Source organism: Pan paniscus, chromosome 11, assembly GCF_029289425.2.
Source record: "Pan paniscus chromosome 11, NHGRI_mPanPan1-v2.0_pri, whole genome shotgun sequence".
In the NCBI taxonomy this organism is placed as follows: Eukaryota; Metazoa; Chordata; class Mammalia; order Primates; family Hominidae; genus Pan; species Pan paniscus.
In genome coordinates this window covers 102,217,799-102,361,977 of record NC_073260.2, presented here as the reverse complement: position 1 = coordinate 102,361,977, position 144,179 = coordinate 102,217,799, and the positions used below count along the sequence as shown (strand labels likewise).

The window sequence follows — 144,179 nt, the reverse complement described above, 5'->3', positions numbered from 1 at the left end:
TGTATGAAATATTACATCTGTTTTTATTTTCTTTATTTTTTTGTGAGAATTAATTCTTTTTTGATGTTTTTTTAAAAATTCTTTAAAAAATGTTTGTATCTTGCCCAGATGCAGTGGCTCGCATCTGTAATCTCAGCACTTTGGGAGGCCTAGGGGTGCAGATCACTTGAGGTCAGGAATTCAAGACCAGCCTGGCCGATATGATGAAACCCTGTCTCTACTAAAAATACAAAAATTAGCCAGGCATGATGGAATGCCCCTGTAATCCCAGCTACTTGGGAGGCTGAGACAGGAGAACCACTTGAACCCAGGAGGTGGAGGTTGTAGTGAGCCGAGATTGCACCACTGCGCTCTAGCCTGGGTGACAGAGCGCGACTCTGTCTCAAAAAAAAAAAAAAGTAAATTTTCTATCTATAATCATAATTGTTTGCCTATTTATTCATAATGTTTGCCTAGCTTTCTATTTTAGGACTCATTTTATGGATTTGTAAAGTCTTTGTCTATAGTAAAGATACAAATACTGTATCTTCTCTCATTAAATATTTTTCCAGCCTTTTCTTTTAATTTTATTTTTTCCTGAAGAGTTTTTACAGTGGTTTTTATTATTATTACTTTCAAAGATTATACTTAGAACGTCCTTCTCATTTAGGCCGGGTGCGGTGGCTCACACCTGTAATCCCAGCACTTTGGGAGGCCGAGGCAGGTGGATCACGAGGTCAGGAGATCAAAACCATCCTGGCTAACATGGTGAAACCCAGTCTCTACTGACAAATACAAAAAAAATTAGCTGGGCATGGTGGTGGGCGCCTGTAGTCCCAGCTACTCGGGAGGCTGAGGCAGGAAAATGGCATGAACCCAGGAGGCAGAGCTTGCAGTGAGCCGAGATTGCGCCACTGCACTCCAGCCTGGACGACAGAGCGAAACTCCATCTCAAAAAAAAAAAAAAAAAGAAAGTCCTTCTCATTTTAAGACAATAAACATATACTTAAATTTGCTTCATGTTGATTTATGATTAAAAAAGTACTTAAGTTTTTATTCCTTCTGGAAAGATCGTATGAGGGGAGGCACTGAAAACATTTTCCAGTTTTTTTATTTCCATGTTGTATAATGAATAATATTTTCTTTCCCTACTATTTTTTAATAGCAACTTTATTACATATAAACGTTTATGTTCACTTTGGCATATAACACTGCAATGATTTGCACATAAATGGGTTATGAAGATAGTACAAAAACATACTCTTTCCTCAGTAGATTGTTTGAAGATGCCTTGTGTAGACTTCTTTTGTATCTCCTATAGTATTTTGAATGTGGCAGCCAATAAAAACTTCTTGTATGACATGAATGATTAATGAGTCATAGATATGCCTGGGAAAGTTTTTTTTTTTGATTTTTAATTTAACTGTTCTTTTAAGTTCAGGGGTAGGTTATTATATAGATAAATGCAGGTTTGTTATATAAATAAACTTGTGCCATGTGGGTTTGTTGTACAGATTATTTCATCACCCAGGTATTAAGCCCCATACCCAGTAATTATTTTTCCTGATCCTCTCCCTCCTCACAATCTCCATCCTCTGAGAGGCCCCAGTAGGTGTTGTTTCCCTGTATGTATCCATGTGTTCTCATCATTCAGCTCCCACTTATAAGTGAGAACATGTGGTATTTTGTTTTCTTTTCCTGTATTAGTTCACTAAGGATAATGACCTCCAGCTCCATCCATGTCCCTGGAAATGACATGATCTCATTCCTTTTTATGGCTGCATAGTATTTCATGGTGTATCTGTGTCATATTTTCTTTATCAAGTCTACCATTGATGGGTATTTAGATTGATTCCTGTCTTTTCTATTGTGAATAGTGCTGCAGTGAACATATGCATACATGTGTCTTTATAATAGAATGGTTTATATTCATTTGGGTATATACCTAGTAATGGGATAGGTGAGACAAATGGTATTTCAGCCTCCAGGTCTTTGAGGAATCACCACATTGTCTTCCTCAATGGTTGAACTATTTACATTCCCACCAACTTTGTATAAGTGTCCTTTTTCTCTGCAGCCTTACCAGCGTCTGTTGTTTTTTGACTTTTTAATAGCCATTCTGACTGGTGTGAGATGATATCTTATTGTGATTTTTATTTGAATTTTTCTAATAATGAGTGATGTTGAGTTTTTTTTCCTATGATTGTTGGCCTCATGTATGTCTTTTGGGAAGTGTCTGTTCTTGTCCTTTGCCCACTTTTTAATGAGGTTATTTTTTTCTTGTAAATTTGTTTAAGTTCCTTATAGATGCTGGATATTAGACCTTTTTCAGGTATGTAGTTTGCAAAAATATTCTCCCATTCTATAGGTTGTTTGTTCACTCTGTTGATGGTTTCTTCCTTGTGTAGAAACTATTTAGCTTAATTAGATCCCATATGTTAACTTTTGCTTTTGTTGCAATTGCTTTTAGCATCTTCGAATGAAATCTTTCCCCATTCCTATATCCTGTTTGGTATTGCCTAGGTTTTATTCTAGGGTTTTGATTTTTTTTGGGTTTTGCATTTTAAGTCTGCAATCCAACTTGAGTTGATTTTTGTGTATGGTATAAGGAAGGGGTCTAGTTTTAATTTTCTGTATATGGTTAGCCAGTTATCCCAGCACCATTGTTGAATAGGAAATCCTTTCCCAATTGCTTGTTTTTGCTAGGTTTATTGAAGATTAGATAGTTGTAGGCTTGCAGTCTTATTTCTGGGTTCTCTGTTATGTTCCTTGGTCTATGCATCTGTTCTAGTACCAGTATCATGCTGCTGTTTTGGTTACTGTAGCCCTGTAGCATAGTTGAAGCCATGTAGCATGATGTCTCCAGTTTTGTTTTTTTTGCTTAGGACTGCCTTAGCTATTTGGGCTCTTTTTTGGTTCCATATGAGTTTTAAAATAGTTTTTTTCTAATTCTGTGAAGAATGTCAATAGCATTTTGATGGTAATAGCATTGCATCTATAAATTGCTTTGGGCAGTATGGCCATTTTCACAATATTGGTTCTATTCACAAGCAAGGAATGTTTTTCCATTTGTTTGTGTCATCTTTGATTTCTTTGAGCAGTGTTTTTTACTTCTTGTAGAAATCATTCACTTCTGTGGTTAGCTATATTCCTAGATATTTAATTTTTTGTTGTTGCAATTGTGAATGAGATTGCGTTCCTGATCTGGCCCTCAGCATGACTGTTGTTGGTGTATAGGAATGTTTGTGATTTTTGCATTACTAACATTTTTCTATCTCAGAAGACAAATTGATTTTTGTATCCTGAGACTTTGTTGAAGTTTATCAACTTAAGGAGCTTTTGGATTGAGGTTATGGGGTTTTCTAGATATAGGATTATATTATCTGCAAACAGGGACAGTTTGAATTCCTCTGTTCCTATTTCAATGCCTTTATCTTTTTACTTTCCCTGATTGCCCTGACCAGGACTTCCAATGCTATATTGAATAGAAGTGGTGAGAGAGGGCATCCTTTTCTTGAGCTGGTTTTCATGAGGGATACTTCCAGCTTTTGCCCACTTAGTGTGATGTTGGTCATGGTTTGTCATAGATGGCTCTTATCATTTTGAGGTATGTTCCTTCAATACCTAGTTTATTGAGAGTTTTAACATGAAGAGGTATTGAATTTTATTGAAAGTCTTTTCTGCATCTATTGAGAGAATCATGTGGTTTTTGTCTTTAGTTCTGTTTATGTAATGAGACAAATTTATTGATTTGCATATGTTGAATGAAGCTTGCACACCAGAGAAAAAGTCTACTTGGTTGTAGCGGATAAGCTTTTTGATGTGCTGCTGAATTAGGTTTGCTAGTATATTGCTGAGGATTTTCACATCAATAGTCATCATAGACATTGGCTTGACATTTTCTTTTTTCATTGTGTCTCTGCTACATTTTGGTATCAGGAAGATGCTGGCCTCATTGAACGAGTTAGGGAGGAGACCTTCTTCATTAATTCTTTGGAATAGTTTCAGTAGGAATGGTACCAGCTCTTCTTTGTACAACAGGTAGAATTCAGCTGTGTATCTGGCTTTTCCCGAACTTTTGTTAGTTGGTAGGCTATTTATTACTACTGAATTTCAGAGATCATTATTTGTCTGTTCAGGAATTTAATTTCTCCTTGGTCGAGTCTTTGGAGGGTGTATATGTCAAGATATTTATGCATTTCTTCTAGATTTTCTAGTTTACATGCATATACATGTTGATAATATTCTCTGATGATTATTTGTATTTCTGTGGGGTCAATGGTAATATCTCCCTTGTTATTTCTGATTGTGTTTATTTGAACCTTCTCTCTTTTCTTCCATATTAGTCTAGCTAGTGGTCTATTTTATTATTATTTTTTAAAGATTTGTTGATGTTTTGAATAGTTTTTCTTGTCTCAGTCTCCTTCAGTTTATCCCTAATTTTGTTTTTTTTTTTCTTATCTTCAGCTAGATTTGAGATTCTTTTAGTTGTGATATTAGGTTGTTAACTTAAGGTCTTTCTAACTTTTTTGATGTAGGGATGTAGCGCTATAATTTCCCACTTACACTCTCTTAGCTATGTCCCAGTTATTCTGGTATGTTTTATCTTTGTTCTCATTACTTACAAAGAACTTCTTCATTTCTGCCTTAATTTCATTATGTACCCAACAGGCATTCAGGAGCATATTATTTAATTTCCATGTAATTGTATTGTTTTGAGTGAATTTCTTAGTCTTGATTTTTAATTTGATTATGTTATGGTCTGAGAGACTTTTTAAAGATTTTAGTAGTTTGCATTTGCTCAGGAGTGTTTTATGTGCAATTATGTGATTGATTTTAGAGTCTGTGCCATGTGACAATAAGAAAAACTTATAATCTATTGTTTTTGGGTGGAGAGTACTCCAGATGTGTATCAGGTCTATTTGATCTAGTGCTGAGTTCATGTCCTGAATATTTTTGTTAATTTTTTTGTCTGGATAATCTATCTAATAATGTCAGTACAGTGTTAAAGTCTCTTACTATTATTGTGTGGGAGTATATGTCTCTTTGTCAATGGGGTTCTCTGCATTTCCTGAATTTGAATGTTGGCCTCTCTAGCAAGGTTGGAGAAATTATGTATAATGTCCTGAAATATTCTTTCCATGATTGGTTCCTGATATAGTTTGGTTGTGTCCCCACCCAAATCTCACCTTGAATTGTAATAATTCCCATGTGTCAAGGGTGGGGCCAGGCGGAGGAAATTGCATTAGGGGGGCAGTTTCCCTCCTATTGTTCTCATGGTAGTAAATAAGTCTCATAAGATCTGATGGTTTTATAAAAGGGAGTTCCCCTGTACACCCTCTGTTGCCTGCCACCATTTAAGACAAGCTTTCGCTTCTTCTTTGCCTTCTGCCATGACTGTGAGGCCTCCCCAGCCATGTGGAACTGTGAGTCTATTTAACCTCTTTTTCTCTATAAATTCCCCTGTCTGAAGTATGTCTTATACAGCATGAGAACTGACTAATACAGTAAATCGGTACTGGTAGAGTGGGGTGCTGCTGTAAAGATACCCAAAAATGTGGAAATGACTTTGGAACTGAGAAACAGGCAGAGGTTGGGTCAGTTTGGAGGGCTCAGAAGAGGACAGGAAGAAGTTTGAAGGGAAAGTTTGGATCTTCCTAGAGACTTGATGAATGGCTTTGACCAAAATGCTGACATTGATATGTGGACAATAAAGTTCAGGTTGAGGTGGTCTCACATGGAGATGAAGACCTTGTTGGAAACTGGAATAAAAGTGACTCTTGCTATGTTTTAGCAAAGAGACTGGCATTTTGCCCCTGCCTTAGAGATTTGTGGAACTTTGAACTTGAGAGAAATGATTTAGGGTATCTGGTAGAAGAATTTTCTAAGCAGCAAAGCATTCAAGAGGTGACTTCGGTGCTGTTAAATGCATTCAGTTTTATGTATTTGCAAATTTATGCTTTAGAACTGAAACATGTTTAAAAGGGAAGCAGAGCATGAAAATTCAGAAAATGTACAGCCTGATGATGCAATAGAAAAGAAAAACCCAGTTGCTGAGGATAAATTCAAGCTGGCTTCAGAAGTTTGCATAAGTAATGAGAAGCCAAATGTTAATCACCAAGACAATAGGGAAAATGTCTCTAGGGCCTGCCAGAGGTCTTCCAGAAGCCCCTCCCATCACAGGCCTGGAGGCCTAGGAGAAAAAAGTGGTCTTGTGGGCTGGGCCCAGGACCTTGCTACATTGTGCATTCTCATGACTTGGTGCCCTGTGCCCTAGCCATGGCTAGAACTCAGGCCATTGATTCAGAAAGGGTGCATGACCCAAGCCTTGGTGGCCTCCATTTGGTATTGGGCTGTGGGTGCACAGAAGTCAAGAACTGAGATTTGGGAACCTCCACATAGATTTCAGAGGATGTATGGACCTGGAACACACAGGTTCCAGAGGCAGTATGGAAACGTCTGGATGAACAGGCAGAAGTTTGCTGCAGGGGTTGGGCCCTCATGGAGAACCTCTGCTAGGACAGTGTGGAAGGGAAATGTGGAGCTGGCACCCCTACACAGATTCCCCACTGGGACACTGCCTAGTGGAGCTGTGAGAAAAGGGCCACCGTCCTCCAGACCCCAGAACGGTAGATCCACCAACACCTTACACCACGTACCTGGAAAAGCCACAGACACTCAATGCCAGCCTGTGAAAGCAGCTGAGAGGTGGGCTGTACCCTGCAAAGCCACAGGGGTGGAACTGCCCAAGAGGGCATGGGAGCTCACCTCTTGCATCAGCAGGACCTAGATATGAGACGTGGAGTAAAAGGGGATCATTTCAGAACTTTAAAATTTGGCTGCCCTGCTGGATTTTGGACTTGCATGAAGCCTGTAGTCCCCTCCTTTTGGCTGACTTCTCCCATTTGGAATGGGTGTATTTACCCAATGCTTGTATCCCCATTGTATCTAGGAAGTAACTAACTTGCTTTTGATTTTGCAGGATCATAGGTGGAAAGAACTTGCCTTGTCAGATGAGAATTTGGACTGTGGACTTTTGAGTTAATGCTGAAATGAGTTAAGATTTCAGGGAGCTGTTGGGAAAGCATGATTGTTTTTGAAATGTGAGAACATGAGATTTGGGAGGGGCTAGGTGTGGAATAATATGGTTTGGCTGTTTCCCCACCCAAATCTCACCTTGAAGTTTAATAATCCCCACGTGTCATGGGAGGGACCTGGTAGAGATAATTGAATCATGGGAGTGGTTTCCCCCACACTGTTCTCACAACAGTGAATAAGTCTCATGAAATCTGATGATTTTATAAAGGAGAGTTTCCCTGAACACATTCTCTTGTCTGCCACCATGTAAGACTTCCCTTTGCTTTTCCTGTACCTTCAACCATGATTGTGAATCCTCCCGGTCATGCTGAACTGTGAGTCCATTAAACCTCTTCCCTTTATAAAGTACCCAGTCTCAGACATGTTTTATTTGCAGCATGAGAATAGATTATATAGTTCCCTTCTCCCCATCTCTTTTAGGGACACCCAGGAGTCATAGATTTCTTCTTTATGTAATCCCACATCTCTCAGGGATTTTGTTTATTTCTTTTTATTCTTTTTTCTCTATTTCTTTATTACAGTCTTATTTCAGAAAGACAGTCTTCAAGCTCTGAGATTCTTTCCTCCACTTGGCCTAGTCTGCTACTAATACTTGTGATTGCATTGTAAAATTTCTTGCAGTGTATTTTTTAGCTCTATCAGGTTGGTTAGGTTCTTTTCTATACTGACTATTTTGTCTGTAAGTTCCTGCATTGTTTATGATTTTTTAGCTTCCTTGCATTGGATTTCACCCTATTCCTATAGCTCAATCATTTCTATCCATATTCTGAGTTACATTTCTGTCATTTCAGCCATCTCAGCCAGTTCAGAACCTTGCCGGAGAGGTGATGTGTGTTTTTGGAGGTAAAAAGGTACTCTGGCTTTGTGAGTTATCAGGGTTCTTGCACTGATTGTTTCTCATCTTCTGGGCTTATCTTCCTTCAATCTTTGAGGTTGCTTACCTTTGGATGAGTGTTTTTTCTTTTATCCTATTTAATGACCTTGAGGATTTGATTGTGGTATAAGGTGCAGTCAGCTAACTGGCTTCATTTCTGGAAGATTTTAGAGATTCGGTCCTCAGCTCTCAACTCCTGGGCTGAGTTCTCTAACTTTGGAGGACTTGTATTGGGCCCCACTTTGTTCTCTGTCTCCTTGAGATTAGGAATCTGCTATCCTGGGGGCGCTGAGGTGCTCCTGGACCACTGTTTACTGCACTCTGATGGGTGATGTCAGCCAAAATGTTTCGTGGTGTAGTGGCAGTGGGATCCTTCTTGTCTGCATATCAGCAGCATTGGTAGCAGCAGCTGTGGCAGAGTGCTAGTGGGTGCTGGGGGTCCTGCCTCCCTGTGAGCATTCATCGCAGTGGTGGAGGCAATGCAGCTAGAGGGGTGTGTGTTGCCTGTGACTGTGCAGTCGCACTCAAGGTGGTGTTGGCTTGGGAGCAAGATGTTGGCAGGCACTGGTCTGGGTGCCTTCTTTGTGCCCTACAGGCAGGAGTGGTCCCTCAGGGCAGGGGTGGATCCACTTTTCTCTGTATAGTGTTTGCGTAAGGCAGGGTGCTTGCAGGGGGGAGGGCTGGTTTGCTCTGTGCCCATCAATGCTCCATCTGCAATAGCAATCAGCAGGCGGCAGAGGGGCTGACTGCACTCCTGCATGCTGGTGAGGCAACAAAAGCAAAACCTGCCCTGTGCAGCCACATGCCAGCAAAACAATGTGAGGAGTTGCCAGGGGCCCAGAGGAAGCCGCAGTATTGGAAGGGAATGTGTGGACTGGTGTGTGTCCATAGGCACTGCCCACTGGAGCTCTCCATCTGTCAGGCGTGATCCACCATTGCAAAAGCTATGGTGTGGGCCCTCAGGGCACCAAAGGCTGCCCTGCAACTATGTGTGGCCAGGCTGTGGCCCCAGGAGAGTCTAGCAGACCAAGGGGTGCTCAGGTTGTACTGGTCCCATCTGATGGACAAGACCACCCTACAGAATTCAGAACTGACAGTTCCCCTATGGCTAAAGTCTCCTATGGGTGCAAATCGAGCCTAGGGGGATGGCCAGGCTTGCCCGGGGCTCCTTTGCCTCTGCTTCAGAGTTGAATGCCCCAACCCACTCAGCAGAGAGGTGTGGTGGTGAATCCCCTCCAAAACTCTTTCTTCTCCCTTCCTGGCTTCTTTGAAGTGTTGAAAGAGAGTATTCAACAAGTATTTTTGTTTCATTACTTGCTTAAATAACACCTTTGTCTCATACTGGAAGTCCACAGTATCTGGTTCTTAGTTCCCATTAAATAAAACCAAGAGGCTGAATAGATGAGTGGTTTTCAAATTGTGATTAAAGTCCTTAGGAATAAAGAGGCACTTTGGGGGGCACTGTTGTAAACAAACAAAACAAAATAAAAAACAAAACAGCCCCATCTTCCCAACAGCCTTGTAAAATCGCTGAAGCAGGTAATGCTCCAATGCTAGTCACACTAGGTCAAGTGTAAGTTTAATTAATTAGAAGGTTTTTTTCCCACCCTTGGACCTTGGCCACTCCTTTCTTCAGTGACCTTAGGGTGAGTTACTTGCTAGTCCATGGGAGTTTGCAGTGCTCCTGCCTGATTCCCAAGAAGAAATCCATGATCCTACCCCATTACAAGAGAGGATGTTAGGACCATGTACTTTCTTTCCTTTATGATTAAACCACTCTTCAAAATCTACTAATTTACTGAGTCTGTTAAGTATTGTTGACAAAGAACCTGTAAGTTTTGTGCCAAAAAGTTAAATCAAATGAAATAGAATGAAAAGCAGGAGGTCACCTGGAATGGAAAAATTGTTTATACCTGGAATCCTTTTATAGTCAACTTTCTCGGATTTTAAAAAAATTCACTTAGTTATTCTCAAAAAGGTCAGCATAAGCATTAATGATAAACCTTGGAATTAACCTATAGCTTAGAGATCTTCCTCAATAACTTCTACCTCATCTAGAAAAAGCCAACTGAAGCAAAAGAGATGTATTTTTTTCATAAAGACTACTCGATTTGCAAGTTAAAATCATTTCCTAAAGAGTTTCTTCAATGACATAGATATAATAGAGTAGTCTGTCGCTAAGCATATTGACATTTTTGGTATTGTAAAACCCAATAAGCCCAAATTAACAGCTTATTCCTGTTTGAATTATAAAATAGGGCTCTTTAGAGATTTTAGCAAGTCGTTTGCTAAAGTACTCTAGAAATTTAATTTGATTTAAAAGTTTAAAAGTTTGAGGGTCCTTATATACCATGCAAAATAATTTGGAGAACACTTAGTAATCTTTAAAGATTAATAGTAATATTAATTTTTAAAAACGAATGACAAAGTTTTAGTTTGAGCAGTTGAGTGAATACCAGCAGCAAGAAAACGAGACCCCTTGTTCTCTTTAGTGGGGACTGATATTAGGGGCTAAAATCTGGGCACCAAGTGTGTTCAATGCTACTGTGGTATTTCTGCCTCCAGGTCTTTTTGAGGTCTGAGATAAGAAATATATACAGGTATATAGACATACAAACACCTAAATATATACTTACTACATGTATTTTTATATACACATAAATTAGATACATATACATGTACACATATATACATGCATATAAATGTATACGTGTGTGTGTATATATGTATCTATTTAGAAATCTTGAGTCCATGCTGATACCACTGATTCTGATCCAGCCTCACTAAGTGCTTGCTTTCTCTGTTTCATGTTCATTAGCCCCCTTTTCCACAGCAAGAAAAGTAGCTCCCAACAACTTCGATACATTTACTAATTTGTTTACTCTTATAATAGATCTAAAATAATTTCAGAATTGCTTTGCCCATACCTCTGAAACCCTTCAGGATTTGTCTGGTGTTCTCTACCCTGCACATGTAACTTGCCCAAAGCTAAGGGTTTATAGTCAAATACTGTGATCATAAGATACTCAGGGTTGTCCTTTCATTGCCACACCATCCCTGTAATATGCTACATTTTTCTTTAGAAATAACATTGGGTTCATGTTTGTGTTTGCTTTCATTTTCTTTCCTTTCTTATCCTTTTTCAAATTATGTTTATTCTTTGAGTATGTAGAATATTAAGATAACTTCATGTCAAACCGTAAAAACAGGAATTCTCAGGGAAGTGTCACACTTTGCATATATGTTCCATACGCTTCCCCTGAAAACTTCATAGTTTTCACTTTTCCTCTTTCTTTTTGTAAAGATATGCATGATTTCTTACTTCCTAATCTTTTTTACACAAAAGGTGGCATACTATATGTATTCTTCTGCACTGTGCTTTTGGTCATTTAACAATATGTCTGGGAAATTGCTGCACATTAGTTCATAAGTATCTTATTCTTTTTTTTTTTACAGCTTCATGGAACTTAGAGAGCAACAATAAGCTAGCGATTCAGAGAGAGAGAGAGACAGAGAGAGAGAGAGAAAGAGACAGAGATAAAGCTACTGTTGTATGATGTGGGAATCTGGGGAAAGAAGATAGGTAAAAAACATATTTTGGAAGTTTTCTTTGAGGTGTGAGGTGTGAGGTGTAATTCACTGTACATCCTTAACCCCTAATAAAAATCTCAGAAAAGGCCACTCTTCTGTTCTATTGAATATGTCACTTTGATGAAGCAGGTTTGAAAGTGAAACATGAAGGTTGAATTTGAATTATGGGAGAGCATCAGTGCTATCATATGGTGAGTCATGTAAAATTTCTGTTTCAAGTGTAGCTAAAGTTAGAGGGTCCTTCCAGGGCTGGCTGTGCTGCAAGAAGAGGGGCAGTGGATGTCCAGATCCTTGTCCTCTGGAAATTGGGATTTCGAGGCTAGTCATAGACAGGGAGATTTCGCACATAGGGTAATAGAGACTGCGAAATAAGCTGAGTCAGCAGAGCCACGGAATCCGCATGAAATAAACATTTCATTGACAGCCTGGGATCCACAGGGTTAGATGTAGACATCAGAGCTGGGTTATTGTGCCCAAATCTGAGAACTGGAGATGAAAGGAGGCCCAAACATTTCAAGAATAAACAGGGAGGGACTCAGGATGATCTTCCAGCTAGAACAAGCACGCTTTTCACAGCTTCTTTTGAAGTTCTGCTTGGGTGTGGTGGGTCAGCTGAGTTTAACAGATCTAAGACACAAACACGTAGAAATCCAAGGCCTGGAATAGAATGGCATAGAAAAGGTCCAGAGAAGGAGTTAAAGTGAGTAAAATATAAGCATGAAGGGAACATATTTGAATTTCACTTCTATATTTTGGAAAGAGATCTAGGATGAGATGTAATGAAGGAGCCTTATTAAATAAATCCTAGAATACCCAAACTCAAGTTCTTGAGTAGATATGTCTGAAAATTAAGTTATATTTTAAATATCAGGTAGTAAATATAAGTAATTTACTTCCTTACTAGGCTGAGAATATGCCTTGCCGCCAGTATAAATTCTTAGGTGAGTAATTTAGAATTAACTGAAAGAAAGTAGACACATTCAAGTAATTATTTTTCTTTTTGGTAAGACAGGATGTAAGAGCTTATAGTGTGATCAATTGCAAAACACCTTTCCCACTTCTTCTTTCTCTGTTTACTCCTTTCCTCTTTCATTATTGAATTTGTGACAAACATCTATAATAAAACCTGAAGGCCAAGAGAAAAATATACTTGGTTAAATTTGTTGAATGGGCTGTATTTAAGGGTTTTCTTAGAATTAAAAAATAAAAGGGAAATTAAATTTGATTTAAATTTTTAGATAGTCATAACATTTTTTCTGAGTTAAATTTTTTTTTTAAATAAACAAATAATTGTATCTACTTATGGGCAACAGCGTAGTGTTTTGATATATGTATTCATCCCTGAGTTTGTCCTGTAGTATTATTTTTGGCTGTCAGATGAAGCCTAGGGATGCCTTCAAATAGTGATTTGTAAATGGATGTAACAAAATACACAAAATTACTAAAGAAGTCAATTAAATTGAAATATAGCTACCAAAAAATTTAAAAAAATTGTAATATGGTAATATATACACTCTAACAGAATAAATAACAGGGAAATAACTTTAGGTCTATTATAATGAGTAATATGATACTGGTGAATATAAACAATATTATTTTGTGACAATAGTTATATGCTATAAAAATATCTTAAATTTACATTGGTGAAAAAGTCAGAGTTATTGTTATCACTTCTATGGTTTTTTTTAATGCTCATAATTAAATGAAATGATAGCTTCCAGTTAGTCAAAATCAATATTTAAATTTTTCCTAGTTCTCAGATTCCCTGATTTCTAGGGATTATGGACCCCATTTAGGAAACTCTGCTCTAAGGAATTATTATATTTTATGGTATCTTAATATATAAATATGAAACAAAGAGACAAGTATACAAAAATAAATATGTCCTCCTGTGTTGGTCGCCCACCACCTTAGTGATTTCTAATTTCAATGATTTCATTTTTGGGAATTTTATTAAACTGATAATTTTTATATCTAATTTCTTGTCATATACTTTTATACCTATATATTTTGTTAAAAATATTTATCACATTTATTAATTTGAATATTTATTTAAATGTATTATTTCTACTGACTTTTATCCATAGTGACTGATTTCATTGCATGTTTTATTAATTTTGTGTTATACATTTTATAAATTTATTACATTTGACCATGTGCCTTGCATGGTCAAATGTAATAAGGTAATTCCCACTTTACCTGTGGGAATTCTTTGAGGCCTGATTTTATGTGATTTTTCTCTAGAAAGGATTTATGTTTACTTCTTTCAGGTGCCTGGAGACACTACCAACCCAGGAACTGTTTAAACCAAAATTTCAGCTTTATTTTTGTTTTTAAGATCCACAAAGGTATTGTGACCAGAAGGTCCTAAATCTGTGTGTGAGTGCAGGATTATAGTTAGTAATTTTCTGGATAGATTCCTTTTTTTTGACCCAGATCTAAGGATGAATCAAGAAAGTATCTTTATGTCTCCTTGAAGGTGTGGCCTTTTAGAAATCCCAGATTTAGGTGTCTTTTCCCATCTTATTGACTCCCTGGGTCCCATAGTGGGTCAGCAGATGCTCACCAGGCAAATGCAGGCCCAAGTACTTGCTTAACTCTATAGTCATGTCTGTTTTTCATTGTTTTTGGCCTCTGAGAATTTCTCTAACTTTCCTGCCTACTCAGGCTTGCATTAGTTCATAAAAAGTTACTTTATACAGCTTTTAAAAAATTTGGTTATATTCTCTACTGGGAGGAATTCTTTGGATAGCTAGAACACCATTTGTAAGATTTGGTTCTGATTGACATTCTATCTTGTTTAATTTTGTTTAATCTTTACAATAATCCTGTGAGGTATCTCTCATGTCCCCTTTAGCTATAAATGTTGAAAAGAGAGTCAGCAAGAGCAGCTAAACTGCTCAACATTATATAGCAAATCAGTGGCAACGGTGGGATTTAAAAGAATGTCTGCTAGGCCACTGGCAGAAGAACTCATGTTCTTTGCCTTTTGCTCCCCTGGTTTTCATTCTGGGCTTTAACACAGCGTTATACCATGTACATTATACCAGAATGTTAGGTCTGTTCTAGCAGAGAGTTTTGTCTATTTTGCCCTCTCACATACAACCAGCATCTAGAGCAGAGCCAACTCACAAGAGAAGGTCAGTAAGTATTCATTTGATCAACAAATAAGTGAATTTTTACGCTACCACATAATCTTCAAAACGATAAATTTTGAGGCTGCTTAACAAGCCATTTGAGTTGATTAATTAAGAATCTCTTTTTTGAAGATCATTGTGTTTTTAACTTAGTCTAAGAAAAAAATCTATATGTACTAAGATGTCATTGTAAGAGCTATCTTATAAGGACAAACAATACTCAGGAACCAGTCAATTATTTTTCTTTCTTGCTGTGTCTCTGTCCCACATTGCCTAAATCCTTTTCAGTGTTGTTTTGTTTTGTTTTTAAATCAAATCAAATCACATCATGAAGTTCCTGCATTTCAACTTGTCACATTGGTCTGATGGGTTCCCCGCTCCTGGTTTTGAGAGCTTCGGAGGTGGCTCCCTTTCATCTTCTGTACTATTCTTTGTAGAGATTAGTCACAACAACAACGTGATCCTAGGCATTTCTTCTCCTGTGCAGCTGACCGTGAAGCAAAGTAAAAGGGCAAACTATTTATAAGTCAAGCGGTTACAGGTGCAGAGAATAGATAAGTATTTAGCTTTGTCCAGGTTGGGAGACTATTCTTACTGAATTTCCTTGTTTGGGCTATTGTAGCATAGGCTCACATTTACAGGCAGGTCTCGAGCTTTTTAAAAAGCATGTCCCAGTGGCTGAACTTAATCCCACCTAAACTGCCTTGAGAAATCTGTCAGTCAATGTCTCTATTATCAGTTGATGTTTTTCCAGTCAAAAACTGTTAAGTAACGTACCTACTATAAACTAATGCTATGCGAGGAAGAGGTAAAATTCACAGGGGACAGCAAAGAAATTAGTAATGTATAGAATACTTGCTATGACTGATATATATGCAGCCATGGGAGCATCCACCGGAGAACTGCTCCCTTTGGTGTGGGCAGGGATGGCTCCACAGAGAGGAGTCAGGAAAGTATATCAATGTTCCTTCGAAGGTGTGGCTTCTTGGAAATCCTAGCTTTAGGGGGTCTTTTACCTTCTCTTACCTTCTCCAGTTATTCACAAATAGCCTTACCAGGTTCATTGTTCCTCAACATTTTTCTCTTTTTTCATCCTTTTCCTCCCAGCTTGGATTTGTATCTATTAATTACTAATAGATATGATGATTTATTGTTTACAATTAAGGTGTAATTTATTTCTCCAGGAAGAGAGAGGAACAGCTATGGTTCTAACTCCTCCTCACCCCTGATAATTACTTGTATTAATTAAGTCCTTTAATATGCATGCACCTAGCAAACACTTTTCCCAGTTTGTCCCTGAAATGCTCTTGTTTCTATTTCCTGTATTCAAGGAGCAACAATTCTTTGATGCTCACCTACCCTTGTTTATTTGCTTTTTAAAATTTATGTACTTACTTATTTGTACTCTTGCTCACCATGGTCTCTCTTGCCTCTCAAATTGTAGGAGTCTTGAATATATCATTCTTACTAAATTAGCTGTTTGATCCCGCTACAAATCCAGTATTTTTATCTTGAACTTTTTTCTTTTAACAATGTGTGTGATATTTTTCCCAATTAATTCTTTGGAGTTCAAGGGTTAGATGTTATTTATTGTGCTTCGTGGGTTTGTTTTTAGATTTAACATGTTAATATACACAAAAATAATACTAAAATGCTTAGGCTCATAAAATAAATATTAATTTCCCGGAGTTTGTGTCTTTTTGTCCTTTCCTTTTAAAATTTCCTTTATTGTATATTCATTCATTCTTTATTTCTGTAACAAAAAGTTCCAAAATATCTTTGTTCTTAGCATTTTGCAGACACAGGGTATACACAAACTCATAAGATATGGACTCTGCCACGGAAGATGGGAGGACATGCTGTTTGAATATATCAATAAATAAGAAATAGTTTCATGCTGTTTTTGTTCAGTATGTATTTAATGATAGGTTTTACTATTTCTTTGATGTCTGTGAAGCTTCTATTACTTTGTGAGAATTTTGTTTACTGAGTCAAATTTTCTGCCTAGAGGCCTTAAGCTGCTGTGACAGACATGTTGAAATTTTTATAATGCGTGAATAGAGTATCATTGTTGAGGCTCAGTGCAGTGCATTTGAGAACATTGTTTTTTCTGTAAGGAAACAACTTGCTATCACTCTGACCTAGGCAACAGATTTACAGATGCACTTAGGAAATCTAGTGATCTTTACTATCTGCTATCTCTAAATGTGACTGAATTGCATTGAATAAATATTTACTGAGAGTCTACTAAGAAGAGCCTCCAAGATTCTGCATTAGATTTGTACAGAAGTCGCTGTAACATGCTAGGAGAGCCATCAGAGGAGACAGAAGCAAACTCATGGTGGTAAGAGGATGCAGGAGTCTGTGGTGGCTGTGGTCTTAGGAATATTTCAGGGTATCAAGGAAGTAAGCTAATGAATAATTTCTGAAAGGGCTTTGAATACTTGGCTGGCAATGGCAAGTTACATATGACCAACCTAATTATCACTTTGCTTCTCATCCAATAATGAGTCAGTGTCTGTCTGGTGAGGTTCTGACACACCCAAAGTGCTCTGCCAGCAGATATATGAAACTCTGAAGAATAGTCTTCATATGATCTTTGGTTGTGATATGATTAGGAGGGAGTAGTCTGAATTGTGGGGCTCCCTGAAGTCTTCAAGCAGGGTTCTGGTCAGCAAGTTCTCTCCTGGAAGGTGGGAGGGGTCCTGAGGGGTCATGATCTATTCAAGCCCCCATCCAACCCCCACATCACGAAACATTCCCATTTGTGTCTTCTGGTGCTTCATGTTACATATGAAGTACAAAGACCATTGAATACTTTCACTTTCATTTTGGAAATCCTATCTATTGAGGGTAGGAAATGTGGTTTCTAGGGTTTGTTGACCATTTGGTTACAATTTGGGATTGCAACTGACTTGCAGGATTTCAGACAATGCAAAGGCAAAGTCTAGTCTATTCCTGGAAGAAAAATCATGGGGTGGGGAGACCTTTTTTATCTATGCCAGTTTTTAACCTTTTTTTGGAGGTACTGGCAGTTATAGCCACATAATTCTATTAGGCCATCAATGGCTGGGTCTAGATCTGTGACTTTCAAATTAGGTCCTAATAGGGTTGGAATAGGGTTATAGTGGTGTCCATTGTAAATTGGTTCCTAAAATTTTATTTATGTCCCATCTACTCCTTTAACAAATATGCCTTAAGCACTTACTATGTGAGGGACTCTGTGTTAATTCTTGTCAAGAGATATAAAAATGTATGGTCTTGGCCGGCGAGGTGGCTCACGCCTGTAATCCCAGCACTTTGGTAGGCCAAGGTGGGTGGGTCACGAGGTCAGGAGATCAAAACCATCCTGGCTAACACGGTGAAACCCCGTCTCTACTAAAAATACAAAAAATTAGCCGGGCATGGTGGTGGGCACCTGTAGTCCCAGCTACTCGGGAGGCTGAGGCAGGAGAATGGTGTGAACCCGGGAGGCGGAGCTTGCAGTGAGCCTAGACTGTGCCACTGCACTCCAGCCTGGGTGACAAAATGAGACTCCATCTCAAAAAAAGAAAAAAAAAAAAGTGTAGTCTTGCATGCCTCTTTATCACCTGTCAAGGGTGATAAGTTTAAAACAATTTTTTTCCTCTGGGATTTGAAGATTTTCTCCTGTTTCTTTTCTTCACTATTTCTTAAGATGAGAGTCTCTATGTCCTGTGAATATGTAATAAGCAAAGAACAAAAGTTTTTTTTTACTGTTTCTATTCTTTAACTGTTTCAGAATAGTTTTGAATATATTAGTTAAAATAGCATAATATTATGTCTTCAACATGAATACAATATCTTAAATTTCATGAAACATGGCACACACTTGTTCTGTGTAGTAACTGTAATAAGGCAGACATCACTAAATGCCCTATTTTGTAGATGGTGACTCAGAGGTCAAGTAATTTCATTATGACTGGCCAAGTGGCAGAACCTGAACTGGAAAGGGGAGTGTGGTGCCCTTTCCATTGCTTTACATTTCCTTGTAAATGTCAAGAGCAGCTGAATGTTAGTATTCTTTTCAAACTGCAAAGTGACTTTTCAGCAGTTGGGGTTGTTGTTTGAAATGTTTTTGAATGGCTTGTCTTCTATCTTTCCCTCATAGGAAAAGAAAAATACGACACATAGCCATGGTTGAAGACGTGTACCTTCATCTGAGAAGACATCTGCAAATATTCTGGTCACTATTAAACTATATCCAATTTTTAAGTTGTTTATTTTTAAGTGAGGGCTGTTTTTATAGATAAAGTTTAAAAAGTCTGGCATTGTTAACATATATTTTACATTAACCTTTGCTTTTGGAAGAACCAGATATTCCCAATGTTAGTGTAATCGTATTTTTTTGATTGTTATGTGGCAGTTGCATGTATTACGTTTTTAAGTTGTCATAATAACCTGGTGAGAGAAGTACTATTATTATTTGACTTTTGTAGATAAGAAAATTGAGAGACAGAAAAGTTAAGTGACTTGCCCAAGTTTATACAGCTAGCAAGTAGAAAAACTGAGATTTAAACTCGGGATGGACTTGTTCCAGAGCCCATGTTTTTAACCACAGCATTATACTGACCCGTCTTGAAACTGCACTGATGAGGTGTGTGATCTTTCTTAGGTCACCCAATGGTTTTGGTTTTCAGATTCATTTATGAGAAGGAGAATGCATGGGATAATTTATTTTCTGAGCAGTATTCCTTGTATGCATACATGCCTTTATTTAATCCTCACAAGAACCCTAGACATAGATAGAATTATTATCATCCTTATGTTACATATGGGAAAATTAGAACTTAGAGAGTTCAAGTAACTGCTAAAGGTGACATAATTGGTGTAAGAACTGGGAATCACCGCCAAGATTTCAATCACTATGCTTTACTGTCTTTCCTTTTTAGGGGCTTATGCTGCCTTCAAATTCTATACATTGAATCCTGGCTTTTTATTTTAGAGTCATAATGGCAATATGTTTGTTTCATAAAACCTTTCATTTAGAATTCATCCAAGAAGTGACTTAGTCTACTTATGGCTGCAAATATTGGGGAGCCATTAGCACAGTGACAGCAATCTTAACAATGAAACATTGTGCTATTAATATTATATTATTATTTTTTTGAGGAGTCACATGTGTAGCAAACAGGATGTAACCGGACATGTCAGGCAAGCTGTTGCTAACCCTGAAGACTACAAGGGATTAAATTCTCATTATTCCTCAGAGTTAGTCCCCAAATATCTGTGTATGTTCAGTTTCTTCAGTTTGGCAGGAAGTTTTAAAGAACTAAACAGCATGCCCTTCCGCCTGTGGCATATTCATAAGCTATTTTTGGGTGAGTCATCGGAATTCTGTGGTTTGTATCCTGAAGGGGGAGAGGAGACACTGTATGTTTAGCTTTTTTTTTTTTTTTAAACAGCTAGTTGAAAAAAAAATTCTTTGATAAAAGTTCAACATTAGGTAAGAAATATCTGCGGCAGGATCTTTCCATTGTGATAAATATTCCTCTCATGTTCACATCTCTGGGAATATTATACAAGTTTAATTATTTGACCTGTGCATATTCATGGCTTGACCTAGTGCACACAGAAGCTCTGGTCTGGTGTTTAGCTGAGGCAATTCATGGGGAATAAACAACTGGCTAAACGAGTCTTCTTCTGTCCTTGGAGTCTGCTCCCTAATGTCAAATCAATGCTCTAAGCTGGATAGAGTTGTGGACATTTATGAAAACACAAAGACCAAGCCAAACCTTTTGAGGCCTGTTAGGTAATATAACTAATACTGTAATTGTGGATTATGATTAAATATTTGTAATGGTAAAAAAAGAAGTGGGTGAAAATTGACAGTCTTTTTCTTTGTAACAACAAGAGAGCCTAAGAGGGAATTCCAGTAATTAATACATATTTTCCTATCTCATCAGGAAAAGGAGCTGATTGTTAATGGAAGGAGGAAGAAATACAAGTTTGTTGGGTATTTAGTATATACCAGACGCTGTACTAGGGCTCAAAAAAAATTCCATAGAGACCATTTACATCTGGCGAACATACTGCTTTCAGAAACTGAAGCAAGTTTGTGGTCTACAGCATCAGTAGTCCATAAGACAGAGATTTAAGAAAAGAAATGGTGGTATTTAACACCCCTGTTCAATTACAGTTATCCATATGATATGACTGACTGATTTGTGACTGTCAACAGACATATTCATAGAGGACAATTTCAAGTTAATCTTCAAAATGGGAGAGTTAAATTATTTTTAAAAAATAAAGAGTGACTACTGTTTGGTCCTTGAAATGATGTTAGGTGGATCATGAATTAGGCATTAAATAGCATTAAAACACATAATGAGAAAATGCTCTCTTTTTAATTCCCTTTCAGTTTTCTGAGTATGTCAAGCAGGAAGTTTCAGTGTGGTGTTAGTGAAATGTTAGCTCTTCTCAGGGCAGGCAACATCTCCCTTCATAACACTCCTTTTTAGAGTTACATTTTATTATGCTTTATTTCTGGCAAGTGAAATTGGTTTCCATTTATATGGAGTAGATATTAAAAATGTATTCATATGAAATATTAATTGATTTAAAAATATTAACTAAATAATACATGTAGTGAGTTGAATGGGCAATGGGACACCACCCTAAAGAAATTATCCACTGTGTAAAAATTCACAATTTTAGTGATTAAGAGGCAGATGGTTTCATAAATGAAAACAAAAAATATAGTTTGTTTAAGATCTACCTGCTTGTCCAGAGCAGTTGTGTTCAAAGTGTGGTCCATAGACAAATGATGGTCTATGAACTTTTTGCCTGTCTGGAAAAAAATAAATATAGAACTCGTGAGTAACCATTTAGAAACTTTTATAGCTTTTATAGCTTATAGCTTATTGCTTTCATATCCAATTGCACAATATATTTTTCTAGTAATTGTTTTTGGTATTTTACAAAAGTGTCATTCTGTGATAAATTAGGGGAAAACCTAATCATTTGAGAGGGATTGATCTAAAACATATATTTAGAACAAGAACAAAACTAAGAAAAGTGGTAATCTAAGCAGTTATGGAAAAAGAATTGCATTGGCAGAAAGTATGCAATCATCACAGGATCTAAAAAATAGGAATAAAGAGACTAAGATGGTACCTTTGTAAGGATTGGGACTGTCACAATTATCTTATGATTGTATCCCAAGGATCCAGTGTAGGTCTTGTCATATAATCAGCATTTGATAAATATCTGTGGAGTGAATGAAGAAGTAAATGAATCAGTGAATGAGCTATGGTGCTTGGCAAGTAGGTCTAATGTAATCGCCAGAGAAAATGCTCTATTATATTGCAGTAATAGTTCATCATGCTTTTCCATTTATAACATTGTCTAATTCCCTTTTTTTCTAGATATATAAATATCAAGTCAACTTCCAAGTATGTATTAATTAGCTTGTCAGTGAATCTAGATTCCAAAAATGTGGTGCCTCAATTTAAAATAAATACTTTTAAATATTGGGTTGAATACTACAACAGGAAGCATAGACTGGATTGTGTTTCAGTAGGAAAAACCTCACTATCTCAATGGCTTAATCCAACAATCACTTATTTCTTTCTCACATACATGTCTAACAAAGGCTGACATAGGGCTTTGCTTATTACAGCCATCTCAACCTGTGTTTCCATGATAACCATAACAAAAGATGTAGCAAATAACACACTGCCTCTTAGAGCTTCTGCCTGGAAGTGACACATTTTACTTCTATTCACTTTTTTTTTTTTTTGGCAAAAGCAATGAGTTCACATCTAATATCAGCAAGGTAGGGAAATGCAGTCCTACTATGTACCAGGAAAGTGGAAAGCCAGAAAAATTTCTTGAAGAACACTACTAACCAGCATATACACCCATATGAATTAGATTAACAATAATTATTCTACCTCTGGTTGATCTTCTGTGATTGTACCAACAGCATTGAGTTTATGCACTGCCAGATAACTGGGCTGAATCGTCAATGTGGTGATCCCGTGAACATACTGCTGTTGATACACTTCTGCCTCAGCTGTCAGCTTGCTTACTTTAGCAGCAGCTCTGTTTTCCATTCTTTCTAATATCAATAGTGACATCTGCTACAGAATACCAACTTCTCTGGTTTGAATTCTCTCTCTACCAACTAAACATTACAACTGAATATTTCCTCCCATGAGAAGGAAGGTGATTGGCCTTAGATCTTGCCCTGAGAGATTTCTTCTAATGAATTTTTTAAGTGGCTGCAAATGTAAACTTTCTGTAAATATTCTTGTGTGAGATTGTTGGAATGAGTCAGGTTCCAGGAAGCTGATCAAGCCTGAGAAAATTGAACATATGAAATTTCTAGACTTGCAAACTTGAGAAAGAGGCCTGAGGTCCTAGTGATCTATAGTATTCATGCTATGAGTGTTCAACAGTTTCTGTCTGTCTGTCTGTCTGTCTGTCTCTCTAACCTACTTATTTTCTAAATGTCTTCCAACACAGGACATACCAACATGTCTAAAGTGGGCTGGAAAGGATACTTCTGAGGTACATAAACATTTTTGCTCTGTAATGCAATATAAAATATCTCCACCCCTTGCTAATAGTTTTGAATAAAGTACTTAAAAATTTTCCAGAAAAAAAGATTTACCTTAAAGACATCACTTTTTTTAACGATACTGTCAGCATTATGTGGACTTCCAAAATTAGTGGAATCTGAATCCAGATGGGTGAAATCTAACGTCACACTAGAGAAACGCATGATTTTCAAAATTATAAATAAATATCAAAACCTCAATATCTGCGTCTGTCTACAAACAGATGACAGAAGGAGGCAGACGTTTGAGACTTCAAAATATGATTAGTATTAACAGTCAAATTAGATTACTAAATTTCTTAAAAGCCACTTTGAAGAGGCTTTTCCCCAAGCTGTCTGTATTGAACATATTAACAGAATGATTTCCAGATCTTTACAAGATTGTGCCAGTGGACACAGACTAATCACCCGCTGAATTATGGGGGAATGGGGGAGGATTTTTTATTACTCCTACATCAGCTGTGGCACATCTAGACATGTAACTAATCATTTATTAGCCTCTAATTTTGGAAGCTGGCTTTAGACGATAATCCTCATAAAAAGCTAACAAGGAGATGCCTTTGATAAGGCAGTAAATCATTAAGTAGAGAAATAAGCAGTTGATTTATGACTAAATATTTTAGTCTCTGAAAGATAAACCTCCATTTCTGTTTTGCAAGTGACATTCCTATTGTTCCTTAAAAAAATTAAACTTTGATTACGTGATGCAGACAGAACATATTTCCCCCAGTTTCAGAGATTGTAGTTAAGTGACTGAACTTAAATACTAAGATCACTTCCAATTTCCAGAGCCTACTCACTAAGTTTCTTGAAACAGTCTGTGTCTCCAGGGCAATCAGCCTTGCATTGGCAGAGCAGGTGCTCTGTTAGTATATTCTGGTGTGTAGTGCATCAATCCTGTGTTAAAAATTTAAGATTCTATAGGTAAAATATTACTCAAATCATAAAATATTGTCCTTTTAAAAAAATCTAACACATCCTTCATGTTCTTGTTTCAGGACCTTTGCATTTGTCACTCCTTGTAGCCAGAACACCCTTCTCTGAGATATTTTGTGGCTTATTCCTTTATGTCTTCCAAGTCTTTGTTAAAATCTTGCCTTCTTAGAAAGACCACAGCTGGCCACATTTTCTATAGTATCACCTCACTCACTTTCTAGCCGTGCTGTTATTTTCTTCATAAAACCGAACTCTACTAACACATTAATTTGTCTATCTACTTATCTTTCTTCTTTATTAGAACGTAAACTCCATGAGATGGAGTGGTAGTAGTGTGGGAAGTACTTCATATTGTTTATAACTGTTTCTATAGTGCCTAGATTAATGCTTACATCTTACCTGCTGAGCACTTAATACTTTTAATAAAAGAATGAAAGGGGGTTGGAGCAAGGTGGAGAAATAGAAGGCCCCACCGATCATCCCCCAACCTACCTCCGCAAGGACACCAATTTAACAAATATCCACACACAACAAAACACTTTCATGAGAACCAAAAATCAGGTGAGCACTCATAGTACCTGGTTTTAAATTCATATCGCTGAAAGAGGCACTGAAGAAGTAGAAAAAACAGACTTGAATTGCCTATGCCATCCCTCCCCCATCCCTTGGCAGCGGCAATGTGGTGCAGAGAGCTTTTCTGCACCCTGGGGAGAGGGAGAGCCAGCAACTGTGAGGCATTGAACTCAGTGCTGCCCTTGTTATAGCTGAAAGCAGAGCCGGACCAAACTCAGCTGGCACCCTCCCGCAAAGAGAGCATTTAAACCAGCCGGAGCCAGAGGGGAATTGCTGATCCCAGCGGTTGGAACTTGAGTTCCTACAAGCCTCACCACTGTGGGCAAAAGTGCTTTGGGGCTTCAGATAAATTTGAAACGCAATTTAGGCCTCAAGGACTGCAACACCAAGGTGAGTCATAGGCTGAATTGGACCAAGAGACAGTAGACTGTGGTTGCATGCGACCTACTGCGACACCAGCTGGGGCAGCTAAGGGAGTGCTGGCCTCACTCATCCCCGAAGCCCAGGCTGCAAAAATCCTGGCTGTAAAAGAGACCCCTTCCTTCTGCTTGAGGAGAGGAGATGGAATAGTGGGGAAGACTTTGTCTTGCATCTTGGATACCAGCTCAGCCACAGCAGGATAGAGCACCAGTCAGAGTTGTGAGACCCTCATTTCAGGCCCTAGCTCCTGGACATTTCTGGACACACCCTAGGCAAGAAGGGAATTCATTGCCTTGAAGAGAAGGGTTCAGTCCTGGAAGGATTCATCACTTGCTGCCTGAAGGGACCCTGAGCTGTGAATAACCAACAGGGATATCCAGGTACTACATCAAAGGTCTTAGGTGAGATGCTGAGACTTGCTGGACTTAGGAGAGACTCGGCACATTTCCAGTTGTTGTAGCTGATTAGGGTGAGACTCCTGCTTGAGAAAAGTGAACAGAAAAGTAAAGGAAACTTTGTTTTTCACTTTAAGTATCAGCTCAGCCACAATGGAATAGAGTACCAAGTGGGCTCTTAGGGACCCCAGTTGCAGGACTTGACTTGTGGATGACATTTCTGGTACTTCCCATTGCCAGAGAGGAGCTCACTCCCTTGAAGGGTGAGTCCTAGCCAGGTAATATTCACTACAAGCTGACTGAAGAGCCTTTAAGCCTTAAGGGAACATCAGAGGTAGTCTAGTGGCAGTCCCCAAGGGTCTGAGGTAGTGATATCCACTGGGTGAGGCTCCTCTGCCTTTGGAAAGGGGAGGGAAGAGTGAGAAGGACTGGGTCTTGTAGTTCGAGTGTCAACTCAGCCACAAGCAAAAGAGAATCCTCGTACACTGTTGGTGGTAATGTAAATTAATACATTAATACAAGCACTACGGAGAACAGTTTGGAGGTTTGTCAAAAAACCTAAAAATAGAGCTACCATATGAGCCAGCCATCCCACTGCTGGGTATATAACCCAAAGAAAGGAAATTAGCTGTTGCAGCTCTGTTTACAACAGCTATGATGTGGAAGCAAACTGCATGTCTTTCAACAGATGAATGGTAAAGAAAATGTGGTACTTATACACAATGAAATAAAATTCAGCCATAAAAAGAACAAGATTCAGTCATTTGCAACCACATGGATGTAATTGGATGTCATTATGTTAAGTGAAATAAGCCAGGTACAGAAAGACAAACATCACGTTTCCACTTACTTGTGGGATCGAAAAATCAAAACAATTGAACCCATGGAGATAGAGAGTAAGAGAGTAGACAGATCATTACCAGAGGATGCGAAAGGTAGTGGTGGGTTGAGGGAGAAGGGGTGGTTAACTGGTACCAAGAAATAGTTAGAATAAATGAATAAGATCTAGTATTTGATAGCGCAACAGGGTGACTCTAGTCAATAATAATTTAATGCTACATTTAAAAATAACTAAACGAGCATAGTTGAATTTTTTGTAACACAAAGCAAAAATGCTTGAGGGGATGAATACCCCATCTTCCATGACGTGATTATTATGCATTGTATGCCTGTATGAAAACATCTCATGTTCCATAAATATATACACCTACTGTGTACCCATAAAAATTAAAAATAAAATAAAAAGAATGAAAGAATGGATAAATGAATGAATAAGTTGATTAATCCATAAGACTGGAAAATTTCTCTGGCTCCCAGGAGCATATTGTTTTTTTTTTCTCTAAACTTAGTTAATATGTAGTAAAATCAGATCTTAATATAACTTTTTGTGATCTATCTTGTGACAACAGTTATATAATATAGGCTTATTCTTTTATGAAGATAATCATTTAGTTCTTTTTTCTCAGTGTGCTGTATCCAAATTTGAACTAAAGTGGATTAAACAGGTTTTATTTGTGGGAAATTAGGGCCTTAGAATAATGAGGTAAATTCTGAGAGCAAATGCTACTTCTCTTCAGTTTGTAGTGAGAAAATGTTAGCTTTTAAAATAACAAAGATGAGGCCTTTTAGACGTAGTTAATTGGTGCGAGCTAAAAATTCTCTCAAAGTTCTAAAATTTGTATATTCTTTGCATGTATGTAGTCTTTAGGAACTCATGACAAAGGGATATATTTTTAAAATAATGTGGAAATTTGAAAATGAAATCTCTTTTCCAATTCTGAAAGAGCTTTTCTTTTCCCCCCAAGGCTCTACAGTTTTAATTTAGCACTGTATTAATCAAATAATAACCAAATAGGGTTTATTTTAAAAATGCAAGGATGTTTAAATTAAGAAATCCATTATTATATTTCATCCGCAAAGAACTTTTCTAACATGCTGAGAGCTGAGAATCGCAAAAGACTGCACCCCCCACCACTGCTTCTTAGAAAATTCCTTTTCTGTAAAAAAAATGGACTCATAAACAGTCTTTCTGAATTCCAACAGCATGTTCACAGAAGCACTTGGGCAGGAGAGCATGGTAGACAGTTTTGGATCTGAGCTTGGAAGATCTCTTTTCACATCTCACAGTGAAAAAACAAATCTATGGAAAGAAATTTGAAAAAACATGCTAGTAAACCCAGTGCCTAGGATTTTAATAATCCTCAATTAGAATAAATACTTATTATCCAGCTCTGGTATCCTATTTCCTCTTTGAAACACTCACATAGGCAGTTCAGAAATATTTATGCCAATGTTTCCTTGGGAACATATAAAAATGGTAGAAATTATGAAGAATAAGTACACCAGGGTAATATCATTTTGTGAATAAATACAATTTATATTTGTTTTCAGCTGAGATTTTCCTAGTAGCATACATGATTTTGTTATAATTTAATTAGGCTCACATAGCAAGCCACTCCTGTAAATGGCTGTGATTATTACTCTCATGTCAAGTTCTTCAGAACTCCTCACCCCCTTGCCAGGTGTGTGCAGGGAGAGATCACGAAGCGTGAAAGCAGGAATCTTATAGGTCTGGAAGACACATTATGTAGACATGAGACAGTGATAAATTAGTGGAATCGAGAGATGTGTCCTTTGCATTAAATAGTCATCAGATCCTGAGAAAGACAGTTATTCTGTCTGGCCTCCATTTGTTTTAGGAGTGGCGTGGAGATTTGACGGAATATAACATTTCCATGCCATTTAACTTGTTGTGATATATGATTCATTTTCTGGACAATAGCATTCATATGTGTGTAGGTTATGCTGGTGAAAACTGATTACTTCCTACTTTTATTTTATAACTAATATTTTTTCTGTTTTCTTTTTTTTAAATTTTATTATTATTATACTTTAAGTTTTAGGGTACATGTGCACAACGTGCAGGTTTGTTACATATGTATACATGTGCCATGTTGGTGTGCTGCACCCATTTACTCGTCATTTAGCATTAGGTATCTCTCCTAATGCTATCCCTCTCCCCTCCCCCCACCCCACAACAGTCCCCAGTGTGTGATGTTCCCCTTCCTGTGTCCATGTGTTCTCATTGTTCAATTCCCACCTATGCGTGAGAATATGCGGTGTTTGGTTTTTTGGCCTTGCGATAGCTTGCTGAGAATGATGGTTTCCAGTTTCATCCATGTCCCTACAAAGGACATGAACTCACCATTTTTTATGGCTGCATAGTATTCCATGGTGTATATGTGCCACATTTTCTTAATCCAGTCTATCGTTGTTGGACATTTAGGTTGGTTCCAAGTCTTTGCTATTATGAATAGTGCCACTATAAACATACGTGTGCATGTGTCTTTATAGCAGCATGATTTATAATCCTTTGGGTATATACCCAGTAATGGGATGGCTGGGTCAAATGGTATTTCTAGTTCTAGATCCCTGAGCAATCAACGCACTGAATTCCACAATGGTTGAACTAGTTTACAGTCCCACCAACAGTGTAAAAGTGTTCCTATTTCTCCACATCCTCTCCAGCACCTGTTGTTTCCTGACTTTTTAATGATCGCCATTCTAACTGGTGTGAGATGGTATCTCATTGTGGTTTTGATTTGCATTTCTCTGATGGCCAGTGATGATGAGCATTTTTTCATGTGTTTTTTGGCTGCATAAATGTCTTCTTTTGAGAAGTGTCCGTTCATATCCTTCGCCCACTTTTTGATGGGATTGTTTGTTTTTTCTCGTAAATTTGTTGGGGTTCATTGTAGATTCTGGATATTAGCCCTTTGTCAGATGAGTAGGTTGCAAAAATTTTATCCCGTTCTGTAGGTTGCTTGTTCACTCTGATGGCAGTTTCTTTTGCTGTGCAGAAGCTCTTTAGTTTAATTAGATCCCATTTGTCAATTTTGGCTTTTGTTGCCATTGCTTTTGGTGTTTTAGACATGAAGTCCTTGCCCATGCCTATGTCCTGAATGGTATTGCCTGGGTTTTCTTCTAGGGTTTTTATGGTTTTAGGTCTAACATTTAAGTCTTTAATCCATCTTGAATTAATTTTTATATAAGGTGTAAGGAAGGGATCCAGTTTCAGCTTTTTACACATGGCTAGCCAGTTTTCCCAGCACCATTTATTAAATAGGGAATCCTTTCCCCATTTCTTGTTTTTGTCAGGTTTGTCAAAGATCAGATAGTTGTAGATATGTGGCATTATTTCTGAGGGCTCAGTTCTGTTCCCTTGGTCTGTATCTCTGTTTTGGTACCAGTACCATGCTGTTTTGGTGACTGTAGACTTGTAGTATAGTTTGAAGTCAGGTAGCATGATGCCTCCAGCTTTGTTCTTTTGGCTTAGGATTGACTTGGTGATGCAGGCTCTTTTTTGGTTCCATATGAACTTTAAAGTAGTTTTTCCCAATTCTGTGAAGAAAGTCATTGGTAGCTTGATGGGGATGGCATTGAATCTATAAATTACCTTTGGCAGTATGGCCATTTTCACGATATTGATTCTTCCTACCCATGAGCATGGGATGTTCTTCCATTTGTTTGTATCCTCTTTTATTTCATTGAGCAGTGGTTTGTAGTTCTCCTTGTAGAGGCCCTTCACATCCCTTGTAAGTTGGATTCCTAGGTATTTGATTCTCTTTGAAGCAATTGTGAATGGGAGTTCACTCATGATTTGGCTCTCTGTTTGTCTGTTATTGGTGAATAAGAATGCTTGTGATTTTTGTACATTGATTTTGTATCCTGAGACTTTGCTGAAGTTGCTTATCAGCTTGAGGAGATTTTGGGCTGAGATGATGGGGTTTTCTAGATATACAATCATGTCATCTGCAAAGAGGGATAATTTGACTTCCTCTTTTCCTAATTGAATACCCTTTATTTCCTTCTCCTGCCTGATTGCCCTGGCCAGAACTTCCAACACTATGTTGAATAGGAGTGGTGAGAGAGGGCATCCCTGCCTTGTGCCAGTTTTCAAAGGGAATGCTTCCAGTTTTTTCCCATTCAGTATGATATTGGCTGTGGGTTTGTCATAGATAGCTCTTATTATTTTGAGATACATCCCATCAATACCTAATTTATTGAGAGTTTTTAGCATGAAGGGTTGTTGAATTTTGTCAAAGGACTTTTCTGCATCTATTGAGATAATCATGTGGTTTTTGTTGTTGGTTCTGTTTATATGTTGGTTTACATTTATTGATTTGCATATATTGAACCAGCCTTGCATCCCATGGATGAAGCCCACCTGATCATGGTGGATGAGCTTTTTGATGTGCTGCTGGATTCGGTTTGCCAGTATTTTATTGAGGATTTTAGCATCGATGTTCATCAGGGTATTGGTCTAAAATTCTCTTTTTTTGTTGTGTCTCTGCCAGGCTTTGGTATGAGGATGATGCTGGCCTCATAAAAATGAGTTAGGGAGGATTCCTTCTTTTTCTATTGATTGGAATAGTTTCAGAAGGAATGGTACCAGCTCTTCTTTGTACCTCTGGTAGAATTCGGCTGTGAATGCACCTGGTCCCAGACTTTTTTTAGTTGGTAATCTACTGATTATTGCCTCAATTTCAGAGCCTGTTATTGGTCTATTCAGAGATTCAACTTCTTCCTGGTTTAGTCTTGGGAGGATGTATGTGTTGAGGAATTTATCCATTTCTTCTAGATTTTCTAGTTTATTTGCGTAGAGGTGTTTATAGTATTCTCTGACGGTAGTTTGTATTTCTGTGGGATCGGTGGTGATATCCCCTTTATAATTTTTTATTGTGTCTATTTGATTCTTCTCTCTTTTCTTCTTTATTAATCTTGCTAGTGGTCTATCAATTTTGCTGATCTTTTAAAAAAAACCAGCTCCTGGATTCATTGATTTTTTGAAGGGTTTTTTGTGTCTCTATTTCCTTCAGTTCTGCTCTGATCTTAGTTATTTCTTCCCTTCTGCTAGCTTTTGAATGTGTTTGCTCTTGCTTCTCTAGTTCTTTTAATTGTGATGTTAGGGTGTCAATTTTAGATCTTTGCTGCTTTCTCTTGTGGGCATTTAGTGCTATAAATTTCCCTCTACACACTGCTTTGAATGTGTCCCAGAGATTCTGGTATGTTGTGTCTTTGTTCTCGTTGGTTTCAAAGAACATCTTTATTTCTGCCTTCATTTCATTATTTACCCAGTAGTCATTCAGGAGCAGGTTGTTCAGTTTCCATGTAGTTGAGCGGTTTTGAGTGAGTTTCTTAATCCTGAGTTCTAGTTTGATTGCACTGTGGTCTGAGAGATAGTTTGTTATAATTTCTGTTCTTTTACATTTGCTTAGGATTGCTTTACTTCCAACTATGTGGTCAATTTTGGAGTAGGTGTGGTGTGGTGCTGAAAAGAATGTATATTCTGTTTCTTTGGGGTGGAGAGTTTTGTATATGTCTATTAGGTCCACTTGGTGCAGAGCTGAGTTCAATTCCTGGGTATCCTTGTTAACTTTCTGTCTCGTTGATCTTTCTAATGTTGACAGTGGGGTGTTAAAGTCTCCCATTATTATTGTGTGGGAGTCTAAGTCTCTTTGTAGGTCTCTAAGGACTTGCTTTATGAATCTGGGTGCTCCTGTATTGGGTGCATAGAGATTTAGGTTAGTTAGCTCTTCTTGTTGAATTGATCCCTTTACCATTATGTAATGGCCTTCTTTGTCTCTTTGGATCTTTGTTGGTTTAAAGTCTGTTTTATGAGAGACTAAGATTGCAACCGTTGCCTTTTTTTTGTTTTCCATTTTCTTGGTAGATCTTCCTCCATCCCTTTATTTTGACCCTATGTGTGTCTCTGCACGTGAGATGGGTTTCCTGAATACAGCACACTGATGGGTCTTGACTGTTTATCCAATTTGCCAGTCTGTATCTTTTAAGTGGAGCATTTAGCCCATTTACATTTAAAGTTAATATTGTTATGTGTGAATTTGATCCTGTCATTATGATGTTAGCTGGTTATTTTGGTCATTAGTTGATGCAGTTTCTTCCTAGCCTGGATGGTCTTTACAATTTGGCATGTTTTTACAGTGGCTGGTAGTGTTTGTTCCTTTCCATGTTTAGTGCTTTCTTCAGGAGCTCTTTTAGGGCAGTCCTGGTGGTGACAAAATCTCTCAGCATTTGCTTGTCTGTAAAGGATTTTATTTCTCCTTCACTTATGAAGCTCAGTTTGGCTGGATATGAGATTCTAGGTTGACAATTCTTTCCTTTAAGAATGTTGAATATTGGCTCCCACTCTCTTCTGGCTCGTAGCGTTTCTGCTGAGAGATCAGCTGTTAGTCTGATGGGCTTCCCTTTGTGGGTAACCCGACCTTTCTCTCTGGCTGCCCTTCAGATTTTTTCCTTCATTTCTACTTTGGTGAATCTGATAATTATGTGTCTTGGAGTTGCTCTTCTCGAGGAGTATCTTCGTGGCGTTCTCTGTATTTCCTGAATTTGAATGTTGGCCTGCCTTGCTAGATTGGGGAAGTTCTCCTGGATAATATCCTGCAGAGTGTTTTCCATCTTGGTTCCATTCTCCCTGTCACTTTCAGGTACACCAATCAGATGTAGATTTGGTCTTTTCACATAGTCCCATATTTCTTGGAGGCTTTGTTCATTTCTTTTTATTCTTTTTTCCCTAAACTTCTCTTCTCGCTTCATTTCATTCATTTCGTGTTCCATCACCGATACCCTTTCTTCCATTTGATTGCATTGGCTACTGAGGCTTCTGCATTTGTCACGGAGCTCTTGTGTCTTGGTTTTCAGCTGCATTGGGTCCTTTAAGGACTTCTCTGCATTGGTTATTCTAGTTAGCCATTCGTCTAATTTTTTTTCAAAGCTTTTAACTTCTTTGCCATTGGTTCGAATTTCCTCCTGTAGCTCGGAGTAGTTTGATAATCTGAAGCATTCTTATCTCAACTTGTCAAAGTCATTCTCTGTCCAGCTTTGTTCCATTGCAGGTGAGGAGCTGCATTCCTTTGGAGGAGGAGAGGTGCTCTGATTTTTAGAGTTTCCAGTTTTTCTGCTCTGTTTTTTCCCATCTTTGTGGTTTTATCTACCTTTGGTCTTTGATGATGGTGACGTACAGATGGGTTTTTGGTGTGGATGTCCTTTCTGTTTGTTAGTTTTCCTTCTAACAGACAGGACCCTCAGCTGCAGGTCTATTGGAGTTTGCTAGAGGTGCACTGCAGACCCTGTTTGCCTGGGTATCAGCAGCGGCGGCTGCAGAACAGCGGATATTGGTGAACTGCAGATGCTGCTGCCTGATCGTTCCTCTGGAAGTTTTGTCTCAGAGGAGTACCTGGCCATGTGAGGTATCAGTCTGCCCCTACTGGGGGGTGCCTCCCAGTTAGGCTACTCGGGGGTCAGGAACCCACTTGAGGAGGCAGTCTGCCTGTTCTCAGACCTCAAGCTGCGTGCTGGGAGAACCACTACTCTCTTCAAAGCTGTCAGAGAGGGACATTTAAGTCTGCAGGGGTTACTGCTGTCTTTTTGTTTGTGTGTGCCCTGCCCCCAGAGGTGGAGCCTACAGAGGCAAGCAGGCCTCCTTGAGTTGTGGTGGGCTCCACCCAGTTCAACCTTCCTGGCCGCTTTTTTTTTTACCTAATCAAACAACTAACTTGGCAATGGCAGGCGCCCCTCCCCCAGCCTTGCTGCAGCCTTTCAGTTTGATCCCTGACTGCTTTGCTAGCAATGAGTGAGACTCCATGGGCATAGGACCCTCTGAGTCAGTTGCGGGATATAATCTCCTGGTGTGCCGTTTTTTAAGCCCGTTGGAAAAGCGCAGTATTAGGGTGGGAGTGACCCGATTTTCCAGGTGCCGTCTGTCACCGCTTTCTTTGACTAGGAAAGGGAATTCCTTGACCTCTTGCACTTCCTGAGTGAGGCGATGCCTGGCCCTGCTTCAGCTCATGCACGGTGCACTGCACCCACTGTCCTGCACCTACTCTCTGGCACTCCCCACTGAGATGAACCCGGTACCTCACCTGGAAATGCAGAAATCGCCCATCTTCTGCGTCACTCACGCTGAGAGCTGTAGACCAGAGCTGTTCCTATTTGGCCTTCTTGGCTCCTCCCCCTTTTTCTTTTTTCTAATTACAAACATAATTCATAAAAATAGTTACTTCAACTTTTTATGGTATTTAAAAATTTACATAAAATATTTTAGATAATGTTTTAAATCCATTCATATATTTACTCGGCAACTATCCATGAAATCCCAGCTAAGTGCTAGAGTGTATATTTATTAAAGAAATAGACATGGCCCTTGCTCTTGTAAGTGTTGTAGTCCAGTCCTAGGTATATTCTAACTTTCATTAGGACTTTTAATTTGATCCTTTAATTATTTAACAAAGTAGGTTTATGATTTTCCCCAAATCTATTTTCTTGTAATAATTATTTTTACTGATTTCAAATATAATGGCACTAAGGACATACAACATGGTCTGAATGATGCTTACTGAAATTTACTGAGAGTTTTTTTATGGACTGATGTGTGACCAATTTTTATAAAGGTTTCATTTATGCTGGAAAAGAACGTATATTCTCTTATCATTAGAAATGTAGGGTTTGATTTGTGCCCATTAGATGAATTATTAATTAAGCTGTTCAAATATTCTTTATTCCTATCATAATTTTGGTTTGTTTTATCTGTTCATCTTGTAGAAAGCATGTTAAAATTCGGCTTATTGATGGTGAATTTTATCATCTTTTCCTGGCAGCTTTGTTAATTTTTTTTGCTGTATATATTATGAGGCTATGTTGATATGTATATACATATTTAAAATTTGTATATGATCCTGGTGAACTGAACTGGTCAAGTTCTAGATAACTGCAGCATTGGCTGACAGCATGACAACCTCATGTGAGAGCCTGCATTAAAACTACTCAGATAAGCTCCTTCTAGATTCTTCACACTCTGAAACCATGAGAAACAACTTATGCTTGTTGTTTTAAGCAGCTAAATTTTGGGGTAATTTGTTACATGGCAGTAGATAACTAACACAATCTCATTTTCTCTATTTTATCTTTTTGGAACTCTAATTGTACAATTATTAGACTTTTTTCAGTCTATCCCCCTTGTCTTTAAACATATCATTCCCAATGCTTTTTCTGTCTGTGAATTAGTAAGCATAATTTATTCAGATCTTGCTCATAGTTTACCAATTCTTCTTTGTTTCATTATAACCTGGTATTTAGATTATGTATTTATTATTATCTATTTATAACTGAAATTCTGTTTATTTACTTTCTCACATCCTTTTCTCATTTTTGACAAATTCTAATTCCTCATATTTGGCTGATCATAATTTTGTTTTACTACTAAATGGATGATGATAAGAATGCCCTAAGTTCCAGAAGGATTTGTGTTTCTTTTTGACAAGATCCGGGGTGTTATCAACCTAGAAGGGCATTCAATTTATTACATTGGCTTCAGAGTTCCAGGACTTTTCAGACATAGAAATGAACCCTCTACCTCCCAACCTTCTTGACGGGAAGCTTAGAATTTCAAAATTCTTAAGGGAGTATTATTCTTCACTGAGTAAAGGCTTAATACAGACAAGTTACAAATTACATTTGCTCACACTCTAGTCAGGGTTAGGTGCATACTGGTAGCAGAGATGTGAAGGTGGAATTGTTTCCACAGCCTCTGTATCTCTAAGAAGACTGTGTCAACCCTTTTTCACCCAGGCCAGAGAGGAAAGGCAGTTCTTGCAGTTGGTCTAATATTAAATAATATTAATATTAGGTTATAATGTAAATATTATTTATATTTATATATTATATTTATATATTATTTATATTTATATATTATATTAGGTTATAATATAAATATTATTTAATATCAGTTAGTTTATTTTAGGGTCTATAGGGTTCATGAACTTCAGGAAGTATTCTGTTGGCAGATGGAAAATATCTCTTTACAAGTGTCTTTTTCTTCATGATTCTTAGGCTTTATAAAGGAGACCCAGTGATATTAAGACTCTTGGGAAGTAAACTAGCGCTTCTTAAATTATTTGTGGTGACGAATTTATTTTTATTATTTATCAATTCTCTTCTTCCGTTTTGTTTAAATTTATACTTCAGCTTTTTCTTGTTTCTCTTGGCTCATAAAGTGTTGACAATGATTGTTTATCTTTTTGTCCATCCCTGATACAAGCATTGAGAACTTTAAGTATGGCATTGGCAGCATCCCAGATTGAGATGTGGCACTTTCATGATTTTGTTCTTTAGATAGTCTATTGCATCCTAAGTTATCTTCCTTAACAATAGTGTATTTAAAGAAGAATTCACTCTGCTGAACGCGATAAGAAACAGAACTCAGAAAGAGGGGCACCTAGAGGATGACAACAGAAGATACAATTTCAGTTGTTGATAATGTGATATTATGCCCAAATTATTCAAATAAAAAATTCTTAGAATTAGTTGAATTGAATGACTAAAGAAATAAACATTTGCAGATTGATTTCATTCTTCTATACCAACAATTAGAAGATAAAAAGGCGGGGAGGGACCAAGATGGCCGATTAGAAGCAGTTGTGGTCTGCGGCTCTCACAAAATGGCAAGAAAATTCTGCACCTTCAACTGAGGTATCCAGATTCTCACATGAGAGCCTTGGGTATGAAGCAAAGAGTTGTGCAGAGTCTCAGCAGAGTGGCTGCTCCCTCACTTTGGCATGCAGGGAAACTCAGGGGTTTTGCATACTCTAGCCCTAGGAATTCCAGCCAAGAATCCTGTGCATTCCCCTAGGAAGGGGGCTGAATCCAGTGAGCCCAGTGACATTGTTCTGCAGGCCCCATTCCCATGTCACCTCACAAGTTAAGAAGCACTGGCTTGGAATTCCAGCTGGCCAGCAGCAGTAGGCTGGAAAGGGCCTGAGACCACGGAGTTTTTTGGGGGAGGGGCAGCCGCCATATCTGTGGTTCCAGTCTGATGCTCTAGCCTGCTGGCACTGGGACCAGAAGAAATTGCCCACAATGCAGCACAGCTGTTGTTCCTGAACATGACTTGTCTGCTTCTTCTGTGTTTTTGTTGTTGTTGTTGTTGTTGTCGCCCAGGCTGCATTGCAGTGGCAGAATCTCGGCTCACTGCAAGCTCTGCCCCCCAGGTTCACATCATTCTGCTGCCTCAGCCTCCCAAGTAGCTGGGGTTACAGGCACCTGCCACCTCGCCTGGCTAATTTTTTTGTATTTTTTAGTAGAGATGAGGTTTCACCGTGTTAGCCAGGATGTCTCGATCTCTTGACCTCATGATCTGCCAGCCTCTGCCTCCCAAAGTGCTGGGATTACAGGCAACAGCCGCCCGGCTTTTTTTTTTTTTTTTTTTTTTGAGAATGGAGTCTCGCCTGGTCACCCAGGCTGGAGTTAATGGCCTGAACTCGGCTCACTGCAGCCTCAGCCTCTTGGGGTAAAATGAGTCTCCTGCCTCAACCTCCGGAGTAGCTGGGATTAAAGGTGCCCGCCACCATGCCCAGCTAGTTTTTTTTTTTTTTTTTTTTTGATGGAGTCTGGCTCTATCACCCAGGCTGGAGTGCAGTGGCACAATCTTGGCTCACTGCAAACTCTGCCTCCTTGGTTCAAGCGATTCTTCTGCCTCAGCCTCCTGAGTAGCTGGGATTACAGGTGTGCACCACCACACCTGGCTAATTTTTGTATTTTTAGTGGAGATGGGGTTTCACCTTATTGGCCAGGCTGGCCTCAAACTCCTGACCTCAGGTGATCTGCCTGCCTTGGCCTCTGAAAGTGCTGGGATTACAGGCATGAGCCACCACACCTGGCCAATTTTTGTATTTTTAGTAGAGACAGGGTTTCACCATGTTGGCCAGGCTGGTCTTGAACTCCTGACCTTGTGATCCGCTCACCTTGGCCTCCCAAAGTGCTGGCATTACAGGTGTGAGCCACCGTGCATGGCCCCAGTCTGCTTCTTTAAGTGGGACCTGCATCCATCCCTCCCCACTGGGCAGGGCCTCCTTGCCAAATTTCAGCAACTCCAGCCAGGGTTATATGAACTGAACTCGGATTTCTCCCTGGGATGGAGTCCCTGGTGGGAGGGGCAGCCAGCTGTCTCTGTGGTTCAGCCAACTTATTTTTTCCAGGCTGCTGGCTCTGGAGAGGCCAGGTGGTCAGCGCAGCATACTTGATCTGCCAAGGGGCAAATGGACTGCTTTCTTAAGCGAGTTACTGATCCCATTTCTCCTCTCTGGGTGAGACCTCTCAACAGGGGTCTCCAGACACCCCCTACAGGAGCCTTCAGACAAACAGCGGACCTCTCAGTGGAAACCCTACAAGCCAGAAGAGATTCAACATTCTTAAAGAAAAGAATTTCAAACCCAGAATTTCATATCTGGCCAAACTAAGTTTGATAATGTTGGGGTGATCAGACCCAACACCAGGTTGTGGGGGTGACGAAGTCCGGTGGAGTCAAAGGATTGAGAAAAAGACAGTTTGAGAAGTAAAGTGGGACCAGGGGGCCATTGTGATTGTGGAGGCTGCAAAGGCCCTGAGCTCTGGGAGCCCATGCTATTTATTGGTAATCCAACAAAGAAACAAATGGTGAGAATGTGGGGGTCAAAAGGGCAGGCACATGATCTACAGCTGTGATGGTTTAGCATTTATAAGGAAGATGTTCTGCTACTTGAGATAATGGGAATACAATCAATCTAGGAGCCTCGGAGGGCTAGAAGCAAGGAGCCAGCAAGTCTAGACACATTCCCGGGGACATTATGTCAGACATGCCCACCCTGCCTCAGTTTTTTTCCCCAACACTCAGCTTTTTCCCAACAGATGAGCAAAGGAGAAATAAGATTATTTTCAGACAAGCAAATCCCTAGGGAATCCATCACCACCAGGCCTGCCTTGCAAGAGCTCCTGAAGGAAGCACAAAATATGGAAAGTAAAGACCATTACCAACCACTACAAAAACACACTGAAGTACAAACACCAGTGACACTATGAAGCAACCACATAAACAAGATTGCAAAATAACCAGCAAGCATCATGACAAGAGAATCAAATTCACATATAACAATATTAACTTTAAATGTAAATGGGCTAAATGCCCCAATTAAAGGACACAGAATGGCAAGCTGGATAAAGAGTCAAGACCCTTCACTATGCTGTCTTCAAGAGACTCATCTCATGTGCAAAGACACACATAGACTCAAAATAAAGTGATGGAGGAAAATTTACCAAGCAAATGGAAATCAGAAAAAAGCAGGGGTCACCATCCTAGTTTCTGGGAAGACAGACTTTAAACCAACAAAGATGAAAAAAGACAAAGAAGGATATACATAATGGTAAAGGGTTCAATTCAACAAGAAGAGCTAATTATTCTAAAGATATATACACACAATACAGGAGCACCCAGATTCATAAAACAAGTTCATAGAGACACTCAAAGAGACTTAGACTCCCACACAATAATAGTAGAAGACTTTAACACCCCATTAACAATATTAGACAGATTATTGAGACAGAAAATTAACAAAGATATTCGGGACTTAAACTCAGCTCTGGATCACATGGATCTGATAAATATCTACAGAATTTTGCACCCAAAACCAACAGAATATACGTTCTTCTCATTACCACATGTTATTTACTCTAAAATTGATCACATAATCAGAAGTAAAACCCTCCTCAGCAAGTGCAAAAGAACTGAAACCATACCAAATGGTCTCCCAGACCACAGCACAATCAAATAAGAACTCAAGATTAAGAAATTCAGTCAAAACCATACAATTTCATGGAAATTGAACGTCTGCTCTTGAATTACTTTTGGGTAAATAATTAAGCCAGAAATCAAGAGTTTCTTTGAAAGTAGTGAGAACAAAGTCACAACATACCAGAATCTCTGGGACACAGCTAACGTGTGTAAGAGCGAAATTTATAGCACTAAATGCCCACATCACAAAGCTCGAAAGATCTCAAGTTGACACCATATCATTACAACTAAAAGAACTAGAGAACCCAGAGCAAACAAATGCCAAAGGTAGCAGAAGACAAGAAATAATGAAGATCATAGTGGGACTGAAGGAGACAGAGACACAAAAACCCTTCAAAAAATCAATGGATTCAGAAGGTGGTTTTGTGAAAAAAGTAATAAAATAGATAGACCACTAGCTAGACTAATAAAGAAGAAAAAAGTTTCAAATAAACACAATCAGAAATGATAAGGGGGATATTACCACTGACACCACAGAAATACAACCAACCATCAGAGAATACTTTAAACATCTCTATTCACATAAACTAGAAAATCTAGAAGAAATGGATAAATTCCTGGACACATACACCTTCCAAGACTGAACAAGGAAGAAATTGAATCCCTGACTAGACCAATAACAAGTTCTCAAATATATAGCCTACCACCAGCACCACCACCACCAACAAAAAGCCCAGGACCAGATGGATTCAAAGTTGAATTTTACCACATGTGAAAAGAAGAGCTCATATCATTTTTACTGAAACTATTCCAAACAATTGAAAAGGAGGGACTCCTCCCTAACTCATTTTAGAGGCCAGCATTATCCTGATACCAAAACCTGGCACAGATACAGCAAAAAATGAAAACTTCAGGCCAATATCCCTGATGAACATTAGTGCAAAAATCCTCACGAAAATACTGGCAACCAACTGAATACAGCAGCACATCAAAAAGTTTATGGGGATAAACTTGGCTTCAACCCTGGAATAAACTTTATGGGGATGAAGTTGGCTTCAACCCTGGAATTAACTTTATGGGGATCAAGTTGGCTTCAACACTGGAATGCAAGATTGGTTAAACATACACAAATCAATAAATGTGATTTATCACATAAGCGGAATGAAAGACAAAAACCACATGATTATCTCAATACACTTAGAAAAGTTTGACAAAATTCAACACCATTTCATATTAAAAACTCTCAATAAACCAGCTATTGAAGAAACATACCTCAAAATGATAAGAGCCATCTATGACAAACCCACAGCCAATATCATACTGAACTGGCAAAAACTGGAAGCATTCTCCTTGAAAACTGGCACAAAACAAGAATGCACTCTCTCACCACTCCTATTCAACATAATATGATAAGTTTTGGCCAGGCAATAGGCAAGAGAAAGAAATAAAGTGTATTCAAATAGGAAGAAAGGAAGTCAAATTATCTTTGTTTGCAGATGACATGATCCTATATCAAGAAAACCCCATAGTCTTAGCCCAAAAGCTTCATAAGCTGATAAGCAACTTCAGCAGTCTCAGAATACAAAAATCAATGTACAAAATTTGCTAGCATTCCTTATACACTAACAATAGACAAGGAGAGAGCCCAATCTTGAATGAACTACCATTCACAATTGCTACAAAGAGAATAAAATACCTGAGAATAGAGCTAACAATGGAAATGAAGGACCCCTTCAAGAACTACAAACCACCCCTCCAAGAAATCAGAGAGGACACCAACAAATGGAAAAAACATTCCATGCTCATGGATAGGGAGAATCAATGTCATGAAAATAGTCATACTGCTCAAAGTAATTTACAGATTCAATGCTATTCCCATTAAACTAACATTGATATTCTTCACAGAATTAGATGAAACTATTTTAAAATTCTTATTGAACCCAGAAAGAGCCTGCATATCCACACCAATTCTAAGCAAAAAGAACAAAGCTTGGTGCATCATGCTACCCAACTTCAAACTATACTACAAAGCTACAGTAACCAAGGTGATATGGTACTGGTACCAAAACAGGCACATAGACCTCAGAAATAAGACTGCACACCTACAGCCATCTGATCTTTGACAAAGCTGACAAAAACAGGCAATGGGGAAAGGATTTCCTATTTAGTAAATGGTGCTGTGATAACTGTCTAGCCATATGCAGAAAATTAAAACTGGACCCCTTACTTACACCTTATACAACAATGAACTCAAGATGGTCAAGATGGATTAAAGACTTAAATGTAAAACCCCAAACTATAAAAACCCTAGAAGAAAGTCTAGGCAATACCATTCAGGACACAGGAATGGGCAAAGATTTCATGATGAAAATGCCAAAAGCAATAGCAACAAAAGCAAAAATTGACAAATGGGATATAATTAAAGAGCCTCTGCACAGCAAAATAAACTATTACCAGAGTGAACAGACAACCTACAGAATGGGAAAAAATGTGCAATATATCCATCTGACAAAGGTCTAATATCCAGAGTCTACAAGGACCTTAAACAAATTTAGAAGGAAAAAAAGAAATGACCCCATTAAAAAGTGGGCAGAGGACATGAACAGACACTTCTGAAAAGAAGACATTCATGTGGCCAACAAACATATGAAAAAAAGCTCAACATCGCTGATCACTAGAAAAATGCAAATCAAAACCACAGTGAGTTACCATCTCAGGCCAGTCAAAATGGCACTTATTAAAAAGTCAGGAAACAACAAATGCTGGTGAGGTTGTGGAGAAAAAGAAATGCTTTTATACTGTCAGTGGGAATATAAATTAGTTCAACCACGGTGGAAGACAGTGTGGTGATTCCTCGAAGAGCTAGAGGTATATTCCTTCAGTATATACCCAGTAATGGGATTGCTAGGTCAAATACCATTTGACACATAGACCAATGGAATAGACACATAGACTATTGACCGAATACCGTTAAACTCAGCAATCCCCCTTACTGGGTAGATACCCAAAGGAATATAAATCATTCTATTATAAAGATACATGCAAGAGTATGTTCATTGCAGCACTATTCACAATAGCAAAGATGTGAAATCAACCCAAATGCCCATCAATTATAGGCTTGATAAAATGTGGTACATATATACCATGGAATACTCTGCAGCCATGAAAAGGAATGAGATCATGTCCTTGGCAGGGACATGGATGGTACTGGAAGCCGTTATCCTCAGCAAACTAACACAGGAACCAAAAATCGAACACTGCATGTTCTCACTTATAACTGGGAGTTGATTGATGAGAACACATGGACACGTAGGGGAGAACAACACACATTGGGGTCTTTTGGAGGATGGAGGGTGGGATAGAAGATAGCTAATGGAATCTGGGCTTAATACCTAGGTCATGGGTTGATCTGTGCAGCAAACCATGATGATACATGTTTTCCTGTGTAACAAACCTACATATCCTGCATGTGTACCTTGGGACATAAAATAAAAGTTGAAAAAAAAAGAAAAGAAAAGAAACGGGCATGGAAAGATCCCCAAACACAATAGCAACTGTGAAAATAAAGCAGCCCAGAAATTAGCTTAACAATACATGTATGGAAACTATATGAAAAACTATAAAATTTTACTGTGAGTTATAAATAAATGAACACAAGAAATACAGACATATCATGCTCACAACTGAGATTACTCTGTGTTATTAGGATATGTTTCTTTTCAAAGGAAAGATGATATATTTATTTAAAGTAATGTCAATCAAAATCTCAAAGGACCTCTTTTAGGAGATGTGCCCAAATTATTCTGAAGCTTATCTGGAAAAATAAATAGAGATAATTCCTGCCTGTCCTCCTGGGGAGATGCAGGACTGGGCTGGGTAAGGAGGCTGTAGATGGCAGTAAGGTAAGTACACAGGCTCGTGGCAGAGGATGGGCCACCACTGGAGTCTTGTAGTCTCTGAGTTTTCAAAGTGGTCCAGGGAAACTTCTGACAACACTTGGGCATTTCCCACTAAGGTAGATGAGTATATTTCAGTCATTCAACAAATACTCTTTAAGCATTAAGCATGATTCTAGGAAGTGGAGATGGAACAGTGAACAAAACAAAGTCCCACCCTGGGACTATTTGTTCTATTGGGACTGGTTCTATTTGGGAAGGAAGACAATAAACTTGAATTTTGTCGACTAATTCTTAATACTTATAAGGGAAACCTGGAGACACCTATCAAGACCCTAATGTAGTAAACTAGTGCTTTATAAACTGTTGGTCATGAAGGCCTAATTGTTTTACTTTCTAATACAGGCACACAGATATTTTTGAACATATGAAATCTTTTGCTTGGATGATGTGGCAATATCAAAGTTTCTACACACACTCAATTTTTGTTCTTATCTCATTGCTGACTGCTAATTAACAATTTGTGATTGGTAGGTCCTTGGACTACACTTTAAGTAACATTGAAATAAATAATCTCAGGGACAATCTCAGCAATGGGATATAGTGCTACAGACAAGCTACTTTTGAAAGGGAGTTAGCTCTGGGAATCAATTTTCCTTCATTCTATTGGCATTTCATCATTGCTCTCCTCCATTCATACAAGAGCACTCCAATTTTTAAAAGTTTCAGCCTTTCTACTCTTAAACATTTCAGCCTTTCTCTCTTAAAAATTGGTCTCTATGGCAGCAGAATAAGGGGCACCAGTAGTGGCAAGTTAGTCTTGCAGAAGAGAAGGAGTTCAGACTTCAGACTTGACCATTCTTTGTCAAACCTTGAAGCTCTGCCCACTAGCTCTGTGCTAATGGATGCTTTGGGAAGACTTCATTCCATGGGAAATGGAGTTTACTGGAACAGAATATGGATAATCTTCTAAAAGAAAGAAAGAGACAAAAGCAGGGATGATCACAGAGTGTTTCCTTCCTCTATACACAGAGTGTATAGAGATACACTGAGACATATTGGGAATTTCAGTTTCTGAAGATCCAAGAAATAATAAAAGGCCTAATTTCCCATCTTAAGTTCAAGTTCAGTTTTTTCCTAATTCCCAGGTCTCTCAGGCTCTCAGGCATGCACAGGGCCTCGTTCAAGTTATGTCAGAAGAAATCGCTATTCACTTCAAAGAAAGTTCAAACTTCTCTAAGCATTAGTTTTTCTGATCGTAGATATAAATAATTGTCTACACCTTTTACAGCTGTTTAGAGTTTTAGAACTAATGCTTATAGATCCTCTTAGCACAGGTTCAGTAATATTCTAAGTGCTCCCTTAATGTTAGTTTTTACCTTGGAAGGGAAAGTTGGATAGGTGGTTACTTGTTTGTATGTATGGTTTACTTCTATGTCCAGGCTTCCATGTATACATTCAGAAAATACTTCCTTGATTCTTTTTCTCTATTTGTTTTTTACACAAAAAAGAAGAGGTACGCTGGTATATGATTATTACTATGGGTTTAGTTAACACACTTTGAATTAGATGTTGTGGACCCCACATTTCTTTTTTTTTTAGTGACTTGCACTCAGAGAGTTTGGTTAGAAAGTCACTTTAGTCTTGAGGGAGATAAACAGCCCATCCCCAAAGGGCAACCTGGAGTTGCCCTTTGATGTGATAGCTGCCCTTTGATGTGATAGTTAACCACATCAGTTAGTGAAGTGAGTGAGGGGAGGGGTAGTTTGACGAGCTAGCTCCCGCAAGGAGACAAGGTATCCCCCCACATTAACCTCATGCTTTGGGTCCCAAATCAGGACAACTTTGACTCATTTACTCATTTCAGTCTTTATTCCTAGGCAGAAGCAAGTCTTAGTCCATGCCAGTTTATCCCTTGATCTGAAAATAGTCTCTGGCTGTCAGACACAACTATGTCTGAAATTAAGATTAAGCCCTATGAGTCTTCAGTGAACAAAATGGAAATAAATGCTGAAAATCCCCCTACCTATCTTGAAAGCATACCCTGGAGTGAGAGATTGTTTTCTCAATTAAAATTTATCTTTTCAGGTGTTTTGTAGAAGTCTAAAGACTCAGTCAGTGGGCATGAGTCATCTGGCTGTGGTAAGATTAGAAATTCCTAACACATGATATAGGAGGCCAGTGCTCCAGGAGGCAGAGAAAATGAAGGAAAACAGCTTTCTACAGCTCTTACCCCCGCAACCCCCATCTCTCTGTAAGTTAATTTTTCTTCTCAAGTTTCGAACAAGTACAGATAGAACAACTTGTTTTCTAATCTTTTTCTCTTTTTCTCATTCCTCTTCTTTCTTTATTCTTCTTTTCCCCCCTCTTTTTGTTTCCTTTTCCTGACTCTTGAAAACCGTGGCAAGTGCTTATTATTTCAGTTGAATATGTTAAAAATCGTTATCAGGAAGTTGATTTTTTGTGTATAAAAATGGTGAACTAAGATACTGTTAAAAGAGTGGAAAAAATGAAGAGGAGAGACAGAAGAACTAAAGATGGGAAAAGGACTGGAAAAGAAAAAGAGACTAAAAGGAAGGTAAGGGGCAAGGAGGAAATGGGCCTCTGAGCCTGTAGAGACCAATGGGGACTACGGAAGTCTGAGTTTATTTAAAAGACTAACTGGGGAACATACTTTGCTAAGTTGTGCTTTTTCACTAGCTAATATCATAACTGAAAAACCAAAGGTATTGCAGCTTCTATTTCAGGAAATCGCAATCCAACTATTCAATTTTTTTTTCAGCTGTTTTGATGTTAAAGATAGGCCAGAGCACAGGTTTTGTGCATTTGAAATTGCTAAGTAGCTGGCCCCACGGGTTCTTCACTCACAGTGCTCTTCAGGTGACTGGTCAGTGTTGGTGAGGATAATGTTTCCATTGCTCCTTCAGTCTCTTTGGCCTGCTTTCCTGAAGGAGAGTAATACAAATCCTAATTAAAATGAAAATGAGAAGTTACTAAAATGCCCTTTCCTTTACAGAACTCTATTTCATTTACAGAGGTCGGATGTTCGTGTTTAACTACCAAATCCCTCTATCTCACTTAGAGCTCAGGAGTCAAATAATCTAGACAAATAAGTCAATGTAGTTCCTAAAAGTGCCGAAGTACTTTTCTGCCATAATTTTTTTTTTTTTTTTTTTTTTTTTTACTTTGAGGACATCTAGCGGTGGTTTAGTGGCTGTGTTCTTCAAAGGCAAACTGGAAGAAACTTCAGGACATAGTAGCAATGGCAGAGCCTATTTTTCTGAACACCTTCACACTTACAGTGATTTATCTTAAGCCTGAAGACAAAACTGCTGTGGTCCTGGAGGATAAACAGGCTCATTCCAGAATCTGCAGCTAAATCCTCACTTCCTACTTTCACTGTTATCAGACAAAATTCCCTTGGCCTAATTGTTTTTGGGTAGTTTTTAATGAGCTCATTGTTTATTGACACAAATAGATCTCCTTTTAAAGACTACAGAATGGCCACAATCATGTCAATTCATCAACTAATTAACAGATATTGATAGCCTGCTTTGGGTGGATATTTTGAGGGTCATACTAAGATAAGACAAAGGTTTACATGAAAGGGAATTTTTGACCTCTTTATTCTGTTTGGGCTTGAATTTTATTGGGTAGCATCTTCATCGGTGGAAAGACGGCAGGTCTTTTTCAAATCCTGGTGGTGAAAGACTTCAGTTCTGTCCTCAGAGACGAGGGCCTAATAATCTGAGTTTTCCTTTCCCCATTTGTAAATGAAGGTGATTATACTTAGTTCATAAGGTGGTTGTGATGATGACATGAAACCTGAAGACAACTCACATAGTGTCTAGTATCTGGAAGACACTAAAAAATTTTTAAAACCCCTTGTCTACTCCCCTCACTTCACCCCATGCCTTCGACATGGTCCTTGCTGTAGTGGTCTTCTGGGCAAGTGTTCACTGCCTCACCCAGAGCCCTGCAAATGCCACTCTGATCCATCTTCATCTGAGTCTTTGGAGCTAACCACATCTCACAGCTTTGTGATTCTGATCTACTGACTTGCCCTGGATCTTTCATACAAACCTGTTCTATAAGATCAAGGTAAATGACACAAAATAACTTGTTAGGCAGAGTTTCTGATAGTTATGATAAGCAGCATCAAAACTGGCTATTTTAGCAGTAAATTCCCTGATAATCATGCGTTCAAGAAGTGACATGTTCAGCTTGTTGACATGGGAGCTGTTGATATCTATATTTTTCATTTAATGTAAATTTAGACAAGGTGATTTCTAAGATCCTCACTGCATGTAACAAAGTTCAAACATTTTAATTCAGTCTCAAGAGCCACTCTAGTCTACTCACTTCTTTAGATTTATCTTGGGTCACTGTTGCCTTGCTCATTATATTCCTACCCATTCATTTAAAAAACTCTTTTTGAACTCACTGAGCTCTTTGCTACCTTTTGACACTAGACATAAGTTTTCTTCTTTTTGGACTCCATGTTTTATTCTTCATCTGGCTAATTCCTTCCTATTCATCCTTTGGCATCAGCATAAATATTGCTTTATCAGAGAGATTATTTCTGACCCTAATCTAAATTTGGTCTCTTCCTTTATTCTCTCTCCTTATACTCCTTCCTATTATAATTTCTAAACATGTGTTTGTGGTTTTATTTGTTCATTTATTGTCTGTGTCCTCACTAGAAATGTATACTCAATGAGAATAGGGATATATCTGCTTTATTTCCAATGTCTAGCAAGGTGCCTGGTTCATGCAGGGCATTCAGTATCAAATGGCTGAAACTCAACCCTTCTAATAAAAGTCAATGGCCCTATGACTCATTTCTACACTTTAACATACTCCACATTTCCCTTGACAAAACTTTTGTTTTGCTTAGTAGCCCTCTGGGGAATCCCCTTGCCTCAGATTATTTTTGGTTACTGACGGTTTCAATTCAGCAAATCTTGATTTATAAGAAAGATTTCTTAAAATAATCTTCATTTTTCTCCATTCAAAAAATTATTTTTCTTCTTAAACAGGCAATTCAGTGTAGGTTTTTAACATATCTTTTGTGCAAACTTATAATAGTTCAAATCCCATTGGTACAAATTCCCTCACAACAGATATCTTTGCACAATGAAAAGATTTTTTCAAGCCCTCAGTTTGTGGGCTGAGAACTACTAAACAGTTGAAGTCTGTTCTCTAGATTCTTGTCAGTGAATAATGTGCAGTTCCATAGACCTTACTCTTGACATGTGACTAAGCCTTACCTACTAGTGAACTATTAAGGAAGGTATTAAGGAGTGCTAAAATGTGGTGTTCGTAAGCACCAGAGTATTAATCAAGCTTCATGAGGATTTGAATTTCTCCTTCTTTTACCGTATTAGGCTGGCACAAAGTCTTGGCAATTGTAAAACTCCCAGGTAATTGAAATTTCCAGGACTACCTATTTGATAATCATTATAGCATGGTTTTAAAATTGGTTTTGTATTTTATATGTGATTAATATTGCTTTTTCAAAATTGGAATTGCTGTTCATTTAGCTTGATTCTTTTCAATTTAACTAGTGAATTGTTTGGTTAACCTTTCCCAGATCCTTCCAGTCAGAAGTAATTTCTCTTATTTCTGAACTCTTATAGTTCTTTGTAATACCATTTTAGTAGCCTTTATCAAAACCTGTCTTTCAGATATTTGGCTATGTCATTCAGCTCCCATTTTTGGACCTCTTCTGCTTTCTGGATTGTCTTTCTCCATTAAAAAAACAATCTAGTTAATTCCTAACTGCTTTACTCTGCAAACCTCTAATTCTCACTTATCCTTTAAGGTTTAGCTTAGGCAACCCACCAGTTGCCTAAGTCTCTCTCACTTTCTCATCCTCTTCTTCATTGCACACTTATATTACTCTATGTATGACTCTGTTGTAACACTTACCATGCTAAACTGTCCATTTATTTCTCCCCACCAGACCATGCTTCTCAAGGGAAAGTAGCCCACATTTTATTAGCACTCAGTATCATTGCCTTAACACAATACATGTTTAATAAAATTAATATGTTTTATTTCCTCAAGTAGACATGAAGGTCCTTAAGTTTAGAGATTATGTTTTATTCAGTCTTATATTTCATTGTCTACTATAATGTCTTGTATAGTACATGCTTTCAAAACTTTTGTGTAACTCTAAGGGAAAACCCCTACACTCTCCTCTTGTCTCTAAGATAATGGGACTATAAATACATCTCTAACTCAAGTTGGTGGGCATCTGCAGATTGCATTTCTATTTAAGAAACTCTAGGTATAGAAGTATCAGTGAGCCCATTTGCCAGGTATGTTCAGAGAATGTTCCTTTTGTAAATTTTAAATCAAAATAGTGACTTGGGCTGTCTCAACAGAAATGAGAAATGAGAAAATGCAGGTGGTGCACTAGATGAATCTAATTAGATTTAGAATGAGAAACTAGTTTTGAAAGCCCCTGTAGTCATTGCCTGTCTAGTATTTCTTCTATTGTGTGTAGTAGTATCCACAAAACAAAGATATCTTGATGTGTGTTTGGTTGATGTAAGAAAGTAACCTCACATATTGCAAAAAGGAGATTTTGAGCTGATTACATTATAATAACTTTTGTAAATCTTGTTATGTTTTCACATAATCCTTATTATTTATTTCCATGTTTCTTTGTTATTTTTATAGCCCACCTTTGGTGGGATCTGAAATGCTCTTACAATATAAACATACATGTCTATTGAAAAAAGCAATATCCAGAGATTCTTAGGGTCAAACACTAAATTCTTAGTGTAAAAATAATCATTCTCTTGGGTTTTGACCCATTCTATTTTTTTCAAAATCTGAGACTTTACTCTCACTTTAGTCTGCCTTCTTCAGTCCTTAGAGAAAAACCAATTATGGATGTCTATGGGTAGTGAAGATAAGGCTGCAGAAATGAAGTAAGGTGTTCTCAAGGGAAATTTAGACTTTATGAGAAATTTTGAGAAATTTTACACAGGAATAATTCGAATTAACAATTTTTTAAAAGTCAAATATTTCTGGGAGAATTAGGTGTTAAGGTAGGGGTGTGTGTATGTGTGTGTGTGTGTGTGTGTGCGTGCATGTACATATGAGTGTGGTTTGGCTGAATTAGAACTCTTCTTTATTTTAATGCCAATTTGCTCAAACACAAACACACATACATACATGTGCATGTATCGTTTTTATTACCTAGCTGAATTTAGCCAGTTTGAAAGAACGGCTATTTAGGCTGGAGGTCTGGGTGGCGGATGGGAAGGATAATGAGGAAGGCAAGCCTGACTGGGTGGTCCATCATTCTGAGGGCCTTTGAGGATGGAAGGTTCATGAAAAACAGTAAGTGTAGTAGTTAAAAAGTATTAGAAATACACTGCTGCACTTACCAGCTGTGTGACTTTGGGTAAGTTGTTTAATCTCCCTGGGCCTCAATTTCAGTTTTCTCATTTGTAAGATGTAAATAATAATAGGCCTATCTCATAGGGTTGTTGTGTTAATTAAAGGAGATTGATACATATAAAATGCTTAGGACATAAGCACTCAATATATATTAGCTTCTGTCCTCCTCTTCTTTCTCTTCTTCCTTTTTCTCTTCTTTTTCTCCCCTTCTTTTGGTTCTTTCTTTGTTTCCTGGTAGAAGGAATACAAGACTGTACCAGAAGATGCAAGAAACATCAGAAAGTAAACTCTGGCAGATACAAGAGATAATTCCTCTGGAACTGTGGTCTTTTGTCATACTTCTGTGTCTGCCCTGTCAATCGCCCTCTGTCCTGGCAAAGAGGAGGCTGCGAGAACCATAGAGTTCTCCACTCTGAGACTCTTGGCCTCAAGTAACCACTGAGTCCTTGGTCACTTTAAGGTATACAGAGAAGTTCTGGCAGAAATTTTTCTCATACTAGGGCTGAAAGATGAAAGTGATTACCTCTGAGGCAGCTGGTTCTCTAGACTTCCCCACCGTAAATAAACTTCTGGTTGTAAGCATTAGTGAGCTTGCTCCACTATAGAACATGTATATGGAGAGAGAAGGGTGTCAGTTCCCATTTGTCCACAGATTGAGAATTTATGCATCTTTGGTGACTGCCTCCCATTTCAGTCCACAGCATTTAAACTCCAGCGAAAATAGATGCAACCGGTGATGTTGAGCTCACAATGTGCCAGGCACTGTTCTAAGTGCATTCTGTGTATTAATTTCGTTTATCCTTACAACTACCAAATGTGAGAGATACTATTATTATCCCAGTTTAACAAATGTGAAAACCAAATCACAGAGAAGTGAAATAGCAGAGTCAGGACTAGGCCCATCTGACTTCAGAACGTACCTCTGAACTATTGCCATCTCTCAGCGCCCCCTGCCGTATTCAGCTCTTCAAAGGCTCTCATTCTGTGCTGAAAAGCTATCACAAGATTGTTTATTCTGCAAGCCATGCTTTTTCTCTTTAATCTTCACTTGGACACCTATTATTACTAAAAATCATTTCAGTCAATAAGCACCTAATATATTCCATTTTATTTGATTCCTTATTTCTCTTCTCCACAATAATGTTATGTTTTGTTTCCTGTCCTTAGTCCATTGTACATTGCCTGGTACAAAGGAGGTGCTCAGTAAGGTCTATGGAATGAAATAAAAAAATTATATATTGGGTTGAATATACAATTTATTCATTTTTGAATTCATTTTTTCAGAATACGATTGTATAGACAGGTCCAACTATAGAAGGTTGCCATAAACTTTGAAGTTTGCAATAAATTTAAATGCGTTCACAGCTTCTAGTTAGGCAGAAGAGGCTAATAATTCTACAGGTGGTAGCTTGCTTTTCTAAGGAAAAGAAGACACCAGCAGTACAATTATGCTGATTTCTGCCATTTAATGGTGTGTTTTTTGATTGTTTGACACTAGGTGGAGCCAAGAAGCCTTGCAGGGAAACTCCAAAGAAGCAGAAACTACTGTTACCAACCCTCTGATCGTACTCAAAATAATTTGAAGTTTTTTTTTTTTTTTTTTTTTAAAGATTGCAAACTGGTGCATTATTCGCGTCAATCATTTAATTACATTCATTCTCCAATGAATTATTTGCTCTACTGGTTACCTTATTATTTTTGAAGTGGAAAGGTTTTATACTTTATTTCTTTCAGTTTCCCAATACTTAGAAACAATTTTAAATATTTAAGTGAAATCTCTATTTGGTAGTTGAGACTCAAAACCCCAAATCTTTCTTCACCCTCCCACCCTCACCCTCCTTTCTTTTAAGTGCAGTGTGGTTGCAGACACCGAAGATCTGGCATTCTGTGAAAAAAGGTCCTGGACTAGCAGTGAGGAAGTTTTCTTTTTCTTCTCTTTCCTTTTTCTTTTTTTCTTTTAAAAATAATTTTTGTACATTAAAACAGTGAATATCAGCAACTGCAATTGGTTCAACATAACCAATTTTACACTTACCAAGTTCACATGAAAGTCAAAAGCAGAATCATAACCATAATAGTTTTGACTCTGCTTTTGACTTTCCTTATGACCTTGGTAGGTCACCTGTCTTCTTTGGGTCTCATTTTCTTCATCCATTAAATGGAAGGAACAGGCACCAACTTGAAAGACACATTTTCATTTGAATTTTTCATAATTTTGGCCCCTGAATTATTCTGATCTGTGTCATTGACTGGTTCTCTATGCTTTTGTCCAGCATGTGTTTTTGAATTCTATAGATTTTGGCTAATTATGGACTATTACTAGATGTTCATTAATTACAGACTACTGGAGACCTGAAATGTGTCCTCTACATAGGCTCAAGTTCATTGTTAATTTCCTGACATAATTTCTTACAGGATGCCGAGTTACTGTTAATTGTATTTAGTTCAATTAAAGGAAAACAATAATAGAAATTCATGTTTTATTATAGTGTTACCTTAGGTTTTTCCCTTTATAATTAGCTTAGTGAGGTAGCTCTATTTCTGTAAAGTAGTGTTGATTTCTTTCCAGAGGGGTATTTTACTCTAGTACCATGTAATAGTTAAGTTGAACCAAATCTTAACTGAGAAAGTTAAACTAAATCTTGATCTTCATTTTATCCTTCACCCTGGGTGGGATGTCGGAATAAATCAGTTTTAATAACTTTTCCAAATATCAGTGTTCATAGCAATTAATAGATGGTTCTGTACCATTTTCATATGGTACTATATTTAGTTGGTAAAAACCAGATGATGATTTTCCAATGGCTAAACTGTAGGTATTTTAAAATAAGAGTATTATCATTTGCTAGACCAGTAATTCCCCCAATAAATTCAGTAGCATGCAAATCCTAAAAAAACTCCCTAAGGAAATTATTTTATGATTAAATAGCTTAGGTAACATTGCATATTATATATAGGGGTTCACAATGAATAGCATAGTAAAGGCTATGAGAAGGCCTGCAGTTATGATTCTTTTTTAACTTTCACCTTGTATTCTCAAATTTTTATGACCTTTTCTCTATAATATTGTGCAGAGCTTGATATCCATGAGCAATATCTGATACATATTTTCTCTTATTCTTAAAATTTTTTCAAGGCACTCATTTATATTAAATTACTATATTAGCTAGCATCAATATTTTACCTCTGGAACAAAAAAAGAGCATTCAAAATTTAATAACTCTTTGATTTTCTTTACTTAGTAGTAAATAAAAGTGAAATTATAGTTGGAAATTGTACTTTGAAATTGGAGTTTCTTCCATTTTGAAGGAGATTTTCCTGCCCAGAGTCCTTTACTAACAGTGGACCAGGTAGATGTGTTTTTTAGTCTAAACATGATGGAGGAAGGTGCACAATTTTGGACCAAAACCATGATATAATTTCCCCATATTTCTCATTTCCCTGATGCTAAAACTGTTCTCTTTATATCAGTTGAAATGGGTCTTATTACTAGCTAAGATCTCTTGAATTCAAATACTGACTTTCTGCTGTGCGCCTTTTTGCAAGCTTACTAACCAATCTGTGCCTCGTTTTCCTCATCTGTAAAATGGACATATTAGTATCTATGTTAAGAGGTTGTTGTGAGGACCAGGTAAGTGAACACTCACAGTGCACTTGGAGCACTGATTGGAAAGCCTTTCATCATGTCAGCTATTATGGTTAATGCTTATGGTGCTATGCCTAGGTGGCGACGGAGAATGTCATGCATTAGCCTTTCCCCAACGCCCTCATCAATAGAATGTAAAATTTTTAAAGAAGTAGATAAAACTTGAGCTCCGTTTTGCCAAGGCAAGAATTTCCAGGTCATATTGTGTTATTTGATCAAAATTCTATTTTGCCTTCCATCTATATCCTTAACATTAGTCAATTAGTTATCCATTTGTTGATCTCATATATATTAACTGAGTGCATGTTGTTTTATAGACACTGGGCTAATTTTGTAGTAATGATATTGGACAAGTTAGATATGGCTCCTCTCCTTGTAGACCTCAGAGTTATAGAGGGACTCGCAAAGAGCATACTGGGTACTGTGAGAGAGGAATTCATGAGAGTAGACAGAGTTAGCCACCTCCAAATAGGGAATTATGGAATTTTTGTGGAGAAAAATAACATTAAGGTTGAAGTCTATTTTCTTTTTAATGCCTTCATTTCTTCATATTTACTTACTTATTTTCAACTTCTATTTTAGATTCAAGGGCTACATGTGCAGGTTTGTTACCTGGGTATGTGGTGTGACATTTGGGGTACAAATTATCCCATTACCCAGATATTGAGCAATATTTACCCCTCTCCCTCTGTTCCCCCTCTAGTAGTCTCCAATGTCTGTTGTTGCCATCTTTATGTCTATGAGTACCCAATGTTTAGTTCCCACTTATAAGTGAGAATATGTGGTATTTGGGTTTTTGTTACTGTGTTAATTTGATTAGGATAATGGCCCCAGCTGTATTCATGTTGCTGCAAAGGACATGATTTAATTTTTTTTTATGGTTGCATAGTATACCATGATGTATATGTACCACATTTGCTTTATCCAATCTGCCATTGATGGACACCTAGGTTGATTCCATGTCTTTTTTTTTTTTTTTTTTTTTTTTTTTTTACTGTGAATAGTGCTGTGATGAACATGCAAGTGCATAGGTCTTTTGGCAAAATAACTTGTTTTCTTTTGAGTATATACCCAGCAATGGGATTGCTGGATTGAATGGTAATTCTAAGTTCTTTGAGAAATCTCCAAACTGTTTTCCATAGTGGCTGAGCTAATTTATATTGCCACCAACAGTGTATAAGCATTCCCTTTTCTCCAGCCTCTGTTGTTTTCTGACTTTCTAATAATAGTCATTCTTAGTGGTGTGCGATGGTATCTCATTGTGGTTTTGATTTTTCATTTCTCTGATGATTACTGATGTGGAGCACTTTTTCATGCTTGTTTGGCCACTTGTATGTCTTCTTTTGGGAAGTGTCTGTTCATATCCTTTGCCCATTTTTAATGGAGTTATTTGCTTTTTGCTTGTTGAATTGCTTAGATTTTTTATAGATTGTGGCTATCAGACCTTTTTCTGGATGCACAGCAAATATTTTCTACCATTCTGTAGGTTGTCTGCTTACTCCGTTGATAGTTTCTTTTGCAGTGCAGAAGATCTTTCATTTAATTAGGTCCCAATTGTCTATTTTTTTTGCATTTGTTTTTGAGGATTTAGTCATAAATTACTTTCCAAAGTAGATGTCCAGAATGGTGTTTTCTAGGTTTTCTTCTAGGATTATTACAGTTTGATATCTTACATTTAAATCTTTAATCCATCTTGAGTTAATTTTTGCATATGCAGAAGGTAGGGATCCAGTTTCATTCTTCTTCACATGGCTCACCAGCTATCTCAGCACCATCTATTGAATAGAGAGTATTTTCTTTATTGCTTATTTCTGTCAACTTCGTCAGCGATTAGATGGTTGTAGGTATGTGGCTTTATTTCTAGGTTCTCTATCTGTTCCATTGGTCTACATGTCTGTTTTTGTACTAGTACCTTGCTACTTTGTTTATTGTAACCCTATAGTATAGTTAAGTTGGATAATGTAATGCCTCTGGCTTTGTTCTTTTTGCTTAGGATTGCTTTAACTATTCAGGCTCTTTTTTGGTTCCATATGAATTCTGGCATTTTTCCCCCAATTCTGTGAAAAAATGATGTTGGTAGTTTAATAGGAAAAGCATTAAATTTGTAGATTGCTTTGGGCAATATGACCATTTTTATGATATTGGTTCCTCCAATCCATGAGCATGAAATGTTTTTCTATTTGTTTGTGTCATCTATTATTTCTTTTAGCAGTGTTTTATGGCTCTCCTTAGTTAGATGTGTTCCTAAGTATTTTATCATTTTTTGACTATTGTAAATGGGATTATATTCTTGATTTGGCTCTCAGCTTGAAGATTATTGGTGTATAGAATGCTACTGATTTTTGTACACTGAGTTTGTTTCCTGAAACCTTAAAATTGCTTATCAGTTTTAACAGCCTTTTGGCAGAGTATTAGGGTTTTCTGAGAATAGAATCACATCATCAACAAAGAGAGATAGTTTGACTTTTTTCCTATTTGAATGCCTTTTATTTATTTCTCTTGCATGATTGCACTGGCTAGCATTTTCAGTACTATGTTGAATAGGAATGGTGACACTGGGCATTCTTGTCTTGTTCCAGTTCTCAAGGAGGATGCTTCCAGCTTTTGCTCATTCAGTATGATGTTGGCTGTTGGTTTGTCATAGATGGCTCTCGTTATTTTTGAGGTATGTTCCTTCAGTGCCTAACTTCTTGAGAGTTATTATAATGAATGTATGTTGAATTTTATGTAAGCTTTTTCCAAGTTCATTGAGATGATCTTTGTGTGTGTGTATGTTAACTTCTGTTAATTTGGTGAATCTCATTTATTGATTTGCACATGTTGAAACAACCTTGCATTCTAGGAATGAAGCCTACTTGATCATCGTGGATTAACTTTCTGATATATTGTTGAATTTGATTTGCTATGATTTTGTTGAGGATTCTTGTGTCTATTTTTCTCAGGGGTATTGGCCTGTAGTTTTCTTTTTTAGTTGTGTCCTTGCCAGGTTTTGGTATCAGAGTGATACTGGTTTCATAGCATGACTTACGGAGAAGTCCTTTCTCTTTAATTTTTTGGGATAGTTCCAGTAGAATTGGTACTAGCTTTTCTTTGTACATCTGGTAGAATTTGGCTACAAAGTCATCTGCTTTGGGGCTTTCTGTGATTGGTAGGTTTTATTACTAATTCAATATCAAAACTTGATATTAGTCGATTCAGTATTTCAACTGTTTCCTGATTAAATCTTGGAAGGTTTTGTGTTTCCAGGAGTTTATCCATTTCCTGTAAATTTTCTAGTATGTATCCTCATAGTCCCTGTATTAGTTCATTCTCACATTGCTATAAATACCTAAAACTATGTAATTTATTTAAAAAAGGAGGTTTAATTGGCTCATGGTTCCACAGGCTGAAAAGGAAGCATGATGCTAGCATCTGCTTGGTTTCTGGGGAAACCTCAGGAAACCTTTACTCATAGTGGAAGGCACACGGAGATCCAGCACTTCACATGGCCAGAGCAGGAGAAAGAGAAAGAGGGGAAGGTGCCACAAAGTTTTAAATAACCAGATCTCATGTAAACTCACTCAATCACTTTCATGAGAACAGGACCAGGAGATAGGGCTAATATTTCATGGGAACTCCACCCCCATGATCCAATCACCTCCCAGCAGGCTCCACCTCCAACACTGGGGATTATAATTCGACATAAGATTTGAATGGGGACACAGATCCAAACTGTATCATTCTGCCCCTGGCACCTCCCAAATCTAATGTTCTTCTCACATTGCAAAATACAATCATGCCTTTCTAACAGTCCTCCAAAGTCTTAAGTCATTCCAGCATTAACCCAAAAGTCCAAAGTTCCAAGTCTAATCTGAGACAAGGCAAGTCCCTTCTACCTATAAGACTGTAAAATCAAAGAACAAGTTAATTTCTCCAAGATACAATGGGGCTACATGCATTGGGTAAATAATCCTGTTCCAAAAGGGAGAAATTGGCCAAAAGAAAGGGTCTCCAGGCACTGAGCAAGTCTAAAACCCAGCAGGGCATTCATTAAATTTTAAACCTTCAAAATAATCTCCTTTGAATCCATGTCTCACATCCAGGACATATTGGTGCAAGGGGTAGGCTCTCAAAGCCTACTCAGGTCCATCCCTGTGGCTTTGCAGGGTTCAGTCCTCACAGCTGCTCTCATGGGCTGGTGTTGAGTGCCTGTGGCTCTTCCAGATTGGGGATACAAGCTGCCAGTGGATCTACCATTTGTAAATCTGGAGGACAATGGCTGTCTTCTCATAGCTCCACTAGGCAGTGCCCTAGTGGAGATTCTCTGAGGGCTTCAACACAGATTTCTTCTCCTCATTGCCCCAGTAGAGGCTCTCTATGAGGGATCCAACCCTGCAGCAGGCTTCTGTCTGGAACTTCAGGCTTTTCCATACACCCTCTGAAATCTAGGCAGTGGCTTCTAAGCCTCAACTCTTGCATTCTGTGTACCTGCAGGTTTAACACCACATGGAAACCACCAAGGCTTATGTCTTGTACCCTCTGGAGCAGCGATCTTAGCTGTACATGGGCCCCTTTGAGCCATCGCTGGAGCTGAAGTGTCTGGGATGCAGGGCTCAGTGTCCGAAGGCTGTGCAGGGCAGCATGGCTCTGGGCTTGGCCCACAAAACCATTTTTCCCTGTGGGGCCTCTGCAACTGTAGTAGGAGGGGCTACTGTTAAAGTCTCTGAAATGCCTTCTGGGCCCTTTCTTCATTGTCTTGACTATTAGTACTTGGCTCCTTTTTACTTATGCAACTATCTTCAGCCTGCTTGAATTCCTCCCCTGAAAATGGGCTCTTCTTCTCTATCACATGGCTGGGCTACAAATTTTCCAAATTTTATGCTCTGCTTCCCTTTTAAATATAAGTTCCAGTTTTATGACACTTCTTTACTCATGCATATAAGCATAGGCTGTTAGAAGCAGCCAGGTCACATTTTGAAAGCTTTTCTCCTTAGAAATTTATTCCGCCATATTCCATGAATCATCATCTGTCAAAGTTCCACATATCCCTAGATCAGGGGCACAATACAGCCAATCTCTTTGCTACTACATAACAAAAGTGACCTTTGCTCCAGTTCCCAATAAGTGCCTCATCTCCCTCTGAGAGATCCTCAGCCTGGACTTCATTGTCCATATCACCATCAGCATTTTGGTCACAACAATTTAATAAGTCTCTAGTAAGTTTCAAACTTTCTCTCATCTTCCTGTCTTCTTCTGAGCCCTCCACAGTCTTCCAACCTTTGCCAGTTACTCAATTCCAAAGGTGCATCCACATTTTCAGGTATCTTTATGGCAATGCCCCACTACTTGGTACTAATTTTCTGTATTAGTCCATTCTTGCCTTGCTATAAATAAATGCCTGAAAGTGGGTAATTTATAAAGAAAAGAGGTTTAATTGGTTCATAGTTCTTCAGGCTGTACAGGAAGCATGATGCTGGCATCTTCTCAGCTTCTGGGGAGACCTCTGGAAACCTTTACTCATGGTGGAAGGTGAAGGGGGAGCCAGCACTTCAAATGGCTGGAGCAGGAGAAAGAGAGAGATGGGGGAGTTGCCACACACTTTTAAATAACCAGATCTTACAATAACTCACTCACTATCATGAGAACAGCACCAGGAAATGATACCAAAGTATTCATTAGAACTTTGACCCCATGATCAAATCACCTCCCACCAGGCCCACCTTCAAACTTGAAGATCATAATTCAACACGAGTTTTGTACTGGGACAGATATATAAGCCATATCAATCACTGAGGATCTTTTGTATTTCTGTGAGATTGGTAGTAATATCACTTTTGTTATTTTTGATTATGCTTATTTGTATCTTCTTTCTTTTTTTGTGATATAAAATTATTTATTAGGAGCATGACAATTTATAATACCTGGAAAGTAGAAATGGATTTTTAATACAGTTTAAATTAATGCATCAGGAGTAGCTGAAGGCACAAATTAAAAATCGTTTGCTTTTTTATACTTAAAATATAGAAAAAGAAGAAAAACTTTAATTTTAAAAAGTACTCTGATAATCCATAGACTTCATGTTGTACTTTTTAAAAGAAAATCTGATTAAAAAAACATATTTAGCCTTGTTGAACATCCACAATAATAATGTTTGGAAAAAAACTTACCTCTTAAGGCTATTAGACACAGGGAAAGCATTGTGAATATAGAAATATTTTAGTTCCAAAACTAAACTCTGCCACGTGTATACCTATGTAACAATACTGCACATTCTGCACATGTACCCCAGAACTTAAAGTATAATAATAATAAAAGATCCCAAGGAGTAAAGCAGGTGAATTAGTTTAAATGCCTGAATCTTGATGACCCTTTTATCCATTTTACATAGCATCCAAAACATGTCAGTGCTGTGAGTTCCTTTGCTAATCTTTTTTTGAATTTCCCAGTGAAAAACATACCAAAGAAACAAAATTCAATTTACAACTAGCTGCAGAGAGCCATGGATGTGACCGGTTATGTTAAAATTCCTGCCCACTTCCACTGCGTGCACAGGCCATCCAGCTGCCCCTCGTCGCACCCAGTTGTCCCAGTGATGGTGTTTCCGTGGCTATCACTACCACTTCTCTGCCCCTGCAGCCTGTTAGACAAACACCCTTTGCTGTTTCTGACTAAGAGTGCTTGCAGATCCACATAATTATCCTTATCGCTCCAAATCCCAAGGATTTGACCACTAGCTAAAATGGCCATTTACCTGTTTTCATAAATCTTTTTTCTAGTTTTATTATTTATAATGTTTTTTTGTATTGTTACAGCTGCCACCCCTTCCTCCACAATGCACATCCTTTTCCTGTTAGCTTTTCTCTAAGTCTCCCTTAAATCTCAGCTAACAAGATCTCCTATATATGATTATCCATTCCTTTTCTTTGAATATTCTTTAAGACAGACAAACCCCTGGGATGACATACAGTTGGTTAAAATTACATCATCAGGTAATCATAACACAGCCATCAACTGTTAAGAAATACCAGAGGCTAAAAAAAAAATCCTGCTTTTCAGACCCAGTAAACTAAGAACTATCTTACAGTAGCACAGAATTAGCAGATGTTAAGCCTCAGGTAATTGCTAGAGGAGGTTTTCCAAATCAGAGACCTTGGGGACCTCATCAAATTTGCCAGGATATCTCAGTTGCTCCATTCTGCCTGGTGTATCCCTAAGAAAAAAAATTAAATAGTGTCTTTCTTTGTTAATCTAGCTAGCTGTCAATCAATCTTGTTTATCCTGTCAAATCATCAACTTTTGGTTTTATTGATTTTTTTATATGGAGTTTTTGGGTCTCTATTTTATTCAGTTCAGCTCTGATTTTAGTTATTTATTTTCTTCTGCTGTTTTTGGGATTAGTTTGTTCTTGTTTTCCTCGTTACTCTGGGTGCAGTGTTACATCATTAATTTGTGATCTTTCTAACTTCTTGAGGTTGACATTTAGTGTTATGAACTTTCCTCTTAACACTGCTTTTGCTGTATCCCAGAAATTTTTGTATGTTGTGTCTCTGTTTTTCTCTATTACAAAGAATTTTTAAATTTCTTTCTTGATTTCATTGTCTACCCAAAAGTTATTCAGGAACAAGTTGTTTAATTTCCAAGAAATTATGTGGTTTTTGAGACATCCTAGTATTAATTTCTATTTTCATTCCACTGTGGTCTGATAGTATAATTTTAATTTTTTTGAATTTATTGAGATTTGCCTTATGGTAGAGCATGTAGTCAGTCTTAGAGTATATTCTGTGTGCTAATGAATATATTCTGGGGTTGATAGGTGTAGTATACTGTAGATGTCTATTAAGTTTATAAATATGGATGCTCAAATATTGGATGCCTATATATTTAGTATAGTTATGTGTTCTCATTGAATTAAATCCTTTTATCTTTATGGAATGCCCTTCTTTGTTCTTCTTTACAGTTGTTGGTTGAAAGTCTGTTTTTTACTATAAGAATAGCAACCTCTGCTATTTTTTGTTTTCTATTTGTGCAGCCAATCTTTCTCCAGCCGTTTACTTTGAGCGTATGGGTGTTATGTGTGAGATGGGTCTCTTGAATACAGCAGATTAATGGATTTTTTTTTAATTCAACTTGCTACTCTGTGTCTTTTAAGTCAGGTGTTTAGGCCATTTACATTCAAGGTTAATATTGGTATGTGAGGTTTTGATCTTATCATGAAGTTGTTACCTGGTTGCTTTATAGGGTCACATATTGTGTGATCATTTTATAGGGTTTGCAGACTATGTATTTATGTGTATTTTTGTGGTAGCAGATATTGTTATTTCATTTCCATATTTAGACTTCTCTTAAAAATCTCTTGTATTGCTGGTGTAGTGCTAATGAATTCTCTTAGTCCTTGCTTGTCTGGAAAATATCTTATTTCTCCTTCTCTTACGAAGCTTAGTTAGGCAGAATGTGAAATTCTTAGTTGGAATTATTTTTTCTTTAAGAATGCTGAAAACAGGCCCCCAATGTTTCCTGGCTTGTAATGTTTCTGCTGAGAAGTCTGCTGTTAGCCCAACAGGGTTCCCTTTGTGCATGATCTTCCCTTTTTCTCTAGCTGCCTTTAAGATTTTTTCTTCAGTGTTGATCTTGGACAGACTGGTGGCTGTATGCCTTGGTGATGTTCATTTTGCATAGTATCTTACAGATGTTCTATCAGTTTCTTGTATCTGGATTTTTACCTGTCTAGCAAGGTTAAGAAAGTTTCTTGAATTATTCCCTCAAATATATTTCCTATTATTGAATGCCAAATAATTTGTATGTTTGTTTGCTTTGAATGATTACATATTTCTCAAGTACTTTGTTCATTTTTTAAAAATTCTTCTTTTTTTAATTCTTGTCTCACTGTGTCAGCTCAGAAAAACAGTCTTCAAGCTCTAAATTTTTTTTCTTCTGCTTGATACAGTCTGTTGATACCGCTTTCAGTTGTATTTTGAAGTTTCTTAGGTGAGTTTTTCAATTCCAGAATCTCTAATTGACTTCTTTATCTCTTCCTTCATTTTCTAGATTGCTTTAGAAATGTCTTTGTGTTGATTTTCAACCTTGTCTTGGATCTCATTAACCTTCCTTGCAATCCATGCTTTGAATTCTTTATGTGTCATTTCTGAATTTCCATTTTGGTTAGGGACCATTGCTGGAGAGCTGATGTGGTCTTTTTGTGGTGTCACTCCTTTCATATTTTTCATGCTGGCAGAATTCTTATGCTGGTTCCTTCTCATATGGAGACACTAGCTCTTTAAATTTTTGTAATATTTTTGTGTGGGTAGAGTTTTTTCTTCTTCTTGCTTTCTCTATAATGTTAATATTATTGTAATTTTTATTCTTTCCTTTTCCCTTTTCCCTCCATTTTGGGGGGATGTGACTGTAGAGAATGTTGGATAGGGTCTTCTGGCTTTGCTTTCATAGCCTTATTCATTTACTTTGGCTGATTTTATATTGGGCTGTGGAGTTCAACCTACAAGCTATTGATGGCATTTACAGGTAAGAGCTGGCTGTGGCCAACGTGTCTGGGTATATACTTGATTCTTATTTACTGGCAGAAACTCCCTATTGCCTAAGACAATAGGCTGATTCATGGCATGTACAGTGGTTTGAGCTCCCTGACCAGCCCCAGAGCAGCAAAGACCATAAAGTGTCAGGGGATGACTGGGCAGGTCCACCTATTGGTCCCCTGATGGCAGGCGAAGGCACCAGCACCAAGGGAGAGTCCTGTGAGCAGCCACCAAATACTCACAGGTGTGCCTAGGGATGGAGCTGGAACAGTGCTTCAGCTCCAGGTTCTCTGCACAAAATTGGAGGATGGCCTAAGCTTCTAATCCAGAAGGGTAAGCACTCTAAGTGCCTGGAGCTCTGTATAGGCATGGAGCAGAGAGGATCCCCTGAACCAAGATCTCTAAACAGGAGGGTTGGGTGACAGACTGATTAACCAGGCATGCATGTGCTTTGAATTTCTGGAGATCTGTTTGGGCCTGAAGCAGAGAGGGACTTGCTGCACCATGATCTATGTCCAAGGAGGGTGGGGTGGCTCAGGCTGTTGAACCAGATGAGTGGTTGTTCCAAATGCCTGGCATTCTGCCTGGGTATGAAGCAGAGAGATTCTCCCTGTACCAGGATCTCTGCACAGGAAGGGTGGGGCAGGTCAGGTTGCTGATCCAGATGAATGGTGCCCTGAATGCCTGGATATCTGCTTGTGCAGGTGCTCCTAATGCCTAGAGATCTGCCTGAGCATGTAGTAGAGAGGTGTGCCAGGATATCTGCACAGGAAAAGTGGGACAGCTTAGCCTGCTAATCCAGGTGAGTTGGTGCTCTGAACACCTGGAGATCTGTGAGGGTGGGGCACAGAGAAAGCCCTACTGTACCAAGATCTAGGTCCAGGAAGGGTGAGGCAGTTCAGGCTGCTGAACCAAGTAAATGAGTGCTTTAAATGCCTGGAGACAGATACCTGCCTGGGCATGGAGAAGAGAAACCTCCACTTCATTGCAGTCTATGTCCAGGAAGGGTAGGGTGGGTCAGTCTGCTGAACAAGTCAAACAGGTGCTCTGAATTCTTAAATATCTGCTTGGGTGTGGAGAAGACAGAGCCTCTCTGCAACATGATCTATTTCCAGGAAGGGTGGGGCAGCTCAAGCTGCTGGTCCAGGGAAGTGAATGCTCCAAATGCCTGGATTTCAGCCTAGGGGTGGAACAGAGAGGGCCCCCAATGAGCTACAATCTCAGGAGAGCAGGGTAGGGAATCCAGCAATGGCACATATCAATCAGTTCCAGGTTGTCAAGCTGGCCCTGGCAGCAAATCTTGCCACTTAGGAGAAATTACAGCTGTAGCAGCTCTCCTCCTGCCCCAGGGTTGTGATAGGGGAAAAACACAATTTTTGCCTTACTGCTGAGGCATTTTCCAGAGTTCTGGCTGTGGAGGCCCTTACCACACTGAGAGCAGGTGCTCCAATCTCTGGCCTGAGACTAAAATGCCTGTGTAGCCACACTGCTGTGTCGACAAAGAATGGCTGACTTTGTACGCATTCAGATTAAAAATGGCATCCTGCTCTCACTTTTGGGTCTGGACTGAGACCCTGGACTGAAAGTGTATGCAAGTTTCCATGGTATCTTTCTTTACAGCATCTCTAAGCCTCTCAGCCTCTTCCCAAGTTAGCTCCAGGGTGTGGGAGACACAAAGTGCTTTCCCTCAGCCTGGGTTGCTCAGATCCACAGTGGAAAGGTGAGTTCCAGAGGGAGGCTGTCTTCCTCTCTCACATGCTGGAGCTTAACTCACTTTTATCAACTGAACACCACAGAGGCCGTTTGCTGGTGTTCTGCTCTCTGGGATCTGAATGAGAAGAAATAAGTCATGTTCAAAGAATTGAGAGAAATTCTACATATCCTAAAGATATAATGTAAGTTTGAAAGTAATGTGTGTGTGATAAGAATAAAGCTAGATATACAATTTTTCACATTAATTAGGCCTTTAGTGAACTATAGGTAAAGTGATCATCTGACAACTGTTATGTATTCATGGCCAGGCAGGAGATTCTCATCAGAATACTTTTAAGGCAGAAGGATGCAACATTTTGAAGACAATTTTTTTCCAATTTTTTTTTTGTAGTAAAGTACACATAGCATAAAATTTACCATCTTAATCATTTTAAGTCTACAGTTTAGTGGTACTAAATACACCCACAGTGTTGTACAATAATTACTACCATCCATGTGATAACTCATCTTGTAAAACTGAAACTCTGTATCCATTAAAAATCACTCCCACTTCTACCCTACTCTGCTCAACTTGCTCACATAGGAGACTTAAGCCCTAGGAGAACTGTTGGTCCTGAACTCTGCAGGGTGGTATGACCCATCAGATAACTTGGTCTGACCTGAGCACCCCTTGGTCTTCTGGCCTGTCCTAGGAACAAAGTCTGACCATGCTTGCCTTCAAGGCAGCCTCAGAAGCCCTGGGGGCCTGCATCATAGCTTCTGCACTGATGGACTGTGCCTGAACAGTGAAGAACTTCAGCAGGGTGTCCCCCATGGCTATGCACCAGCCCACACACTTCTTCACCCCACTGCAGCTTCTTCTGGGCCTATGGCAACTCCACATCACTTTGCTGGCACATGTCTGCGTGGGCGACTTTTGCTTTCCTTGCTCTGCCAGCATGTGACTGTTTGTGCACCCTGCCTTGCCACTGCTACAATAGGATGAAGCCCATCCCCTCACCCCTGCCAACAGCCATAGCAAGCAGAACCCCTTTGTCTACCACCATAATTGGATGCTTCTTGAGGCCTCTGAGAAGTAGAGGTTGCTATGCTTACTGTACAGCCTGGAGAACCATGAGCCAATTAAACCTCTTTTCTTATAAATTACCCAGTCTCAGGTACTTTTTGTAGCAGTGCAAGAATAGCCTAGCATAAAATTGGTACTAACAGTGGGGAATCACTACAAAGATGCTTGAAAATGTGGAAGCAGGTTTGGAACTGGGTAACAGGCAGAAGTTGTAAGAGTTTGGAGGGCTCAAAAGAAGACACAAAGGTCAGGGAACGTTGAAAACTTCTTAGAGACTGGTTAAATGGTTATGACCAAAATGCTGATAGTGATATGAACAGTGAATTCCAGGTTGCCGAGGTCTCAGATGGAAATGAGGAACTTATTGGGAACTGAAGCTCAGGTCATGCATGTTATGTTTTAGCAAATAGTTTGGCTGCATTCTGTTCATGCCCTAGGGATCTGTGGAAGTGTGAACTTCATAGTGACAGAGTATGTGGCAGAAGAAATTTCTAAGCAACAAATTGTTTATGATGTGTCCTGGCTGCTCCTAACAGCCTGTACACAGACACATGAGCAAAGGAATGACTTACATTTGGAAGTTATATTTTAAAAAGAAGCAGAGCAAAAATATTTGGAAAATTTACAGCCTGTCCATGGGGCAGATAAAGAAAAAGCTTTTAATTCAAGCAGGCTGTGGAGCAATTTCTTGCTAGAGAATTTGCACAACTAAATGGGAGCCAAGTGCTAATATCCAAGACAGTGGGAGAAGACCTTGAAGATATTTTAGAAGTCTTTGCAGCAGCCCCTCCCATCACAGGTCCAGAGGCCTAGAAGAGAAGAATGGCTTCATGCGCCTGGCTCAGGACCCTGCTTCCCTTTACAGCATCAAGACACAGCTCACCACATCTTAGCTACTCAGTCTCCAGCCTCATCTCAAAGGGGCCCAGGTACAGCTCTGGACACAGTTCCAGAAGGTGCAAGCTATAAGCCTTGGCAGCTTCCACATGGTGTTAAGCCTGTGAGTGCACAATGTGCAAGAGTTGAGGCTTGGGAGCCTCTGCCTAGATTTCAGAGGATGTATGGAAAAGCCTGGGTGACCAGGCAGAAGGCTATTGCAAGATTGGAGCCCCCACAGAGAACCTCTACTAAGGCATTGCCAAGGGAAACTTTGGGTTTGAGCTCACATACAGAGTCCTCACTGGGGCACTGCCTAGTGGAATTGTGAGAAGAAAGCCACTATCCTTCAGACCCCAGAATGGTAGATCCACCGGTGGCTTGCACCCTCAACCTGGAAAAGCAACCAGCATTCAACTTCAACCCACTGGAGCAGGCCTAGGGGCTGAACCCTGAAAAGCCCCAGGAATGGAGCTGCCCAAATCCTTGGGAACCCACCCTTTGCATCAGTATGCCCTGGATATGGGACATTGAACAAAATGAGATTATTTTGGAGCTTTAAGAATGAATAATTTCCCTGCTGGGTTTTGAAATTTCATAGGGCCTGTAGCCCCTTTCTTTTGGCTGATTTCTTCCTTTTGGAATGGGAATATTTACTCAATGCCTACTCCCAATGTATATTTTAAGTAAATAACTTGTTTTATTTCACAGGCTTATAGCTGGAAGGGACTTAACTCAGATGAGACTTTGAACTTTGGACTTTTAAGTTAATGCAGGGGTGAGTGAAGACTTTGGGGGACTGTTGGAAAGGCATGATTGTATTTTGCAATGTAAGAAGGTCATGAGATTTGGGAGGGGCCAGGGGCAGAATGATGTAGTTTGGATATTTGTCCACACCCAAATCTCATGTCAAATTGTAATCCCCAGTGCCGGAGGTGGGGCCTGGTGGGAGATGTTTGGATCATGGGAACAGATCCCTCATGGCTTGGTGCTTTATTTGTGATAGTAAGTTCTCATGAGATCTGGTCATTAAAAAGTGTGTGGCATCTCCTTCCATGACTCTTTTTCACTCTTACTCCTGTTATTGCCATGTGATGTGACTGCTCACCTATGCCTCTCATCATAATTGGAAGCTTCCTGAGGACTCCCCAGAAGCAGATGGCATTAAGCTTCCTGTACTGCCTGCAGAACCATGAGCCAATTGTATCTCTTTTCTTATAAATTGCCTAGTCTCAAGTTTTTTTTTTTTATAGCAGTGCAAGAATGACCTGATAAACTTACTTGTTCACTTTTGCTTATTTTTCTTGAATGTTTGAAGTATTATTTCAAAAAACTTTTGCTCACTTTCTTGTCATTTAAGGCATTTAAGATATGATTTATTTTAGTATTGTCAGTTTGGGATTTTACATTTAACTCTTTAAGTCAGTTTTCAAATATGTTCAGAAATAGAGGTTTCGTTTTATTCTATGAATGTGGATATCCAATTTTTGAATCATTTATTGAAGAGACTGTATTTCCTTCAGTATATGTTCTTGGAGTCTTTGTAAAAAATAATTTCACTGTAGGTATGTGATTTTTATTTCTGGTCTCTCTTTTGTTCCATGGTCCATGTGTCCAATTTTATGTTGGTACTATGCTGTTTGGATTATTATACCTTTGTAGTATAGTAATGTGATGTCACCAGCTTTTTTGTTGTTGTTGTTGTCATTTTAGGATTTTTTTCTATTTCTGTGAAGAATTTCATTTATATTTTGATATCAAATCAAATAGGGATTCCATGAAATCTGTAAATTGCTTTGGGTAGTATGGTCATTCTAAGAATATTAATTCTTCCCATTCATGAATGTAAGATATCTTTTCATTTCTCTGTCTTCAATTTCTTTCATCAATATTTTATAGTATGCAGTGTAAAGATCTTTCACCTCCTTGTTTGAGTTTATTCCTAGGTATCTTATTTACTTATTTATTTTGAAATCTATTTCAAATAGAAATAGATTTCCTATTGAAATTGGAATTATTTTCTTGATTTTTTTTCAGATTGTTTGCTACTAGTGTACAGAAATGATTCTGATATTTTTATGTTGATTTAATATTCTGCAACTTTACTGACTTTGTTTATTAGTTCTGATAGATATTTGTTGAAATCTTTAGGGTATTATCTCTATAAGATCATGCTATCTGCAAACAGGAACAATTTGACTTCCTTTTTTTCCAATTAGGATTTCTTCTATTTCTCCCCTTGTCTAATTGCTCTGGTGAGGACTTCCTCTACTATACTGAATAGAAGTGGTAATAGTGGGCATCATTTTCTTATTCATGATCTTAGAGAGAAAACTTCAGCTTTTTCCATTCAGTGTGATATTATCTGCGGGTTTGTCATATACAGTCATTACTTTATTGAGATAATACCTTCTATACCTTATTGAGAATTTTTAAATGATAAAGCAGTGTTGAATTTTGTCAAATGCTTTTTATATATGTATTGAAATGATCATATGGTCTTTGTCTTTCTTCTTTTTAATGTGATGTATCACATTTTTTGTGTGTTTATGTTGAACCATCTTTGCATTCCTAGATGAATTCCGTTTGATCATGGTAAATGATCTTTTTAATGAGTGGTTGAATTCAGTTTGCTGGTATATTGTTGAGAATGTTTGCATCTGTTTGTCAGGGATATTGGCCTGCAGCTTTTTCTTGTGTTGTTGTGTTCTGATTTATTTTTGGAATCAGGATATTGCTTGCCTTGTAACATTAGTTTGGAAGTATTTCTTCTTCAATTTTTTTTCTGAAATAATTTGAGAAGAATTATTGGATTATTATTGAAATATTATTGAAATAATTGGTATTAGATCTTCTTTAAACATTTGGTAGAATTCAGCAGTGAAGCTGTCAATTCCTAATTTTTTTTTTTTTTTGTAGGGGAGATGGAAGACTTTTTGTTATTGATTAAATTTCCTCACATAATACTCATTTGTTCAGATTTTCAATTTTTTAAATAATTCAATTTTAATAGGTTGTGTGTCTCTAGGAATTTATCCATTTCTTCTATGCTTTCAAATTTATTGGTATATAGTTTATATTAGTCTTCTATGATCCTTTGTATTTCTGTGATGCCAGTTTTAATGTTTTCTATTTCATCTCTGATTTTATTTATTTGGGTCTTCTCTTCCTTTTATTTAAAGTTACTGTATCTAAAGTTCTATCGTGTTCATCTTTTCAAAAAGACCACTCTTTGTTGAGTTTCTTTTTTGGTTCCTATTTTATGTATTTCCTTTTGTGCTGTATTGTTTTCTTTCTTCAAACAATTTTGCATTTAATTTGTGCTTGACTTCTTAGTTTCTTGATTTGCAAAGTTAGGTTGTTTATTAGAAATCTTTCTTCTTTTTGCATCAATATTGCTATGAATTTCCCTTTTAAAATTGCTTTTGTTATGTCCCATAGGTTTTGGCATAATGTCTTTTCATCCTTGTCTCAAAAACTTTTTTAAACTTATTTTAAATTTATTTATTGATGTACTGTTCATTCAGAATTATGTTGTATAATTTCCATGAAAACTTTTGTAAGGTTTCAAAAATTTTTATTTTATTGATGTATAATAATGATTTATGGGGATGTATGATATTTTGATATGTGCATACAATGTGCAGTGATTAAATCCGGGTAATTGGGATTTCCACCACCTTAAATATTTATTTATTTATTTATGTTTAAAGTCTTCCAAATCTTTTTTATGCTATTTTGAAATATTCAATGTTATTGTTATTACAGTTACCATACTCTGCTATTGAACACTAGAACTTATTTCTTTTATCTGTTTGTATTTTTGCACCCCCTAACTGACCTCTGTTTATCCTTCATCCTCCTACCTTTCCCAGACTTGCAGTCACCATTCTACCACCTGCCTTAATGAGATAAACGTTTTAAGCTCCAATATATTAGTGAGAACATACAATATTTGTCTTGTTTTTCCTGGCTTATTTTACTTGCAGTGTCCTCTAGACTTATTCATGTTGCTGAAAATGAAAGAATTTTATTCTATTTATGAATAAATAATGTTCTATTTCACATATATACCACATTTTCTTTATTCATCCTTTGATACACACTTAAGTTGATTCCGTGTCTTGGCCATTGTGAATAGTGCTGTAATGAACATGGGAATGCAGATATCTGTTCAACATACCGATTTTCTTCTTTTTGGATATATATCCAGTAGTGGGATTTCTGGATTATTTGATATTTCTATTTTTTGTCTTTTGAGTATTGTGAATATTTCTTGCTATTGGTTTCTAGTTTTATGCCATTATGGTTTGAAAAAAATACTTGATATGATCTATATCTTCTTAAATTTGTTAAAATTTGTTTTTTAGTCTAACATATGATATATCTTGGAGACTATTTCATGTGCACTTAAGAAGAATGGGTATCCTGCAGCTGTTACATGGAATGTTCTGTAAATGTATGTTAGGTCAATTAGGTCTATGGTATGGGTTAAGTGCAATGTTTCTTTGTTGATTTTCTGTCTAGACTATCTTCCATAGTGGAAAGCGAACTGTTGAAGTCCTCTGCTATTATTATATTGCAGTCTATCTCTCACTTTAGATTTAATATTTTCTTCATATATTAGGATGCCTGATGTTTGGTGTATATATATATTTGCAACTGATATTTTATCTTACTGAATTATATAATAACCTTGTCTTTTTTTTTTTTTTTTACAATTTTTGCCTTAAAGTTTTACCTAGTATAAATATGGCTACTCCTCATTTTTTATTTCCATTTTCATGAAATATCTTCTTCAGTCCATTCACTTTCAATCTGTTTGTCTTCAATGGTGAGGTGAGTCTCTTGTAGACAACATAGAGTTGGGTCTTATTTTTTTAATCCATTCAGCAATTCTATATCTTTTAATTGAAAATTTAGTTCATTTATATTCAAGGTTCTTATTGATAGGTAATGACTTACTCCTACCATTTTGTTAGTTTTTTTGGGGTGCTCTTTTGTAGATCATTTGCTCTTTTTTTCCTTTCTTGTTTAACTCTGAGGTTTGGTGGTTTTCTGTGGTGCTAATCTTTGTTTCCTCTCTGTTCCTCATTTGTGTATCTGCTGTAATTTCTTTCTTCATGGTTACTATGTGGCTAATATAAAAATCCTGTAGCTGTTAAGACATTATTTTAGGCTGATAATAAACTTTGGTTGCATAAAAATACTCAGGACTTTTCTCCCTTACCTCTACTTTCTGATTTGGGTTGCCTTAATTTACTTTATGTTGTGTGTGTTGCTTAGTCACTAATTGGGGTTGTTCTTTTTTTTTCCTTTTTGATTTTAAACTTTTATACTAGAGGATTGAAAGGATTTTAGCACTGGGATATTCTGATTATGATTATGTATTTACCTGCAATAGTTAGCTGTATACTTTCATAATAGTAATTATGGCTTTTTGTTTCTAGTTGTAGCATTTTCTTAAGCATTTCTCTTAAGACCAGTCTAGTAGTGACAAATTTCCTCAGTTTTGCTTGTCTGAGAAGGCCTTTAATTCTCCATTACTGAAGGAGAGCTTTGCTGGATATAGTATTCTTGGCTGCCATTTTTTTTTTTCTCACAGCACTTTGAATATATCATTCCACTCTCTCCTGGCATATAAAGTTTCTGCTGAGAAATATGCTGACAGTCTAATCATGATTCCTATGTGATGACATTATTCTCTTATAACTTTAAAGTTTGTCTCTTTATCTTTGACTTTTGACAGTTTGATTACAATGTGCTTCAGAGAGATTTTCTGCGGGGAGGTGAGTCTCATTGGGAATATTTGAACTTCCTGGATCTGAATATCCATTCCTCTCCCAAGGCTTGGTAATTTTTCAACTATTATTTTGCTACATAGGTTTTATGTGTCTTTTCCATTTCTTCTTCCTCTTGTACACCTATAATGCAAACAGTTTTCTACATAATTTGACGTCCCATAAGTCCTGTAATCTTTATTCTTTCTTCTTCTTATTTTTTTCCCTCTGAAGAGGATATTTCAAAATACTGTCTTCAAGTTCAGAAATTCTTTCTTCTGTTTAGTCTGCTGTTGAAGTGTTAAATTGTATTTTTATTTTGTTCTTGAATTCTTTAGCTTCAAGAATTCTATTTGGTTATTTTTTATGATATCTGTTTCTTGGTTGAAATCTCATTCAGATTATGAATTGTTTTCCCAATTTATAGAACTGTTTTTCTTTATTCCCTTGTATCTTACTGAGTTTTCTTAACATCATTGTTTTGAACTGCTTTCCAGACATTTCATAAATAGCCTTTTCTGTTACTGAAGACTTACTTTCTTCTTTTGGGATTGTCACATTTTCTTGATTTTTAATGTTTTTTTGTCTTTCTACATTGATATTTGCACATCTACTCAAACAGTCAGTTTATCTAATTTTTTGGAGTCGTTTTCATAGAAAAATACTTTTTGTGTAGGTGTGTCCGACGATTTTGGGTAAGAATGGTGTGTTGGCTTTGGTTCTGGGTGGACTCAGTAGTGTGGACTTTCTATAGATTCTTCAGCTATAATTTGTATCTGCAATGACTGTGATTGTCTCACTGGTCTAGGCTGTGGGAATTTGTAATGACAGTGGTACAGTTTCCTATGCAGATCTGCCTGTTTCTCTGAAGGATAGGATGCCCATTGGGTTCAGGTGATGTGGTCATCTCTTTAGGCCTAGGATCTAGATAGCTGGATTATTGGTGCTGCAGGTACCATAATGGCAGGGACTCAGGTATACAGGCAGTCAGAGGCTACTGGCTGCAAGACTGGACCCTCTCTAGCTGTGGGTCCTGCTTCAAGATGGCTGCATGCCTAAGTTATTTTTTAAAACAAAGACCTTAGTCCTAAATTTAGTCATTTGCAACAAATGTGCTTACTTTATTTTAACTGTTGCATAAGATCAATTCATAATAAAGCCCAAGTGTCTCCTGACCATGGTGTGCAATCATACTATGGGAAATATAGTCAAAATAAAAGTAACAATTAATCTTAGTTCTTTTCCTGGAACATTATTGTAGAGCTTCCTCTTTTATCATGTTATTTTATTCTAAAATGTTCTTGCTTGTATTATCAATCTTAACTTTTTCCAGATAATTGTGCCATAGCACCACATTCTGTTTAAGTAGTGAGTCTTTGTTATACTGTAAAATTGGACATACATTTTCTGAATATGTCCTGCAAAACATCTGCTCATAACTGCAACCTCCTGGAGAATGACTCCTGCTCGATTCTTATGGTGCTATGACCCCACTCTCTAGGTGTCTTTTTCTTGGTTTGTTCTGCATTATTTTTTAAATCATGCAATGATGGTGGAAAAGTTGTATATTTTATTTTGGGTTTTAGAAGGAAGAGTGATTTTCCAATTAAACCTAAATTGTAAAGGGTCACTTCATTGTAACAGTGCCAGTTTATTTTCATTAAACAAAATATTGGCTGCTATAGCTATGAATGATATTATAATCCTCAAATGCATTTATTCTTTCAATACATATGTAATGAGTACTTTCTGTGTGCTAGGCATTGTTCTGGTGCTTAGGATACATCTGTGAATAAAAATGTCAATAACATCTATTTCCGTATAGCTTATTTTCTAGTTAGGAGAGAAAAACAATTCACAATAAATCAAAAAGTTCTACCTGATAGATCTGGATTAGTAGGTATATTGAAGTATATTTTAATACTAGAAAATAACAATATATTAGAAGGTTAAAATACATTTGGGGTTTAAAAATGATATAAAGCTTGTCCAATTAAGTTATTTTTTAATCCTTAGAATCTTCCTGGGTATGGGTTTCCATATGTAAATTCTCCAAATTGTCTTCCTATATTTTGTTTTATTTAAATCAGGATTCAATCAAGCCAGTTGCTGATTTGGTTATTTCACTGAAGTATGTTAAAAGTCTCCTTTAATCTGGTATAGTGCCTTTATCTCACTCCCTTTTCCCATAGTTTGATTGAAATGTCAGTTTTTGTATAGATTATTTCACTGTAGCAAATACTATTTTGTTCTATCATATTCCTGTGGCATTCACTGTTCCCATGAATAATAACTTAGTGGCTTCCAAAAAAATCGCAACTGTCACTTTGCCTTTGAGCTTCCTTGCCTTTCCTCACCATCAGCCATGCCAACATTCATGCCTTAGTTAACACTTCCCTCTGTCTTCACCCATCCTCAACAGTCTTCAACCAGTGGCTGATAAGAGTAAATAATCTAGATCTCTTATTTTCATTTGGGATAACTCTGAGATATATTCTACTCTTTATTTCAGAGTCCCTTAGTGGGACTTAACCCAAGTGACTTGCAGTAGTACACATGCTCAATAATACTCTTTTAGTGGCTTCATTGTTTTTCCATGCTTATGTTGCTCCCTCAGTTCTCTGCCAGTGATATCCCACGAATAACCTATAAACCTTTTCTCAAGGTTTTATTTTGAGGGAATCCGACCTAAGATACCACTGATCTAAATTTGGTGAAATAAGTAATTCTCTTAATATCATTTATTATATTAGTCTGCTTCTATAGATTGAAAGCTAGAATAAAGGCTTTTTTAGATTCAGTGTTTTTTTAGGGGGAAGGGTCAAAAATTTTTTGTAGTTAGTGCTGAGTATCTCACATTGCATCACATCAGGAATCAAACAATGCTGGTTGTCTCACTTTTAATACATTAGTAAATTAAGATGGCGGGAGTGTGTGATTCCCTACTAGCCTTATGCCTAAAGGTGTTAAGATTCATTAATGACCATTGCCAGAATCAGTTATTTCATTAAGGATTGTAAACTGATTATTTTCTTAATTCTATTATTTCTTCAGCATATATTACCTGAAATTCTTCTGCATTGAATAAGTTTTCTCTCATCTACTGGTGACATTTTATCTTATAATACATTTTACACCAAAAGGTAGGATAAATGCTGGAATTATCTACTTATCTGAGTAAAAGTTTATACCCTAACAACTTAAAATCTTGTCCAATAAATTTTATTTCTTTTTCCTTCTTCACTTTCCTCCATTCCTACTTGTCTTTCTTTCTCTTCTTTCTCCTCTCTACATTCTAATCCTGCTTTTTCTCCTTGTACTTTTCTATTCCTTCTCCTTTATATTATTATAAACCATGTCTTTTACATAATCAACATTTTAAAATCATTTTTGGATGTTAATATTGGCCCATATTTGGCCAGTGAGGGCCCTATTACTCTCCTGTTCTTTTGGCATGATCTTGTTTTACTTTGATAGTGTCTGCAATAGACTATATTTTTATGTTCCCCAAAATTCATATATTGAAACCTCATCCCCAGCGTGATGATATTTGAAGGTAAGGTCTTTGAGTGGTAATTAGGTCATGAGGGTGGAAGCTAAATGACTGGGATAGTGTGCTTGTCAAGAGATCCCAGAGAGATCCCTTGCCTCTTCCATCATGTGATGAGACAGAGCCTTGACATTGTCTATAAACCAGGAAGATAGACTTCAGCAGGCACCGAATCTGCCAATGCCTTAATCTGGGACCCCCTAGTCTCCAGAACTGTGAGAAATACCTTTCTGTGTTTTATAATCCATCAGTTTATGGTATTTTGTTATAGAAGCTTGAATAGACTAAGACAATATCTTTGCTTACTGGCACCTAGAGATATTTCAGGCTCCTTGTGAACATTTCTTTCCTAAGCTTACAATCAGATGTTTTGAAAGAAGATTCCCTTTATTAGAACTTATTTAGAAATTATAATCTTAGAAATAGGACTGTGTATTGATACCATTTGTCCACTGCTTCTAGCATTTTTTAATGAATAGGGCAAGGAAACAATGTTTCCATAAAGAGGGAAAATCATTATTTTACAGTGATATTTTCTGATTCAAATTTAAGAGATTTTACTTAAAATATTTGATTTTATAGTTAAATATAATTTACATTAGATTCTAACAACTTTTACAAAATTATTTTTCATTATTTTACAAAAAATTTATTAATAAAAGACTGCTGAATAAAGGTTTTTTTTCTTGTTCTTTTGTCCATAGAATATATCTCATTGAAAATGCATAGGGAAAATACTGGTGTTAGCTGGAATAATTATTTTCTCTATGTGTTTATGCCATGATCTTAACATATAGTTACATTTATTTGTTTTATTATTTTTATTTACTTTTGGGGGATTTTAACTTCTTTTTGTTTCCTTGATTATTAAAAACAATTACATGAGTGTAACACAAAAAGTATATTACAAAGTATGTCAGATAATTTTTACCTTCATCCTAATTTCCTCTACCTTTCTCCTATAGATAGAAAGTAGTTAATCCTTTCTATTTGTTTTGCTTTATTCTTCCAGGATTTTCTTTGTTTTTTTTTTAAACAATGAAGCAATTATATCTATATCTATCTGTTATCTATCTATCTATCTATCTATCTATCTATCTATCTATCTATCTCTATCATCATCTATCTCTAACTGTAATCTGTATTCCTCTCCTTTCTTTACAAAAGGTAGGTCATGTACATTGTTCTGTACATTGCTCTTTTTACATTTTACAGCTGCATAGTCTTCTATCATGTGAATGCTCCAGTTATTTAACATTTGGTTTATTTCTTATCCTTTGCTATTTAAAAACGTCAGAAAGAATAACATACATAGCTTTGCAAGTGTATTTTCAGGACAGATTCCTAAAAGTGAGGTTGATGTGCAAAAGGGTAAATGCATATTTACTTTCATTGGGTATCTTAGTTCATTTGGGCTGCTATAACAAAATACTGTTGACTGGGCGGCTTATACACAACTGATATTTATTTTTTGTAGTTCTGAAGGCTGAGAAGTCCAAGATCAAGGTGTCACCAGATTTGGTATCTGGTGAGGGCCTGCTTCCTGGTTGATAGATGGTGTCTTCCTTCCATCTCCTCACATGGTAGAAGGAGCAAGTAACCTCTCTGGCATCTCTTTCTATGAAGGTATTAATCCCATTCAGGAGGTCTATCCCCATGACCTAATCACCTCCCAAAGGCCCCACCTCTGAATACCATCAACTGAGGAGTTAGTATTTCAACATAAAAATCTTGTAGGACACATTCGTATGTGGTATGTCTTCAGACCATACCACTAAATATCACTAAATTCTATTCAAAGGAGCCATAACAGTTGCATTTCCTCCAACAGTGTATGACAGTACCTGTCTTCCCTCAGTCTTGCTAACAGAGTATGTTGACAAACATTTGGAATTTTGCCTATCTGATAAGTTAAAAATTATATTACAGTATAGTTTTGATGTTTTACTTCACGTATGAGTGCAGTTGAATGTCTTTCAAATGTTGCAGCTTTTGTATTTCTTCATCTTCAAATGTCTATTCATATATAGTATCTATATTTCTGTTAGATTTTCTCTTTTTTGAAATAAGTTTATTGAGTTATAATATATTTACAGTAAGCTTCATCCTTTATAGATGTATACTTTCATAATTTTTCACAAATGTGTATGGTCATGCATTATCATCTAACTACCACCACAATGAATATATTGAATCTGAAAAGGATTTGTTTCTCTTTGTTTTGAAGATTGTCAAAATTTTTAATATATTAAGGATATTACCCCTGATATGGTTTGGCTCTGTGTCCCTGTGCAAATCTCATGTTGAATTTGAATCCCTAGTGTTGGGGTAGGGACCTAGTGAGAGGTAATTGGATCGTGGGGGTGGATTACATCCTTGCTGTTCTCATAATAGTGAGTGAGTTCTTATGAGATCTGGTTGTTTGAAAGTGTGTAGCACTTCCCCCTTTCTTCCTCCTGCTCCAGCCATGTAGTGTAGTGCATGCTAGTTTCTCGTTTGCCTTCTGCCATGATTGTAAGTATCCTGAGGCCTCCTCAGCTGTGCTTCCTTTACAGCCTGCAGAACCATAAGTCAATTAACATTTTTTCTTCATAAATTACCCAGTTTCAGGTAGTCCTTTACAGCATTGTGAGAATGGACTAATACAACCTTTTGAAATAAAGGTTGCAAATATTTTTTCTTTCTTTCTTTCTTTTTTTTTTTGAGACGAAATCTCACTCTATGACCCAGGCTAGAGTGCAGTGGTGTGATCTCACTGCAACCTCCGCCTCCTGGATTTAAGCAATTCTTCTGCCTCAGCCTCCCAAGTAGCTGGGACCACAGGCATGCGCCACCATGCCCAGCTAATTTTTTTGTATTTTTTTAGTAGAGATGGTGTTTCACTGTGTTAGCCAGGATGGTCTCGATCTCTTGACCTCATGATACACCTGCCTCGGCCTCCCAAAGTGCTGGGATTGCAAATATTTTTTCATAGTTAATAATTTTTTTCAGTCTTTGCTCATATTATATTTTACCATACTAAAGTTTTTAAAATGATATTTTATTGAGTGTGTTAGTCTTCCCTTTTATTTCTTCTAGATTTAAAGCTTTCCTTGTTTGTAAAGGAAACCTATATTTTCTCACAGAACTCATAAAGTTTTATTTTTTAATATTTAAATCTCTAATCCATTTGTATTTTATACAGTGCCTAATATAAATTATAGATTAGATTAGATTTTCCCACGAAGTTTTATGCAATTGTCTGGAGATCATTTTTTAAAGTTTACTTTTCTCACTATTTTTATTTGCCACCTTTATTACATATTAAATTTCTATATGTACTTGGATCTATTTTTATTTTGTCTATTATGTTCCATTCACCTACTTGCCTATTCAAAGGCTATTTAACTTTTAATTATAAATAATTTATCATAAATGTTTAATGTCATCTTACCTGAAAAGCAAGGCCTTCCTCTTGCTCTCTTTCTCTTCATTGTGTGATGTTGAGAGAATATAAAAACAAAAACAATAATTTAAATTGTATTAAGTATTTTATTTTGAATCATGAATAGTGTAAAATTAAAATGTTTGTGACACAAAGATAATCTTTTTCTTTCTTAGGTTCTATTCATACAATAAATTATATTGCTATATTTGTTAATAACGAGCCTTTTCAGAAATGAGCCCCACAATGCATTTTTAATAGTATATTACATTCTGTTTGCTGAGATTTTATTTGACTTTTTATTATCACTCTTAAGGTTTTTATATTAATCTATACTATCTTCATAAAGATTTATTATGTTTTACTCTTTGCCTATACAACAGACAAATTTAAGTAGTATTAGGACTATCTGATTTTGAAGCTTCTTAGAATTGTCTAGAAAAAGCTATCTAAGTCTGGTGGTTTGGTTTCTCCTTGGAAACTCTTCACAAATTTCTTTACTTCTATTAAAATGGTTATATAGTCAGCTCTCTGTATCTGCAGTTTCCATATGTGCATACTCAACCAACTGTGGAGAAAAGAGATTCAGGAAAAAACATAAAAAAGATGGAGTACTATGCAGCCTTAAAAAAGAAGAAAATCATGTCCTTTGCAGTAACACAGATGGAGCTCGAGGCCATTATCCTAAGTGAGCTAACACAAGAATAGAAAAGCAAATACTACATATTCTCATTTATAAGTGGGAGCTAAAGACTGAAGACACATGAACATAAAGATGGGACAAAAGACACTAGGGACCACTACATGAGGGAGGGAGTGATGGGGGCATGGTGTGAACAACCACCTGTGGGTAGGATACTTACTGCCTGGATGACAGATGGTTGGGCCCTCAAGCCTCCACATCACACAATTTACACATGTAACAAACCTACATGTGTACCTTTTAATGTATAATAAAATTTGAAATTATAAAAAAATTTAAAAAATAAAATCGAAAAATACAAATAATAAATATGATGTAACAACAATGTATATAGCACTTACATTGATTAGGTATTATAAGTAATCTAGAGATAATATAAAGCATATGGGAGGGCCTGGGAGGCAGAGCAAGATGGTAGAATAGAAAACTCCATTAAGAAAACTCCACGCAAGGAAACCAATTTAACAACTAGCTACACAGAAAAAACACCTTCATAAGAACCAAAAATCAGATGAGCACTCATAGTACCTAGTTTTAATTTTATATCACTGAAAGCAGCGTTGAAGAGATAGTAGTAAGAAAAAAAACAGAGAAGATAGAATAAGCAGAGACAGAAAAAATAACAGTCCTGAATGACTGGTGCCACCCCTCCCCCACACCCCTGCAGCAGCAGCTTAGCACAGAGAGCCTTTCTGGGCACTGGGGAAGGGAGATTGTGAGGCAATTATGAGGCATTAAACTCAATGCTGTTCTGTTAGAGAAGAAAGGAAAACCAGACCAAACTAAGCTGACACTCACACATGGAGGGTACATTTAAACCAGCCCTAGCCAGAGGAGAAATCGTCAGTCCCAGTGGTCTGAACTTGAGTTCCCACAAACATGGCTACTGAGGGCTACAGTGCTCTGTGTTTCTAAATAAACTTGAAAAGCAGACTAGGCCATGAAGAGTGTAATGCTTAGGAGAGTCTTAGTGCTAAACTGGGCCCAGAGACAGTAGAGTGTGGGGGAGCACACAACTACTGAGACACCAGCTGGGCAGCCAAGTGAGTACTGGCATCACCGTTCCCCTAACCCCAGGCTGCACAGTTTGTGGTTCCATAAGAGATGCCTTCCTTGTCCTTGAGGAGAGGAAAGGGAAGAGTTGGGGGGACTTTATCTTGCAACTTGGACACCAGCTCAGCCACAGCAGAATAGGGCACCAGTCAGAGTCATGAGTCCACCATCCTAGACCCCAGCTCCCTGACAACATTTCTAGACACATCCTGAGCCAGAAGGGAACCTACTGCCTTGAAGGAAATTACCCAGTCTTGGCGACATGCATCATCACCAGCTAAGTGAAGAGCTCTCGAGCTTGAATAACAAGCAATGATATCCAGGTGCTATGTTGAAGGCCTTGGGTGAGTCTCTGAGACTTGCTGGCTTCTGGTACCAGCACGACCACAAGAGGTTAGAGCACCAAGCGGGATTTTGGGGTCACTGATTTCCAGAACTTGACTCTTGGTTGGCATTTCTGGACCTGCCCTGGGCAAGAGGGGAGCCCACTACCCTGAAAAATGAGTCTTAGGCCCAAGAAGCATCCACCACAAGTTGACTTAGGAGAGCCTTGGGCCTTAAAGGAACCTCTGTGGTCATCTGGCAGTATTCCTCATAACCGAGGGTGGCAGCAGCTACAGAGTGAGGCTCCTCTGCCTGTGGAAAGGGGAGGGAAGAGTAGGAAGGACTGCATCTTGTGGTTTGAGTGCCATGTCAGCTGCAATACAATAGAATACCAGGTAGACTTCTAAGGTTTTTGACTATAGTCCTTGACTCCTGACGGTAACTGTGGACCCCCCAGGGACCTGGGGAACTGCATTGCCCTGAAGGGAAGGACACAGGCCTGGCTGGTTTTGCCATTGCCTGATCATAGAGCCCTGGGTCTTGAGGGAACATAGGCAGTAGTCCTTATTTTTTATGTTTTGTTATTTATTTATTTATTATTTTTTGAAACAGAGCCTTGCTCTGCCACCCAGGCTGAAATGTAGTGGCATGACCACAGCTCTTTGTAGTCCTGACCTCCCAGGCTAAATGAACCCTCCCACCTTAACCCTCCTAGTAGCTAGGACTGCAGGCATAAGCCACCATGCCCAGATAATTTTTTAATTGGCCACATTGCCCAGGCTGCTCTTAAACTCCTCACCTCGGCAATCCTCCTGCCTCAGTCACCAAAAGTGGTGGGATTAACAAACATGAGCCACCGCCCCTGGCCATTTTGTGATTTTCAATAGTATTTTTCCTTCACCTAAGTAGCTTAACAGGAGGTGGTTTTAGTTTCTAGGTAGAGGGGACTGTTTTGGTTTTTGATTTTGTCATTAATTTATAACTTTGTTGTATTGTGACGAAGATTACTACTTCTATTAATTATCTTTTTGAAATTCAGTGATTTTCTGAGATCTAATATATGGTAAATTTTTAGAAAGAATGTGTGTTGTCTATTTCTGGAATTCAGAGTTTAACATATATCCATTCATGTAGAATTATCTTGCTGATTAAGTTTTTAGGTTTTGTTTATACTCATTATTGTTTTGTTCTCTTCATTTGTCTTGGACAGGAAGGTGTGTTAAAGCCTTCATTATTAGTGGTTTCTGTCTGTTTTCTTCTTGCCTCCCTTGTAGTTCTGCCTTATAAAAGTTTTAACTTTACATTTGCTTTATAAATGTTAACAAGTTTTGTTGTCATTGTAAATTATAGCTTTTGGTATGAAAGTTACCATCATTTAATGATTTTTGGCCTGAATTGTACCTGATATGAAGATGATAATACCTGATTTTTATTTGTATTGTCCTGGAATGTGTATATGTTTACCAAACTTCCCTTATTTTTTAATCTTGCTGAATTATCTTGTTTTAGATTTATCTCTCACATGCAGCATAGAGTTGGGTTTTGCTTTATTTAACAATTTAAAAAGTTTTCTTTTTTAATAGATGATGTTAAACTGTTTACATTTATGGATATAAGCAATATGTTTAAATTAGATTCCATTATATTATGATATACTATTATATACATGTGTATTTTTTCACCAATAGGTCTTTTCATTTGCTTTCTCTCTATTATTTTTAGCATTTTTTTGTTATTTAGTAAGTTTTAGTTTTTGTTGTATTTTATCTTCAGTCTCTTCATTTATTAGATACGGTCTACTAAAATTCCTTACCATGAAAAATGATGATGTTAGTTTGTAACCTGTTCTTTCCACCCCACTTCCCAATTAGATCACGAATAATTAGGAGGGGATTGCCTGAAAAATAAGACAAATATAGAAAAGCAATACAAGGGCATTCTACCTTATATATGCAAGCTGCTGAACCCTAAAAGATATCATTTAGTGAATCACAAGGTTAATGTAATTGGAGTGTGTGGTGTGGTAGATCTGAGGAGTGGTGAGTGGTGAGGCTGGGGCAACTGCTATAACTATATGAAGCTTTGTGTGAAGAGGTTAAGAACTGAAGTTCTGGAATCTGCTAACTGGATTCAAATCTCATTCTCCTCAGCTTCCAAGCTTGGTGAACTCTGATAAATTTCTTAATCACTTTAAGCCACAGATTCAACGTTTATAATATGAGGATACAAATATTACTTATCTCAAAGTTAGGTTGGTAATAAATTAATTAATCCATATAAAACAATTATCATGGGGCTTCATCTATAACCAACATCAACATAGATTAGCAATGAATATTTTTGTTAGTATTAATCAGTAGCAATTACTACTGCCATGACTTTTCCTTCTGAGAGATAGAGAGGAAGAAGCTCAAATCCTATCTGAAAATCACTTTAGAAAAGTGTTGGATATGGAGAAGAATGTTCTAGGCAGAGGAATCACCATATACAAAGACAAAGAGGTGAGACCAAGTATAATATAATAGGAAAATAAATTATACTTAGTTTGCAAGGTGTGTTTAGGAACAGTGAGAGATGAATTTGAAAAGGTAGGCAAGAGTCTTTTATAATTTTATAGGCTTAAGATTTTGTTCTAAAATTAATGGGAGCCACTGACGGATTTTAAACGTAGGAGCATTGGTCATCACAACATATTTTTTGGAAGAATCACTTTGTCAATATTGTGAAAAATAGATTGGACATTCATGAGAGAAGAGGTAGGGAGAACAGTCAGGAAGATGTCACCATAGATAAAGATATTAGGAGAGGGGAAAGATAAGTTATATGTTTCGGAAGACAGACTTGACAGGACTGAATGACTGACAGGACTGAATGACTGATAAAATGTGGAGGTGAGGGAGAAGAGAAGTCCAGGATCTTTTCCCACTGGTACGAATGGTTGGATAGATGGTGCCCTTCCTAAAATTAGGAATGCGGGAAAAGTAGAAAGCCTGATTAGAAAAATATCTTGGCTTGGCTTTGTACATACTGAGGTTGAGGTGATTATGGAACACACAGGGTGAAAATGTATAATCAATAGCTGTCATTATGTGTAAAAATTCAGGAGGAAGATTGGAGGCAGAAATAAAGATTTGGTCTTTTTGTCATCAAAAATCTTTTCATTGGAAAATTCCTATACCAATGTTAGTTATTGTTGCCATCACCACAGCAGTCGTTATTTTGAAGACAAATATTACATTGTAGAGTTATTCTTCCTTATATTTAATTTGAAAATATTTACTTTCTAAAATGCATAAGCTTGGGGTAGAATGATAATTTTCAGGCTCTGTGAAGCTTCATGTGTGAGCAAAGAAGGAAATGCTGTCAAAAGGGAAAGAAATATTTTTCCTAATCCAAAATGACTTCATTTGCAGCAGTTCCAGAGAATTTTATTTTAACTTTCATTCACAAATGCTTTAACAAGGTTAAACTGAAGCAATGAAGACAGCTTTATTAATTCGAATCTTTCAATACTGTCACGCTTTCTTTGCTAGGAAGTCAGGAGCTTATGTTTTAAAAAATTCATTAAAATGCCAGTGTGCATCAGTCAGAGAAATCATTTTAAAAACATTTTAATCTTAAATGTAGGGTGAAAAAAAACCTTCACACTCATTTATTTTTGTGCCAAGAAATAAAAGCTCAATTGAGCAATGGCATGAGTTAGAGTCCGGATTGTACAGAGTGGCTGAAGGGCTACTCACTGATTCAATTCAATGCATAATTTTTCATCACCACTCAAAATTGCAGAGCCAAGCCTAAGTTAAAAAAATACATAAGAGAAAAGCAGCCTTTGCTGATTGTTTGCCAATTTGTCCTTTACAGGATAAAGGCATATTAAAAACGCAATTTTTACAAGATTTTTAACAGGTCTGAAATTCTCATTCTTATTTAGCCTAAGGCGATAATTCTTACATTTTTTTTGGTGTGTGTCTTAGAGCATTTTGAGAGCCTGATGACAGAAGTGGATTCTGTTCTGAGAAAAATGCTCGTATTTACAATATTTTTCACACTATTTTGGGGCATTCTTGACATATCATTTTCCCTGAAGTCCAGAGATTTCAGATAATAAACTGCTGGTTGAGATATTGAATCCTCTGAGATAGTCGTTTGAAGGACAATTCAACTTTTAATCTTGAGCTTCAGCCTTGACATTAACACAAAACTGTATTACACCTTTGTTTGAAAGAGATCTGAATCTCAAGGGATGGTATGAGCTATACATTAGCTTTTCTACTGGAATATATCCACTCTTTATATGTACTTACTTGGCCTAGTCACTCAGAAAAAGGAAACAATCTTTTTATTACAAATTTGTTTGAAAAAACCTAATTAATGAAATAAAATCAGACTATCTAGGAAGTTGGACATTGGAACTAGAATGATGTTTAAGAAACATGGTCAACCCCTACCTCTCACTACAGACAAAACTAATTCAAGATGGATTAAAGATTTAAAAGTAGGGCCTCAAACTATAAAAATTCTAGAAGAAAACCTAGGAAATACTTTTCTGGGCATTAGCCTAGGCAAAGAATTTATGACTAAGTCCTCAAAAGCAAACACAACAGAAACAAAAATGGACAATTAAAACCTAATTAAACTAATGAGCTTCTGTACAAAAAATGAAACTATTCACAGAGTAAACAGACAACCTACAGATTTGGAGAAAATATCTGCAATCTGTGCATCTGACAAAGGACTATTATCCAAAATCTATAAGGAACTTAGAAAATCAACAAGAAAAAAACAAGCAGCCCCATTAAGAAGTAGGCAAAGAACATGAACAAATGCTTCTCAAAAGACACACAAGCTACCAGTAAACATGAAAAAATGCTCATTGTCACTAATCATTAGAGAAATGGAAAATCAAAACCACAATGAGATACCACCTCACACGCATCATAATGGCTATTATTAAATAAAGTAAAAAAATAACAGATATTGGCAAGGTTGCAAGTAAATGAGAATGCTTACACACACTCTTGGTGAGAATGTAAATTAGTTCAGCCACTGTGGAAAGCAGTTTGGAGATTTCTTCAAGAACTAAAAATAGAACTACCATTTGACTCAGCAATCCCATTACTGGGTATATACCCAAAGGAAAATAAATCATTGTATCAAAAGACACTTGCTCTCTCATCTTTATTATAGCACTTTCACAGTAGCAAAGGCAGGGAATCAACCTAGGTACCCATCAACAGTGAACTGGATAAAGAATATGTGGTACATAGACACTATGGAATTGATATAGCCATAAACTAACAAAATTATGTCTTTTGCTGCAACATGGATGCAGCTGGAGGCCATAATCCTAAGTGATTTGATGCAGAGACAGAAAACCAAATATCACTTGTTCTCACTTATAAGTAGGACTAAACATTGGGTACATGGACATAAAGATGGGAACAATAGACACTAGGAACTTCAGAAGGGGAAAGTGGGGTGGGGAAAGTGTTGAAAAACTATCTACTGAGTATTATGTTCACCATTTGGGTAACAGGTTCAATTAAAGCCCAAACTTCAGCATTACACAATTTACCCATGTAACAAACCTGCACATGTCCCTCCTGAATTTAAAAATTTAAAAATTTTAAAAAAGTTTAAAAGAAGCATAAGGCCATGGAATATATGTAAATCACCATTATCCAGAGAGTCCTTCTAGCTCTTGGAAGGATGGATGATCAACATCTTAACCCTATACCTGAAGAGCAACAGGTGGAAAGGGTTAGGGAAGGAAGCACTGTGTTTGGTCTCTGACATATATTTTCTGTTTCTAAATGCATGTTGTATTAGTTCGTTTTCACACTGTTATAAAGAAATACCCAAGACTGAGTAATTCATAAAGAAAAAAGGTGTAATTGACTCACAGATCTGCATGGCTGGGGAGCCCACTGGAAACTTACAATCATGGCAGAAGGGGAAGCAGGCACGAGAGAGAGCACGTGAAAAGTCCAAGAAAAACTGTCATTTATAAAACCATCAGATCTTGAGAGGACTCCCTAACTATCACGAATAAGCATGGGGGAAACTGTCTCCATGATCCAGTCACCTCCTACCAGGCCTCTCCCTCAACACCTGGGGATTACCACTCAAGTTGATATTTGGGTAAGGGCACAAAGCTAACCATATCACATGTCCTTAATTTTTCCCTTAATTTGGAAATTTAGTTTCCACTTTTTGCCTCAAAATAGACTTTTTTTTATTATCCAGACATATAATTATTGATTTGATTTTTACAATTTAACACATTTGTTTTTTTCATCAGACATAGCACCACCTGAGGTTGGTTCAGCAGAATTGAGAGTGAGTACATTTCTAAAATGAGTTCTGTGTCTAAAAACTATTTTAAAATAAATATATGTGTTCTTAAAAGGAAATACCCAGAGTGGCTGCCAGTTTACCTCCTCATATTTGTATAACGTTTTAATTCATGAAAGGTTTTCATATTAATGACATGCAGTTTGAATAAAAGGCAAACATTGCTATGCCAAACTCACAGGTGAGGAAACTGAGGCTAAAAGAATTGCAACATACTGTTGATAAATGACAGAGCTGAGATTCCACCTCAGGTCTCCCAATCTTTATGTGATGCATAAGTTTCCAAATGTATTTTAGAAGTCCATTTTATTCCTTTATACTTATGTAGGTAAATTGAATAATTACTTGAAGCATACAACTATTTAACAACAATATATATCATCATGATTTAATATTGCCAAAGGTCTATTCCTGGCCTTATTTCAGTCCTACTACCTATCTCTGCTATGGATTCTAAACCAGGATTAGTCTGAATTATGCCTGAGAACCAGTTTGCTCTCATGAGAAAAGTAGTTGTTTTATTTTTTTAAATAAAGTTCATATAAATTAGTGCTTCTGTTTGATGTCACTTTTCAGAACAATTCATGTATGAGAGGTCATTTCACATTAGCCTTGCAAAAGAATTACCTAATTTTCCATAAACTAGTTGCATAAAGGGTTATAGTTATAATAAAAACCCATTGCCAGGAATGCCACAGTGAATGTCTCTACTTTGCACATGATGTCATTTCTATGTTCCTAGTGCCTAGCAGAGAGCATGGCACTGAAATGTTGGTTTAATTGAATTATTTCACAATGTCACAACATAGGCCTTGTGGAAGTAGAGTTTGAATAAAGAAACAATTTCCTAAAGTTTCAAAACTTTACAGAACGCTTAACCTTCATAAAGGAGAAAAGTCCTAAACTGGAAGAGTTTTAAAACTATAAAACTCGAAAACATACTTAATTCTAATATCACACATAAAACACGATTAGGAAATAGTGAAGGAAAGCTCACCAAACACTTAAATCTGCTACACATTCAACTCGATTTCTCATTGAATGTGAAAACTGAAGTTTCTCTTTTCTCATTTTTTACATCTTTGCTTCTAAATGCTGACTGATTACTTTTAGATGAAATATATTTTCATTGCTGTATGTTAAAACACACACATGCACGCGCGCGCGCATACACACACACACACACCCCCCGCAATGCTGACAGCAGAAAATTCATGCTTCCATGGTTTTAACAGCTCAACCAGCACCTTCCTTTCAATTTTATGTAGGATAGTGCTGCACCCTTCTTCTATATCATTAAGCACTAATTGCCCAATTACAGAGCTTTGGGACACTGCTAAAATTGTGCCTGAAGCTTTTAAGCAAATTCAGCTTTAAAGCAAATGATCCCAGTAGTCAAAATTATTTACTAAACACAGCACAGTTTCTTCTAGATAGATTATTTAAGGCCTATTGCGCTTGCTAGATCCTTATAGTACAAAATACTTGGGTATTTAGTGAGACTGTTGCCTCTTTTCATAAAGCCTTTTTATATTCAGCACCAAAATGTAAAAGGAGTATTATGTATTTGGGTAGAGGGGACTCATGCAAATATTCTTAACCTGAAAAACAGTTTTCTTTTTCTTAGGCTATTTTGAAGAAGGGATAAAGAGTTGTTCTGCATCAGAGCATTGTTTGTAAATATAGAGTTAAAAGGTTTATTTAAAAAAACCTCTCTTTTTGTTCAAATATATATAGCCATGTAAACTCTAAGGGATTTGAATGTGTTCTAACTTATTCCATTATTTGGGCATACCCCTTTTTAAATTTCTGTTTGGGATATTTTGTCAATCCTTTGCATTACTGACAACAAATAATAACCATTGTGGACTGTGTTAGGCATTTTCTCCATTTTCTCACATAGTTCTCATTAGTCTTCTCGACAGCTCTCAGCTATTCCCAACTTCATTTTACAGAAGAGGAAATTGAGGCTTTCGGTGGGTAAATAACCCACCTAGGATCACATTGCTGATAAGTGGCAGGAGAATATTAAGTATAGCTTAAAAAACTGAAAACCATGGTACAAATTATAATATTTCCAGAAGATAGAAACAAAAAAATAAAGCACCAAATACTAAAACACAGATCTTAACAATACACTGAAAAAAACTGAATATAATATATTTTAAAATTTGGAACATGTTTTTAATAAAATACTTTTTTAAAGCCCATAACGAATTCTTTTAAAAGTCTCTAATTTATCCTTCATAATAATCTGGGTTTTCAGATATCAGGTCTGCTTAAGGTGGGGTCCATCTTCACCATTTGGAACTATATCCATATAACACTTGAAAAGTGAGCCATCCTTTACTGTATATAATTCATACATTTCACCACTCTCTGTCTTTATAGTTAATGAAGATTATGGTTGTCTTTATTGTATTGATAACTTATAATGGTATTTACATCAAACCAAGTTGACCTCTACGTTAGGTCATTCTCATATGGCTATGAAGAAATTTATAAGAAAAGAGGTTTTAATTGACTCATGGTTCTGCAGGCTGTACAGGAAGCATAGCAGCATCTGTTCTGAGGAGGTCTCAGGAGTCTTCCAATTATGGTGGACGGTAAAAGGGGAGCAGAGCACATAACATGGCAGAAGCAGGAGCAAGAGAGGGAGAAAGTGGAGATGGGAGGTGCTACACACTGTTAAATGACCAGACCTTGTGAGAACTCAGTATCACAAAGACAGCACCCAGCCAAGAAGGATTCGCCACCATTATTCAAATGCCTTCCACCCGGCCCCACCTCCAGCACTGGGGGTTACCATACAACATGAGATGTGGAAGCGGGGGCATAATATCCAAACTATATTAATCTATAATGTCCTTTTATGCCTTCCTCTGATCTTTTAGAACCTGTAGCCAAACTGTACTTATAATTATGCAGTTCAAATGCAACATAGAAATACTATTGACTTTTATCATTAACAGTTTTTCCTTTGGGGAAATTTTTTTAAAGCCTATATATTTTTTTTTTTTTAGTTTAGAGAAAATCCAAAAGGAGGTGTTTAGTCAGAGGAATCAGCCAACCAATCGAAGAAACAACAAAACAGATTCTTAGAAAGAAAACAAAACAAACAACAACAACAAAAAACTTACTTCAGTGTAGTTTCAGACTTGCCTTACACAGAGTAGGCAAACAAAAAATATTTGTTAAACTGAATTATATGGGCTATTTCTTGTGTCAAGAACATTTCTTTGCAGTAATCTTTGACATTTTTGCAAGTTGAACTCTCTGGAAAACAGACTCAGATAGCAAGCAAAGTACAGGAGATTTAGTAGGATGTCTTCTAGGGCTGGGCAGAGGGAGAAGCTGGTTGGCAACGCAGTGTCACCCAAAGTTTTAGCCAACAACATGAGGGGCTCTGAGGCTGAGTTGGCCCTTCCGGTTTGTGTCCTGTTACGATGAGAGGCCTCAGGTCTTTGTAATCTGTCATTGATTAGTCACCGAATATTGGCTGCTCCCTTCCCTCCCTGGGAAGGTGGCCTGACCATGGACAAGGCAACTTTCTCCAGCTGATGGCAAATTCTGATAGGGCTGACCACAGAGATAGCATTACTTCCAGCAGCCGGTGGAATAAGTCTTGGTATCCTGACGTGGGATCTGAGAGAAGTAGCACTGTATTCATATCCACTACAAACACTATGGCCGGTGAGTGAAATGAAACAAAAATAACAAGGAATATTTTCACTGTGCTGTTCCATTCCAACACTCCATCTTTCAAACTCGAATTCTGTTAAATGACAGACATTTGTGTGTGTGTGTGTATGTGTGTGTGTGTGTGTTTCTTTCATTACTCTCAACTCACAGGTAGGCTTGTGAGGTCTGACTTGGCTCATTATTCTGACAATTTCCTATTCATTATCTCACATAGCAGGGAGCCTCTTTGGACCATCAAGCTTATAAATTGACAATTGCACATTAATCCGTGGAATATAATTGCTAGTTGCTGCCTCTAGGCTTGGGGCACACTGTAGATGCCAGGATATACACAATTACCCCCAAGGTTTGCTTAGGAGCCTTTGCCCATCCAACAAGAAAATGAGCATTGCAGTAATTGAGAAAATGAGCACCTTGGGTCTTTCTCTTGCTGGCAATGGTTAGAAACTCTTATCATTGAATTGCCCTGCTTTGTTTCTTGTTTTCTCTCATAAATATTGCTAGGAAATAAGCTATTTGGTACACAAAGAGTTTTAGCTTGTTTGGGTTGAGGAAGGTGAACTACAAGATGAAGAAGTGTTAAGTCCTAATGCCTTACAGACTCAGCACTCAGACTTTTTTATTAAAGTTTTTTCACTAGATGGACCGGGGAGGTGGAGAGGGGCAAAATTTTACCTGGGAGTTGTGGAAATCACATAAAAGTGTATACATAATTTTGGATACACATACATTCGTACATTTTTCTTTCTTTTCTTTTCTTTTTCCAGAGGAAATTGTCCACAGCTATCATTAGATGCTCAAAGTGATCTATGACAACAAAAGTTTAGGAATTATTATATTAAAACAAAAAAGACTCATTTATTTTCCGATTTTAAGCTATCATCTTTCTATGCCTAAACATGTATTTGGACACTCCACAAGCACCTTATTCCACTTTAAACGACTAATTCATCACAAGTGAACTCTATCACTATTTTCTCTATTTCCGTAAGTCATATCACATTCATTTAAATTGTTCAGTTCAGAAATGGAAGCATTAGTCCCTTCTCATCTTCTTTGTTTTCCACATCTGAGATCCATGTGATGACATGGCTGAAAGACAAAGTATCTTCCATTTTATAAATCTTACTTACCTTGGTGTTCTTTTGGTATATCACTGCTCAGAATGTTTTATGAAGCCCCATTCAATGATAAAGTGGTTTTGGGACATGATAATTATAAAGGAAGAGTAGTAGAAAATTTTTCTTTATAAGGATACCTAATCCTGGGAAGTCCAAGGATAGAAGGAAAGAGCCAGTGAGACCTGGTTTATGAGATGATGCTTAGATAACTTTTTTTTTTTTTTTGGTGAATGGATTAGATGGCCTTTCACAGACCAGTCTAAATTTTGCTGTGTTAGCTGTAGCATGGCGATTATGAAGGGGAAGGTATATGTGTTGGAATCAACCACAGGTAGGCTGGGTTTGGGAGGCCAATAATCTTTGAAGTGATTATGTGAACTCTGCTCAGTAGCAATGCTTTATATTTAGTTGGACAAAAGGGCCCATTCAAATTCACAAGTTTTGGAAAACACAAATGCCAGGTGAGCAAAGAAAAGAACATGAATGCACAGGTTCTTGTTCCTAGTAAAGTTAGGTAGAATTTCCCAGTGTCTTATGAAATTTGCTACATATTCCTGAGCAGGAAATTGTTCTGCTAAGTCCTCTTTTTCTGTTTCCCATATATCCTTACAATAGATTTATCCTTATAGGCAATTTGCGTATCTCTTCTTTAGAACTCACAAGAGTCTGGCCTGCTGGACTAGTAAAACTTCTCTAGCTAAAAGGGAACATTTCCCTGCCAGTGATCTCATAGGTGTTTACTGATGCCTGAAATTCCAGCAACAATATACAAAGCCTTTTATTCAACAAGGAAAGATGCAGAATAGGGAAGGAAAAGAAGGAAGTCACCTAATGTTTGCTGTGCATCCATCATGGCTCTGGCACTATGCTAAGCCCCATGTTCAGATGACTTATTTGTGCACTTGATTCTACTTTCCAAGGTAGTTATACTTATCCCAGAAGAAAAAACTAATGCCCAGTGAGTTTACGCAACTTGCCCAAAGTCAGTCACTTTTTTCCTTAGGGGATTTTGTTATCACTGTGACAGCGGCACTGTGACCCAGGATGATTCACTTAAATGTTTGGTACTTAGGGAAGCCCTTTACCTCTATCCTTTTGTTTAGATTTGGACCAGGAGGGAAGAGAGTAAAACTAGCTATGAAGGAGAAAGAAAGTTTGATGTAGGACTTGTTATTTAATAATTTCTTTAGCTCCAAGTCAACTCTCTTATGCTCCATTGTTTGATACTGCTGCGGGGCCCCGCAAACTGTATTTTCTAGCCTCCTTTGTCTAGGTGGTTTTTTTACTAGAACCAGCCAATAGGGGGTACCGTAGAGAGACAGGAAAGTGGGTGCAGGGGAGGAGGCACTTTATCTTTTTGCCTGTTCCTACACTGTGGGACCAGAAACAGTGTCAGCCCTAGCAGCAGTTGTTGGCTGCAACATCTGAGGATTTCCAATACTTTAAGAACCAGTGTCTTCATATTCCCTCATAGGAATCACCTGCAGGGAATGGTGTGCTCCCTCCTCAGAAGCCTGCAAACCAACTCCATGGGGCTCCCGGTCCAAGCTCCTAAGTTGTTGTAGCCCCACTTCTTCCCTTTCTTCTAGCCTTAGAGTGGCAGCAGCTTCCTCCCTGGGCTACCTCAGTGTTCCCTTTTTTGTTCTTTCAGTTGTACAATGCCCTTTGCACCCAATTCCTTGTATGAAAACCTCTGTTTTTGAAATGTTATGATGGTTTTTGTTTTCCTGACCAGAAATTGATGGTGTGTGTTTGTATGGCTAACATGGAGAGTAGATAGACAATTGGGAGTACCAAAGGCTTGAGAAAAATAAGTCTTTAATTTGGCCCAGCAAACTTCTAGCTGCATCAATGGATTGTTAGAAGAGGAGTTGTCTTGACTGAGAGGCCTTTGGAAGAAAATGTCTGAATTTCATGTCATCCACAGTAAGAACGTTTCTTAATGCATGAAGGCATGAGATCTAGAAAGAGGCTCTGAATATTATGTCTCTTTAAAGTAAATGCAAAAAGTCACACACAGTGTCTTAGTCCATTTATGCAGGTATGACAAAATACCTTAGACTGGGTAATTTATAAAGCAGAGAAAGTTATTTTTTCCCAGTTCTGGAGCCTGGGAAGTCCAAGATCAAGCCACCAGCATCATGTCTGGTGAGGGCTGCTCTCTGCTTCTAGGATGGCATCTTGATGCTGCATCCTCTGGAGGGGGAGAACACTGTATCATCACATGGCAGAAGGGATGGAAGGGCAAAAAGGGGTGAATTTCCTCCATCAAGCCCTTTTATAAGGGTACCTAATCTCATTCATGAGGGCATAGCCCTCATGACTCAATCACCCCTAAAGGTCACACCTCTTAATAATGTTGCATTGGAAATTAAGTTTCAACCTGAATTTTAAAGGAGTCAAAAACATTTAAATCATGGCACACAGGAACCAGATTTCCATATTATAGCATATTTTTACTATCTCAGGTGGTAAAAGAGAATTACTTGCAATTTAATCCCTTTCACTAGAGACACAAGAGCAATCTTCCCTTATGTGTCCAATATCTTTTTCACCTTCCTAGAGTTTGGGATGAGATGGTGTGCAAGATTTGATCTTCCCCCCACCACAGATTGCCTGTGTTTCCTTTCTACTCAAATGTCAGTGAATGCTTTCAACTGTTTTCTAAGGGAACAAATTACCTATTTATCGAAATGAGTTAACTGTAGCTTGCTGACAAACAGTATTCCATTTTCGGGAGCAGCTGTCAGATTTAAAACATTAAAATCCCATCAAAAACATTTCAGGAAATACAGCCAAAACCTTACAAATGACTTTCTAAAATCTGTTCTGCTCTGATGTATTCAAGATAATTAATTGGCATAGTACTTTTCATGTTCTGAGTATTTTTTTTTAAGTTGATAAATGTGTTTCAGATGTTCTCATAGACATATTACCTTAAATTTAACAAATGGACACCACATGCAGTGATAAAAATAAAAATGACCGTGATACAATGGAGACCTACAATAAGTCCAAAAATGATGAAACCTTTTTCCATGCTGGCACAGGGGAAAGCACAATTATTTGTACCTCTCCTATGTTTAACATTTTCCTTCACCCTGGTCTCCCATAGAGCTCTTCGGCAGTTCACTAGATGGAATGGCCGAAAGGCCCATGTGGTAGAGTCAAAAGGCCCCTACGTCCTAAACAATTTGAAATAGTGAACGTCTAGAATTCCAACTAAATCTCAGTTTTCTGAAATGTACTTAATATAATATCGTCCCACAGTTGCTCGACAAAAACAAGATTTTCAAAGCCAAACAAATTGGGACAGTTAGGCATACTATCACTATTTCCTGGAGGTTTAGCTTGTAAAACACAAGTTAAAGGCTCTGAGAACTCCTGCAGTAAAGAAACTGGTTTAAATTTGTGGAAGTAGTAACTTCCACATTTATATGATCATAGAGCCTCTCATCTTTTACATTTTGTATGATCAACACCCCAAACTAATAGTTGTTGGAACACATTTTTTGGCAATACTGTATATGAATAAAAGGTAGTAGATAAAGATATTTAAAGGTCCTTCAGCAAAAGAGTAAAGCCTAGAGAAGATGAGATTCTAATAAATATTTACTTTCTGAAAAATATATGGTATTTTATATTAGTTAGATGTCTCTGTTGAAAGTGACAGAAAAACTGTTACAAAGTGGTTTAAAGCAAAAATGTTAATTTAGTGTTTCACATTGAAAAATTCAGGGTAGACTTCGCTTCAGACACTGCTAAATTCTAAAATGAAGAAATGTTTTACTTTTAGTTCTACCATTATTCTCAGAATCCTCGTATAGTCTCTGGAAACCCATCTTATCCATATGTGGCAGCATGACAGCTGTAAAATCTTCAGTCATTTATATTTTCAGGATCTAGCGTAGTGGGAAAGAGACCCTCTCTTTCCCTCCACGCTAGCTGGAGCTAGTGGTGGAGACACATTCAAATTGAGTACATTTCCCTGGTCTATTTTTATATTGTGCTAACAGGAAAATATATCCAAAACATTTTCAAAGTTACATGTGCTTACTTGAGCATCAGGAGAAAGGGATAAGCTTGGTTGACTGGATTCCCATACTGCATCCCGACAAACTGGAAAGAGATCCTGGTTAGAAGCAATCATTGCTTTTATCCAGAGAAAAGCAATCTGTTTCTCTGGATAACCCATCAATGGAGCAGTGTGTTAGTCAGGGTTATCCAGAGAAACAGAGATATATATATGTGTGTGTGTATATATATATATATATATTTATATATATGTATATATATTTATATATATATGTGTGTGTATATATATATATGAAGGTATATTATGGGAATTGGCCCACATGATGATGAAGGCTGAGAAATCCTTTAATATGCCATCTGCAAGGTGGAGAACCAGGAAAGCCTGTGGAGTAATTCAGTGTGAGCCCAAAATTCCAAGAACAAGGCACTCCTTTATCAGACAGCTGGAGAAGATAGATGTCCCAACTCAAGGAGAAAAAAATTTGCTGTTCCTTCATCTTTTTGTTCTCTCTGGATCCCCAGTGGATTGGATAATGCTCACCCACGTTGGAGAGAGGACCTTCTTCACTCAGTCTATTGATTCAAATGCTAATGTCTTTTAGAAATACACCTGGAAATAACGTTTTACCAGTTGTCTGGGCATCCCTTTAACCCATTCAAATTGAGAGATAAAATTAAGTATCACAAGTGGAAAGGAAAGCAGAAGCTCTTAGAAAAAAAATTGTATTGACCATCAAATGCCGTAATATGGCCTTAGTAATTTGCATTAGCAGGAGCCCCCAGAGCCACAGAAAGAAGAGGATGAAGATAGAGAAGGAAGAAGGGAAGCCCATGGTTGACCCTTACAGAATCTCCTGCCTTTGACTTCTATGATTTCTCCTCTTTCCAGCGTCTATTTCCTCACAATTCTCCATCACTCGGAGGGTTATTCCAGTTCTTCACCTTGCCAGTCTTGCTTTCCCTTCCAAAACTCCAAGAATATCTATCTGTCCTTGCAAATGATTACATAGCCCCTGACTTGTGGCTTGGGTTTGGAGTCTCCTTATTTCTGGTGTATGGTGAGAAATGGAATGTAAATTATTGTTTATTGTAAATAGAAAAGATATTTTCCTGGCAATGCAACATAGCAGTCTGAGAAATTTCCCTTCTCCCCACCTGTGTGAATACTTTATATGTATTGAAGTTCAATCTGTGTCTATGTGTGTGTATATCTTGATAATTTTATGTGTTGTTTCCCAAAGTACCTCATAGATTGGCTCCTCTCATCCTTCTAGCCTCCTCTCTCACCACTCCCTTACTTACACTTTTTGCTTCATCAGTGCAAGCCTCCTGTATTTCCACATGCATTCTCTTACTATGTACCACTGTCTTTGGTTGAGGTTTCCTCAATACAGCCTGTGCCAGTAATTTATTGAGGGAGTGCTCTTAGGAGAAACCTGGAAAGGATTGAGGGAAGCAGGATAGAACAGAGAAAGACATCAGGCAAACATGTGGGTTCAACTGACCCTGTGGGGAGCTCTGGAACATGAAGAATACCACAAAGTTTTTCTGTCTTAAGGTAATTGGACTAGCCTTTTATTTCTCCATATCATTCAGTCATTGGTTGAGGATTATTTTTGAAAAGGGCATACCCTGCCATTCCTAGATGAGCCACCTCTCATGAGCTGAGAATGAGTCTCAGGAGCAGAGTGCAGCTCTGAACTGTTAAGAACCAATACTGAGAGCGACTGGAAGATCTATTAACAACTTTCGTAAGTGCTTAATTACAGAATTCACTCCCTGAAAATTCCTCAGCCCTTCCTCATGCTTTATTGCTTAAAAATTGACCTATACTGTGCTTTTCAAACTTTAGTGTGCATCAGAATTGCCTTGAGCGTTCGTTAAAACTCAGACTGCTTACTCTTGCCCTCAGAGCTTCTGATTCAGTAGCTCTTAGACTGGGCCTAGTAGTTTATACTTCTTTCTTTCTTTTGGTGTAATTTTTATTTCTCAAATTTTTTCATACTTAAACGTTATTTTAAAACACGTTTGTAGGTACATTGTAGGTGTGTATATTTATGGGATACATAAAATGTTTTGATAATGTGAAATAATCACATAGTGAAGAATGGGATATCCATCCCCTCAAGCATTTATTTTTTGAGTTACAAACAATGCAATTATACTCCAAGTTATTTTAAAATATACAATTAAGTTATTATAGATTATAGCCACCCTATTGTGTTATCAAACAGGCTGTCTTATTCATTATTTCCACTTTTGTTGTACCAATTAACTATCTCCATCTCCTACCCCATCCCCATTACCTTTCCAGCCTCTAGTAACTATCCTTCTATGCTCTATGTCCATGAGTTCAATTGCTTTGATTTTTGGATCCCACAATAAGTGAGAACATGCAATGTTTGTCTTTCTGTGCTTGGCTTATTTTACTTAACATAATTATCTTCAGTTCCTTCAATGTTGTTGCAGATGACTGGATCTCATTCTTTTTTCGTGGCTAAATAGGGCTCCATTGTGCATATGTACCACGTTTGCTTTATGCATTCATCTGTTGATGGACTCTTAGGTTGCTTCCAAATCTTAGTTATTTTTACAGTGCCACAACAAACATAGGAGTGCAGATATCTCTTTGATATAATGATTTCCTTTCTTTTGGGTGTATACCCAGTAGTGAGATTCCTGGATCATATGGTAGCTCAGTTTTTAGTTTTTTGGGGCAACTTCCAAACAGTTTCCCAGCATGGTTGAACTAATTTACATTCCCACCATCAGTGTACAAGGGTTTCCTTTTGTCCACATCCTCACCAACATTTGTTACTGCCTGTCTTTTGGATATGAACCATTTTAACTGGGGTGAGATATCTCATTGTAGTTTTGATTTGCATTTCTCTGATGATCAATGATATTGAGCACTTTTTCGTATATCTCATTGCCATTTGTATGTCTTCTTTTGAGAAATATCTGTTCAAATCTTTGCTCGTTCCTTAATCAGATTCTTAGATTTTTTTCCTATATAGTTGTTTTAGATCTTTATATATTCTGGTTATTAATCCCTTGTCAGAGGGGTAGTTTGCAAATATTTTTTTCCCATTCTGTGGGTTGTCTCTTCATTTTCTTGATTGTATTCTTTGCTATGCAGAAGCTTTTTAACTTGATGTGATCCCATTTGTCCATGTGTGTTCTGGTTGCTTGAGCATGTGTGGTATTGCTGAAGAAATCTGCCCAGACCAGTGTCCTGAAGATTTTCCTTAATGTTTTCTTGTATTACTTTCATAGTTTAATGTCTTAGATTTAAGTCTTTAATCCATTTTCATTTGATTTTTGTATATGGTAAAAGACAGGGGCCTTGTTTTATTCTTTTGCATATGGATATCCAGTTTCCCAGTACCATATATTGAAGAGATTGTCTTTTCCCCAGTGTAAGTTATTGGCACCTTTCTTGAAAATGAGTTAACTGTAGGTGTGTGAATTTATTTCTGGGTTCTTTATTTTGCTCCGTTGGTATATATGTCTGTTTTTATGCTGGTACTATGCTGTTTTAGTTACTATATTTCTGTAGTATGATTTGAAGTTAGGTAGTGTGATTCCTCCAGTTTTGTTCTTTTTGCTCATGACAGCATGGCTATTCTGCGTCTTTTGTGGCTCCATATAAATTTTAGGATTTTTTTTTTCTATTTCTATGAAGAATGTCTGGTATTTTGATAGGAATTGCATTGAATCTGTATGTTGCTTTGGGTAGTATGGACATTTTTAACAATATTGATTCTTCCAATCCATGAACATGCAATATTTTTCCATTTTTGGTGTCCTCTTCAATTTGTTTAATCAGTGTTTTGTAGTTTTTATTATATATATCTTTCACTTCTTTAGTTAATTACTAGGTATTTAATTTTATGTGTGGCTATTGTAAATGGGATTACTTTTTAATTCTTTTTTTCAGATTGTTCACTGTTGACATATAGAAATGCTACTTATTTTTGTGTGTTAATTTTATACCCTGCAACTTTACTGTATTTGTTTCTCAGTTCTAATAGTTTTCTTGTGGAGTCTTTAGATTGTTCCAAGTATGAGATCATATCAGCCGACAACAATAATTTGACTTTTTCCTTTCCAATTTGGATCCCCTTTATATCTTTCTCTTGTCTGATTGTTCTTGCTGGGACTTCCAGTGCTATGTTGAATAACAGTATTAAAAGTGGACATCCTTGTTGTGTTCCAGATTTTAGAGGAAAGGCTTTTATATTTTCCCCATTCAGTATGATACTAGCTGTGGGTCTGTCATATATGGCTTTTATTAAGTTGAGGTATGTTTCTTCTATCCCCAGTTTTTTGAGGATTTTTATCATGAAGAAATGTTGAATTTTATCAATTTTAGTTATCTATCAATTGAAATGATCATATAATTATATTCTTCATTCTGTTGGTGTGATGTATCATGTTGATTGATTTGCATTTGTTGAACCGTCCTTGGATCCCAGGGATAAATCCCACTTGGCCATAATAAATGACCTTTGTAATGTATTGTTAAATTTTGTTTGCCAGGATTTTGTTGAGAATTTTTGCATCAATATTCATTAGAAACATTGGCCTGTATTTTTTTAATGTGTCTTTGTCTGGTTTTGGTTTCAGAGTAATACTGGCCTCGTAGATTGAGTTTGGAAGTACTCCTTCCTTCTCTATTTTTCAGAATCATTCAAGTAGAATTGGTATCATCTTTAAATGTTTGTTAGAATTCAGCAGTGAAGGCTTCAGGTCCTGGGATTTTCTTTACTAGAAGACTTTTCCTGATGTCTTCAATCTTGTTACTTGTTATTGGTCTATTCAGATTTTGGATTTCTTCCTGGTTCAGTCTTGGTAGGTTGTTTGCATCTAAGAATTTGTCCATTTCTTCTAAATTTTCCAATTTATTGGCATGTATTTGTTCATAGTAGCCACTAATGAACCTTTGAGTTTCTGCAATATAAGTTGTAATGTCTCCTTTTTCATGTCTGATTTTATTTATTTGAATCTTCTCTGTTTTTTTCTTAGTCTGGCTAAGGGTTGGTCAATTTTGCTTAAGTTTTAAAAAAACAACTTGTTTCATTTCATTGATCTTTCATATTGTTTTCTTCATTTCAAATTTATTTGCTCTTGCTTTTCTAGTTCTCTACAATGTGTTGTCAGATCATTTGAAGTTTTTCCTCTTTTTCTTGATGTAGGCACTTATAGCTATAAAGTTCCCTCTTGGTACTACTTTTGCTGTATCCCATCGGTTTTGATATGTTGTGTTTCCATTATTATTTGTTTCAATAAATTTTGTAATTGCCTTCCTAATTTCTTTATTGACCCACTGGTTGTTCAGGAGCATATTGTTTAATTTCCATCTATTTGTATAGTTTCCAAAATTCCTCTTGTTATTAATTTCTAGTTTTATTCCATTGTGGTCAGAGAAGATGCTTGATACTATTTAAATTTTTTGAATGTTTTAAGGCTTGTTTTGTTACCTAACATATAGTCTGTCCTTGAGAATGATCCATGTGCTGAGGAAAAAGATGTGTATTATGGCTGGGTGTGGTGGCTCACTCCTGTAATCCCAGCACTTTGGGAGGCCGAGGCGGGCAGATCACAAAGTCAGGAGATCGAGATCATACTGGCTAACACGGCAAAACCCCGACTCCACTAAAAATACAAAAAATTAGCTGGACGTGGTGGTGGGCGCCTGTAGTCCCAGCTACTCAGGAGGCGGAGGCAGGAGAATGGCGTGAATCCGGGAGGCGGAGCTTGCAGTGAGCCGAGATCGCGCCACTGCACTCCAGCCTGGGCGACAGAGTGAGACTCAGTCTCAAAAAAAAAAAAAAAAAAAAAAAAAGATGTGTATTCTGCAGCTATTGGATGAAGTGTTCTGTAAATATCTATTAGATTCATTTGGTCTACAGTGCAGATTAAGTGTGATGTTTGTTGATTTTCTGTCTAGAAGATCTCTCCAATGTTGAAAATGAGATGTTGATGTCTCCAGCTATTATTGTATTGAGGCCTATCTCTCTCATTAGCTCTAATAGTATTGGGTTTATATAACTGAATGTTCCAGTATTGGGTGCATTTATATTTAAAGTTGTTACATTCTCTTGCTGAATTGACCCCTTTATCATTATATAGTGACCTTCTTTGCCTCTTCTTACAGTTTTTGTCTTGAAATCAATTTTGTGTGATGTGAGTATAGCAATTCCTACACTTTTTTATGTTTCCATTGGCATGGATTATCTTTTTCCATCTCTTTATTTTAAGTTGATATGTGCCTTTATAGGTGAAGTGTGTTACTTGTAGGCAAAAGAACAATGGGTCTCGTTTTTTCATTCATTCCATCTGTCTATGTCTTTTTATTGGACAGTTCAGTCCATTAAATTTATTGTTATTATTGATAAGTAAGACTTACTCTTGCCATTTTGTTACTCATTTTCTGGTTATTTTGTGGTCTTCTCTTCCTTTTTTTCTTTCCTCCCTGTCTTCCGTTTAGTGAAAGTAATTTTCTCTTTAAATACAATATAGTTTATTGCTTTTTTGTGTGTCTCTGTTGTTTTTTGGTTTGAGGTTACTACGAGGTTTGCAAATACTGTCTTATAATTCATTTTAAACTGTTAACAACTTACTATTTGTATAAACAAACAAGCAAAAAGAAAACTAATAATACCCTACACCTTAATTTCATCCTTCCACTTTTTAATTTTTCTTGTTTCTATTTAAATCTTATTGTACTATGTCTTGAAAAGTTGTAGTTATTATTTTTTAATTGGTTTATTGTTTAGTCTTTCTACTTAGGATAAGAGCAGTTTACATACCACAGTTACAATAATAATATTCTGTGTCTTTCTGTGTACTTACTATTACCAGTGGGTTTTGTACCTTCAGGTAATAATTTATTCCTCATTAATGTCCTTTTCTTTCCGATTTAAATATTGCCTTTAATATTTCTTGTAGAATGGGTCTGGTATTGATGAATTCCCCTAACTTTTGTTTGGGAAAGTCTTTATTTCTCCTTCCTGTTTGAAAGGTATTTTCACTGGATTCTAGGTTAAAAGGGTTAAAAGGCTTTTTTTTTTTTTTTCCTTCAGCACTTTAAATATGTCATGCCACTCTCTCCTGCCCTGTAACATTTTCTCAGAAAAGTCTGCTGCTAGATACATTGGGGCTCTATTTTATGCTATTTGTTTCTTTTCTCTTGCTGCTTTTAGGATCATTTCTTTGTTCTTAACTTTTGGGATTTTGATTATTAAATACCCTGAGGTCATCTTCTTTGGGTTAAATCTGCTTGGAGTTCTATGACCTTCTTGTACTTCCATATGGATATCTTTCTCTAGATTTGGGAAGTCCCATATTTTTATTCCTTCGAATAAACTTTCTACTCTGATTCCTTTCTCTACCTCCTCTTTAAGGTCAATAACTCTTAGATTTGCCCTTTTGAGGCTATTCTTTAGATCCTGTAGACTTGCTTCATTGTTTTTTATTCCTTTTTCTTTTGTCTCCTCTGACTGTGTGTTTACAAATAGTCTGTCTTCAAGCTCACTAATTCTTTCTTCTTCTTGATCCATTTTGCTATTAAAGGACTCTGATGGATTCTTCAGTGTGCCAACTGCATTTCTCAGCTCCAGAATTTCTTCTTGATTCCTTTAATTATTTCAATCTCTTTGTTAACTTTATCTGATAGAATTCTGATTTTTTTCTCTGTGTTATCTTGAATTTCTTTGAGTTTCCTCAATACAGCTGTTTTGAATTCTCCTTCTGAAAGGTCACTTATCTCTGTTTCTCTAGGATTGATCTCTGGTGCCTTATTTAGTTCATTTGGTGAGGTCATGTTTTGCTGGATGGTGTTGATGCTAGTCGATGTTCTTGGGTGTCTGGGCATTGAAAAGTTAGGTACTTATTGTAGTCTTCACTGTCTGAGCTTATATGTAGCCATCCTTCTTGGGAAGGCTTTCCAGATATTTGAAAGGACTTGGGTGTTGTGATCTAAGGCTGTATATGCTTTAGGGGGCACCTCAAGCCCAGTAACACTGTAGTTCTTGCAGACTCACAGAGGTATCACCTTGATGGTCTTGAACAACATCCAGGAGAATTCTCTGGATTACCAGGCAGATATTCTTGTTCTCTTCCCTTACTTTCCCCTAAACATACTGAGACTCTCTCTCTGTTTTGAGACACCTGGAGCAGAGGTGGAGTGATACAAGTGCTCCTGTAACCACCACCATTATGAATGCAGTGGGTCAGACCTGAAGCCAGCACAGTACTGGGTCTCGCCCAAGGCCTGCTGTAACCACTCCCTGGCTACTGCCTGTGTTCGCTCAAGGCCCTGGGGCTCTATAGTCAGGCAGTGGCTAAGCCAGCCAGGCCCGTGTCCTTCTTTACAAGTCAGTAGGTTCCCCCAGGCCCCGGGTGGGTACTACAGTGTCATCTGGGAGTCAGGGACTAGAGTCATAAAGCTTAGAAGTCTACCTGGCATTCCTTTTATTGCAGCTGAGTTGGTACTCAAACTATAAGACGCAGTTCTTCCCACTCTTCCCTTGCCTTTCCAAAGGCAGAAAGGCCTCACCTCGTAGCCACCAACACCCCTGGCCATGTGGGACAATGATAGACTACCACCAGTGTTCCCTTAATGCCCAAGGTCTCTTAAGTCAGCTTGTGGTGAAAGCTGTCTGGCCTAGTACTTACCCTTCATGGCAGTGGCTTTTCTCTGGCCCAGGGCAGGTCCACAAATACCATCAAAGAATGAAGTCCTGGAATTGGGTACCCTAAGAGTCCACTTGGTGCTCTACCTCCCTTGTGGCCATGTTAGTACCTAAGGTGCAAGACAGAGTCCCCTTTACTTTTCCCTCTGGTTTTCTCAAGCAGAAGGAAAGGAATTTTTCCCTTTAGCCACCACAGCTGGTAACGTGCTGAGTCTCATCTGAAACCAGTAAGTCTCAGAAGCTCACTAAGGCCTTCGATGTCATACCTGGGTATTGCTGCTTGTTATTCAGGTCCCAAGGGCTCTTTAGTTAGCAGGTGATTAATACTTCCAGAACTGGGTCATTTCCTTTAAGACAGCCAGTTCCCTCCTGGCCCAAGGTGTGTGTAGAAATGTTGTCTAAGAGCTTGGGTCTGGAACAGAGACCCCATGACTCTGACCAGTGTCCTATCCTGCTGTGTCTGAGCTGGCATCCCAGATGGAAGACAAAGTTCTCCCCTTTGTTTCCTCTCCTCTTCTCAAGCAGAAGAGAGGGGTCTCTTTTGGACCCATAGGCTGTTCAGTCTGGGAATGGGAAGGGGTGATGCCAGAACTCTCTTGGCTGTCCCAGCTGGTGTCTCAGTGTGTCACATGTCCCCTCAGTTCATTGTCTCTGGGCCTGGTTCAGCCCTAGGATCCACCTAGAAGTTGCAGTCCTTATGGCCTAGACTGCCTTTTAAGTTTACTTAGAGACAAAAGGCTTTTTGCCCCTTGGTGGGGAGGTTTGTGGGCACTCAAGTTTGGGCTGCTGGGATTAGCAATTCCCCTCTGGCAAGGGATGGATTAAAGGCACCATCTGTGTGTGGGCATCTGCTAAGTTTGATTTGCTTTTCCTTTCTGTTGTAACAGGAGAGAACTGAGTTCAGTGCCTCACAATTTCTGAGTTCTCCCTCTTCCAGTGCCCAGAGATGCTCTCTGAACCATGCTGTTTCTGTCTGTGGTGGGAGACAGATGGCATCCACAATTCATTACTGTTTTTTCTGTCTCTTCAGTGTTTCTTTCTGAGATGTGAAGTTAAAATTAGGTACTGTGAGTACTCACCTGGTTTTTGGTCCTTATGAAGGTGCTCTTTCTGTGTAAATAGTAGTTAAATCGATATCCTTGTTTGGCGGAACCATTGGTGTAGCTTTCTATTTTTCCATCTTGTTCCACCTCCTAGTTTAGATTTCTAACAAGTTCTTAAGTCAGGTTGATGCTGATGGTCTGAATTCACACTCTTTGAGACTCAGTGGTGTAATGAATTTCACCCTTCCCTCATGATTCAACTGATCTGTCGTCTTCTTCAGAAAGGCTTTCTATCCATTCATACTCCCCTTGTCCTTTCCTTGGGTGAGTACCTTTTTTATTTCACTTAATAACTCATACACTTATCATTCCACATTGGAGAGTCTGCTCCAGGTGTTAGGTGTTAGGAAGGTGGTAGCTAGAGGTATATGAGTATCCATCAGTAGAGTGAAAAAAATACATGCTTAGACTCCTAAGGAAAAGCTTTGAATACATTTCCCATAAAAATAAATTCTGTCCTATTACCTTGTAAATCTTGAGGACAGCACCCTGTCTTATTCATCTTAGTACTCCTGGCTCTTAGAACTTCACCTGGTGCATTGTAGGAGTCAGATAAATGTTTGCTGACTTAAACAATATCAACCTTATTTTGGATTGGTTTTATGGGAAAGTATGTTTAACTCCCATAAGTTAAATACTTACGTAAATTAAAATATGTTTAACTTATGGGAAAATATGACAACATACAAATAAACTTTGTGGGAGCATAATTTATTTTTTAGTCGAGGGTTGCTTTCTCTAGCACACTATGTTTGTCTCTAAATGTATGTAGGAAGGCATTTACCTGACTTTTCATACAGACACACAAATGAGTCATTTCAAAAATAAGCACCATTTCTGGTCCCACACTTACTTAATTTATGAACCTATAATTTGCTTTTGGAAAAACCATCTCATAAAATGATGTTGACTTGAGGTTTAAGAAAACTGGCACAGAGCTAGGAAAAAAATGTAAACGTTGTGGCAACACAGCAAAGAAAAAAATTTAAGCAGCATTTGTTGTTAGTAGCTGTTAAATGTAAGCATTCACTGTAGCAGACAGCCTTCCTTTAGAAAACATAGGCAATGACAGAGGATAACAAATAGATGTTGTTGCCAGTGAAAGTATGAATGTTTCTCCAGAAGAAACATGAAAATTGGGGAAAAAATTAGCAAAAGGCCAGTTTGGAAGATTGGTTAAGGAGTATATAATGTAATCGCTGTTCAGGTATATATTCATCAAAGCTGTTGACATAGTTCTCTTATTAGCTAATATTTAAAATTTTGTTTTAAGGAAATGGTACATCTGTAAAGTACCAGAGGCAAGAGGGTCTGGAGTAGTTGCCATTAAACCTCTTTGCTAATTGGACACGCTAGCCACTGCTACATTAGTCTACAGTCTTACCTGACAGGCTAAACAAACCGAGTTAACTGAACATCTGAAATTAATGTGTTTACTTTAAGGAACACGAAGTCTGATTCAATTAGCCTCCAAAGTCATGGAGCCTACAGAATTTAATGTTGGAGGTTTTCTTTTCTTTTTTGTTTTAATGTGTACTCCACTGTTTACAGAACCCAGATTAATGAGGGGATGTATTTTTTTTTCTCTTAGAGGCTGAAAACTTAAAAAATTGGATGAAAATTATGAAGATAGTCTGACATGATATATTAAGAGCTCTGAATGATGCCTAGGGATGTAGAAGAGGAGAAAAACACTTGAGTAAGTAAACAGAGTTTATGAGACTTGTTTATGCCAGGAAAGCAAGATGAATATTTCTGACTAAAAGTTAATTAACTATTTTGCCTCAGCAAGCCAATTTGTCGTCTTAAACTTTGATTCATTAACTGCAAGCTGAGACGATTGCTTGTTCCTTAGTGTACTTGTAGACTGAGTTTGTGTTAAATGGTGCTGTGAGATATTGTCTGTTCTTCCCAATTGAAACTAACCAAAAAGGCTATTATAAAGAAAGTAAGACTTTTTAAGTGGCAGTAAGTAGATGGGTATTCTTTCAGAGCAAAGCCTAAGAACTATATGGCTTAATTGCAAAGCTAATCAGCCCTTATTAAATAAAACAAGAGTAAATCCAGGATTTTTGAGTCTGCACATTTAATGGGACATGAAAGTTGACGATTTAGCAATTCTGAAGTTTTAAGACTTGTGAACTTATGAGTTGTTCCCCTTCAGGGTTTTTCACTTGGAGGCTCTAACCCTTTTTTTTTTTTTAATATGTTGTGCTGAGAAAAATGAATCTCCATTTGTCAAGATACTGGCTTTGTCTCTTATCATTGCATGTTTTGTGAAAGCCCATTTGTTGGATAAGGAACTTCTTTGAACTCGTAAATGGGCAAGTGAAAAGCAAGAAGTTTAGGGGAAAAGAGTACCAACTATACTCCTAGTATATTTATCTTTAAGATTTTAATAACAGCTAAAGAAGATATGTGAAGAGTCGGAATATATGCTTCTTTTCAAAAAGTCACCTCATACACAACTAAATCAATATCATACGGCATATTTGTGAAAATTCATGTAACTTAGGTAAGTTGTGTCTGTAAACTTTGATACAAATGGAAAAGAGGAAACACTATTCTTCACAAGGAGTGATTGCTTTTTACTTACACCACACAACATAAAACCTTCTGTCTTGCACTGGCTCTCTGATCCTAGCGTGGAAGACAAAGAGCGCTGTCCCTCTATGAGAATTCTTCTTATTAGTGCAGATACTGGAGCCCCTTCAATGTGGACTAGACCATGAGTTCCATGAGAGTAGGATGTGTGTTCATAGCTGTACCTAGTACCTAGAACAATGCTTATTGAATGAATAAAGCAATGACTGAACAAATGATGAATGTACCAAGACATTTTGATAGCTACTGAGAAGGTTATAGTCTTGTTTGGTGAAATGAATAATGAATTAAACCCGAGTTTTCCGCAAAAGTTTAGACTAAGCAGAAAGTTTATGGTGAATGAGTTACAATCTTTGCTCTTCTACTTATTATGTAACTTTGGGTAATCTATTTAGTAAAAGGTGGAGGATTCATATGATCTGAAGAGAAACCAGAGCATGGGTAATCTATTTAATCTCTCTAATCTCAATTTTCTTATTCATAAATTAGGGTTAATGATAATACCTTTCTCATAGGCTTACTGTGAGGAATGAAAAAGATAATGTTTGTAAAGTGCTTAGCAGAGTGCCTGCTACTTGGCTGTAAGAATTTATGAAGCTGCTGTCTGCTATGAGGCGATTAATCCTAAAATGAAATTTTGTCTCAAAAGAGAGTCAGAAAATACCAGCATCTACAGTTGAGGCTTTAGAAAGGCAGAAAAATTTAACTAGTAGAAATTTATAAAATAACTTTGGCATTTTCAAAGATTTTAGCCTGTGGTATGTATTGATAATGAGTTACCTTCATGCCTGCTGTCTTTACTAAAGAAAAAAACACAAAATTTGACCAAGTTGGATATGCCTCATAATATATATAGGTACATATATGACATTATAAAAAATAGCAAGAACATCAACAAAAATGAATACAGCCATTATATGGATTAAATGTCCAAAAGTTATAAAATGATCAGAAGTGTAATCACCATGGTGAAATAGAGTTTTATTTAAGAGAATCCTGAGATGTTTTAGAATAGCATGTATGTGTGTGGCAGGGTGTGGAGGAGGCACTGAGACTTTGGAGGATGAGTGGCTAAAGACTTTTTTGGGCATACTGAAAAAAATGGAGCTTTGACCTGATTAATATAGTACGATAGGAATGCTCTTTACCACTTATAAATCAACAGCGAATGACAGATGCAACCTTATATCGAATTTGCTTTGAATCCTTGTAACATAGCAGCAGGCTTGCTATCTTTGGTCTGTAAGTTGTACCTATATGTTCTTCTCTATGGAGGGAGAAAGAGGAGATTGTGCTTTATTTCCTCCCGCTGGGTTGTCTCCATGGGTGGATTCCCTAGCCACTACATCATCCACATTAAAGGGTCGTGATAGACTACTATTGCTGGGGGTAGTTGTGGAGGTTGTTTACTGCAATGTACTCATCTCAACCAAAAGAAAACATGCATGCACGTACACACACACACACACACACACACACACACACACACTGCTGAAAAAGGTTTAATCAACAATTTTCTAAAAAATGCTGGTAAGAAACACATGACCTAAAATTTACCATCTTAACCATTTTAAGTGTGCAGCTCAGTGGTGTTAAGCATTTTCACATTGTTTTGCAACAGATCTCCAGAACTTTTTATCTTGTAAAACGGCAACTCTGTATCCATTGAACAACTCCCCATTTCCCCCTCCCCTCCAGTTCCTGGAAACTACCATTCTACTTTTTGTTTCTATGAATTGGATTCCTTTAAATACTTCATATAAATGGAATCATACAGTATTTGTCTTCTATGACTGGCCTATTTCATTTAGCCTAATGTCCTCAAGGTTCACCAGTGTTGTAGTATGTAACAGGATTTCCTTCTTTTTTAAGGCCAATAATATTCCATTGTATATATATACCACATTTTCTTTATCCATTTATTTGTTGATGGACATTGGGTTGCATCGATTGGCTACTGTATGAAATGCTGCAATTAATGTGGGTGTGCACATGTCTTTGAGATCATGTCTAAGCAGCTCTTTATTCAATATTCCTGGTGAATAAATTCAAACCAGAATGGAATGGGGAATATCATGAAAAAGTCATCAATGTTTGTTTTAATCTAGTAAATTCCTTTCTATTCACTACCAAAGAGTGTGGGGCCTCACTGCCAAAATCTCTGTGTGATCCCTAAATGAATGTTTATATATTATGCAGAAATGCCTTTTCTTTGTTTCTCATACCACCTAAACCCATTTTCCTGTATCTCAGCTCTTATTATTTTGGTACTTCTAAAGTTCCTGCTTTATGTCCCACCTTTTCCTGGGGTTTGATCTTTCCTTTTGTATTAGGCAAGTTCATGGCATTCTCTTATATTTTTGAGATTTTCAATATTCCCATGAGTGTTCTAATACTCTACATGTGTCACTCCTGTACATGTTTATGCTCTTTTGAGTCATAGTTGTAGAGATAAGAAAGAAGAAAGTAGTTGGGGTTGAGGAGTAATCTTTACTCTGGTTGCAGTAAGCTCTTTCGTCTTCAGTGTGTCTAAATAGATAAGTAATGAGTGAATGAATGACTAAATGACATATTGTCTTGCTGGGTTTCTGTTAATCTGACTTTTAAATTGGATGGCTAATATTAGAAAAGTATGGGAAAAAGTTGTTTATCAAAAGAGACATGTAATTCAAGAGTTGGTACCCATATCCTTGTCTTGATTTCATACAAGACAAAAAGGTTGAAGCAGCAATGTAAGTTTGATTATGTAGAGTCAGGATTAGGAGTTTCTTCTGTACCAGTGAGGAGGTGGCAGGGCCAGTGACTAAGGCAATGGAAGTCAGCTTGGCAGGGAAGCTCAGCGAGGCACTATAAGTCACTATTAAGTGCCACAGTGTATGACAAAAGGCAACCAAGAAAGAACAAATAATAGGAGACCAGGACAAATAGATATGTACCAAGAGAGGTCAAAAATCAGGTAAGATGTTTGGATATCAGGACTGAGACACAAGCAGCAAAAACTGAGTCATGTGTAGAATTCATGGATTAATAACATTAATATTACTATTAAGAATTACAAGCCGGGCACGGTGGCTCATGCCTGTAATCCCAGCACTTTGGGAGGCCAAGGCAGGCGGATCACTTGAGGTCAGTAGTTCAAGACCAGCCTGGCCAACATGGTGAAAACCCGTCTCTACCAAAACTACAAAAATTAGCCAGGTGTGGTGGTGGGTGCCTGTAATTTCAGCTACTCAGGAGGCTGAGGCAGGAGAATTGCTTGAACCCGGGAGACAGAGGTAGCAGTGAGCCCAGATCGCACCACTGCACTCCAGCCTGGGCAACAAGAGGTGAGACTCCATCTCAAAAAAAAAAAAAAAAAAAAAAAAAAGAAAAGAAAAGATTTCTTAATTTGTACTGGATACTGTTAAGTACTTTCCATACATTGGGTCATTCAATCCTTACTATAACCCTATGAGGTAAGTCCTACATTTACCTTAATTTTACAAACAAGGAAACAAAGTCTCAGAGAGGTCAAATAACCTATGCAAGGACACATTCAGCAATTGAAAGAGTTGATTTTCAGACTCAATAATGGCTTCTGGTTGTAGGAATATATAAATTGGACTGGGGGAGTCAGGGGATAAGTAAAATGTCACTTAGCTCCCTGTAATAAGCCTTGCAGTGCATTTCTTGGTGTGTAACGGGTATCATTTATCATTTGATCAAGATTCAGTCAATGACCTTGTTTGCATAAATGAGATTTCAACCTAATTTCCTGAAAATCTGGTAGTTGCTTCTGCATAATCAAACGAAAAGGAGTATAGGAGTGAAAATCTTAAGTCTCCAATTTTTGAGAGACTGTTTTCAAACACGTTCCCAAACATAGTCCCATACTTACCAAAACTATCTTAAATTGTTGTTTAAAAATATTTTCACTTTAGAGAAGGATACTAGTTTTAACTGTTTTACTTTTAAAAATTAGAAACATCTGCCTTCTAAGCCAGGCTTTAAAAAAAGTTTTACTATCTTATATCTGGCATAAAAGTTTTGAAAAATGAGACATTAGGACAGTGATCCGAGACTTTAAAACTTGAGAAAGAATCTCACCCTGTGGGGAGGAATTGCAAGACTGAGAATGTGGAAGGGAAAGGATTGGATGGAAAGAATTTTGGATTTGGTACCAGAAGATGCAGGTTTATTTTTGTTTCCTGCTAAATCCAAACCTGAAACTGACAATGATAATACCACATTTTCAGAGTTATTGTGTAATTTAAATGAAATAGTGTTACACAAAATATACTTTATAAAATGTAAATTTAGTAAAGCAAATGGCAGGCATTTATTGTTGCAACCGAATTACTAATGTTGAGGCTATATAAATAAATCTTCAATACAACTTTTATTTTTCATACTAATAATGCTTCTATCAATTTGAAGAGTCAAGAGAAGTAGCTGGTGAAAATAAGCATAGCTTGAAATATGAATTGTTAGTTGGTGAAGATGGGCCAAGACATCACACCTTCTCTTGGAGACAAAGACTAAATTACAAATTCTTCCACCTGGACTTTCAGTTGTGGGAGCTTCACGTTTCAGAAGTAACTTCCAAGACCCACGAGAGGGAGCTCATGCACTTCTTAGGCGCTACTGGTTAGCTTTTTAATATCTCATTCAAAACAGGCAGTAGTTTGGGAGGTGAGGTGTGATGAAGAAAATGGATTAAGGGAAACGAACTCCTTCAAGAAAAATCACTGGGGAATACAAAGTTAACTCCTTTAGTGTGGTTGAAAGTGTCTGAGAAAATTCTGGCTAGAATCCCTTTTAACCAGCTCCCTTAAAGGAAAGGTAACTGCTGCAATCATTTCCAGATTAATCTTTCTGGCTTAACACCCATTCCAAATATTCTCTTCTTAGAAAAGAACATTGAGAGATGATTATCCACTAATGTCATCCAGCTCCACTTAGCCCAGGCTGCTTTGTGAGATAGCCAGGAATATCACAGTTTAGGCATTTGTGATCACAGTTGAATTCAGTTAATCATCCAGAGAGCAAGAGTAGAGTAGAGGTATATGCTTACACATTTAACAACATGCTTATTATCTGATGTAATTTTGTAGACTGTCAGAGATGAAGAAACCAGTTGTGTGTGTGTGTTTGTGTGTGTGTGTCTGACTGAACGTGTGTATGGTGGAGAATTGGGATGGGTAGAATGCAGCATGAAACAATGGCAGAGGGAGAGGTCCTCAGTTTTGATGTTATTCATTTTATGACGTGGCATACTTCTAAGGTCTACAAACATGATCCAAAAGGAGATGTCTAAAAAGAACAAACCCATCTGCATGTAAAGCAACATAGTCAATAGAAGAGACAAACTTTGGCTACTAGTATTTTATTATAAATATTATATTACAGTTGAAAAGTAGATACAATTATAAATCCAGTCAATGTATTGTAAGTATTAATTATTTCATGGAATGCTTATTTTCCAGAAAAGTTTTTTGTAAATTGAGTTGGTATCATATAAAATAGAATTTTCTCATTAAATTTTATAATAAAATTGAAAATGCGTTTCAAAGTATACATTTTTGGCTCAATTCATATTGAAATTACTAAGGCAATACATCTTTTAAAAACAAATAATTAAAGGAAAATAATGGTTGTTTTTGACCAACCATTAACAAGGACATATTTTGCTATTAGTAAATCAGTAATGAAACAAACCACAAAACGCCAAGTCATAGGGTTGAAGTTTGAATTAAATGAAATGCAATGAGTTCAAGTTTGTTACCAGGAGAGGGCAACTGGCTACCTCCCAAAGTGTCTACACAAAGCCTGTGAAATCAGAACCTGGGTTTGTCAACTCTTTCAAAATGAATTAATCTTTCAGGGAATAATCGATATATTAATTAAATACAATGAGAAATATACCTTGAATTTTGAAATCAATATGACCAGTGAATTGTTTCATAATAGGAAAACCTCCCAGGTATGTTATGTTTAATCAAATTGTTTTATATATCTATACAATCAGAATAAAAGGGCTGATTTGGTTAGCTAAAAGGGTTTTTGCTTTTTCCCCCCAGCTAAGTGATTTGAAAGACTGTTTTCTACTGCAGGGATAGCTTTTCCCATGGGATAGAAATGTTTAATACCTGGGAGCCAACATCCTCTTCCTTGGATGCTGTTTGGATGGCCCTGGGGTGTGGTAGAGAGTAGGCACAACTCTTGCTCTCAACTGATTTCCAATCTAGTGGGACAGCAGACAGTAAGCAGTAAGTGAACTAAATGTGATGGTGAGAGTGCTATGGATCATATAAGAAAAGGGCGTTTCACCCAACTTGTGTAGTGGGAAAGGGTCAAGGAATACCTTCAAAGGAAACCATGTGAACCAATTTCATTTTTATCTGGAAAATTTTGCAGGAACAATAGATATCTGTCTTCAAGAATGTTTCAAACATAGTTGGCAATAAATTCCATATTCCATATGATTGAGGGTGTGAGCAATTATTCAGCCACTTGGGCAGGATCAGATTATTTGCAATTCATGAGATCTTTCTCTTAATATTATTCAATAATTCACCTCAACAGCATTTGTTGAACATGGCCTCCTGACAATTGGATGTGGTTCATATTTCAACTTGAACTTCTGGCTTTTGTTGATGTAGGATTCAGCTTACTGCACAGTCATTATTTTGTGTATTAGCTTACTATTGATAGGTATTACTAGTTTGGTTAATGGTTTGCCAAGGGAACCTGTTAATCAGGAGACAAAATAATATATGACTAATAAGGTAAGCGAATTACAAAACACTTACCTTCAAGTGCCATATCAAACACATGTAATCAAAACTGAACTATCAATATATCTGTCTGCAAATATGTTCCCCCACAAGCTCCACCAGGGGCATAATCATCATCCATTCAATTGCTCAGGCCAAAATCCTAGGAGTTATTTATGATTCTTTTCTTCCTACATAATTTATGTCTAATTTCTCAGCAAATCCTGTTGGCTATACCTCGAAAATATGTCCCAAATCCTGCCACTTCTTCTGATCTCTATTGCTAAAACTTTGGTCCAAGCCACCATCAGTTTTCATCCAGACCTCTGCAACCAGTTGGTATCTTTTCTTCCAGTGTCCCTCTCACCCTACATACCCTGTCCTGATGCACTTACATACAATAGGCAGAAAGATCCTACATAATTTCATTCCATTCTGTTCAGAATAAAGTCCAATCTTTACCTTGGCCTATAAGACCTCATCTGGATGTGGGCCCTGCTGTCTCTCAGACCTCACTTCTCACCACTCACAACAGCCACCCTAATCTGTAGGGTGTATCAGAGTGCTCTGTAGATTTACATCAAGTCTAATTGGATTTATAATGTTTTTACGTTCTTAATTTCCATGCTTATCTTGTTACTTTTACTGGGACTCTATTTCTTCATGAGGATTTGAGTTACTGCCTAATGGCCTTTAATTTCAGCCTGAAAGATTCCAAATGTCCCTTAGACTAAATTCAATGTCTGGGTTTCAGGAACAATTTCAAATAACTATTTTCCTGAGTATGGACTGTTGTTTCTTATTTCTTTGCATTTCTCATAATTTGTTGAAAAATTGATATTATAAATAATATAATGTAAGAGTTCTGAAAATCAGATTTCACCTCTCCCAAGGTTTTTTTGTTATTGTTTGTTGTAGTGTAATTGCCTAGCAGTTTCTTCCTGCTCACGGCACATACAAAAATCAGTCCACTGAGGCTATGGCATTGCAGTAGAGAGTTTAATTGACATATTGTGGGCCCATATGGGAGAATTGGAGTTATGACTCAAATTAGTCTTCCTGAAGGATTGGAGCTTAAAGTTTTTATGGACAATTTGGTGGACAGGGAGCTAGGAAATGGGTGCTGCTTATTGGTTAAGGAATGAAATTATAGGGGTGTGGAAAACAGAATGGTTGCTGCTGATTGGTTGGGGGGTAAAACTATAGGGGTGTTGAAAATGTTCCTCCTGTGCTGGTTCCACCTTTGGGTGGAGCCACAGGATCAGTGGGGTCATAAGTCATGAGTCTGGGTGGGGTCATTCTGAAAGATATGTCAGAAAACCAATCTTAGATTCTTCAATAGTGATGCTATCTATAGGAGAAATTCTGAAAGTCACAAATCTTGTGCTTACTGGCCACATGATCTCTGAGCAGTAAGACATTATAGAAACTATAGCTATTTTATCAGAATTCAAGCCACTGTTATAATCCAAACATTGTAGGCTTTTGTTAGTTTTACAAAGGCAGTTTAGTTTTGGGAAGGGCTGTTATCATCTTTGCTTTAAGGTAAAACTATGAACTAAATTCCTCCCCATGTTAGCTTGGTCTACGCTCAGGAATGACCATGAACAGCTTGGAAGTCAGAAGCAAGATGGAATCAAGTATGTCAAGTTTCCCTTACTGTCGTAATTCTGCAAAGACAATTTCAGCAGTAGTTCTTGTGTGTGTGTGTGACTTTTCTAAATTGATTGTATAAAGTCTGTGTTCTTTGTCATGTGTAAACCTGAAGTCTCTGCTTTGTTAGCTTAGTTGTGAGTTGGTAATTGGAAAGAAAATTTTTTGAGTTCCTGAAACCAGCAAGTCTCCCAGTCTTTGCCAAGTGGCTGTCTGTGCACTTTAGGGCATGAATTTAACACTCAGTGAAACTCTTGGTATCTTGTTTAATCCACATTTGCTGCTTGCATGCAGCGTCTTGAGCAGTCTCTGCATGTCTTTCCTGACTGAGCATATGCAAAACTGTGCACAGCTCTGGACATGGATGTGGACTTCTAGATTGCCAGGGACATGTCAGAGCTTTCAAAACCCCTATGGAGATTTTAATCCCCAGCCGTTTCCTGTTCAAGCTTTTTGGTTAGTCTATTATTTCTCTCAATTGTTATCAACTACTTTAGACAGCTGCAAAGTTAATCACTTGCCTGAAATTGTTTTCAGGAACACCTTCTCATCTGTGGAAAAAGAGCTTTTTGTACTGGGGGAAGTCCAAACCAGGTCCAGATAGGTCAAATAATAAAAGTTCTCTGTTAATGGGGTTTTGAAAGGTCCAGCTGTGTTCTATCTTTAAAGTACAAAAAATGCAGATTGTAATTTTTCAATGCTACTGTGGAATTGAAGAGCAGGGGATAGGATTGGGTTAAGTTAAAACACCACAGATGTCACCGGTGAGTTGTTTTTCTTGAGTACATATTTCATAGATTGCCTCAAAACTTTAATGCCCAGAGTTCTGAAAAGGTGTATTTTGACATTTTTTGGTCCAACATTTTGTTTTTATGAGGAGATAAATTTTGGAGGTTCTTATTCTATTTTCACTTGGCTGTTGTGACCTGGCTGCTGTTGATTTCTTTATGACAATTTTAAAGCCTGCTAGTTTATCAAATTCTTTTATAGTTTGAGTTACTATTGTTAATGATTCTCTAAAGGCTTTTGTAATCATACCCTCTGCTAACAGAGATAGTTTTACTTCGTCTTTACCATTTTTTATGCCTTTAATTGACTTCTTTTGCTTAATTGCCTTGGTTAACACATACATTTCAATGTTGCATAGTAGTGGAGACAGTGGTCAACCGTTATCTTGTTTTTTGTGTTAATGGAAATGCTTCTAGGGTTTTGTCTTAGTAAGATGCTGGCTTTTGATGTATTTTATCATGTGAATAAAGCATACTTTTATTGTTATTTTGTTGAATATTTTATCAGACACTGGTGTAGAATTTTGTCAAAGGCTTTAAAGCATCTCTACAGATGATTAAATCACATTCTCCCTTAGATCTTTAAGATACTGTATTATATTAATGGTCTGTCATTATTAATGATATTCAATATTGAGTCAGTTTGCATTTCTGGATTAAATTTTACTTTCTTAAAGTTATATTGTATTTTGTTTGCTAATATTTTAGTTAGAATTTTACATCAATATCCATACATTATATCGATCTGCAATTTTGTTTTTTATAGTATTTTATCAATATTTTACTTGATTTTCTGTAATTTAAATGTTCTGGAACAATTTATGTAGCATTGAGACCATCTAATTTTTGAAAGTTTGTGGAAGTTTACTTTTGAGTCATCTTTTTTGGTACTGTATGGTCAGGTAGTTCTTTGAAAACTTACTGTTTCTTCCTGGGAAAATATCCAAGTTTTGCCTTCTTTTTCTGATGTGGTCAAGTTTAGTAAATGCTAGTTCTTCAAGAATTTATCTTTTTGCTTTATATATTCAAATTAATTATGTCAAGGTTACAAAGTGGCTTCTTATAAAAATATTATGTTTAAATTATTGTTTCTTGTTATAATTTCTCATTTTAATATTTATGATTTCTCATTTTATTTTGGTTCACCCATTTTTTCTAAAAATGATTATTTGAAGTCAATTTTCTATTCTCTGCCTTATTAATTTCTGATTTTATCTATATATTTCTCATCTCATGTCTTCATTTGGTTTATTTTCTTGTTTTTATTCTACCTCTGTGAGCTTCAAATTTACCTGATTTACTTTTATCTTTCATTTTTATTGGTCAAAGTAATAAAGGCTATAGATTTTCTTCTCATCATTGCTTTAAATATGTCTCACAGATCCTCATTTCCAATGTTTTAACTATGATATTTTGGGAAAAAATATGTTATTTTGGTATATAATTCTCTTTGCTCAGGGAAGATTTTTAAATAAAAATAATTTCTGGCTGATAAGATGGTTTCACTTATTTTTTGAAAGAATTTATCATATGTTTGTTTGGGGATCTGTGAATTTTACATTAATATTTTTATTTTATAGAACTTACTAATATCTTCTTTGTGACTTAATGTATAATCTTTTGTAAATGTTCCATAAGTGCTTGAAACAACAGTACATTTTCTTTTATGAACATATAAAAATTTTTAAGTATTCATTTTTATATTGTTTATATTATTCATATCCAACCCTTCCCCTTGATCTCTTTGTTAATGAGTGTGACATATTACATTTTCCTATTATTAATGTGTTTGTATTTATATCTTCTTTATGCTTTGTAACTTTTTGCTCTTTAAAGATTGGTATATTATGTAATGTTGTGTAGACATTGCATCAATATTTGCATAGATATTCAGTGTTGTTACACCATATTTTGAATTGTGATTTTTAGTGCTAACAGTACTTTTTGCATTTAATGATTTTATTTTTGGTTTAATTTCTACTTTGTTATCAGTATTATTATCACTGATTTCTTATTGTTTTTATTTATTTGCTATATTATTGCCCATCTTTTAGCTTTCCAACATTATTTTGCTTTATATATATCTCTTGAATTTGTATGTCAGTCATCCTTTGGTTATTGAGGTTTAGCTTCCAGTAGATTCCTAAAGAATGGCTTATGGGTACAGAATTTTTAAAACTCTTGCAATTTAAAATCTGTTTTCTATAGCTTGATACTTGAAGGGTATAAAATATTTTATTCATACTTTTATACCTTGAGTTTGTCAAAAATGCCTTTTTATTATTACTTTGCTTTGTATGTTGCTTTTGGGAAATATGATGGCAGTCTAATTCATGGTCCCTTGTGTGAGTATTTGATCATTCTTTTAAAATTGGGGCCCTAAGATTTTTTATTTATGTTTAAATCTATAGTCTTACTAGAATATATCTTAGAATTTATCATTGTATGTCAGCATTCCCTTGTCATCAGTGAGTCCTTGCAATAAATAGAATCTGATATTTAAATATATATTAATAAACTTCTTAAGAACAGTTTTAGGTTTCTGGAAGAATTGAGTAAAAAGGGTATAGAGTTGCCATATATTTTCTCTTCTTCTCTTCTCCCCTCTTCTCACAGTTTTTTCTATTATTAATATATTGTTTTAGTGTGATACATTTGTCACAGTTGATAACCAATAATGACATATTAACTAAAGTTCATAATTTACAATAGAGTTAACTTTTTGTGTTTTGTATATCTATGGGTTTTGACTAATGTAACCACCACTACAGTATCACATAGAATAGTTTCATTGCCCTGAAAATGGTCTGAGCTCCACCAGCTCATCCCTCCAACTTCCAAACCATAGCAACTACTGATCTGCTTACTGTGTGTATAGTTTTGTCAGTCAGGTATTTTATTTTTAATTCTTAGAAAATTTTCTTTCATTATAGTTTAAAATAGTAGTTTTGTTACATTATTTTTCTGCATCAGAAACTTCAACTGTGTATATATTATTTCTTATTTGCCTGTCTTTCATTTTCTCTTTGAAATTTTTACTTACTTTTTTTTAAATTCTCTTGGCCTTTTCTCTCCTTTTCTTCTATTTGCCTTATAATGTTTTCATTCAAATCTGTTCTTCTTTGGACACAGGATAATGTAGACATTTTTCTAATGTAATTTTTTTCTTTTTATTGATTTTCTCAGTAAAATAAACTCTTATTTTATGATCTTCTCTTTTTTGTCCATTTCTGCTCTTAGTTTTTGAATTGCCGATTCAAAGTGTTCTCTCGTACCCCCCAATACTTATTTGAATATATTTAATTCAGTTTGAAGTGTTGTATTACACATCTCTTCTTCAGCATTTTGGGGGAAAGAGTGAGGAGAAACTTTTATCAACTAACTTTGTTTAATTCTCATTTTCTGTTTTACTTATTGTAGTATTTTTATAGATAAGGACTTTTTTGTGTGTGCTTCTAAATTTATATAACAAAGTTAAGAGTTTGAGTAGGTTACAAGATTTCTATTTCAAGATATCACTCTTCTAACTGTAGGAAAGTTGGTTTATTTTATTTTTAATTGGACGTTTTTGAGACAGTAGAGGAGGAAAAAGGACATTTGGTATTTATTCTTCTACTCACAGGTCATTTGAAATTTGATATTCCTTGTCTTCTAATTGTATTGAGGGAGTATGTTTTCTGTAGCTTTATGATATTGTTTATTCTATTTGGGAAGAAATGGAGAATATTGCTTTTACATGGCCACCATTGCCTTAACTACCCAAAATTCTTCTCATTTTACTTTATCTGGTACTTTCTGTCTTGGGTTAGATTATCTGTGACATACCTTTTGAAAGGCAATGCCCACTTCCCTTAATAAAATAAAACTTTGTCCTTGAGTGTTATAGTGAGAGGGAAAGACTTCATGTAGAAAGATCAGCTGGACCATCATACCCCAGTCTTGACCTTCCCCAAATCTCACGTTGAATTGTAATTCTCAGTGTTGCAGGAGAAGACTGGTTGGAGGTGATTAGATCATGGGGGTACTCTCTATTGTTTTATCGCCATTCTCCTAATGTTGCTTGTTTAAAAGTGTGTAGCACCTACCTCCTCTCCCTTCCTTCTTCTTCAGCAATGTAGAACATACTGGCTTCCCCTTCACCTTCTGACATAACTGTAAGTTTCCTGAGGCCTCCCCAACCATGCTTCCTGGACAGCCTGCAGAACTGTGGGCCAATTAAACCTCTTTTTTAAATATAAATTGCCCACTCTCAGGTAGTTATTTATAACAACTTGAAAATTGGCTAATACAGAAAATTGGTACTAGAGAGGCAGGCCATTGCTATAAAGATACCTGAAAATGTGAAAGTCACTTTAGAACTCGGTAAAAGGGCAGATGTTGAAACATTTTAGAGGGCTCAGAAGAAGAAAGGAAGGTGAGGAAAAGTTTGAAACTTGCTAGAGACTTGTTGAATGGTTTCAACCAAAATGCCAATAGTGATATGGACAGTGAAGTCCGGGCTGAGGTCTTAGATGGAGATGAGGAACTTACCAGGAACTGGAGTAAAGGTCACTCTTGCTATGCTTTAGCCAAGAGACTGACCGCATTGTGCCCCTGCTCTAGGGATCTGGTGAACTTAGAACTTGAGAGAAATGATTTACAGTATCTGGCAGAAGAAATTTATAATAAGCAAAGCATTCAAGATGTGGTCTGTCTGCTTCTAAGAGCATAATCTCAAATGCAAGCACAAAGAGATGATCTGAAACTGGAGCTTATATTTAAAAAGGAAGCCAAGCATAAAAGTTTGGAAAATTTGCAGCCTGACCATGTAGTAGAAAAGAAAAACCCATTTTCTGTGAAGAAATTCAAGCTGGCTATAGAAATTTGCATAAGTAAAGAGGAGCTGAATGTTACTAGCCAAGACAATGGGGAAAATGCCTCCAAGGCATTTCAGAGACCTTCACAGCAGCCCCTCCTGTCACAGGCCTGGAGGCCTAGGAGGAAAAAATGGTTTCTTGGGCCAGACCCAGGGCCTTGTTGCTCTGTGAAGCCTTGGGACATGGTGCCCTGCATCACAGCAGCTCCAGCTCCAGCTGTGGCTTAAAGGGGCCAAGGTACATCTTGGGCTGTGACTTCAGAGGGTTCAAGCCCCAAACCTTGGCAGCTTCCATGTGGTGTTGGACCTGTGGGTGTGCACAGGATTAGAGTTGAGGCTTGGGAGCCTCTGCCTAGATTTCAGATGATGTATGCAAATGCCTGGATGTCTAGGCAGAAGTCTGCGGAAGGGGAAGAGTCCTCATGGAGAACTTCTACTAGGGCAGTGCAGACAGAAAATGTGGGACTGGAGCCCCCAGACAGATTCCCCACTGGGGCACTGCATAGTGGAGCTGTGAGAAGAGGGCTACTGTCTTTCAGACCCAGAGTGATAGGTCTACCGACATCTTGCACTGTGTACCTGGAAAAGCTGCAGGCACTCAATGCCAGCTCATGAAAGCAGCCATTGGGGCTGTATCCTGCAGAGCCACAGACACAGAGCTGCCCAAGGTCTTGGGAGTCCACCCCTTGCTTCAGTGTGGCTTCAGTGTGAGACATGGATTCAAAGAAGGTTATTTTGGAGCCTTAAGATTTAATGACTGCCCTTCTGGGTTTCAGACTTGCATGGGGCGTGCAGCACTTTGTTTTGGCTGATTTCTCCCTTTTGGAAAGGGAGAATTTACCCAATGCCTGTACCCCATTGTATCTTGGAAGTAACTGACTTGTTTTGATTTTACAGGCTCATTGGTGGAAGGGACCTGACTTGCCTCAGATGAGACTTTGGACTTGAACTTTTGAGTTAATGCTGAATGAGTTAAGTCTCAGGGAACTGTTGAGAAGGAATGATTGTATTTTGCAATGTGAGAATAACATGAGATTTGGGAGGAGCTAGGGGCAGAATGATACTGTTTGGCTCTGTGTCCCCACCCAGATCTCATGTCAAATTGTAATTCCCATTGTTGGAGGAGGGTCTTGGTAGGAAGTGATTGGATCACTGGGGAGGTTTCTATTGTTTTAGCACCATCCCCCTAGTGCTGCTTCTTTAAACGTTTGCAGCACCTCCCCACTCTTTTTCCCTTTTTCCTGCTCCAGCCATGTAGGACATGCCAGCTTCCACTTCCCCTTCTGCCATGTTTGTAAGTTTCCTGAGGCCTCCCCAGCCATGCTTTCTGTACAGCCTGCAGAACTTGAGCAATTAAACCTCTTTTCGTTATAAATTACCCTTCATAGCAATGTGAAAATGGACTATTATAAGAGATTAATCTTTAGTTGGGAATATTTTACTGTTACTGTTATCCCACTTTGCTGGCCTCGAAGGAAAGAGTCTCTTCCTTTTAGCAAGATTGCTAAATACCTCATCAGGCCCTTGATTTAGTATGCAGGTTCTTAAAATTAGGACAATATGTGAGCTTTATGTAGTAATAAAATTTCCTGAAATAATATGCAAATTTTCTTTTCTACCAAATGCTGTGTATGGATATTATATGACTTCTGCGTTAAACAAAATAATTATAAAAAATCTTCTTAGTGCAGTTATGGAAATCTGATATGGAGTTATATTAGATATATATTAGATGATATTTAAGAATTTCACTTGTTAATTTTTATGGCAGTGCTATTAGGTATTAGAATATGGTGGGAAATGCCCTTAACTACTAAGTGATGAATACTGAAGTATTTAGGAAGAAAAATGCCATGATGTTTCTAATTTATTTTAGAATACTTGAACAAATATGGCAAAATGTTAATCATTGATAAATAGAAGTAATGAATGAACCATTAGCATCAGGTTTCTTGCTACTGTTCTTTTCTACTTTCATGGTTGTCTGAACATAATAAAAAAAGGTTTAAAATTGTGTATTGTGTGATATTTTAGGAGTAGGAGAAGGTACCTAGCTTTCTAAAATATATTTTTTAGTTTCTTAAGAAAAGTCACATAAGAAAAGCAAGGGCCAGAACCGCTGACTTTCCATAGCACCAAGTACAAGGCTGCTATATTTTAGTGAGCCTGCACCAGTCTTTACATCATATAACATGATGTACAAGATAGCTTGCAGCTTGCATCTACCCTGAGAAAACCTTCCTACTCAGTTTTAGATCTCCTCCATGTGCTCCTTACTCCATTAACAAGGCCTGCTGCTACTTTCCTTCAGAAGGAGTTCAAAGAAACCAATAAAAACCAAATTGTTTCTATGCCTACTAAGATCTGTCTCTGATTTCTGACTGAAATGATACAACTTTCCTCTCCTGTTAATTGACTTTAAGATGTTCATCTCATATTCAAGCAAAACTACATCTGTGCCAAAAGCCACTTTATCCCACAGGTATCAGTGGGATAATGGACATTGAAATAACTCAATAACACATAATATAATAAACACTTGGCATCTGAAGGATAATTTTTTTGAAATCCTGTATTTCCTGTTAGCAATATAACCAATTATCTTGGTTTTCCTGCCGAGGGTCTTCCCAAGATGCAGAATTTTTATTGTTAAAAGTGAAAATGCTGGGACCCTGCCTGGTAGGCAGTAAAATCTATGGAGTAAGATCCATATTTGATTTTGCATTCCTAGCACCCTGAAGTATATTAGAAAAAGATCAGGTTTTTAAGAAATGTATACTCAATGTAAACATAAATAATTTATTATCATGGTTCAGAAATGGGATAAAACAAGAGCTAGAATTCACCCACAGACTTTTTGAAAAGATTTCATAAATTGCAGATATTGCCTAACAATGGAATTAGGTTAGCCCTTATTGCTAAGTGATCTGAGCTCTTGTCCTCTGTGGCTATGCCCTGCCTTTGCCTATTGCTGCCTCTAAGCCTAACATATATTCACAAAGGTTTAGGAAGAAGATTTTTCTCAAAGAAGGGGTGGCTCAGTTTCAACCTGAGTTTTAATGAGGGCTTTAACTTATTTTATATTTAATTACATCAAGTAAATAAACACTGTATTAAATACATTATGGAACAAGGAAAATTTTTACATTTCCAATAAATATTTGAATTCACATCAATGCATTTGAGTGCTCACTAAATATATTGTGAATTCTTACTAAAAGAGAAAAGTTAGACAAAATAGGAATCACAGAAATCCTGGATTTAACTGCTGAATGATAATCTGTTTACAATAGGCCTCAGATCACATTGACACTATTTACAGTTCACTTTGTTTATACAGAAGGTATTACCCAGCATCCTCATATTTATTGATCAGTATAAACAGTGGTACTGGTATGTGACCAAGAATGATTAAAATGAGCTTTTGGTTTTGATCCTTTCTGGGTGGTCTTATTGCTTTCTTCTTGAATAACGATATATGCATAATTTGTAATGAGTGTGTGCTTTGCATAATGATAAGAGTAAATGAGGTACATTTCAGAATTTTGAGTCGAAACAAGAAATCTGTTTTGGATTTTGTTTTGAAGTTCCCATTTAGATTCAAAGAATTCATATTTATGAACTAGTTCTAGGAATTAGTTCTTAAATTTTATTTGAACTATAATGGTACCATGAATGTTACACATTTTACCCTAGATTGTAAATACTTTCTTTCCCTTCAAGTAAGTGGATGGACATATATCAACACCCTAAATGCCTAACCTGCTGATTTATGAATTATAAATCATAAATTTAAGAATCAGATTATAGGCTAAACTGTGTCCACCCCCAAAATTCATATATATTTAAGGCCTAATACCCAGTACCTCAAAATATGATTGTATTTGGAGATATTAGCTTTAAAGGGGTGAGGCAGATAGGAGGGTGGGCACTAATTCAGTCTGATTTTCTTTTTTCTGCTTCTTGCTGCTGCTGCTCTGCTGCTTCTGCTTCTTCTTCTTCTTTCTTCTTTCTTTTTCTTCTTGTTTTTAAAAAGGGTCCAGGCTGGAGTGCGGTGGCATGACCACAGCTCACTGCAGCATCAACCCTCCAGACTCAAGTGATTCTCCTGCCTCAGCCTCTTGAGTAGCTGGGACCCAAGCACATGCCACCATGCACAGCCAAATTATTTTTATATTTTGTAGAGATGGGGATCTCTCTATATTGCCCAGGCTAGTCTCAAAATCCTGGGCTAAAGTGATTTTCCTGCCTTGACCTCCCAAAGTGATGGGATTACAAGTGTGAACCAATGCATCCAGATGGTTTTCTTATAAGAGGAAATTTAGACACACAGATTGATACCAGATGTGCATACACACAGAGAAAAGGCCATATGAGGAGGCAGAAATAAGGTGGCCATCCACAAACTAAGAAGGGAACCTCAGGAGACACCAAAACTGCAGACAGTTTTGATCTGAAACTTCCAGCCTCCAGAAGTGTGTAAAAATTAATTCCTGTTTTTAAATCAACCTAGTCTATGATTTTCTGTTATGGCAATCTGAGATGACTAACACAAATCATTTACCTAAGTTTTGGCCAGTTGTTTTACAAGTAGCTTTGCTTTCTGTGTGACCAATTAAGGGAGCATCTGTCAGTTAGAATCATGGCCAGATTGAGACATGTGTACATTTTGGAAAGTCTAGTAACTCGGTGTCCCTTCAAATCCATATTTTAAAAGTATTTCTTCAACATATATTTGCGGGAAGGCTGACCATTTGAGGGACAAAGGAAGAGAAGAAAGAGTGAACATGATGGTTTTCAGTGAACCCTCTACTACCTAGAGATCTATCCCTGACTCTGAACTGTAATGGAGCACTCAAGAATGAAGTAGTATATAAAGGGTTTACAGTTTGTTGCTCTATCCCAAGAAGGCAGTTTGGCAATCTGCTACTATTACTTGAGCATATGCCTTGTGATGGCCTTTTTGATGTGTCAACTTGGCTAAGCTATAGTGAATTCAATCAAACACTCATCTAGATGTTGCTGTCACGGTATTTTGAAGATGTGAATAAAGTGCATTATCTATTGACTTCAATTAAGGGGAATTATGCCAGATAATGTAGATGGGCCTGATTCAATTCATTGAAAGTCTTTAAAACCAGAGCTAAGTTTTCCCCAAAAGAAAAAGAAATTCAGTTTTGGACAGCAGCTTCAGCCCATGGCTGTCAGTTCCAGCATGTCCTTCCTGATGGGCCTACTCTATAGATTTTGGACTTGCCTCATTATCCCTCACCAATGTGTAATCCAGTTTCTTGTAATGAGTCTCTTAATGTACATTTTCTACTGGTTCTGCTTTTCTCACTGAACAATTACTGATATAAATTTTGGTACCACAAGTGATTCTAGAGGATAGTACCTTAAGGATGAGGTTTCTGAATTTGCCCCTGATTTTTTGGAATTGGTTCTCTAATCTAATTAGATTTGTATTTATGACACTGTTTTCATTGGTATAGAGGGCATTTGCTGTTTATGACATAATGTGGCAAAAGACATATGCAAAATATTGCCATTTGATACTCCAAATCAAGTGCCTAGAGAAGGGGAGTTTCTGGGTGATCATGTATTGGCTACCTTAGAAGATTTTATCCGAACTAAGAAGTATGATGGGATAACTGGTTGCTTCTAACTGCTCTAGAGAAAGTGGGGAAAGAGAAGGATGAGATTAGGGCTTCAAAGTTTTAGCTCAAGTTCCACATAAATGATATAAAAACTTCTGTATCTGTCCTAAGTGAAATTCTTCTCTTCTGAAGCTACAGGGCTGAGATTTCTGAAAACCAAACCTGGAATCTCATTCTGCAAGTAACTGTATTACAACACCAGTTGAACTCTCAACCTTTCAGGTTGTCTTCTATTAAAGTTAAGGCATTTCCAGCTTCATCCCTGTCCCTACAAAGGACATGAACTCATCATTTTTTATGGCTGCATAGTATTCCATGGTGTATATGTGCCATATTTTCTTAATCCAGTCTATCATTGTTGGACATGTGGGTTGGTTCCAAGTCCTTGCTATTGTGAATAGTGCCGCAATGAACATACGTGTGCATGTGTCTTTATAGCAGCATGATTTATAATCCATCATTCTCAGCAAACTATTGCAAGGACAAAAAACAAAACACCGCACGTTCTCACTCATAGGTGGGAATTGAACAATGAGAACACATGGACAAAGGAGGGGAACATCACACACCAGGGTCTGTTGTGGGGTGGGGGGAAGGGGGAAGGATACCATTTGGAGATATATCTAATGTTAAATGACCAGTTACTGGGTGCAGCACACCAACATGGCACATGTATACATATGTAACTAACCTGCACGTTGTGCACATGTACCCTAAAACTTAAAGTATAATAATAATAAAAAAAGTTAAGGCATTTATTGGGAAGAAATGAGATCCTGAAAATTTGGCTGGAGACATTCATACAGATCACAATGAGGCTGGGGATTTTTAACCTCTAAATCCTGTCAAGTCTTTTCAATCAGTGGAAGTAGCCCCGCAACTGCTGCTTGGAAAGATTAGTTCTCTTTTTTCATGAAAAACCTATAATGGCACTGCTGTTCTCCTCAGACCCTTCTCCTACCACCCCTATTAGCCTCAAGACCTAATTTTCTATCATTCCTCTAAGAATTTACTGCAAACTTCATGGTTTAAATTATATACATTTATTATCTTACAGTTTTGCATGTTATAATCCCAACATGGTTCTCCCTGAAATAAAACTACGATGTCAGTAGGGCTGAATTTCTTTCTCGAGGCTGTAATAGAAGATGTTTCCTTACCTTTTCCAGCCTCTTGAGGCCACTCCCATTTGTTGACTTAAGGTCCCCTTCCTCCACCTTCAAAGGCAGAAACAGTAGATTGACTTCTTTCCTTGCCACCCCTCTGGGTTTTTGACTGTAGCTGGGAAGTGTTCTTCACTTAAAGGTTTGCATGATTACATTGGGTCCTTATCCTTAATAATATCTGCAAAGTCCCCTTTTCCCTGTAAGCTAGCATATTTATAGGTTCCAGGTTTTAGGATGTGAACATCATTAGGGAAGTGATTTCATTATTCTGCCTACCACATTCCTGTGGAAGTGGGGAGCTGATTCCCATTTCCTACCCCAGGTAGCCGAGCAATTACTTCTCCTACAAAAAAAGGCTGATACATTTTTCTCCATTTGGTTACATTTGTGTAAAATTTGTATTTAAAATTTTATGCTTTCATAGCAAAGTATAATATAGATTGAAAAAAGTACACAAAATATAAATGAACATCTAAATGAATTATTTAAAAATGTTTCTAACAACACTTAAATTAACAATATTTTCATCATCCAGAAATTCCTTCACATCCCTTTCAATCACTATTGCCTTTCTTTCCCCAGAGGTATTCAGTGTCACCAAAGATAAGTTTTTCCATGTTCTGAAATTTACATAAATGGAATTATACAGTATGTATTGTTTCTATCTTCTGTCTTCACTCAACGTTATCTGTGTGAGATTTATCAATATTATTGCATGTAGTTGTAGTTCATTTGTTTTCACTGCTGTATAGTATTCACTGTATGACTATGCCAAAAAATGTTTAAGCTAATATCAGGGGTTATCAGACTTCTTCTGTAAATAGCAAGATAGGAAGCATTTTAGGCATTACACGACATTTGTTTTCCTGCAATTACTCGACTTTAACATTGTAGAACGACAGCAACCATAGACAATGTGTAAGTGAAGAGGTGTGACTGTGTCAAGAAAATTTACAAAATAAGCAGTGGGTGGATTTGGCTTGTGAGTCACCCTTAAATATTTGGGTTGCTTCTAGTGTGAGGCTATCATGAGCAGAACTATGAAGTTTCTTGTACATGTCTCTTGGTGCTCCTGTGTATGTTTCTATTACATATGCAGCAAGAAGTAAATTGCTTTTTCAGCTTTAACAAATGCTATCCAGTTATCCAAAATGACTTAGGAACAGTGTAGATGCTCGATGTTTTTATCAACACTTGAATTTTACAGTTAATATTAGGTTGGTGCAAAAGTAATTATGGTTTTGGCCATTACGTTTAATAACATTTTAGGCATTTTGGTGGGTACATAATGGTATTTCCCTAAACCTTTTTCTGATAAGTCAACTGGGAAAATCAGGGGTGCATACTGACATTTGAACATATAAATTACATTGATTATTCTTGGGTTTGTATTATTTTATGCAAAATATGATCTGAAATGAAATTCAGAAGATTTAGGCACTGGAATTAAAAAAAATTACTAGAATTTGGCCTGGTATTGAGAACAGTGACATTTAAAATTAAATGAAAGAGTGAAAGCTATTAAGTTGCTTTCACCTGAACAATTTTTAGTCCTTCAGTGTGGTATAAACTAAAGCAAAATGTTCTAGATTTGAAACTAGTTCTAGGTGTATAGTATTTAATGTAGAATAAGTTATAACAAATTGAGCTTGAATAAGTCACTTAAGAGCATTATTGTAAAGTAGAATTAATGTCTGACAAACCTATTCCACATGACTTTTGTGAACAGAAAATGTAATTATATTAGTGATAATTTAAAAATATTTGGAAAGAATTAAACTTGATTAAGATGCTTTATCCACTAAGGACACCAAATCTTAACTGTTAACAATCTCCAAGGTCCTACCCAGTTCACATCCATCTATAAAAGTAATTGAAGGAGTTCTTTCAGTCAAAACCCTCTCATGACAACAAAAGGGTCTATTGAGACTAAGGAAAGACAAACTGCACAGCAGGAACTACATTTGTGACACAGCTAGGCAATACATAAATACATTATCCTATGAAGTAGAGTTTTGGTATTTTCTAGTTTTTCTTTTTCACAAAGAAAATGAAAAAGTTGGTGAGAAAAGTTGGTGATTGAGACTAAGGTCGTGCTTCTGTTTTGGTGTGGGTTCATCTTTTCCCTGGGTGCTAATAATAATTTTTTTTTTCCAATGAGGTCTGATGACTCATTGCTTAATTGTTTTATAATATTCTTGTAGATTATTCTTAGACTGTGCCTAAGTTATTGTTTGAAGTTCAACTCTTTGTTATTTGTTTTTGATGTGTGATTCTTTCATTAAAATCTGTATAGTTACTAACACTATGTTTTTTTTTTAACACGAAGTGACATTCTTTCTCCTAAGTTTATTTTTTTTTAAATATTGGCTTTCTCACTGCAGTTATTGGAAAGTCTATATATTTTATTCTATTTAGCAAGCACAATAACTTACTTGTGCAGGAATCAACCTGATAATTTATTTATCTCTAATCAGGGGGAAAATCCTATGAAAAATCATTAAACATTCTCAGCTCAGAGTGTTTGTTTTTGACCATTTCTCCTCAATATTGTCTAGCCTTCAAAAAATAATTTGTAAACTTTAAAGTGTTATACAAATACTAATTTATAATATTGTTAATCTTAGTAAACTTTGAAAGACACATTCCTTTTTCTCTCGCTCCTTAAAATACTTTGATCCTTCTGCAAAACCATGAGAAAAAGCCACAGTGATGAATCCTAGACCAACAGGAGGAAAGAAATTTGTTTTTTCTATTTCTATTATTTCCAGATTTCTACAGATGAATGCTATAGAATAATTCCAACTTCCAAAGTTCCATGATTTCCTTGCAGTTGCAAATTCTATGCATTTTGGGGACACAAAGAAGCCTGAGCTGCGAGGTTTCTAATCTTGTTCTTGCTTTTTAACTCATCCTTGGTGAAGCATTTTAAATTTGCACAAGTTAGGTTATAGCCTTCAAGAGCTCTGGACATTAAAGTCTAGCTTGGTTTCAATATGTAAATTTTCCCCCTTATACTAGTGAAATTCACACTCAGGGTCTGCTTAATTAGCTTCATTTTTAAAAGCCTAACATGGGATCATCAAAGTAACAAGTCTCAACTGTATAACTTGACATGTCATTAACACTTGCTTTATAACATATGGTGCTTGGATGATCTGAGTTAATGTGGGTGCCAGTAAGGTGGTGGAGGTGGGTATAAAGAGTCAAATTTTTATGTCATTTGACATGTTACTTTAAATAAAATATTCGTTACATTTACTGAGCACAGTACAGAGTTATGAATGTAATAGAATCTCTAGGTGTAGTTGTTTAGATAAATTACTATGTAAATGATCTTCAAAAACTTCAAACATGTTTGACATCACGTATGATAGAGCACAATCTAATTTGATGGATTGTCATGTTTTGACACATTTTTTACAATGATAACTGATCTAATCAACTGTATTATCTGCAGATTACATGTAGTATTTATAGTTATAATTATTTTTCTATAGTTTCTACAGAAAACTTGAGTTCTTTCTTCATGCCTTAGATTCACTATTTTGACAAATTGCCAAGCTACAAATTTAAACAAGTTTATTGAAAAGATTATGTGTTTACTTAACTTGAAATATGCTTTGTTTTATGGGATAGGAAAAGAAGAAGAATGGGAAATCATATTGCTGTTTAAAAGTTAAGCCTGTATTAGTTAAGATTATACTAATTAAAAAATCTAGATATTTAAGTGCTTTTATTTTACTATTCATAAATACTTTTCAATTAGTCTGCATGATAAGTACTTCACTGTACTCTAAAGCCTGAGGCAACCGGATGGTAGAATTACAGAATTTGGAGCTCAGAGAGACTTAGAGACTCAAAGAGGTCACTTAATTTAACATCTTAACTTTACACAGGTAAAAAGTAAGCCTCAGAACTGTGGCTTATATTTGTAAAACATCAGTTTCTTTCTTTATGAAAGAGCTATAGACAGACCATTGAGTCTATGATTAATAGAGAAAACTGATTTGTTATGGCATTGCATTTAGCATTCTGAACAAATGAAAATAGAGGCATGGTAAGAGTTATGATACAGAGCACATTAATGTCCCAATGCCACAAGACATGCAGTAACATTACTGTAGGAAATGATTTCTAAGTCTCAGAGAAAGAATTGTCATTTCCTAAGTAACTGTAATCGGTTTTCAAAAATGATACCTAGGATCTCAAGCTGTATATTCCGCACAGCAGTATATTGCACTATGGATAAACATTAACTATACTCTTGTATCATGCTTTCTCATTCTTTCGTTTCATTGCTTTACCTGCTTAAAGCTCTATAGCTTCTCATAAATCTTTGAATGCTATAATTTACTTTTTAGTATTCTTTTTAGATCAAGCACTGTTTCCTTAAGAATACATGATAAAATTTCAAAAATTTCAAAGTAATTCTTTCAAGTCCAGCATTGTTTAATGCAATCAGATTGTTGTGTTTTTTAATACAGAAATTATTCTTATGGAAAGGTTATGATTTGGGAAAGAAGAAAAATAGAGAGAGGCCACATGATATACTAAATTCTTTAAGATTTATTCATTTAGTGTTTGTCAATATGGAAGCAAGGAAGGAGATCTTAGGATTTACAAAAGCTCCAGTAGATTTTCGGCACTTAGATAAATGATGCAGATGTAAAAAACACAAGAGTAATAATTTGATTTTTTATTTTTTCTTTAATTCATTTACATTTGCAGATATTTTCTATTTTCCTAATGTTATAAACAGGGCATTTTGTTGTGAGAAAGTTTGGGAAATACAAAATATAATTGAATATATTTCTGTAATTATAAATATAAAGAATAAAATATGACGATTTATCTTGAATATGATGGCAATGATTTATCTTGAATATGATGAAAACATGACAATAATTTATCTTGAATATGATGGAAACTTTGGTGTGTAATTATTCCTTCCTTTTCTCCCATCTCAACTTTTTTTTATTATACTTTAAGTTCTAGGGTACATGTGCACAACTTGCAGGTTTGTTACATAGGTATACATGTGCCATGTTGGTGTGCTGCACCCACTAACTCGTCATTTATATTAGGTATTTCTCCTAATGCTATCCCTCCCCCTGCCCCTCACCCCACAACAGGCCCTGGGGTGTGATGTTCCCCACCTGTGTCCAAGTGTTCTCATTGTTCAATTCCCACCTGTGAGTGAGAACATGCGGTGTTTGGTTTTCTGTCCTTGTGATAGCTTGCTCAGAATGATGGTTTCCAGCTTCATCCATGTCCCTGCAAAGGACATGAACTCATCCTTTTTTATGGCTGCATAGTATTCCATGGTGTATATGTGCCATATTTTCTTAATCCAGTCTATCATTGATGGACTTATCTCAATTTTTTTATGTTATCTGGGATTTAGATCCAGAGTAGTAATATTTCTTGTGATTCATGTTTAGATATAATTCTGATATTTATTTTGAAGTTTAAGAACTTTATTAATACATTTTAATTACAAGATTTATCATATTTATAATTGCAAAGAGTATTGATTATTTTATCAGTATTAATTCTTTAATACTGAAATTTTTATAGTTGACTTCTTCATTTGGGTTCACCTCTTAGCTAGATTATGTCTGAGAAATTTCTCAGCAACAGCATATAGATGTCACACTCTCTGAGTTCTTGCTTGTCTAAGAAAAGTTTTAGCAACTTTTGAACATGTGAGATAAATTGATTGGACATACAATTCTTGTTTCAGAACCATTTCCTCCACAAATCATTGATTCCTGTTATTTTATCCCATAGAAGAACAGTCTTATTCCAAACCAATTGATTTTGTATCTTTTTAAAGTAATTTTTTTCATTTATTTGCTGCAATTTTAAGCCTTTTTTAAAAGTGATTTTTTTTTTAATTGTACTTTAATTTCTGGGATACCTAGGCAGAACGTGCAGGTTTGTTACATAGGTACACAGGTGCCATGGTGGTTTGCTGCATCCATCAACCCATCACCTACATTAGGTATTTCTCCTAATGTTGTCCCTCCCCTAGCCCCCAACAGGACCCGGTGTGTGATGTTCCCCTCCCTGTGTCTATGTATTCTCATTGTTCAACTTCCACTTATGAGTGAGAACATGTGGTGTTTGGTTTCGTGTTTCTGTGTTATTTTGCTGAGAATGATGGTTACCAGCTTCATCCATGTCCCTGCAAAGGAAGTGAGCTCATCCTTTTTTATGGCTGCATAGTATTCCATGGTGTATATGTGCCACATTTTCTTTATCCAGTATATCATTGATGGGCATTTGGGTTGTTCCAAGTCTTTGCTATTGTGAACAGTGCTGCAATAAACATATCTGTGCATGTGTCTTTATAGCAGAATGATTTATTATCCTTTGGGTATATACCCAGTAATGGGATTGCTAGGTCAAAAGGTATTTCTGGTTCTAGATCCTTGAGGAATTGTCACACTGTCTTCCACATTGGCTGAACTAATTTACACTCCCACCAACAGTGTAAAAGTGTTCCTATTTCTCCACATCCTCTCCAGAATCTGTTGTTTCATGACTTTTTAATGATCATCATTCTAACTGGGGTGAGATGGTATCTCATTGTGGTTTTGACTTGTATTTCTCTAATGATCAGTGATAATGAGCATTTTTTCATATGTCTGTTGGCCGCATAAATGTCGTCTTTTGAGGAGTGTCTGTTCATATCCTTTGCCCACTTTTTGATGGGGTGGTTTTTTTCTTGTAAATTTGTTGAAGTTCCTTGCAGATTCTGGATATTAGCCCTTTGTCAGATGGATAGATTCCAAAAATATTCTCCTATTCTATAGGTTGCCTGTTCACTCTGATGATGATAGTTTATTTTGCTGGGCAGAAGCTCTTTAGTTTAGTTAGATATTATTTGTCAATTTTGGCTTTTGTTGCCCTTGCTTTTGGTGTTTTAGACGTGAAGTTTTTGCCCATGCCTATGTCCTGAATGGTATTGCCTAGGTGTTCTTCTAAGGTTTTTATGGTTTTAGGTTTTATGTTTAAGTCTTTAATCCATCTTGAGTTAATTTTTGTATAAGGTGTAAGAAAGGGGTCCAGTTTCAGTTTTCTGCATATGGCTAGGCAGTTTTCCCAGCACCATTTATTAAATAGGGAATCCTTTCCCCATTGCTTGTTTTTGTCAGGTTTGTCAAAGATCAGATGGTTGTAGATGTGTGGTGTTATTTCTGAGGCCTCTGTTCTGTTCTGTTGGTCTTTATATCTCTTTTGGTACCAGTCCCATGCTGTTTTGGTTACTGTAGCCTTGTAGTATAGTTTGAAGTCAGGTAGCGTGATGACTCCAGCTTTGTTCTTTTTGGTTAGGATTGTCTTGGCTATGTGGGCTCTTTTTTGGTTCCATATGAAATTTAAAGTAGAGTTTTCTAATTCTGTGAAGAAAGTAGCTTACAGTAAGTCTTTTAAAATGCAATACTTTTTAAACAATATTTAAAACATTGTTCCCATTCACTGTATACCTAAAAATTGATATACACTTGCTTCCATGTTACTGATTACTGCATGAATAAATCTTAAAGAATTCAGTATATCATGTGGCATCTATTTTTCTTCCTTCCCAAATCATAACCTATCAATAGGAATAATTTCTGTATTAAAAATACAACATTCTTCTTACTAGTACTTGGTACTTAGGAAACCATTTTTAACTGAAGAGTCGTGTCTCACTTTATTCCAGTAAATATTGTTTTATTTTTTAACTACTGAGCATGCTGTCTTACTATCCATACACATTGTTGTCACCCAAATCTCTTTTCTTTCATCATGTTTATTTACCTATTAATTTTGAATTCTGAGAAAATTTCAGAAGTTTGTCTTGTAACATTTAATTGCATTATCTATGTTCTCGTATGTGTTGTAGTTATATACTGTTTCCATTGTATTTATTAATTTAACAACTGAGTTTTTAGCTTCCATGCTAATCTCACCTATTTTCATGACTGCCTACTTTGATATCAGAAAGTACAATATTTTCTTGATTATTGAGAACATGAATTGAAACTTTTCTTGCATTAGCCTCCTGCTTCTTGCTGTTCATTGATTTTATTAAAAGCATTTCCTTTGATTTTTTTATACCATTTTCCTTTTCTGCTGTTTGTCTATCTTGATGAATGGAGATAGCTGCCATTCCAACACTCCTTTGGCCTTCTCCTGGTCATTGACCCTGAAGGAAGCTCCACCCTACTGGCCTTGGCCTGACATTTTCTAAGCCCTCTCAGTCCTGGTTTCAGTTACAGTTTCCTCTACTTATTGATTTCTATATAGAATTCTGTCTCATTCAGGCTACATTTTGCCTGGCAGAAAACCATTATATTTCAGACAGATGGATACAACTCTTGTTTTCACAGCTGATAAAAATTATTGCTTATTTTTTTATTCTGTGGCCCCCATGCTTCAGTAGGGAGGTCTAGTAAGATGCCTTTGTGTATTATTATATTATCTAGAAGTATCCAGTATTTTCTATAGACCAATTACTCTTTACTTTTTACATTTGAGTAGAATAAACAGCTAACTGGCCTCTGACTATCTGGTCTGTCAGTTTCTCATATGCTGTAATCTTTGTACTTTACTGTCCAGCCATAAAGAACCACCAACTGTTTCCTCCCAAACCACCATTCTATTATATCTCTGCCTTAAATGTGCCTGGAACACTCCTGAAAATTTGCATCCACAAATTTTCAGATAAATGACTTTTCATGTTTTCCTAGGTAGATCTATTCTTCACTAAAATAATTATCCTATTGCTTAGTCATTGTTTATATACTTGGCACATGGAAGGCATTTGAATGAATGGATGGATGGGTGGGTGGATGATTGAATGGAACAAGCCTGTCATAAGCACTTTGGACAAGCAAGTCAACAGATTATGTTTAACTACTGAGTATAGAATGGTGTACTGTGGTCATCAGGTCACATGGGAAAGCATCTCAAGAAGTAAATGCAACAATTGATTGCAAACCTAATGGTTATTGATCTACTCTTTAAAGAATTAATGCTGGAGATGTAAAGATTTAGTAGTTTACAGCCTCACACCTCTTTTACATCTGTCAGAGGCCTCATATCTAAATGGGACTAAAATATATGATGGATCTGTGTTGAAATCTCACATCCAATATTTATTGGTAACATGACAGTAGGCAATATTTGAGCCTCTCTGATAATTAATTGTTTCACTTTGTTTTTAAATCTGCAAGTAGGCATAAACATGATAGATATATGGTATTGTTTTGAAGATTCCTTTCTCCTCTGTAAAAATATAAGGAAAGTATATTCTTTTATTCATATTAATTTTGTGAGAAATTTATATTTGAAAATAAACTAGTGTCATTATTTTCACAAAATTAGAAAACTCTTAGTCAAATCTCAAATTTGACATGCGCTTTTATAATAAATGGGAAGGATAACCTATACATTCCCTTAGCTATGGTGTGTGCACATTATTGAAAGTTTACTGATCACTAATATTTATTGGTGAAGTTTCAAATGGCCTGCCCACTTGGTGCATCATTTCACAGTAATAATGAAAATAACAGCTGTCCTGTTTTATAACTTATAGTTTTCAAAGCTCTTTCACACACATTTAATCCTTTGATGCCAGCTGGTAATGAAATGTTTTCTAATTATTATGCATCATTGGGCAGGGTGAGCCTGAAGGCCAAAAGCAGTTAACAGGTATTAATTATAGCCATTCACTTTTCTCTGAACTTTCATTGACACTCCCACAGGTTACAATTCTTAAATCTTTTAAAGATTTGATTCACTCAGTTTCTCCTATATTGATTTGTCTTTTAAATATACCATATAGGGTCCAATTTTTAAATTTTTGTTGCTCAATATATGGTGTTTCCTACTGTAAGTAATATAATGCAGATTGCTTAGATTTCCTTGTTTTCTCTGGAGCATGTAATAATTTGCGACACTAACAGAATAAATAAATTTAAAAAATGATTATTGGGACTGAAAATAGTTAAGAAGGACTATTTTTATACAGCCCAGGCTTACAGATACAGTACAGTTGGCCAACATGATATTGATGTGGAAATTATAAAATATATGAATCATTGTGAATTACAAATTGAAATCCAAATAGCTATACAGGACTTTGTGGAGGCATTGAGTTCAGAAGCTCTCAACCTTTCCCATCTTATGGACCCCAGTCATACTGAAAATTGAGTCTTATCATCATGGGAATGAAAAATTCTTTTTCCCAAACAAGATGAATCATATTTACATTCAAACTTTTATTATATGTGTATTTTATGGTAAATAAAGTGACATAAGATGGAGAAGCATTTACATTTTGGGTAGATTTTAGTGCTATGATTTATGCTAAATAGATGAAAATGTTATCCCATTTGAAGTTGAAGACTAGAATAAGAGTGCTCAGCATACATTTCATAATACCTAAGTGCAAAACAAAAAAGAGAATCAACACAAAATGTCGTAATTATTTTTTCAGATCAACGTAAAATAAGATAACATAGGGAACACATTCTTTACAAGTGCCGTGAAAACCCTACATCTTAGCTAGACTACTTTTGTGTCTAACTGGTAGTATGTATATTTTGTACTTGATGTTGTTATTTCCTCGCCTCTTGTGGTACATTGCATATTGGCCTTAAACCTTAACCTTTTCCTTCCCATGCTCCTTATATTTGACTGTGTTTCCTCATATTAAAGAAGCAGGGCATATTTCTCTGGCCCTTGAGTTTTGGTTTGGCCATGTGACTTGCTTTGGCCAATAGAAAAAGTAAGGCATAACAGTGTATCAGCTCAGAGCCTAGGCTATCAGTGAACTTGGTGGCTGCCCCAAGCATGCCCAACTCTGATCAGCTGATTTCCAATGGGTCCACAAATGTATGAGCAAGCCAATCTAACTAAATACGCTGCCTATCTATCTAGCTAGCTACCTATTTCTTTATGTATCTATCTTCTCCCAAATTTGTTGTGGGTTAAAGCTTAAAATTTTTATGAATCTGGATTCCTTACAGGCGAGTAAGAGGTTATTTATCTAACACTGTCCTGTGGACTGTGAAAAGAAAGAAGGCATAAAATTGTACAGTAATCTAAAAGAACATAAGTATACATCTTCTTTTATAAAGATAACTTCTAATGTCAAAGCAACAAGGAATAGAGGCAACATTTTTATTTAATATTTCAGATAGTCTTGATGTGCTTCGTGGTGTAGAAGATAACCTGGACACATCCCTTATATCTCAAAATTAATTAAACTAATATTTATTGAGCATGTATTATGGGCCAGAATATAAAAGAGAAACTGGACATATAGTGATCGACAAGAGACACATGATTCCTGCCATCCGAGTTTGGTGGAAAACACTGATATTAATCTGTAAATGCACTAATAAATACATAATGACTGATTTTGGTAAGTGACATAAGGAAAAATATAAAATGCCATGGAACTTTGTAGGATGGAGCATTCTTATAGAGTATAGACAGAAAGGGCATTGAAATGACCTTTTAGCAAAATTTGAAAGGTAAGTAGGATTTAATTAGGGTAGAATAGTGGGCTTTAGAGAAGTGCATTGCAAACTAAGGAGTAATCTGTGCAAAGGTTCAGAAGAAGGAAGACACATTGTGTGTTCTTAAAAAAAAAAAGCCAGGGTGGCTAGACAATGTCCAGTGAGAAACAGAGACCTGCAACATGGCTGGACCCATAGGCAGGACACATATTATACAGGATCTTGTAGACCATGTAAAAATGTGAGACTCTATCTTAAGTTCAATGGGAAGCTGTTAAAATATTTTAAGCACATGGAATTATATTCCAATTAGCATTGTAAAAGATCACTCTGGGTGCAGTGGGCAAAGAACCAGAGAGAGAAAAATGGACATAGGGAGACTAACTGCAATGTGGTAGCAATTGTTCAGGTGAGTGATGAAGATGACTTAGACTAGGATGGTAAAGGACCTTTGGAAATAAGCTGCAGAATTTCATGGTAAATTGGAAGTTGGAGGTGCTTAAATAAACCATTGCTGCACAATAAACACCTATAAAATCTCAATGGCATATAACCATGAACATTTATTTAGTTATCACATCTGTGAGCTGGCTGTCTACGCTGGGCTCAGCTAGCAGCTGTGCCACATGCCTTTCTTATTCTGAATTGTTATACAATTTTACTTATCACATGGTAGGTTTTTGTTATTGTTGCTGCTATTGTTGTTCATAGTGCTATCCTTTATCTTTTCATTGACTAGATTGTAGTTTATTGAAAATATAAATCAGTATTTATCAACCCCCCACTCCATTTTTTTTAGATACAGGTTCTCTGTTGTCCAGGCTGGAGGGCAGTGGGGTGATGGCACCATCACAGCTCACTGCAGCCTCAAACTCCTGGGTTCAAGAGATCTTCCTACCTCAGCCTTCTGAGTAGCTGAGAATACAAACACTCACCATCATACCCGGCTAATTAAAAATTATTTTTTGGTGGAAATGGGGTCTCATTATGTTGCCCAGGCTGGTCTTG

At 36.9% G+C, this 144,179-nt stretch overlaps 1 long non-coding RNA gene across 1 annotated transcript; it reads left to right on the top strand.

Annotated features, from left to right (window-relative positions):
* The first annotated feature begins 46,295 nt into the window (after nt 1-46,295).
* LOC134728584 (uncharacterized) lies at nt 46,296-110,993 on the top strand. Its single transcript, XR_010109159.1, has 2 exons — nt 46,296-46,678; nt 109,766-110,993. It is a non-coding gene; the product is annotated as an uncharacterized LOC134728584 (long non-coding RNA).
* The last annotated feature ends 33,186 nt before the right edge of the window (nt 110,994-144,179 follow it).